General features: G+C 47.5%; 1 protein-coding gene, 1 long non-coding RNA gene and 2 other non-coding genes across 4 annotated transcripts; 2 read left to right on the forward strand and 2 right to left on the reverse strand.

Annotated features, from left to right (window-relative positions):
- Window positions 1-9,628: 9,628 nt before the first annotated feature.
- On the reverse strand, window positions 9,629-87,135 carry tnpo3 (transportin 3). Its single transcript, XM_038811713.1, has 23 exons — window positions 86,759-87,135; window positions 74,151-74,351; window positions 72,632-72,705; window positions 71,907-72,063; window positions 68,396-68,539; window positions 66,603-66,778; window positions 63,752-63,890; window positions 60,592-60,738; window positions 58,834-58,941; window positions 57,427-57,518; window positions 53,251-53,390; window positions 51,332-51,523; window positions 49,072-49,163; window positions 48,736-48,812; window positions 38,996-39,056; window positions 33,806-33,946; window positions 29,256-29,372; window positions 23,431-23,525; window positions 21,384-21,540; window positions 19,851-20,018; window positions 18,090-18,202; window positions 13,085-13,183; window positions 9,629-9,994 (listed from the first exon to the last, which is right to left on the reverse strand). Exons 1-22 carry the CDS (start codon window positions 86,876-86,878, stop codon window positions 13,123-13,125), a joined length of 2,772 nt encoding a protein of 923 aa, XP_038667641.1. The 5' UTR covers window positions 86,879-87,135; the 3' UTR covers window positions 9,629-9,994; window positions 13,085-13,122.
- Window positions 87,136-112,053: 24,918 nt separating this feature from the next.
- On the forward strand, window positions 112,054-130,031 carry LOC119973692. Its single transcript, XR_005462375.1, has 3 exons — window positions 112,054-112,114; window positions 123,825-124,063; window positions 129,446-130,031. It is a non-coding gene; the product is annotated as an uncharacterized LOC119973692 (long non-coding RNA).
- On the reverse strand, window positions 113,510-113,599 carry trnap-agg. Its single transcript is given in 2 exon segments — window positions 113,510-113,545; window positions 113,564-113,599. It is a non-coding gene; the product is annotated as a tRNA-Pro (tRNA).
- trnap-agg lies at window positions 115,722-115,811 on the forward strand. Its single transcript is given in 2 exon segments — window positions 115,722-115,757; window positions 115,776-115,811. It is a non-coding gene; the product is annotated as a tRNA-Pro (tRNA).
- Window positions 130,032-132,154: the final 2,123 nt, after the last annotated feature.

The following is a 132,154-nucleotide window of genomic DNA, read 5'->3' on the forward strand; positions in this document are numbered from 1 at the left end:
GACACCCCTGTCTTGTCCCCCGGTACAGCTGAAAGTACTCCGACCTCCTCCTATTCCTGGCTACACTCGCCATCGGGGCCTCATAGAGCAACATCACCCAACAGACAAACCCCTCCCCAAACCCCTCTAACACCTCCCACAGATACTCCCACTCAACCCTATCAAAGGCCTTCTCCGTATCTAATGCCGCCACTATCTCCGCCTCCCCTTCCACAGCCGGCATCATAATGACGTTGAGGAGCCTTTGTACGTTTGTATTCAACTGCCTTCCCTTCACAAACCCCGTCTGGTCCTCATGAATGATCCCCGGCACACAATCCTCTATTCTTGTGGCTAGGATCTTTGCCAGCAGCTTAGCGTCTATATTTAGCAGCGAGATCGGCCTATATGACCCACACTGCAAAGGGTCCTTGTCCCGCTTCAGGATCAAGGAAATCGGCGCCCGTGACATAGTTGGGGGCAAAGCCCCCCCCCCCCCACCCCCTCCCCTCCCTTGCCTCGTTAAAGGTCTGGACCAACAGGGGGCCCAACAGGTGTGCTTACCTTTTATAAAATTCCACCGTTAACCCATCCGGCCCCGGCGCCTTCCCCGACTGCATGCTCCCTATCCCTTTAACCACCTCCTCCAGCTCGATCGGCGCCCCCAGTCCCTCCACCTGTCCTTCCTCCACCTTCGGAAATCGCAGCTTGTCCAAGAAGCGCCCCATTCCACCCCCCTCCACCGGGGGTTCAGACCGGTACAGTTCCCCATAGAAGTCCCTGAAGACCCCATTAACATCTACCCCCCTCCGCACCAGCTCTATCTGTCACTCCCCCAATCTCCCTGGCCGTGTCCCGCTTTCGGAGCTGGTGTGCCAGCATCCTGCTCGCCTTCTCCCCCTATTCATACACTGCCCCCTGTGCTTTCCTCCACTGAGCTTCCGCCTTTCTGGTAATCAATAGGTCGAACCTGGCCTGAAAGCTACGCCTCTCCCCCAGCAATCCCTCCTCCGGAGCCTCCGCATATCTCCTATCCACCCTCACCAGCTCCCCTATCAGTCTCTCCCTCTGCTCCACCCTCTCCCTATGGGTTCGGATGGAAATCAACTCCCCTCTTGTCACCGCCTTCAATGCCTCCCAGACCGTCCCCACTCGCACCTCCCTGCTGTCGTTGGCCTCAAGGTACCTCTCAATACACCCCAAACCCTCTCGGCCACCTCCTCATCTGCCAGCAGCCCCACCTCCAAGTGCCAGAGCGGACGTTGGTCCCCTCTCCTCCCCCAGCCCGAGGTCCACCCAGTGCGGGGCATGATCTGAAATGGCAATGGCAAAGTATTCAACATCCTCCACCCTCGAAACCAGCCCCCTGCTCAGAATAAAAAAATCAATCCTCGAATAGGCCTTATGCACGTGGGAGAAAAACGAGTACTCCCTGGCCCTTGGCCTCGCAAACCTCCAGGGATCCTCCACCCCCCCCCCCCCCCCCCCCCCCATAAATCCCCTCAACACCTTAGCCGCCGCCGGCCTCCTACCCGTCCGGGACTTGGATCGATCCAATGGGGGATCCAGCACCGTGTTGAAGTCCCCCCCCCCCATGATCAGGCCCCCCACCTCCAGGTCCGGAATGCGGCCCAACATGCGCCGCATAAACCCCGCATCATCCCAGTTTGGGGCGTAAACATTCACCAGGACCACCCGCTCCCCCTGCAGCTTACCACTCACCATCACATACCTCCCGCCACTGACAGCCACCACATTTTACGTCACCTTCTTCCCCACCTCAAATGTCACCTTCTTCCCCACCAGGATCGCCACCCCCTGACTCTTCTCATCCAGCCCTGAGTGAAATACTTGGCCCACCCATCCCTTCCTCAGCCGAACCTGGTCCGCCTCTTTCAGGTGTGTCTCCTGGAGCATGGCCACACCCGCCTTCAGTCCCTTCAGGTGCGCAAACATCCAGGCCCGTTTGACCGGCCCGTTCAGCCCCCTCACATTCCAGGTTATCAGCCGGATCAGAGGGCTCCCTGCCCCCCTCCCCTGCCGATTAGCCATAACCCGTCCCCTGCCCACCACTGGCCAGCGTCCCCCACTCTGCCAGTTCCCCACGGTGGCAACTCCCCCCCCCCCCCTCCCCAGCACCCCCTGCATCCTCCAGCTCCTTCCTGACCGTTTCAGCAGCAACCTGGTTACCCCCCCCCCCCCCCCAAGGCTAGGACCCCTCCTAGCCGCGCCCCCCCCCTTCGTAGCACTCCCGTGAGCCAGCTAACTTCTGCTGACCCCAGCGACTCCCACCCTACCTCCGACTCCTCCCCACGTGGGACTACCCCTCCTCCTTCGTGCCCATCAGCAGGCCCTCCCCCACCTTGCGCGGGGGAAAAAAAAACCAGCCAGCAACAGCCCGCGCTTCTCAGCCCCGACTCCGCCCCCACCATCTCACAGCGTGGGAAACCTGAGAAAAACCCGCGCTTTCGCCCTGCCCAGCCTCCTCTAGGGCAACTCCCATTGCCAGTCCCCCCAACTAGCTCCCCGCCCTCCCCATTTACCCCCCTGTCCGAACCCATCCACCAGACCCATAAAAAAAAGACATAACGACATCACCCCACCCACCCAAGGCCAACCCACATCTTGCATTAAACAGAGCAAACACAAGTACAGTATCATACAACATCCCCCATCTTAGACCCTCAGTTTGAGTCCAGTTTCTCGGCCTGCACAAAGGCCCACGCCTCCTCCGGGTACTCAAAATAATGGTGCCGGTCCTTGTAGGTGACCCACAGACGCGCCGGCTGCAACATGCCAAACTTCACGTTCCGTCTGTGGAGCACCGCCTTCGTCCGGTTAAACCCGGCCCTCCGCTTCGCCACCTCCACACTCTAGTCCTGGAAGATCCGCACCTCCGTGTTCTCCCACTTGCTGCTCCGCTCCTTCTTGGCCCACCGGTGCACGCACTCACGATGCACGAACCGGTGAAACTGCATCAACACCGCCCATGGCGGCTCATTCTGCTTGGACCTCCTAGCCAGAATTCTGTGGGCCCCCTCCAACTCCAGGGGCCCCTGGAAGGACCGAGCTCCCATCAGCGAGTTCAGCATAACGACCACATAGGCCGCCAGGTCCGACCCCTCCAGCCCCTCCGTGAGGCCCAGGATCCGCAAATTCTTCCGCCTTGACCGGTTGTCCAGCTCCTCGAACCGCTCCTGCCACCTTTTATGGAGCACTTCCGTGCATCTCCACCTTGGCCACGGCCTCATCCTCCCTTTCAGAGGCCTGCTTCTGCAGCTCCCGGATCGCGGCCCCCTGGGCTGTCTGAGTCTCCATCAGCTCTCTGATGGTAGCCTTCAGCAGCTCCACCTTAAGCTCCTGGAAGCAGCGCAGCAGAGTCTCTTGCTGCTCCTGCACCCACTGCCTCCGCCGGCCGCCATTTTGTTTTTCTTCCCCCGCTTTTCCAGGGGTGCTTCCACCGTTTTCTTACCCCACTCCTGGTCCGGACCATAGGACCGTAGGGATCGACTCCATTCCCCTTCCCACGCCAGGATTCGTCGACAAAGTTCCGTTGGGGGCCCTGAAAAGTGCCCCAAAGCCCGTTATTCGCGGGAGCTGCCGAACGTGCAGCTTCGCTCCGCATTGCCACCCCCGGAAGTCGGTGCCACAGTGCTGAGGAACGGGTGCGATCACAGCCCCGGGTCACTGTCCGTGTGGAGTTTGCACATTCTCCCATTGCCTGCGTGGATTTCACCCCCACAAATCAAAGATGTGCAGGTAGGTGGGTTTGCCACGCTAAATTGCCCCTTAATTGGAAAAAAATAATTGGGTATTCTAAATATATATTTTTAAAAAAGCTTTAACAGGTGGGTCGACGGTCCCTGCCTGATCCAGGATTGACTGATGTTATTGAGGATTTTGGGGGTGGATGGATGTCACTGAAGATAATCATCCTGCAGATCCTCAGCCGCACAATCAATACTGTCTAAACTTCATAAAAAATATCTAAGTAGCTGGGGAACAGGGCCTCAATATTGCCTCGGGCAATGAGTTAGTCTTGTATTCACAGCAACAGGCACCTCTTGTATTTCAGGTTTGATCAGTGATTAAAATTAAGTTTTGACAGTGATCTGACAGACAAGGAGTTTGGAATGCGACTGGCAGTCAGCCAATTGTACCCCCTATTTATACACATTAACCTGCAGTGCAATATTATCACAGTACTGTACATAATTACAGTATAGTGCTGTCAGGGAGCTATCCACTTCCCACAAGTTAACATCTCTGAGGAGGAGTTTTTGCAGCTACAGTTTGGGGTTGATCTGTTATTCCTGGTTCCAGTTCCTAGCCTGCCACTGGAAAGATTGTAGCGACAGGGAAAGGTGACAGCAGAGAATATTAGGAGAGGGAGGTTGAGGAAAAGGAACACAAAGCATGAGGCCTAGGTAGTTGAAGGCATGACCTGGAGTATTGTGTACAGTTTTGGTTCCATTATTTGAGGAGGGCTGTAGTTGCATTAGAGGCAGCTCAGAGGTGGTTCACTGGATTCCAGAGATGAGGGGCCTGTCTTATGAAGAGAGATTGAGCACTTTAGGGCTGTACTCTCTCGAGTTTAGAAGAATGAGAGGAGATCTACTTGAGGTATACAAGATGATGCAAGGTATTTACAAAGAAGTAGAGCGGATGCTTCCTCTTGTGGGGCAATCAAGACAAGAGGTCATTGTTTTAGGATAAGTGGTAGCAGATTTATTTCTCTCAAAGGATCATGAATCTGTGGAGTTGAGTAATTTTAAGGAGGTTTTTAATTAGAAATGGGTTGAAGGGTTATGGAGAGGTGGAGTTAAGGCTGAGAGGAGATCAACCATGATCATCATAATAATCTTTTAGTGTCACAAGTAGGCTTACATTAACATTGCAATTAAGTTACTGTGAAAATCCCATGGTCACCACACGCCAGCGCCTGTTTGGGTACACTAAGTGGAGCAGAGGCAAGGGCCTGAATTGCCTACTCCTAGATCCTATGTTCTAATGGGGTACAAATGTACTCATTTTCTTTTACAAAACACATCAAATACAGCAATAGCCAGCTGCCAGTGTAGGCACAAAGACCAATGCTAAATTCAGAGTTTTTTTTAAGCTATCAGAGGTAGACACCTAAAACAGGTGTCAATTGGTGGCCTAATGGCTGTTGAAAGATCTCTAGGAGAAATTTGTTGTTAAACAGAGAATCCTTCAGAAAATCCCAAATGGTATTTGCATCATTGTTCATCATTATAAAAATCAAAATAACTGCAACGCCTTGTATTGGTTTGAAAAGTGATTTAACAGTCCTCCATCTTAAAGAACACAATTCGGTGCAGCCTGGAGAGGTTGCTTTGATTCTGAAAGGATAAAAGGACGAGTCCAGAACGAAGCTCTACGGAAACCAACGTGATCTGATTTGCAGAGAAGATCCCTGCCTGCACTACTTTTTATGTCGGGGTCTGTCTGTATCACAAGATCAAATATGCACTTGCTGTCTTCCCTCAACCTATAGATCAAACCAGGTAGATCCATTAGTCCACCACCACTCCAGTCCTGCAGATTAACACAAGGAAATTGTATTCAACCAGGAAAAGTATTAGTGGAGGCATTACTCAACAGAAGAGTACAGTAGTTCACAGCATTAGACATCAGCCCACTGAGACTATTCTCTATATCTCAATGACTTGGCTTCACTTTATTCAAATACAATTTGGTAGACCTGCCCATGGAGTAAGCCTCCGTTTAAGGGTAATATTTCTGCCCGAGACAGGTGCAGTATTTGATCTCTGCTCCAGGCAGATCCATTGAGTGGAGACAGGAATTCCAGTTTCTGAACAGTGGCGAGCAGGAGACGAGTCTTGCCACTGAACGAGTATGAGTCAGACTAACAACCCATTCCAAGGTGCAGCAGATCTGGCTCCTAGATTCTCCACCTGAAAGTTGTGCATTCAATTTCCACTCCAGAAACCCGAATCTAGGCCAATATGCCCAGTGCAGCAGAGGGAACACTGCATCAAGGGTGATTCCATCTTTTGCATGAGACATTAAATGGGGGGGGGGGGGGGGGGGGGACATCTGTCCTCTCAGGTGGACAAAAAGATTCCATGGTACTCTTCCAAGGGCAGCCTGGGATTTAGCTCCAAGGTCCTGGCCCATATTTATCCATCAACCATGGGAACTTGCTGTGCACAAATTGGTTGTTGCAGTGACTACATTACAAAAAATACCTCATGAGTTGTAAAGTGCATTGAAACATCCTGAGGTTGTCTAAGGAGGCACAGAGAGGCAAGCCTTTCTTTTAAGGACTTTGCTATGGAAGCAACCCAGAGCAAAGGTCTGCCAGGTGGGAAGAAACAGGCTACCTCATATACAGCTAGCCTTGGAAGAGAAGATCACAGCGTGCAAATGTAGCTTCACAGAACAGGTATTAAGCAGATGAATGTTCAGGAAATTAAGCTCATCCTAACACCATAAACTGCATCTACATTAAACAGGGTGTAAATCTGTCTGCACAAGTGACCAGTAAAAATAATATAAACTGAAGCCCTGCCACCTATTCATTTTCTATTACTGCACGTTAACCTTCTCCTTACAGTAATGGATTTCATAATTTTAAACATCTAGTGTGCTCATGAGTCTAGTGGATAGGAAGGTTACAATCCCAGACTTGTGCTGTTAACAATGCAGCAGTGAAGGCAGCACGGGTAGCACTGCTGCCACACGGCACCGAGGTCCCAGGTTCGATCCCGGCTCTGGGTCACTGTCAGTGTGGAGTTTGCACATTCACCCCGTGTTTGCGTGGGTTTCGCCCCCACAACCCAAAGATGTGCAGGCTAGGTGGATTGGTCACACTAAAATTGCAGCTTAATTGGAAAAAATTAATTGGGTACTCTAAATTTGAAAAAAAAAGCAATGCAGAAATGTGAGCTTCTGTGCCAGTCAGATGTACATATGTGGGGGTTGACAGAATCAGACTTGTATGTGATGATCCAGAGGTCAAATAGCCAGCTCCACATACAAAAATCATTGCCCGTGATCACATAGGAAGAATGAACACAGGTTTGAATACAACAGGATTCCAGCTTTTCCAGAACCAAGACCTCAGCAGGAATCTGCAGTGGGAGAGGAGGGAATGGGGGAAAAGAGAAACTCTTTTTAAAAAAAAAAATCAAATGGGTCATTCGCTGTCATTTGGTACATCATCCCGACCCCATCCATTTAGCATTCCAGTGGGACCGTTCCCTCGTGACATCTTGGTTCAATCTTCCATCAACCACTCACCTTCCCTTGCAAGCATGGGTGTTACACCTGTTCTGTGAGCTTCTCCCTTTCCATTGTTCCAGGCCCCAAACACTCCTTCCAGGAAAAACAGCAATTTATTTGTATTTATTTCAATGTAGTATGCTGTATTTGTTGCTTGCAATGGAGTCTCCTCTCCCTTGGTGAGATCAAATGGATTTGGTGATCGCTTTGCTGAACACCTCCATTCAGCCCTCAAGTGTGACCCTGAGTTTCCAGTCGCTTGTCATCTTAATTCTCTTATCCTCGATTCCGACACTGATTCAGCAAAGCTCAAGGAAGAGGATCTCCTTTTTTCAATCCAGCCCATACAACCTTCAAGACGTAACATCCGAGTTCAATAGTTGTAGAGCGCGATCACTGTTCCTGGTTTTTTTCCAGATAGCAAGTGCTGAATGATTCTGCTTTTGTTTATTTATCTCATTACTATCTCCTTTTACTTTGCACCACCTTGTCTTTGTCACTTAGCTCACTATCAGACATTCTGTTCTTTCCACCCCACCTTCCTGCATCTGTACTTGCTTAAATGTTAAAGATGTAACAATCTTTTTCAGTTCAAAGGGTCACGTGTAACATTAACAGCTTCTTTTCACAGATTGCTACCCTGTTCAACCAAGTATTTCCAGCATTTTTTTTTAATACTGAATATTATGTCCCTGCTTATTATTTGCAAAATACCCTTTCTTCCCAATCACAGGCCCCACCACTCTCTTCACTGCATCCCAGATGCCTCTCTACCCATTTTATACGAGACCATGCCCCTACCAGGAATAGGATTCAGATCATCACTAACTTATCATACACATAATCATTATAGCCAGCAGAGTGAAATCTCATCAGCCCGAGCTAGGTTTGAATCTAATTCCCAGGGTGAAATCACAATGATTGACCTACTGCAATAACCAGACAGACCGTCTGAGAAGTCTCCTTTCCCCCCCCCCCCCCCCCCCCAAAAAAAAGTTCAACTTTATGACTTTACTACAAAAAAGTCGAAGATATAATTTATCGCACTCAAATCTGAGTCTCTTTCAGAGTCCTTTCTGTTTAAGAAAAGTCTGAACATTTCTGAAGACCAGTTTATACCGTTGATACAGGAATAAAAATTAAAGCAGGGAAGTGAAATTGCTCAGTCATAAGGAAATGCCCAGTGAATCACAAGTTCCTGATCTGAAGGAAAAAGACTCCCTTCACCAGTTCATGAGCAAGTCTGATGTGTGCATACAGGGCGGTATATGAAGTGCCCTGACAGAGGCTCTCCCCTAGAGCAGTCTATCTTCGATTCTTCCCTCTCCCAAAGGGATTCACAGATTAGGGGAGGACTTCCCAACAGTCCTACGTAACAAAGAAAGGGGAAAGTGGTGCAGCCTTCAATGAACCCTGCAGGTGAGTCAGTGGGCTTAAAAACTAATGGTGCAACACCCAGATCCAGCCGAGAGCTACTAGTTCAGATTGAGAAGCTTCTTAAAGTCTTTAGCAAGAGAGTGAGGGAAGGTGGACTTTGATCCCACCTGGAGCAGTTGAGACAAATACCATAGATGCATGTAAGGGGAAGCCACATGCATACATGGGATAAAAAGGAACGGAGGGATATGCTGATAGGTTAGAGACCCATGCAAAGCCAAAGCACCAGTACAGACTAGTTTGGCTGAATGGCCTATCTGTGCTGATAACTCTATGAAGCTGTTGCTGCCTGAACTTTCACTATAAAAACAGCCACACGCGTTTATTAGTATTCATTTTTTTTTAATTGTTCTCGAAATGGTTACAACACCAGACGGAACAGCACTTGCACACCCTCATCCCCCCCCCCCCCCCCCCCCCCTGCACTACCCTCCCCACCCTCTGCAGGGACTGTCGTTCCCCACCCCCCCCCCCCCCACCCCCCTCCCAGCTCGACAGTGCTGTCCTGGTATGTTTCTGTAAACAGCCACTGTCCACCCACCCCTTCACTCGCTTTTTTTAAATTCTGACCTGTTATTCAGTCGCGGTCGAAATCTTCACAACCAATGGAGGTGACACTCTTCCACCCCCTCCTCACTAAAGGTCGGGCTCAGATCCACAACTCCACGTCCCAGAGATCCATGGCTCCGTTTTAGGAATTCTGGATTTTTTTTGTGTTTTTTTTTTATTAATGCTCTTCCTAATTTTTTTTTTAAGTTGTGACACAGCTGAGGTTACAAAGCTCATTCTGTCCTTTGTCCATTAATCATGAACACTAAATATGATTTTCATTTTAAAAATCATTAAGTCTCTTGTGCTACGCACAATAATCTCCCCTGCCCCATCCTACCCTCCCCCCACCCCAAAAATAAACAAAACAAACTCCTCCCTGAAGGAACTCTGGCTGATTTAAAAGCTGGTTTATTCCAGATCCTCCTTTTACATACAAGCTTGAGGCAACTGAATTTCTGCCACCAGTCATTTTGGCTGCTGTTCTTTCATGCTGTTGATCCCCTGTTGAAGCCATCTTGATGCCGGGAGGGGGACAAAAATCCTGGACCTCCCCCACCCCTTGCATGCCCTGATGCACAATGCCAGGGAAGCGGCACCTATGTGGCGTTATGCAGTAGGGCGTTTGGCACTTATCTCCCAGGCTACAGACCTCTGCTTGTGATTGTTTGTCCCATTTGCTCTCGCTGGGACCCGGCCATGGCATTTTGGGTTTTATTTTGATTTGCATTTCTGGTCTTTTTTTTTGAGACACAGTCCTCTGTGGAAAGAATAAACAACAATTTTAGAAGAGCGTACAAAATAATTTTTTAAAGTTACATTGAATAATACGCTGACTCCGAAAGCAGAGTGTTAGTTTTCACATGTACGCTGTGACACCCTCACCACCACCTCTCTTACCTCCTCCACTGTTGCTAAAATATCAGACTGTTTATCCAACATTAGATGAACAGAAATTTCCTCCAATCAAACACCAAGACTAAAGTCACTGTTCTCAGTCCCGGATTCAAACTCTATCCCCGTAGCTACTGACTCCATCCGTGACCCTGGAAATTGAGGGGCTAAACCAGGCTCGTCAGAATCTTGGTGCCTTATATGACCCCAGGATGAGCTGCTAACCACATACCCACACCATCACTAAGAATGTCACTTCCGCCGCCATAACAATCAGCTGATTTTGTCCCTGCCTCTGCTTATCTGCTGCTGTAACCCTCACTCATGCCTTAGTATCTTTACCCTTAGTATCTTTACCCTCAGCTATTTCCTGACCATCCCCCCACATTCTACACGTAAGTAAACTTGAGATCCTCCAAAGCTCCGTGTCTTAACTCGGGCATTGTCAAACACGGGAGCGCAACCCACGGATGGGTCACGGGCGGGTGTCGGGAGGGTCGCGGAGCAGTCCGTCACGGCGCTCCCGATTGTGCAAATCTGCGCACAACAGCCGCAGCGTTAATAACGCCGGCTGCAAGCGGCCTTCAAAATGGTCGCGATCATGTAAAAAAAACTATGCGCATGCGCGCTGATGATCGGGCACGCATGCGCAGTGCGACCACTTTTTTAAAAAACGGTTGCAGCTTTTTGTTTTGCAAGTTCGGGGGGGTTTTATTCATTTATTTTGTTCATTTTATTTTTATTTACAAGTTCGGGGGGGTTTTATTTGATATAATTTTACAGGGGAAAAAATGCAGAACTTTGGACAGATGGAGACACCGGAAGGCTTCACCTTCATCCAACAGGTTCCATTGGAGGAGCGTGTACGAGGGCCAGAGGGACCCAAAACCATTTCCTCCATTTTTGTCAGCAGCAAACAAGGTTAAGAGAAAGTGGTGGGTCGCGAAGGTCGGCCGGCTGGTAAAAATGGGTCCCCGGAAAAAAAAGTTTGAAAAACACTGTCTTAACTCTCACCAAATCCCATTCACTGATCCACTACACTGACTCTCTGTTAACCAACATTTTGATTTTAAAATTCTCATCCTTTTCAAATCCCTTATCTCTATAACCTCCTCCAGCCCGACGATTCTATGATACCTTTGTTCACCCGAATCCCGAGAATCCCCAATCTTTCCACCATTAGCAGCCATGCTTTCAGCTGCTCTGACTCCAAGCTCTGGAGCTTTCTCCCCGAATCTCTTTCCACTATTAAAATGCACATGAAAACCTACATCTTTGACCACCTGCCCTATTATGGCTTAGTGCCAAACTTTGATTTCTAATGCTCCTTTTGAACCACCGGAGGACAACAATTTTATGATGTTAAAGGCATGATGTAAAAACAAGTTGTTGCTGTATTTGCAAAGCTCTGCAGGGAAAGAGACATGTTTTAACACAAGAATATGGAGGAAAAGGAATCGGAAGATACCACACATAGGGAGAAAGCAGAGGATAACTAGTGGGATGAGGTGGGGATGGAAAGGCTGTGGAAAATGAAGGAGAGGGGGAGGGAAGGCTGGCAGGAGCGGGAGTTTGGGAGAGGAGGGAGGGTAAAGCTCAGCTGGTGAGGGAGAAGAGATTACCAATGGTGAGGTAGGTTTCAGCTGGCAAAATGTTGAAACATTTCTTCCAAAGAGAAGTCACGGGTAAGCCAGTGAATGAACATTCTGAAAGGTGGCGGTGACAAGGGAGGATTCACTGGTGGGAGCACAGGAAGATGCGTGATATAAAACACCACTGTGCACAGTTAGGATGACTCCGAGAGAAATGGGAAAACTGGTGCTGCTTTCAGGTTAGAACAGACCAGGTGAGAGCTTTAGTCAGTTGCTTACTCAGCAATACTCGATGTTTAAACTACAAGTAAAATTCTGACACTGAATTCCTCTCTCTGCGAGCAAGCAGCTGGGGAGAAAGTCTCTAGACCACTATTGAAGGTCGTGTCACGAAGAGAAGATGCCTCAGAGTAAAAAGGCTCTGAAATTGCCCCGATGGTTCAATGAGAGACGTGCAGTCTCTGCTGAGTTGTCAGATCTTCGGGTAGGATGTTAACTGGAATATGTGTCTCGGTGGTGGAGAACTCTGAAGAGGAACATCTGCTAGTACTGTCAGGTGACAATTCAGTGAATCCCTATTGGAAACTGCATGTGAGTGAGGACACAGCCCGCACTTTCTCCAGAAAGGGAGAGAGAGAAAAGTCAAGAGCGTGGGAAACCGAAAGAGACAGACTACTTCAAATGTATTCTTCAATTAGTGTGAGGTGGCCAGCACAGATGGAGGCATGCAGTCTGTAAACCTAACACACCCAGTTGATCTCTTTTTTTAAAAAATTCTTCTATTGGATATGGCTATCGCTGGTATGGCCAGCATTTGTTGTCCATGAATACTTTTGAACTGGGTGGCTTGCTGGGCCACATTGGAGGACAATTGTAGAGTCATATCTCGGCCAGAAGAGGCAAGGATGGTATATCTCCTTCACTAAAGGGCATGAGTGAATCAGATGGGTTTCACAGTAATTGATGGTTACCATGGTCCCCATTACTGAGACTAGCTTTCAGTTCCTGATTTATTTTAATAATTAGTTGAATTTAAATTCCACCAGCTGCTGTGATGGTATATGAACCAGCTTCCTCAGAGCGTTAACCTAGGCTCTGGATTACTAGTCCAGTGACATTACCACCATGCCACTGTCTCCCACCTTGGAAGGATTTTAAGGACCTCATTGCATCTCCTTACATTGCAATCTGCAAGATTAACTGATATTGAGTTTATTTCTGTGGCGGAGTGGGTAGAGGAGGGTCACATAAAAAAATAAGAACTGAAACAAGAAAAAAAGGTCCAATGGTTCCTCACATAAGAGGCATTGGTCTAAATGGCTGACATCTACAGCTGCATTTACGGATACAAGGACAGCTCTTACCTGGGAGACTGATGCAAGTCATGGATTTGTGAACACAGCTATCGGAAGAGGCGCGTGAAGTCTCTTAAAGCCCAGCAAACTTTCTTACATTCATCAGAACTGCAACAGGTAAAGGAGGTGCATTTAAACCAACAGAGCTCGGAGTTAAAATAACATTGAGCACTAGGTTAAATTAGCATTGAGCACTGGTCTGTATAAATTACAAGTACAGAATTGCAAGTTAAATTTACAGAGCTCGGAGTTAAACTGACATGGAGAAATGGGCTACGTTAACACTAATCTACATTAAAAACCAGCATACAGCCCAGTGTTAAATTACCAGAGCCCTAGGTTAAAACAATGCTCTTATCTGGGCTCACACAATTCATCAGGGACAAGAGGGGGAAAAAACACCAAAAAACATTAACTTTACAAACAGGCAAAGGATGTTTCAAAGATGACAATGCTCCGATCTAAAGAACGGCCAATAGAATAAAGGCCAGTGTCAGGTGAATTGAATATTCTGAATTCTCCCTCTGCGTACCTGAACCGGCGCCGGAATATGGCGACTAGAGGCTTTTCACAGTAACTTCATTGTAGTGTTAATGTAAGCCTACTTGTGACAATAATAAAGATTATTAAAGGAACCACGACTGATGACAGTCTTTTCGGTAAATGGGTCTCAGTGGTACTGAGGCAAACTCATCCCTGCACAGTTGGGATCAATTTCTCCTTTCAGGTAAATCTCCTGCTCAAGGAAATAGCTGCATTTATTTATCGACGTAGAAAATAATCAAAATGGACAAACTTGTTCTTTTTGATGCTTTTGACTTCTGATTCCAATTTATTTTTCTCCTTTCTCACACTTCTAAATCTTGCCTGGGGTTCAGTTCTTTTAGTATCATCTTGTGGTTACTCTCCAAGTGTGAGGGACAGCAAACTGATGGGAGCTGAACTCCACATTAGCTACACACATATGCACTTTCCAGCAGGGAGAGGGGTAACTGGATAGCAATCAGGAACTCTGGCTGATGTGGTTTCTTAACTCACAGACAGAGATAGAGACCAGTGGCTGCACTACTGTGCCTGGTCAGACTGACGTTAGCAAATACACAGTCTCAGAATCAAAACCTTTGAACTCCCTGGTCTGTGGCAGTTCAAAGAACTGGGGCTGGCATGGCCTCCCAGCTGGCCATTTAGATAAGTCTTTGTACAGTTTATTAAAAAGGACAATCTGATTGCAAAACCCACTCTACTGAAAAGTAAATCTCAAAGTACATAAAAAAGAAATAAAAGCTTTTTTGGTAAGAGAGCCTGCTGTAAAAAAAAAGGTGGTGTCTTGTTCTGTTTAATTTGGCAAGTGCATGAAGATCACATAGAAGTCGTGTTTCAACCAATTCAATCACGAATTTACATGAATAAAGCTAAAGTCAAAACCCAGAGAATTATTGTTCACTAAAAACTCTTGCTGATTGTCAAACTAGAAACATAGGTGTAAGCTAAAATTGGTAAAGCTATGATTCACATTTAATGTCTAAAATTATCACACTGCCATGTTTCTGAGTGAGCCTATATTGGGGCTGTCGTGCATCACAAGTTTAATTGCCCCTTTGTTGAGTAAATATGGTCAATCACACCTGGAAAAACTGGAGCAAGGGGGCTAAAAAATAATATCAAACAGGGTCCCCTTTCCCATTCCTTGGCCAGCTCAAATGATGACAGAACCCAGCTTGGGTGCAATGCCAAATTCAAAAATCAGACCGTACAGAAGCACAAACAATCGCTGACTCATCTACCCCAGTCAGTTTGTTTAAACTATTAGCAACAATAAAATTTCAACCTTTCAAAACAACTTTCTTTTGTTTAGAGTTGAACAATGTGGAAAGCAGTTTCAGAGCAGAGGGCTCAGGAGGCACGGGTTGCAATTAACAATCATTCCTGACTCGGATGTGTGCGAGTGCACAAACTAGTTGAGGCCATAATGTATGATTCGAGTCAGAACTTGCCAGGTGCCAGCATCATGTACTATGGGGAGACTTAGTGATTGGCTTCCACTCCAAACAATCAGAACTTGCACAGGTCTGAGCATGTCGCTGAGAGTTAATTCATTGAAAGTTTTCCTCCCCTGTAACTGATATCTCTGTGGAAATGGGTTAGAATCATAGAAAATAAGAGCTAGAATTTCCCCCACTACTGACATCAGGCTGATAGGTCTATTATTCCCTGTTTTGTCTCTACCTCCTTTTTTAAAAATAGTGGGGTTACCCTCCAATCTGTAGGAACAGTTCCAGAGTCAAGAGAATTTTGGAAGATGACCACCAATGCATCCACTATTTCAAGGGCCACTTCCTTAAGTACTCTGGGATGTGAATTATCAGGTCTTGGGGAATGTAATCGACCTTCAATCCCATCAATTTCCCCAATACCATTTGTCAACTAATAGTTATCTCCTTCAGTTCCTCCCTCTCTCTAAACCCCGTGTTCGCCAACATTTCTGCTGTGTTATCTGTGCCCTCCTTTTGTGAAGACAGAAGCAAAGTATGTTTTCAGCCATTTCTTTGCTCCTCATTATAAATTCCCTTCTTTCTGACTGTTGGGAACCTATGTTTGACTTCACCAATCGTTTTCTCTTCACATAGCAACAAAAATGTTTAGAGTCAGTTTTTATGTTCCCTGCAAACTTATTCTTGTACTCCATTTCCCCCCCCATCTTAATCAATCCCTTGGACGTCCTTTGCTGAATTCTAAACTGCTCCCAATCCTAAGGTCTGCTGTTTTTCTTGGCCAGTTTGTATGCTTCTTTCTTGGATCTAATACTATCAATAATTTACCTTGTAAGCCACAGTTTGGCCAACTTTCCAGTTTTATTTTTGTGCCAGACAAGAATAAACAATTGTTGCAGTTCACCCATGCACGCCTTGAATGTTTGCCATTGTCTGCCCACTGTCATCCCTTTAAGCAATGTTTCCCAATCCATCACAGCAATCTCACGCATCAGATCAACAAAGTTTTCTTTATTTAGAATCTGGACCCTCGTCTCAGAATCAACGAAGCCATGCTCCATCTTTATAAAAAATTCTATCATATTAAGTTCGCTCATCCGTAAGGGGTCTCACATAGCTAGATTACCAATGATTCCTTTCTCATTACACAATACCCAGTCTAGAATGGCCAGTTCTCTAGTTGGTTCCTCAATTTTTGGTCCAGAAACCAATCCTCTATACACCTCAGGAATATCTCCCCTACGGTATTGTGACCAATATGATTTTCCCAATCTATGTGCAGATTAAAATCACACACTGATGTCCCTTTGTCACGTGTTTTTAATTTTCTGTTTAATGCCATTTCGAACATCACCACTAGTTTGGGAGTCGATATACAACCCCCACCAACATTTTTTGCCCTTGGTGTTTCTCAACTCTACCCATACAGATTCCACATTGTCGGAGCCAATATCCTTCCTCACTATAGCATTAATTTTCTCTTTAGCGCCATCTCCTTTTCTTTTTTGACTCCTTCCAAAATTCTGAACATCCCTCAAAGTTTAACTCCCATCCCTGGTCACCCTGCAGCCGTGTCTCTGTAATCCCGACTATATCATACCCGTTTGCATCTATTTGTATAATTAATTCATTCACTTTATTGCGAATGCTCTGCCCATTAAGACACAAAGCCCGAAGGCTTGACTTTCCAATATTATTTGTCCCGTTCTCACATATGGGTGGCACGTAGCATAGTGGTTAGCACTGTTGTTTCACAGCGCCAGAGTCCCAGGTTCTATTCCCTGCTTGGGTCGCTGTCTGTACGGAGTCTGCACGTTTTCCCCGTATGTGCGTGGGTTTCCTCCGGGTGCTCCGGTTTCCTCCCACGTGTTCCGAAAGACGTGCTGTTAGGTGAATTGGACATTCTGAATTCTCCCTAAGTGTACTCTAACCGGTGCCGTAATCTGGCAACTGGGGGATTTTCATAGTAACTTCATTGCAGTGTTACGTAAGCCTACTTGTGACACTAATAAATATTATTATTGTTAATTCTGGCCCTTGATTTCTCTGCCTATCACTTTTCATATTCCCCTTTCCATCTTTTGATTTTGTCCTCGATTCGCCCTCCTCGGATTTGTTGCATATGTTCCCATCCCTCTGCCATTTTAGTTTAAACCCTCCCCAATCACTCCAGGAAATGCTTCCCCTAGGAAATCAGTCAGAGTCCTGTCCAGATATAATCGTCCGGTTTGTACTGGTCTCACCTCCCCCGTTCGCAATGCATCATGAATCTGAAACCCTCCCTCTCACACCATCTCTTCAGTAACGTATTCATCCGATATACCCTACTATTTCTACTCTGACTAGTATGTGGCACTGGTAGTAATCCTGAAATCACTATCTTTGAGGTCCTCATTTCTCAAATCTCTTCCGAACTCAAATATTTTGCTTTGAAGACCTCATCCCTTTTATTTTTAACCTATGTCGTTTGTACTGATGGGCACTGACCACTGGCTGTTCACCCTTCCCCTTTAGAATGTCCTGCAACCACTCCGAGGCACTCTTGACCCTTGCACCAGGGAGACAACATAAAATCCTGGAAACTCATTTTCAGCCACAGAAACGCCTATCCATTTCCCATACGCCATTCCCCTCAACAGTATCCACAGCGGTATATCAGTTTTGAAGGGGAATGGCCACAGGAGATTCCTGCACTGCCAGCCTAGCTCTCGTGTTCTGCCTTGTGGTCACCCATTCCCTTCCTGCCTGTGGAATCAGAGCCTGCTGTGTGACCACCTCTCTATATGTGCTATCCACGATACTCTCTATCTCGCAAATGCTTCAGTGTCCCCAGCCGCCGCTCCAGCTCCTAAATCCAGGCTTCCAGAAGCTGCAGCTGTAGAGAGTTCCTGCATACATGATGGTCGTGGTCTGCCTTACATTGGTAGGAAAGTTCGAGGACAGCGTTGTGCAATTGGTGAGCTGCAAAACTTGTGACCCATTAGGAATGGCTGGCTTTGCGAGCCCACAGCAGCTGTTCTCACCTGGTGACTTGCTTGTGAAAATCAGTCAGCTGCTTGTGTGTTACTGTGATAGCACCCCCTGCTGCCTCTTTAGGTAATGACTTGAGTGAAGCTTCCAACCATCGGCAAAATGTCTAAAGGAGACAAGAGCAAAGAAACAGCCAAAGATTTATAGAAAGCGCAAAAAGTATTAGTGTTCAGGGTGAGTTGGGAAAACATAGTTTAAATTCCAGGCAGATGCTACTTCTTGATTTTGTTACACTTGGATGAATATCAGATTCATAAAACAGACAGGCAGCACCTCACTGAATTGTACTTGTATATACAAGAGAAAGGGGAAATGTCGAGAGATTGTTGGCACACGCGAGCATTCTCACATACACTGCACTTACTTTCAGATACAATCATACATTAACACATATACTTCCTCTCAGAGAAGAGGAGGAGTGTATTTTAACTAAGGAATCTGAATAACTTGCAAAAGAGCCCAGCACCAGCAATACGCCTGCATTCCTGATTCAAGAGTTTGTGAAACTGGGTAATACACTGGCAAGGAAGGCTGAACATTGTGTTATTGTGCAACACCGGACTGAAGTTAAATTAAAAATCCTAAGGCCGTACAAAATTGAAAATTTTACACTCTAGGTTATTTGGTTCTTTGAAATAAACATGAAATTCTCGCGTTGCTGCACCACGTTTTGCAGGTGAGAACAACACTGCTGTGAGTGTAATTACTGCAGAGCTGTTCTATCAATGCATCATTGGAAATCTGCAACACCCTGCTGAGCCAGTTGTCAGTTTGTGAGTGCTTAGTGTTTCTTGTTTAGAGCCTGACTGGCCTTTCAAACCTGGAACCGCCCAGATGTACAGGTTTAACTGGAGTGGATGAACTGCCCGACGGGGACAAGGCAACTGTGCAAAACTGCCCAGTGCAACAATAACTTGGTGTTTGTAAAAAGACTAGGGAAGCTGGGAAGTCTCCCTAAAGGAAACGGCCACAAGGTGATTTAAAGATATGTTCCAAATCATAAAGGATATTTAAAAAGTTTTTAGAGTACCCAATTATATTGTTTTCCAAATTAAGGGGCAATTTAGTGTGGCCAATCCACCTAACCTGCACATCTTTGGGTTGTGGGGGTGAAACCCACACAGACACAGGGAGAATGTGCAAACTCCACACGGACAGTGACCCAGGACCGGGATCGAACCCGGGTCCTCAGTGCCATCGGCAGCAGTGTTAACCACTGCACCACCTTGTCATAAAGAATTTTGATAGATCGGGTGAAACTGTTTCTATTGGCAGGGCAGTAATCAGAGGACACAGATTTAAGGTCATCATTAAAAGAATCAGGATGCGTGGGGGAGGAAGAGATGGCAACAATGGGAAGAATTATTTTAATGTAGTGAATTGCTATGAAGTGGAATGCATTGTCTGAACGGGCATGGAAGCAGTTTCAATAATTTCTTTCAAAAGGGATTTGCATTCAAACTCAAAAACGAAAGATTTACACAGGATTAAGGGAAAGAGCAAGCGAGAGAGGCTAAATGGATAGATCTTTTAAAAACCCGCATGGGCACACAGGGCTGAATGGCTTCCTTTCATGTTATATGGTTCCAAGACTGCAGAATCTTAATCAGAGGTCACAGGAAGGTTGGTGAGTAAAAGTGAAAATGTCACACCATGGGAATAGGGGCACCTTTTCCTCACACACCTCACCCTTTCCTACAATGATTAACAAGATAAAGCCTCCAGCTGTTGGTTAGATACAACTGTGATCTTACCGCTCTGTCGACCTGCATGATTTCCCATATAACCTCTGCTAGATCCGGCAAGGTATAAGGTGGAAGGCAGAAGCACACAGCCTGGAGCAGTTGGTTGACCAGTTGCTGACCGTGTTGGGTCATCACCTGCTTGATCAGTTCTTTCCGAATTTCAAAGTCATCCTCATGCTGTGGAAACAAGATCGAATTATTACTACTACTTTGGTTTCAGTCACTATGCTGTGATTGGCAAGTCTGGGGAACTTTTTTTAAATTGAGAAACCTATTCACAGCCCCCGATTCTGGGTTAAAGAACAGCAAGGCCAGAGAGAAGGAGAGGCAAGTCAGGAATCAATTCTGAGGTCGACACCAAGCTTGAGTTTTGAAAGCCTGTAGACCAAACTCTGGTTTTATAGGACTTTAGACTGTGACAAGGTTGTGATTTAAGAGTGTAGAGATTCCCACGGTTAACAGCAGGCCAGAGACAAGAGGTCCCATAGTCTTGGGGAAGAATGAGCTTGAGTATGGAACAGGCCAATGATCCTTATTTTGAAAGCTTAGTAATGTGATAGTACACCATACGTGATTGTTAGGATGTGCATTCATATACCTCCATTAAATGGGCAAACAGGAAATCTGCATATACGGTAACGGTTTCATAGAATTTACAGTGCAAAAGGAGGCCATTCAGCCCATCGATTCTGCACCGGCTCTTGGAAACAGCACCCCACTTAAATCCACGCCTTCACCCTATCCCCATAACCCCAGCTAACCTTTATGGACACTAAGAGCAGTTTATCATGGCCAATCCACCTAACCTGCACATCTTTGGACTGTGGGAGGAAATCAGAGGAAACCCACGCAGACACGGGGAGAACGTGCAGACTCCGCACAGAGTGACCCAAGCCGGGAATCGAACCTGGGACCCTGGAGCTAGGAAGCAACTGTGCCAACCACTGTGCTACCGTGTTGCCCACATCATCATCTATACAACACGTCGTCACATCTAGCATATATTTTACAGATTGTCCTCAAACAAGAATTAGGTTGAAGTATAAACACAAGCTGGACTGTAATGAGACAAAATTATTTAAAAGGAAAGTTATTTACTACAATCCAAAGCATTATGGATCCATCACATTACGTTTGATGGAGAAAGCAAGGCTTTTCTTGGCAGAGCAGAAATGTGTGCAGCAGACACAAACGAGCAGTCATTTTTCACAAGATCTCACTATGAAACGACCATTGGATGTGATGGCCAAGGGATGAATGTTGGCCAGGACACCAGAATGATTCTCTCATACATGTTCAAATAATGCTGTGGGATCACATTCATCCAAACAAATAGACACAGAGCTGTGATCATGTGTCCCAGACAGTGCAGCGGTCATTCTCTGCCACAACCCAGATTGCATATTGAAACCTTGGGAGTGGAGCTTGAACCTGCAATCTTCCAAGTCTGGGGTGAGAGAGCACTGACACTCGACAGCCTTTATCAAGTTAAAGACATTGTGCTCTTTGTGAACTCTGGGCTCAGTCATGGAGCAAACTTACGTCTTTGGCAACCCCTGTGTGGATAAGATCCCTCAAGAACTTCATAATGCTGCAGTTGGCATCCCGGTGGTCAAGGATGACAGCTGCAATGGCACAGTTCAGGATGTGAACGATGATCTGACTCTGCAGCAGTGTGGTTGGACTTCGCTGAATAAATCTGTGCAGGGAAAAGAACAGGAATTCAATAAATACTGAAGGTGCAAAAAAATCTGAACAAGTGGTATTGAGAAATTATGATGACCAGGAAGGATTGAATATGTTGGGCCTTAAAAAGGCCTTTGAGGAAATCTATTGAGGTCATAAAGATAAATGGCTTGACAGATGTGATACAGTAAATATTTTTCCACTTGTGGGACAGACCAAAACCAGAGGACATATAATTTAAGATGGTCACTAAGAAGTTCAATAAAGAATACAGAAAACATTTATTTACTCAGACTGTGGCTAGAATGTGGAACTTGCAACGCATGAAGTAGTTTTAACAAATAGCGTGGATGCATTTAACAGGAAGCTAAACATAGGAAAGAGAAAAATAGAACGATATGCTGATAGTGTTCAAATGTCCACAGAAAAATAGCTGTCATTGCTCAAAAACAAAACATTTTATTCCTGTGCAGCATCTCCCAAGGGAGAGTTTTACAAAATATCTCTAAGTTCTATAGATAATGGAATGAAACTCCACAATATCAACCTGCACATATGCCTCCATTATTCAAGTCTGCAACCAAGCATTCAAAAGATTAAATTTCCACAGTTTCAGCAGAACAGGAACCAAGTCAGTACGTAATAATCCTTCTAATCTTCAAAAGAAAGAGCTGGATAAATATCTGGTTAGGAATGGATTGCTGGAGTTCATTGACACATCAAGCTCTGCAACGTGGCAAAATTGCCAGAAGGGAGGGGGGTTGTGTGTGATTTTTTTTTTGGAAACGCAGCTAATTGTTGTGATTTTGCATGCATTGCCTGAAAGAGTGATGGAAGCATTTTCAAGATTACCTTTAAAAAGGGAATTGGATATACTTAAAATGGGATCATTTGCAGGGCTAAGGGGGAAAAAGCAGGGGAGCGAGTTAAATTGGATAGCTCTTTCAAGGGCATGATGGATTAGATGGCCGCTTCTTGTGTTGTAAGATTCTCCAAGAGGCACAGAGAAGTGATGGCAGACAGCAAGCCCCACTATCACTGTGTGCTAGCATTCACAATGCCTGGGTAAATCTGAGTTCCAGTTTATCAATGAAGTAGAGGGATGCAGAGGAAATTGAAGCCTCCCTCACCCGATTCCTAAATTAGTTTAGGTTTCAGTTTGGTTCAAGCAACAGGGAACACTGGCTTGATGTTGCGGCAGATGAGAGTGACTTTGCCACACAGGATATGAAGGGCTCAGTGGCTGATCTGGAAGCCCCCATTACAGGTTCAGCAATCTTGCCTCACCTAGGATGGAGGCCTGGTCAGCACCAAGTTGGTTGATTGCTACTGCAGGAGCAGTACATGTTCTTCACAAAAAAGGGTTTTTGGCCAGGATGGGGAGTATAAAATGACCAGTGGTGTCAATCCATAATCAATCTCACTGCGCTGTTTACAGGGGCTGGGGGTGAGGGGGAGCAGTGGCACATGGTGCAGAGTGAGAACTGGAACCAGTGGAGATTCCAACAAAACCATTGGAGTCAACTCCGCACAGTTCAGGAATCAAACCAGAACGTGCCTCTGTGCACAAGACTCAGTTCCAGAAAACAGTGCATTTAACACAAGAGGTTAGACTAAATGAACTCAATGCAGAAAATGCTGGAAAAGCTCAGCAGGTCTGGCAGCATCTGTGAAGCGAGAACCAGTGTTAACATTTCAAGTCCTTGTGACTCTGAAGAGCAGGGAAGATTAAATGCCTTGTTCGGGCAAATAACCTGACAACAAACACCTTCCTAAAGAAAAAGTGTCAAGAGTGTATAGGCCAATACAAGATGTGCAAATGTACCAAAAGGACAACTGTTCCAAGTAAACACCATCGCAACCCCTCCAGACAGGAGAATATTGCACACAGTTCTCAATGTACCTGGTTGCTAGGCGGAAAAGATCATCCACTGTGTCTGGGTGATCTCGAAGGCCGTTTGGTTGTTCGAGCAGCTGAAATGTTGGCATACACAATGCCTGTAACAACAAAAAAAAGTCAAGAGTTAAAGGCACACATCTGCTGGCCAAATGGAGAAAGATGGCCACCATTGTCACCTAGCAGGGAAGGATGGTTCAGCCTGGCTGCCTTATCCTGCATCTAGCTCAGGGAGATAAATTCAAATGTAGGTGTCCTGACACTGTGTGGGGTGGGGTGCTCATCAGGTTGTCAGTCAGAGGATAAATATGGCAACTTGTCTGAATGCAGCACAGTCAATCATTCATTCAGTCACGCTGAATTTCACTATTTGAAGGGTTAAAGCTCACAATACAGAGTATCACTGAGGTTGTAGAGAAGAGGGAGTGGCTCAATAAGGTGATGCTGCGTGTGGTTTTAAAAGGTTGCAGAAGGTTTCGGAGAGCGTGTTGAGGAGTTCCACAATTCTGTGGTCCTAGGTCCAAGCAGGAGACCGTGTTGTGAGCCTCAATTCTCTGGATCTCACTTCCCATTTTCAGAAACTTCAATACCTACAAATGTGGCTGAGCCCGGGTTCATCTTTCACTGCTTCCCTCGAGACATTTCACTCTAAAAGACAACTTACAAATTCAAGGTGTCATAATTTAGTAAAACATCCCAGAGTGCTTCACTGAAACGTTATCAAACACAAATCAACATGGACTTCCGGTGGCGGCCATGGAGTAAGCGGTCGCACATTTGGTGGCTACTCTGGAGCTGGATTTTTTCAGTCTTTCCCACCCAAAGGGTGCAGTATTTGAGGGAAAAAGGTACAGAGTGCCCGAGGAAGGTAATACATCTCTGGTGTGGCTGGTGCATGGATCAGCGGACAAGGAGCGCCACGAGAAAGAAAGAGCAGTTGGAGCAGGAGAGTTTGTGGTGTGCCACAGGTAAAGATGGCAGAGGGCAAGGGGGACTCCTGCCTGTCCAGTGGTCGACGGAGCAGCTAGCAGTAGAGGAAAGAGGCCTGGAAGACATGGCCACGGTGATAGAGCTGTTGAGAACTGGGATTGAGAGAGTCGAGCAGAGGCTGGAGTCCCAGGGTCGGGCGATTCAGAAAGTGGAGGCAGTGGTGGGGGAGCAGGAAGAGCAGGTGGCCTCGTTGACGGCGGAATTGGAAGTGATGTGGAAAAGCCAGAAGAGGCTGAGGGGGAAGGTGGAAGACCTGCAGAATCGCTCCAAGAAGCAAAACATGAGGATTGTTGGGATGCCTGAAGGCATTTGATGGTGCAGAGTTCGCTGGGTACGTGGGGGTATGCTGGAGAGGTTGATGAGGGAGGCACCTCCAATCGACCTCTCGAGGTGAACCGCGTTTGCAAGGGGCTGAGGAGGAGGCCACAGATGGGGGAGCCACCAAGGGCGATGGTGGTGAGGCTGCATCGCTTTTTGGATAAGGAAAAGATCCTACAATGGGCGAGGCAGACCAATAAGTGTACCTGGGAAGGAAGTGAGCTGCGGGTCTACCAAGACTTGGGTGCGGTGTTGGCAAAGAGGAGGACCATGCTCATCTGGATAAAGGCTGTCCCTCTTTGAGAAGTGGGCGAAGTTTGGAGTTCTGTACCCGGCCCGCCTGTGGGTGACATCCCAGAATCAGGAGCTCTATTTCGACAAGCCAGAGGAGGCGATGGACTTTGAGGGACAATGGACCGGAGGACTGTGAGCTTTGTAAAATGCATGGGGGTGGCGGGGGAGCAGTGATGGTGAGTGTTCCTTTTGTTACTCTTGGTGTGTTGACGGTTGGGATGATCGGGGGGGGATGGGAACTGGAGGGAAGCGAAGTTGGAGGCCTTGGGCAGGGGCCACCATGCTAGCTGGGCGGGCAGGTTAACGGGAGTGAAGTGGGAGGTTGCTTGGAGGAAGGTGTGTGGAGGGGGGGTTTGTTTGAGGGTGGGGGTCAAGTGTGGGGGGGGGGGATTGCTGACAAGGGTGTGGTTGGTGTGGCACAGTTCGGAAGTGATGGAGGGGGGGGTTGACGTCTGAGGGCAGGCCGAGAGGTGTGCGTGACATGGGCTGGCTCAAAAAGGGGTATGGCTGATTAGCAGGGGAAGGGGAGCCCCCCGACCAGGCTGGTCACATGGATCATGAGGGGGTTGAATGGGCCAATCAAAAGGTCACGTGTATTGACGCATTTGAGGAATCTGAAGGCGGACGGGCCATTTTTGCAGGAGTCACACCTGAAGTTGAGTGTCGGGGAATATTCTGGACCTGGACTTACATCGGTTGATTATTTTGTGTGTGTGTGTGTGTGTGTGTGTGTGTGTGTGTGTGTGTGTGTGGGGGGGGGGTGATTTCAATATGGTCATAGATCCAAGTTTGGACCGGTCGAGTCTCAAGTCGTCAAATGTGTCAACAATAGAGAGTTGAGGGGGTTCATGGGGGAGGGGCGGGGGAACCAGGAGGTTTGGAAGGCCGAGGACAAAGGAGTTTTCATACTTCTCCCGTGTGCACTGGGCGTATTCCCAGATTGACTTTTTTGTGAGGGACAAGGTGCTGCCGGCTGGGGTGGCCGACTCGGAGTATTCGGTGACTGTGGTTTCAGACAATGCACCGCATTGGGTGGATTTGCAGGTGCTTCAGGGGGAGGCACAACGGCCGCAGTGGAGGCTGGACAGGGGGTAGCTGGCGGATGAGGGTGTGTGTGAGCGGGTGCAGACTGCCATTCAGGGCTATGTGGAGGTGAGCAATACGGGGGAGGTCACACCCGCCACGTTGTGGGAGGCACTCAAGGTTGTAGTAAGAGGGGAGTTTATTTCGATTCGGGTGCACAGGGAGAAGGCAGGACAAGAGGAGGGGTCAAGGATGGTGAATGGGATTTTGAAGGTGGACAGGATGTATTCGGAGGCGCCAGAGGCAGGATTGTTAAAGGAGAGGCAGAGGCTCCAAATGGCTAGTCTCTACAGGGTAAGCGGAGGGCCAGAGGGGCAGTGTACGAGTACGTGGAAAAGATTCAAGATGGTAGAAACAGAAATAGCGGTAGACCATTCAAGTCCCATGTGCCTGTCCACGATTAAATCTGATTAGCTCTCATCTATACCCCAATGCAAGCAGGGAAGGTCCCGGGGTCAGACAGGTTCCCGGTAGTTTTATAAAACGTTTAGGGAGGACCTGCGACCACTGCTGGTGAGGGCGTATAATGAAACGAGGGAGAGGGAGAACTTCCCCGACATTGTCACAGGCTTCCACTCACTGATTCTAAAGAAGGATAATGACCCGGAGCAGTGTGGGTCGTACCATCCAATATTGTTATTGAACATAGAATCAAGTTATTGGTGAAGGTGCTTGCATCACAGATTGAGGACTGTGTGTAGGGGTGATAGACGAGGATCAGACAGGGTTTGTGAAGGGGAGGCAGTTGTCGGCAAATGTGCAGAGGCTACTCAACGTAATTTTGATGCCTTTGGAGGGACAGGGGGTAGAGGTAGTGGTGGCACTGGATGTGGAGAAGGCTTTTGATCGGGTGGAGTGGGCGTGTTTACTGGAGATGCTGGGTCGGTTCGGGTTCACGCAGGGATTTGTGGATTGGGTCCGGCTGTTACACAAGGCGCCGGTGGTGAGTGTGTGGATGGACCGAGTGAGTCTAGGGTACTTTGGGTTACACCGTGGGACGAGGCAGAGATGCCCACTCTCCCTGTTGCTTTTTGCCTCAACAATAGAGCCATTGGCAATGTCGCTTAGGGCGTCGAGGGATTGAGCAAGGGGACACAGAGCATAGGGTCTCGCTATATGCAGACGACCTGTTATTATACATCCCGGACCCTGTGGGCAGCATTGGGGGTATTATAGAGATTTGGGGGGGAAATGTGGCCTGTGTTCGGGATATAAATTGAACATGGGAAAGAGCGCGGGGTTCCCGATTAATGCCAGAGGGCAAGAAAGAAGACTATGGGAGTTGTCGTTAGGGTGTTGGGGACGAGCTTCAGGTGTGTGGGTATCCAGGTGGCAAGGAGCTGAGCCCAGCTGCATAAACGGAACTTAGTTCGATTGGTGGAGCAGATGAAGATGGCTTGCCGCTGTCTCTGGCTGGGCGGGTGCAGACAGTGAAAATGACGGTGCTGCCTAGGTTTCTGTTCGTGTTTCAGAACCTCCCAATCTTTGTCCCCAAGTCGTTGTTTATGGAAGTCAACAGGCTGATCTCCCGGTTTGTGGGTGGGGAAGGCCCCACGAATATTGCAATGGTGTGTAAGTGGGCGGTGGAGGAGGGGTCGTGTAGGGGAAAGAGCTCGAAGGCTTTGCTGTTGGCGCCTTTACCGTTCTCGCCGGCCAGGTACTCTGTGTGCCCAGTGGTGATGTCAGCCCCAAGGGTGTGGAGGCAATGGAGGCAGCATTTGGGGCTGGAGGGTGCCTTGTATGTGTACCGATCTGCGATAACCATAGGTAACCATAGCGGGGCTGGAAGCGAGGTTTAGGGGTGGCGTTAGGTGGGGATTGAGCCTTTTGGAGACTTGTTTATAGGAAGAAAATTTGGGGAGCTGGAAGACTTGGAGGAAGTGTATGAATTGCGCAGGGGGAATGACATTAGGTACCTGCAGGCTCGGGACGGGATCTCGTGAGGAGACGGGTGCAATCCTTTCCTGGGCTTCTGTCCCTGGGGTTGCAGGCCAAGTTGCTGTCGAAAAATGAAATAGGGGAGGGGAAGGTCGGATATCTAGAAGGAATTGATGGAGTGTGAGGGAGCCCTGGTGGGGGATGCCAAGCGTAAATGGGAGGAGGAGGTGGGGGCGGGATGTGGGCGGCGACCTTGTGGCGGGTGAATGCGTCTTTGTTGTGTGCGAGGCTAAGCCTGATCCAGGTTAAGGTGGTGCATAGGGCTCATAGGATGGCGGCAAGGATGAGTAGGTTCTTTGCGGGAGTAGAGGATAGGTGTGGGTGGTGGTTTTGGGGCGGGGGGGGGGGGGGGGGGGGGGGGGGGGTGAATGAATCACGTCCACATGTTCTGGGCGTGTCCAAGATGGGTGGGTCCAAGTCCAGAGATTTTGGGGGGGGGAGAAGGGGGACATCTTGGTCTCTCTGATAGCTCGGAGACAGATTTTGCTCTTATGGCGGGACTTAGAGCTGCCAAAAGCGGGAGCGTGGGTGAGTGACCTGGTAGAATTCCTGAGGCTGGATAACGTCAAATTCGTTTTGCGGGGGTCAGTAGAGGGGTTCACCTGATGGAAACCGTTCATCGATTTCCTGAAAGAGGGTTGAGGGGTCAGCAATTGGAGGGGTGGGGGTGTAAAATGGGGAAGGCGAGATGTGGCAGGGTGTTGGTCTCAGTGGGGGCAGGAGGATTGCGGTTGTTCATTGAGTTGATGTGTTGTTCTTCTGATATTTTCTTTTAATACATGAAAATGCCTTGAATAAAATATTAAAAAAACACAAATTAACACAGTCATTTAGCCAGATATTAGGAATGGTGATCGAGTGCTCAGTCAAAGAGCTACATTCTAAGGAGTGGTTTAAAGGAGTTAGGTTGAGAGGTGGAGACGTTTGGGGGCAAGGAGTAATTCCAGAGTTTAGGACCGAGACAGCTGAAGGCACAACTGCCAATGGTGGAAAGAAAGAAATGAGGAATTCCTGAGATGTACGGTTAACTGCACAGTTTTCTCATTAAATCACCATCACTCCTGTATCACGCATCCCTTTCAGGGAAGGACCACAGTGTCCCAAACCTCCTGTCTGAACCAGCAATCGAAAGGACTCTGCCCCCTCCAAAGCCAATTCCTTCAGCACAGAGTGGAGCTTCTTTGTGGCACTGGGCTGCTATATCCTACCTGCACCATGTCCAGGAGCCCCTGCCGGCATCCTTCTTCCATGCCATACTCGTCAACCAGGATACTGCCGAGGTAGAGGAAGCAAGAATGTGGGTGCACTCGATACACGTTCACCATCTAGACGGGGAGGAGAAACAATTGAATAAGGGATAACAACAAACATTGCACCCCCACACTAGTCGTACAAAGCCCCAAGTAAAGAACTTCCCACTTTAGTCAGAGTACCGGACCAGGCAGCCAAGCTTCACTTCGATTTCCCACTCAGATTTTTGATGATGGTGTTTGCATTTAAAGCAAAAAACAGATGTCACACAAATAATCAGCATGTAGAATTTTAAAATCACTCTGAAAAGCACCAAACCACCCACAACTACAACTTCCTGTCATGACAGTGCCCATTAGAGGTAGGAACCACTTGCCTCTTTTCTATTTTTCAAAGTTTTCATTTCATTATTCTTTAAGAGAATCATGTGGCTGATCCAATTCCAAAGGCTGAGATTGAGAAGGGAAGAGAGAAGAAACTTGGGCTCTTCAGGTTTGAAAGATGGCAGCTGAGAACCGGCATTATACGGATTTATAGAATTAGAAGCAAAGTCAGAAACTATGGGGCCAAAGTTAAACTTGGGTATCTTCAGAACTGATGTCAGGACATTCTTCACACAAACACTGATGAAGCCAACGTGCAGCCATTAGGATAAGAGAATGGAAGCAAAAGTTCTGCAATGATAGTACTTTGGTTATGGTAGTACACAGGGGCCGAGGATAATAATCCAGAGAATGCAGATTTAAAGTTAATGTGGCAGCTTGAGAATTTGGATTCAGTTTTATGGGAGGAGATAACAAGAAGCAAATAACAGGAAGAATATCAGATTGTAGTCAAACTCCCAACTGGTTCAGCAATGTCCTTCAGGGTTGGAAACTAGCCATCCATACCCAGTCTGAATTAAATGCGACATCAGTCCCATGCCAATGTGATTGGCCCTTAATTGCCCTCTGAAGTGGCTCAGCACGACGCTCAATTCAGAGCAATTGGGGATATTGACCTTACCTGCACTGCCCACATCCCGAGGATTAATTTGTACAAGTGAAGAAACAGATTTTAGCAATGGTGATGATGGCGGGAGGTGGCACCGGCCGTGGGAGAAGTCTAGGTGTAGGATTGTTTCCAGGTGAATGACTGACCACATTCTGCATGAACCACCTCATTTGCAATTGTCCTGTGAGTGCGTGAACAGTACCCGATACAACATAGAGGGAGCTTTGTGGCTCCTGTCTCACAGAGTCAGCTTAGCTGGATGACTGTGTGGGTTTAGTAAGATACAATATCTATCGCTCACTTCCAGTTTAACCGCAGTTGGATCAGGAATACTTAGGGCCATGGCAAATGATTTCCAAATTATTAATTATCTTGAAATACGGTTCTCGATGCTGGCAAATACACCAATTTAGCACACAACACAATCCCCAAATCATCCCAGCTCATCTATTTGATAGTACCAGCTTGGGGGGGGGGGGGGGGGGGGGGTGTAGAAAGAGGAGAGAGTGCACAGTGCACCAGCAGCTGCTTCTGGCACGCCACCTGGAGATGGGCACCTGGATGGGCATCACCTGCATGCACGCATGTAGCTGGACTGGAGCTAACCTGGTGTCGCATAGCCCTACAGCTAAAGATGCCTATTGCCCATTTTTGGACCATGCATGTCCATGCACAGCAGTAAATGGGACAAAGGCAGCTGAAAGAGCATCTGCGAATGATGTCCTGTGCCAAGATGGAGCTAGACTCCCCGACATGCTCTCTGATGATGACAAAAGTTTGTATGACAGCCAGGTATAATGCTGTCCCACCCCCTGCCAGAGGCAACCAACACTACAGGAAATGCTCAACCCAACCTGATCATGTAAATGAACTAGCAGCACCAAATTTGCATGCAAGTCACGATTTGGGGTCCCCACCCCACTATGCCAAAAAAGCAAAAAACAAAGGAAAGCAATTTTTAGCCCTGTGTACTTTGGATCAATGCTTTAACTATAGGTCAGGCTCCTAATCAATATTCCATCTAAGGGGCTGTTTAGCTCACAGGGCTAAATCGCTGGCTTTGAAAGCAGACCAAGGCAAGCCAGCAGCACGGTTCAATTCCCATAACAGCCTCCCCGAACAGGCGGCGGAATGTGGCGACTAGGGGCTTTTCACAGTAACTTCATTTGAAGTTACTCGTGACAATAAGCGATTTTCATTTTCATTTCATTATTCTTTGCTATGTTTGGTCTCATTAGGATTGCGACTAGCTGAGTCTGAGCAATCTTAAAGGGAATGCTTGACGTAACATTCCCCCATCACTGTGTTTTACAATTACGTTGTGCCAACATGGCTGCACTGTTCCAACTGCATTTGGTGCATACACCACAGGCAGCTACTGGCACTAATCAGACAGTGCAAGAGCATGAAGCACTGCACAATGGCCTAATCCGGTGGTTTAAACATTGCATGCCAATTCACCAGACATAAACCTAGCAGCAGGAGTGGCATACATTGCACAATATTACCCTCTAGTGGTGGGCATAAAATATGGCAACGGCATCACATCCATACTCTTAATCTTTCAGGGCATCATTGAATTGGTGTGGGTTTATTTATTGGCGAACCATGGAATCACACTGAAGGAAACCACCATTGGTGGGTCACGGCAGTATGCTAGGGGGGACACCCCAGTACATTAGATGCTATCAAATTCTGTCAATTTGATGCACATGAACCGTACAGGAAACCTAGTGTCCATGGGTCCATACTCTATCTTCAGGCATACTGGTGAAAGCAATAAGTTGTTGAAGCGGACAGTTAACTGCAATGGGATTCCTCCCATTTCAGGAATAATCCCCACTTGTGACAAAAGACCCAAGAAGAATTAACGGGGACAAGACTACACCATTACTTTGAAGCAGCTAATGGCGTAACCACATCCTCCAAGAAAGCAGTGTTGTATTTTATATTTTCCCCGCGTCTTGACTATGATAGAGAAATATAAACATGATTCATTAGGTGAGCAAAACTGAACTTTATTTCCGAATTAGAACTGACTGCTAGCAGTAAATGGCTGAGACTTGAATTCGGAAGGCAGTCAATTACAAACTGCTGAGTCCGTCCCAAGTCTGCGATATTACAGGAAAAGAAGGCGATTCTTATAATTATAGGATCAAGATAACATGAATACAACTTGGTCAGGAATTTGATCGAAAGTAAAACATAAGTAATAATCGTTACAATGGCGTCACCTTGCTGACCTTTAGGGGACTTGAGTTTCATATCATTATCTTGTCTTTGTTTTAAGAAAGGGAAGAATTTGTTTAGGAACAGGAAGAAATAGTTGTTCAGCTTGTTATGTATTAAGACTGCTTCTAGTTTCAAGCCTTATCTAGACTCTCAGAGTCACCCAGTTCTCAGGACATGCTGTCTCTGTGTATTCTGTGCCTTAGGTTATATGAAATCAGTTTAAATTCACTTGTACCAAGAAAACTTGACTACTTTTCCCATCATGCCATTGTTTGCTTCACACAATACCACAGCAGAAGACAGCTGTTGTTCAACACAATGACACTGAATGAGTTGCAATTTGCTGGGTGGAGGAGGGAATTACAGGCACGATGCCTTCACACAGGAAAGAAATAAATGGAACTGAGGTACCTAACTCAAACCCAAGAGGTGACATTTCATACAATACACTTCCCCCAATCCTGGCATTGCAACATGATTCGAATGGATCAGAATGACATGATTCATTGCTGCCGTTGTCAGTGACACATATCCTAGGAATCTGCAAAGAACTCTTTTTAAGACGTCTTTACCGACCCTCTCTCTGTATAAGAATTTTGAAGGCTCAAGTCTTACTCTAGTACTTGAACAAATAATCAAGATCAACACAGGATTGAAGAAGGGCTGAGCAACAGCCCAGCCTCAACCAGGAGGGGTGCAGGTTTGCAACAATTCTCTACAAGACACTAACCGCCCCGCCCACCTCACCACCACCCCAACCCTCCAATTCCAGCCACGTCATTGTAAATGTTGAATTGGAGGGGAAGAGAAGTGAGTCATACTATTGCCTGTTTGAGTGCAAATGCTGGGGGGCTGGGCCAATATTCACAAATGCAAGTCACCTCTTAACCCTCAGATGACAAGCAGAGGAGAAAATATAGGAAAGAGACTTCAATCTCAGTTGAAGAGATTAATAACAACCTACTGTATTAGAGGGAACCCTGATATTCCATGAACAGATATTACGATGCGAGAATTTTTAAGCACTGGGAAAAGCATTAGAAAAGCAAGTCCATCCATTCCTTTCAATGAACAACCCAACCTCCCCATTATATCCCTCACTTTGTTCTCACTCCAGAAAAACATCTAATTGTCACCCCCTATACTGCTCATTCAAAAGGTTCTCCCATGCAGCTTGTTTCAATGGTCCATTACTCTGCTAATAAATTTGATCATGAGTAAGTCTACCTTTAAAATTCCTCCCCCACCTCTACCAGTTGGCAGGATCCATAAACCAACCTACCTGGGTGACCAGGGGCTGAAGCAATGCAGCTGACCCTTTCCCCACACAACGGACAGCAAAACGCAAACACCGACAGCAGCGCTCCACAATCCGATTGTCTGCTTGATGTTTGTTCAAGGTTTCAGATAAGACAGGCCAGATCTAAAGAAACAGGGATGGGAGTGGGGAAAGAAACTGCAGTTAGAGAATAAACAAAGTGAGAAATAAGGAATTTGCATTTACAAAATGCCTCCGGACATCCCACAGTGCTTTGCAGCTTTTGGAGTACATTTTCCTTTGAGTGTGTTCACTGCTGTAATGTTGGAAAGGCAGCAGCCATTTGTGCACAGTAAGCTCCCACAAACTGTAATGTGAGACTAATCAGACAACTCTTATTGCTTTAGTGATGTTGATTGAGGGATAACAATTGGCCCAAGACAACAATGGTGACTCCCCTGCACATCTTCAAAATAATAGGATCTTTGGCATCCACCCGAGTTGGCCAGAGGGGGCTTTGTCTGAGCATCATCCGAAAGACTGGGACCACTGACTCCTCAGTATTGTGCTGGAGTGTTAGCCTTGATGTTTATGCTCATGTCTCTGGACTGGGACTTGAGTCCACAACTAAGTGCTAACAACTGAACTACAAGAATGTGGAACTGCACTGCAGGCTAACTAACACCAGGGGCCCCTAGTCCAAAACACTCCCCCTTTGATATCATGCTCACTAACTATTCTGCTCTTCTATAAGTTTATTTGTAGAGTACAATTTTCAATTCTGAAAGCAGCAAGCACATTTTCCATTTTACCCTCTATTTTCCCTTAATAGAATTGAAGCATGACAAACCAACTTCTTGTCGGGGAATTGCATGCTCTAAGAGAGGGGATGTTTGTGCTGAGTAACAGAATACTTTTCATTTTGGATACACAGTGTCATGGGTCAAACACTGCCAAGCTTGATACAGAAATAAATACAAAATTATTTCTGCTCGGCTTCATCTCATTCTCAAAGCTGGAAGGTTGCACATTATTGCTGAATTAGAGGCACTGCACTGCTGTGTCCACTAAGAACTGGATTTAGATTATTCATCACTCATGGGACCCTTAAATCTGTAGCCTAATAATTATGCTGCAAGAGTAGCAAACCATGGCGGCACGGTGGTGCAGTGGTTAGCGCTGCTGCCTCCACGGCGCCGAGTCCCAGGTTCGATCCCAGCCCTGGGTCACTGTCCGTGTGGGGTTTGCGCATTCTCCCCGTGTCTGCGTGGGTCCCACCCCCACAACCTAAAAGATGTGTAGAGTAGGTGGATCGGCCACACTAAATTACCCCTTAATTGGAAAAAATAACACCCTCCCCCCGACTGTGGTGGCGCTGGACTCAGTCCGCAGCTGCCACGCGAGGTCCCCGAACGGTGTGAGCACACATGAACGACGCCGTCGGATATCCGGCCCATCGGGGGCAGAGCATCGGGAGAGGTCCTCAGGTGACGTCCTGAGGCCGTCTATACGCCATGTGGCGTTCGCCCAGAGTACGCCGTTTTTGAGGGGGCGGAGCATCGCAAACATGGCACCGCCCCCGGTTCCGGCATAAATGGGGAGTCTCCGGCCAAAGGCCGAATGCAATTTCGCCATCAGCGATCCCCGCCCCATGAGTCCGGATCCCACCATGGCACGCTGTTAAGCTGAATTCAATAATCTAGTAGTTTGCGAAGAAAAGAGTAATGGATATGGTGAGAAGGTGGGGTTGGAGAAAACAGCGATGGTGGGTAGGCAAGGCCTATATATAAGGTGAGACGGTGGGGCTAGATTTAGTCAAATGAAAGGTTGGGGTTGATGGGCCTGATAATCAGAAAAATGATCACAAAAGCCGCAGGATTGTTGTAAAAATAAAACTGGATCATTAGAGAAGTGACTCTTTCACAATTATCCAGTTTGATCGTCTCACAACTCACGTGCCATAGTACGTAGCACTCTGAATATCCTCTGAAGTGTAAATAAGGGAACTAGGGATGAACAATAATCCATATTCCGAGAAGAAATAAAATACAATGAACGCAGACATCATCATCTCACCAAGTCTGAACTGGATCGAAGCCAGGATCCAGAAAGTAACTGGCACCTCCTCCCTACTGCTGATGGTTAGTGCCTCTGCATGGCACCCTCGTATATACTGGAAACTCAGAACAGACTGGGGGGAGCACGTGAATGGATAAATATAGAGTGAAGGGAAAGATCCTAAACATTAACCCACATCCCAATGCTCTGTGGAAATGTGTTCTAGTGTTTCAGCAATGTTGGAAAACTGCCACACAATCTGTGCATTCTTCCAAAAAGACAAACAGGGCCCTCCCTGACAGCTCAGCGGCTTTATTCAACAGTAAGTCGAGCCATTCAGTCAGGAAGGCGCCTGGTCATGTCGAGTTAGCTAATCTCCATTTTGATGCATAACATTCACATGTATAATATATGGTCTTGGGCGGGTCACAGTGGCACAGTGGCGAGCACTGTTGCCTCAGGGCCAGGTTCAATTTCTGCCTTGGGTCACTGTCTGTGCGGAGTCTGCACATTCTCCCAGTGTCTCCGTGGGTTTCCACCGGGTGCTCCGGTTTCTCCCCCCCAGTCCAAAGATGTGCAGGTTAGGTGGGATGACAGGAACAGGGTGGGGGTGCGGGCAAAGGACAGGGTGCCTATTGAGAGGGTCAGTGCAGACTCGATGGGCCTAATAACCTCCTTTTGTACTCTAGGGATTCTATGGAACCTGTGTAAAAAGTGTGGGAAAATCTGGCTCTTGCCCCAAACTAACATTCTGTTTCTAGACTAGTACATAAGTAATGGGCGCCTTGCCATCAGCTAGAGCTAACCTTTTGAAAAAGAGGGTGAGTGAATGTGGTAACTCAGCTCTCTCCTAATTCTTCTGTCTTTTGTGCTAGGATGGGTTAGTGAAAATCTGGGACAATATCCCCCAAAAGACTGCTAAAGAGTGGGGGACAATTGAAAATGCCAAAATGGTGGTTTTGTTGGACTATGGTATTAAGGGTTTTAAGGAACAAGGCAGGAAGAATGAGCTGAGATAGAGATCGTGCACGATGTAATTCAATAGAGGAACAGGTTCCATGGGCTGAATCAGACGCACAAAATTCTTTGCACAGGAACAAAGAATGGTAGAACCCAGAGGTCTTTCTAGTGGGCTACTCAAGAGTACTGTCAGGAGATGGTGCCTGAGCAAATCAAGGCTTGCAGAGCATTTGTCTGCTTTATTTACACACACATTCCAGCTTGTGGTAGAAACAAAAGGCAGAAACAACCTTAAGCTTAATAAGCCACCTTATCAGTGAATGTATCTGGGCAGCACGGTGCAGTGGTTAGCACTGCTCCCTCACGGCACCGAGGACCCTGGTTCAATCCCAGCCCCGGTCACTGTCCATGTGGAGTTTGCACATTATCCCGGTGTCTGCGTGTCTCTCACCCCCACAACCCAAAAAGGATGTGCGGGGTAGGTGGTTTGGCCAAGCTAAATTAGAAAAGGAAATTGGGTACTCTAAATTTATATATAAAAAAAGAGAATGCATCTAAGATCACTTCACACAATTAATTATTTTAATATGATTTACATTAAGCCAATCTATGCAACTGACAAAGTGCAACAATACGAGTGATCAGATAATCTAATGTTTGGAGGCGTTAATGATGGTTGGCCAGGACAGACAATCCCTCTATTATTTAAATAATATAATTGGATCTTTGACGTGTCTCTGAACCAACTAACAAGTAGGCAACGGTCTTTGTTCAACATCTCATCGATGCGCAACACCTTCAGCAATGCAGCACTCCTCCAGTACCATCCTGCACTGTTAGCCTAGATACCTACTCAAGTCCTAAAGTGGGCCTTTAACCTGTAACAATGTGACTTAACTAAGCCTAGCTGTCGAACAGCATTAGGACTGTGCAATGTAAGCATGTATCAGTCACATGTTACTGATCTGAAACATATGGGGAGGAGCTCAATTGAAAATGAAAGAAGTGTATCTCTGGCTCACCCCTCCACAGGGTGCAAATGGGAGAGAAAGGAGAACAGCTCAGACTTCATGAACCAAGTCTGGACTCATCTATTTAAAGACAGGAGCCAGTGATACTATGAAGGTCAGTGTCGACAAGAAGGGAAAGGATAGCAAGGCCATTTTTTAAAAAAAATTCTCTGGATAAGAGTACCATTGGTTTGGCTGATACTAACTGGCCATCTACAGCTCCACTCGAAATGGTGAGGGCGGGCTTTCTATTTAAACCACTGCAGTTCGATTGGCAAAGGTGTTTGCACAGTGCTATTAGATAGGGAGCTCTGGGATTTCAAACCAGAGACAATGAAGGAGCAGCCAATATACATTCAGGTCGGGATGATGAATGACTTGGAGGTGATGGTTTTTCAATCCTGCTGCTGCTCCTGTCTTTTTAGGTGGAAGAGATTGCTTGTTTGGGAGATGCTGCCTGAGAAGCCTTGGCGAGTTGATGAAGTGCATCATGCAGAAAGTACACATGCAGTCTGCGGCCACAGTGTGCCAGTGGTGGGGAGAGTGGATGTTTAAATTCCAAAGCCCATCACCCTTCACTCTATGCTGTTACTCCATTTATTTCTAGGACCAGAGTTGCAGGCCACTAGGCTCCATTAAACCAGGATTCAATAAAGGGATGGACTGAGAAAGGCAAAATACAGTAATGGATATGTCCAACCACAGACCCCACATCTTACAAAGGAGCCAATTCCAAGATGGGGTTGGGTTGGAGGTGAAGGACAAGTGGTTAGAATGTAGGAAGTCAGGGTGGCACGGTGGTGCAGTGGTTAGCACTGCTGCCTCATGGCACCGAGGACCCGGGTTTAATCCCGGTCCCAATCCCGGTACCCTGTCCGTGTGGAGTTTGCATATTCTCCCCCTGTCTGTGTGGAGTTTGCATATTCTCCCCCTGTCTGTGTGGAGTTTGCATATCCTCCCCATGTCTGTGTGGAGTTTGCATATTCTCCCCCTGTCTGTGTGGAGTTTGCATATCGTCCCCCTGTCTGTGTGGGTCTCATCCCCAGAACCCAAAGATGTGCAGAGTAAGTGGATAATTGGAAACAAAAGAATGCAGCAAGTCAGGCAACCCAAAAGCAGATCCCACATCCACAACAAACTCATCCATCAGTAGCACGGACTGCGCCATTCTGACACATGCACTTACTTCATGTATCACCTTCTGACATGGATGCGTCTGCCCATTTTCGACAATAGGATTTGTGTGTCTGAAACATGACAAGTTAAATCATTAATAACATATCTGAAATTCTATATAATGCTAAATAAAGGACAGAAAAGAAAAGACTGTCATCGTTGCAGAGGAGAAATTAATAAAAGTATTCATACAAAATATAAATTAGGAGTAGGCTACTCGACCCTTCAAGCCTATAGCTAATCGAATTTTAACTTCAACTCTATATTCCTGACTAACCCCGATAACCTTTCACCCACTTGCTTATCCAGAATCTACCTCTGGCTTAAAAATGTACAAAGGCTCTACTTCGACTGCCTTTTGAGGAATAAAGTTCCAAAGGCTCACAACCCTCTGAGAGATGGTAATGATAACATGGAGGCAGAATCATCAAGCTCCCCCATGTGAATGTCAGGTCAGTTGGGCATTCAGAATTCTGCCTCAGTGAGCACGTACATTGTTCAGGACAATTGGTCACCTCTCTCCTTCCTAAAGCCCACCTTTAACCCTTTGAGCATTTTGTCATCTGTCCTCGTATCTCCTTAGGAAGTTGAGAGCAAGATTTTTATCTGAATTGATCTTATGAAAGTCTTGAGGCAAATGTTGCGATCCAAGCCAATGATATTATGGGGCAGTCAGGTCCCAGAACGGAACCCCACTTCGATAGATCCCAACTTTTATATTTTGTTTAGAGACGTGAATCAACAGTCACAGGACTGCCAATTAACTTTTAACAAAATAATAAAACCTTTAATAAAATAAAAAGATCAACTACAGCACACTACTCCGTCACCTTGACTACACCTTTACAGATATCTACAGATTTATAATGATAATACAAGTTACAAAATCTTAATATTCTAATGTTCGCAGTAAGTACAGAGTTGACTGAGAGAGAGAGAGAGAGAGAGAGAGAGAGAGAGAGAGAGAGAGAGAGAGAGAGAGAGAGAGAGAGAGAGAGAGAGAGAGAGAGAGAGAGCTAGGAGAGAGAGAGATTGAGAGAGACAGAGAGAGATTGAGAGCGAGGGAGAGAACGAAAAAGTGAGAGAGAGACAGAGAGGCTTGACCAAGGTCTTTGACCCCCTTTGGGGGGGGGGGTTTGTTGGTGACGCTCATGAAGATGTGGGGAGCAGACCCATGGAGGTTCTTGAATCTGGGGGGCAGAGTATATTCTTATTTCTCCCTGGTAAATAATGTACACTCATGGATCGATTTTTAAAATTATGGGTAGGTCTTTGCTGGCGGGGGTAAGGAAGGCAGACTATTCGGTGATCGTCATCTCTGACCATGCCCCGCACCTGGTATATGTTGTCTTGGAGAGGGGGATGGCGCGGTGGCCGGCGTGGAGTTTGGATGTGGGGTTGCTAGCGGACTTGGAGTCCTGCGTGAAGATGGCGCAGGTGATTTACAAACATGTGGGGTTGAATAAAAATGGAGAGGTTTTGACATTGGTGTTAAGGGAGGCTTTGAAAACGGTGCTGATGGGTGAAATAATCTCCCATAAGGTGCAGGTTGACAAGGAGGCAAGGGAGGAGAGCCACGGCTAATAAATTAAATTCTGGACGTTGATGGCAAGTACTCGGCAGATCCCACCCCATAGCATTTGGCCAGCAGGAAGGAAGTGGAGATGCAATTTGATCTGTTGTCTACAGATGGGAGCGGTGTGCCAGTTGAGGCAGGTAAAAGTAGCAATGTAGGAGTATGGTGAGAAGGCCAGTCACTTATTGGCTGGCCAGCTTAGGCAGACGTTAACCTCCCAGGAGATTGTGCAGGTAAGGTTAAGGGGGAGTTGTTGGGTTACGAGTATAGGATGGATACGTGAGTTTGAGTAGGGTGATCATTGCTCGGCACAACATCGAGGGCCGAAGGGCCTGTTCTGTGCTGTACTGTTCTATGTTCTATGATCTGTTTGAACTGGCTAGATTAGATGGAAGGTTCTGGAGTTGGGAGGAAAAGGGGGTGGTAGGATGAGGGATTTGTTTCTGGAAAGGCGATTCGCGAATTTGGAGGAGTTGACGGAGAAGTTTGGGATCCCACAGTCAGAAACTTTCAATTAGATGCGGGATTTTGCACGGCAGGTCTTTCCGACGTTTCTCGCGATGCTGCCCTCCTCGCTGTTAGAGGGAATGCAGTCAGTGGTGGATATGGAGGGGGGAGTTACCTTGGGGATCAATGGGAGGGTTTTGGAGGAGGATATGGTATCGCTGGAGGGGGTTAAGGCCAAGTGTGAGTAGGAGTTGGGAATGGCACTGGAGGAGGGGATGTGGTGTGAAGTGCTGCAGGGTACCACCTGTGTTCAAGACTCGGGTTAATACAAATAAAGGTGGTGCATAGGGCACATCTAACAAGGTCGAGGGTGAGACGGCTGTCTGCAGGAGTGAGCGGTTTGGGAGGGGCCTGGCCAATCATGTTCATATGTTTTGGTCTTGCCCGTAGTTGGAGTTGGGGAGGTTTGGGGCTCTTCCTTCAGCACCATGTCGGCAATCTTGCAAATGGATTTGGAACCTAATCCCCTAGGGGCCATATTTGGGGGTGGGACCTGCCGGACCGACAGATGGGGGCAGGAGGGGATGTTTTAGTCTTCGTCCGCTGATTGCTCACAGGTGGGTTATTTCGGGTAGAGGTCCGCTGCGCCGCCCTGTGCCTTAGTGTGGCTGGGGGACTTAATTATACCTTGAGAAAGTTAAGTTCACCTTGAGAGGCGCGATCAAGGGGTTTTACAAAAGATGGCGCACGTTCATTCTGCAATTTAAAGAGTTGGTCACTGTCAGCTGCTAGTGAGGGGAGGGACGGGGAGTGTGGCTGGGGGAAGGGGTATGTAGGGCAGTTTTTTCTTTGTACTATTTCTGGTGGGGGGGGGGGTTTGGTTAGTTTTTCTATGCATAAAATGTTTAAAACGTAATTTAAAAATTATTTTAATAAAGTGATGTAGGCTTGTATAATTCCATAGCATGGTACAGGTTAATCCAGTGTTCAGTTCCAGACTTAGCACAGCAAGTTAAAGAGTCAATCGCTGTGTAGATCCATAGTTTGTCCAGCAGAATGAAGTTAATCGCTGAAGTGCCCCATCTGACAATTTGTACAGCAAAGTGAGGGTTAAGTCACTGAGCTGTTCCATTGTTCACACAGCAGAGCGAGTGTTTATCGCTGTTGTTTGTACAGCAGGCTGTGGGTTAATCACTGTTTGCAGTTCCTGTTTTGTAAGGCAGTAAATTTATGGCAAGGTGCCCGAGAATGTGCTAGCTGCGGGAACAAGGTTAGGAGATGGTTTTCATTACATTGCTCCCATGATAGATCAGCTGTTTCAAAATGTGAGCAACTGAGTCATAGAGACCAAAAAGATCCCAGATTTAATTACCACAGTGCCCAGTTAGCTGATCTCAACTGGGTTACAGCAATAAACCACAATATTCCTGCTCGCTGCTGGGAACTGTGGGTGTGAAAGTATGTGCGCGTTTAGCTGCAAATAAGGAATTGGTTGCGATACTTCTGCAGTTGAATATAACTACATAATGATAATCTTTATTATTGCCACAAGTAGGCTTACATTAACACTGCAATGAAGTTACTGTGAAAAGCCCCTAGTCCCCACATTCCAGCACCTGTTCGGGTACACAGAGGGAGAATTCAGAATGTCCAAATTACCTAACAACACGTCTTTCGTGACTTGTAGGAGGAAACCGGAGCGGCCGGAGGAAACCCACGCAGACAAGGCGAGAACATGCAGACTCCGCACAGACAATGACCCAAGCCAGGAATCGAACCTGGGTCACTGGCGCTGTAAGCAACAGTACTAACCACTGTGCTACCCATCGGCTACATACAGGAGAAATTCAGGCGCCAGATCGATCAGCATCAATGGAACTGTAGCCTTGCAAGAGTCAATAACATCAGCAGGAAGGAAAGACAATCCGAGGGCAAGAAAACAAATAACATCCTGGTACTGATAAGACCATTGGTCTGACTTTAATAGAGGATTGCGGGGGCACTGAATACAGAGAATGTAGAACTGCATGGTTGTAGGGGACTGCGCAAGAGGGAACCTCAATGCAGCTTGCAGGGCAGGGATGTGGATTCAGTTTCAGGGGCAGAGATCTCTACATCAGACTTGCTGCCCTGGGGAGAGGAGGTGGTTAGAGCCAGGGCAGAGGTCACAAATCGGAGTGCCAGTCCCTGGCCACCTGTGGGCAGCCTGACTGTGTACTGCCACAATGCAGGAGACCTGTTGGTATGCGGAACGCAAAGCGAGACCGAAGAAAACAGTTCTTAAAGATATGGACGGCGTAAAGGTACGAGTTCCAAGCAGCCAAACCGGATTTATAAATGGTTATTGTGGAAAGACTCAGAACAAGAAGGCAACGCCAGAGAAATGGATAATGACAGCCGGCAACATGAGAGCCGCACACACCTATCTCTCACCAACTGCCCCAAGCAGAAGTCTTGGAATGGGTTACCAAGGACAATGATGTGATCTTAGTAGAGCCACGTGGCTGGACTAGTAATCCAGAGGCCCAGGTTGATGCTCTGGAGCACTCATATAAATCAGATATTGCAGCTGGTCTAATTTAAATTCAATTAATAAATCTGAAACATAAAGTTAGTGTCAGGAATGATGAGCATGGGCAGCATGGAAACGGATGGAGAGGGAGTCCTGTGGGAATACAAGCCTGGGGGCCCTGGTAACGGCGCCGTGGCCGCTCCCTCCCACGAGGTATACCACGAGTCCGGTGGTGGCGGCTACCCTCAAGATTTGGGGGCAGTGGAGGCGACATAGGGGAGAAGTGGGGGGCTCGATGGAGGCTCCGTTAAGGGGGAACCATAGGTTCGTCCCGGGGAACATGGATGGGGGATTTCGGGGATGGTATAGAGCGGGCATTAGACAGCTGAGGGACCTGTTTATCGACGGAAGGTTTGCGAGCCTGGGGGAGTTGGAGGAGAAATTTGGGCTCCCGCCGGGAAACATGTTTAGATATCTGCAGGTAAAGGCATTTGCTAGACGGCAGGTGGAGGGATTCCCCGCGCTCCCCGCGAGGGGGGTGAGTGACAGGGTGCTCTCGGGGGTCTGGGAGGGGAAGATATCCGATATCTACAAGCTTATGCAGGAGGTGGAAGAGGCGTCAGTAGAGGAGCTGAAAACGAAGTGGGAGGGGGAACTGGGGGAACAGATCAAAGACGGGACATGGGCTGATGCCCTGGAGAGGGTAAATTCTTCCTCCTCGTGTGCGCGGCTTAGCCTCATCCAATTCAAGGTGCTGCATAGGGCCCACATGACTGGGACGAGGATGAGTAGGTTCTTTGGGGGTGAAGATAGGTGTGTCAGGTGCTCGGGGAGTCCAGCGAACCATGCCCATATGTTCTGGGCATGCCCGGCATTGGAGGAGTTCTGGAAGGGGGTGGCGAGGACGGTGTCAAGGGTGGTGGGATCCAGGGTCAAGCCAGGATGGGGACTCGCGATCTTTGGGGTTGGGGTAGAGCCGGGAGTGCAGGAGGCGAAAGAGGCCGGTGTGCTGGCCTTTGCGTCCCTAGTAGCCCGGCGAAGGATTTTGCTACAGTGGAAGGACGCGAGGCCCCCAAGCGTGGAGACCTGGATCAATGATCCAGGTCATTGAGAAGGTTAAATTCGCCCTGAGAGGATCGGTGCAAGGGTTCTTTAAACGGTGGCAACCTTTCCTCGACTTTTTGGCTCAACGATAGGGTACTGGGACAGTAGCAGCAGCAACCGGGGCGGGGGGGGGGGGGGGGGCATTGATTATGTTTGCTTATTTTATTTAAATTTGATTTATTTAATTTTAATTTATGGTTAAGTTCTCTTGGTGAGTGAGTGGGGGGGGGGGGGGGGGGGAGAGTGTGATACATTTGATGTTACGGTATGGGGGGGATTGTGGGTGTTATGGGGCTGTTAGTTGCATATTACTGCCTGTTGCTATACTTGTTGTTATATTTTTATATTTTCTGTAAAAAATTCCAATAAAAATTATTTTTTTTAAAAAAGGAATGATGAGCATGAAAATCATAATTGATTTTTGTAAAAACCTATCTGATTCATTAATGCCATTTAGGAAAGGAAATTTCCCATCCATACCTGGACTGGCCTGCATGTTACTCAACTCACAGAATCCAGTTGTCTCTTAACGGCCCTCTGAAATGGCCAACAAAGTCACTCAGTTCAAGGGCAATTAGAGAAGGTCAATAAATGCTGCCCTTGCCAGCAACACCCATAGTCCATGAAAGAGTTAAGAAAAAATCGAACCTAATGTTCGTTGTGCAAAGTATTGATACCATGCCGAATTAAGTATACAAGGAAACAAAAATGCAGATTTTGCTCTTGTAAACGTGAGTTGTATCTGGAGTGGGGATTTTCAACTGTTTAATAGAGGTATAAAGGCCCTGGTGGGTACAGGTCTATCACTAGTGGTGGATGAAATCACAGATGGTAGATTAAGCACATTCCACAACACTAAAACGTACTGGCCTCAAATGCGGTATTTTAATCTGGTTCCTACAGCTTTTTGGTGCCAATGCATCAAACCAGATCCAATATCTTGCATTTTAGAAGTTTAATGTGACCATGGTTATAATTTTTTAAAATATTTTTTATTCTCCTTTTTCACATTTTCTCCCAAATTTACACCATGGTTATAATAACAAGAGTTTTCTCTCGGCAATTCCAGTTGTACAGGGGAACAAGGCCTGCTATCTCCGCTCCTGTTCGCATTGGCAATCCAGCCGCTGGCTATTACCCTTAAAACAATGGATTCATGGACAGGCATTCACAGGCATTCAAAGAGGAGCAAGAGGACAGAGTCTAGCTCTATGAGGATAACCTGTTCTTCTACGTGTCGAACCCCATAGCCAGCATGGGCAAGATAACTGGACTCATTCGGGTGTTCAACATCTTCTCAGGTTATAAAGGCAACCTGGGAAAGAGCAAAATCTTCCCGGTAAGTCCCTAAGAGCTGGAGGAACCACCGTTTAAAGTGCCCCAAACCACATTCAGGTACCTTGGGATCTAAGTGGCCCACACCAGGAATAAGCTCCACAAACGGAAACTCTCCAGCCTAACAGCAGAGGCAGCACATGGGAGGCCTGACCGTACTGAATCTCATATTTTACCACAGGGCAGCAAACGCAGAGAGGATATAGGGGTGGCTAAGGAAACTGGAGGTGGACTGAGTCCGAATGCACCCCCCCTCCACACACACACGCTACAAGAGCCCAGTGGCAGAAGGACATGGAACCAGTTCAGGCACCACTGCGAACAGGGAGACATGTGCAACAACCACAGGCTCACATCGATGAGGATAGACATCATGTTTGGGACGTGGAAGGAGGAAAGAGGGACACTGACGGTAGAGGACATGGACAAGGGTGGCACAGTGGTTAGTACTGTTGCTTCACTGCGCCATGAACCCGGGTTCAATTCCCGGCTTGGGTCACTGTCTATGCGGAGTCTGCATGTTCTCCCCGTGTCTGTGTGAGTTTCCTCCGGGTGCTCCAGTTTCCTCTCACAAAGTCCCAAAAGACGTGCTTGTTAGGTGAATTGAACATTCTGAATTCTCCCAGTGTACCCGAACAGGCGCCGAAATGTGGCGACTAGGGGATTTTCACAGTAACTTCATTGCAGTGTTAATGTAAGCCTATGTCTGACACTAATAAAGATTATTATGATTATGACTGGAGACCCTGTGGGGAACTCTCAGAGAGGCTCCAACTCCCAAAAGGGAACAAGCTTAGGTACCTGCAGCTATGTTCTCCGTACAGAGACAAAAATGTTCCACCAGAGACCAGGACACACATTTCTGGACACAATGGTAAGGCTGGACTGGCTAGGGGTCGACAGGTGGCAACATCGACAGACAACTTATGTAAAAGGTCATCACCCCACTGGACGGGACCAGATGGAAATGCGGGGAGGAAATGGGCATGGAGATAGGGGGAGGACCTTGGATCGAGGCAGTGCATAGGATCAACTCCATCTCCTCCTACGCCGGGCTAAGCCAGGTGCAAGTACAGAGTGCACTTCACCAAGGTACACATGAGCAGATACTTCCCAGAGGGGGAGGATAAGTGGGAACAGTGTCAAAGGGGCCCAGCAGCCCCCCCCCCACCAGCAAAATGAAGATGATCGGCAAGCGAAGGGAAGGATCCCAGCAATATATGTAAACATGTGGGCAAAGTTGCATTCAATTCTTGCCACTAAGCGGTAGGAGTTCCAGTAAGAGCCCTTCAAGATACGGAATAAACACGATTGTAAATAATGTTAAATAGTACTGAGACCTCAATCACGGACATGGTGACAGCGTGGGGTTCATGTGAACTCATTTTTATTGTGTTATTATTACCGGTGTTCTGGTTTTAGTTTTTGTCTGCAAAGCTCGGTCTGCTCTTGTATTAAAGTCAACTGTCAATAAAAATATTTTTTAGAGATAAAGTATGAGTTCAGGGGCTCTGCAGAGGGGTTTGAGAAAAGGTTGTTCGATGTTTGTGACTGCGCTTGAGGAGCTGTTCGTCGCGGGGGGAAAAAGGGGAAAAAATCTGGACAGACTGTTCAGTCGATTGGTATGTTTCCCGGAGTGTTTATTTGCTGTAACTTGTTTTAACACATGTTTGTAATAAAATACATTTTTTTTAAATATATATATTTTTAGAACAATGATTGCAAGTGGATAACCCATCTGGGCCTCCTCTTGAGGTCTGCAGCATCACAGAATTCAGTTTTCAGCCAACTTGATTCACTCCATATGATATCAAGAAGTGGTTGAGCACACAATGCAGGAGAGCCAATGGGCCCCAACAACATCCTCCCTGTAGTGCTCAAGAGTTGTGCTCCAAAACCAGCCACACCAGTAGCCCACCTGTTTCAAAACAGCAGACCACTGGCAACTACCTGACAATGTGAAAAATTGTTCAAGTAAATCCTGTCCATAAAAAGCAAGACAAATACAACCCTTGACTTCAATGTGGCAGAGTGTGGCACCGTGGAGTCCTCATAAAAGCGAAACCAATGGGAAGTGGGGGGGGGAACCTCTCCACTGGGCAGCACGGTAGCACAGTGGTTAGCTCTGTAGCTTCATAGTGCCAGGGTCCCAGGATCGATTCCCTGTTTGGGTCACTGTCTGTGCGGAGTCTGCACGTTCACCCCGGGTCTCCGTGGGTTTCCTCCCACAAGTCCGGAAAGAAGTGTTGTTAGGTAAATTGGACATTCTGAATTCTCCCTGTGTACCCGCACAGGGGCTGAAATGTGGCTTTTCACAGTAACTTCATTTCAGTGTTAATGTATGCCTACTTGTGACAATAAAGATTATTCTAAAATCAAAACAGCCCTTACCTTTCCCTGCTGAAGGTCAAAGAAATTCTTCTCTCGTCTCTCCACATAACTGAAGACCCCAATCTCTAGTACCATTGTAATAAATTTCCTCTGCGCCCTCCCCAAAGCCTTAACATAATTCCTAAAATGAGGTGGCCAGAACTGGATACAATTCTGGATATTCCAGCTGAGGTCTAGCCAGTGATTTACAATGATTTATCATAACTTACTAGATTTTGTAGTATTTTCTGCTTCAGATTACCAGCATTTTCTTTTAACTCTGTTGCAACAGTTGTATCAACGACAGGCCCTATACAAACTCTGGTATCCCAACAGTACAACAGGAATTTTAGCTGCCCCGTTCCAATAGCGCAATAAAGATACTTTTGCGAGAACACCACCATACCTAAAAATAACAGCCAGCCGATCCAGCCATATGGTGGGGTCTGTAGCGAGGCCATTAGCAGGCTCTTGTGCCAGGAGCTGGAAGTAAAAGAAATCATGCTTACACCCTGATGAACTGGGGCTTGAACAGGGTGGTGACACTAGGGAGGGGAAGTGAGAATACTTTGTTTCAAAAGAGACGGTTATGTAACATGGAAAACCCACCAAAAATTGGGTTGGGAAGATTCTTGACATTAGCAGAGGAGGAGCAGAGTTCAGTGTCACAAGTTTGAACTGCACTCAGGGGTACTGTATTAATCCACTGACTATTGCCCATTTTCTGACTGTACGCTCTTACCTTTTTCAGTGCCATGACTTGTACAGCACACAGCTCACTGAGGCATTGGGTAATCTTCTCCAAAGGGAGTCGGCAAAGAACAAGTGCCGTGCCTATCACAAAAAAAGAAAATTGATACAATAAAAGCATACGATCAATGTAATCCACCTTCCACCCAGAGATTGCCAGTTCCAAACCAGATTTTGGGTCGCTGAAATACACTAAGTAAATTATATATGCAGGTGGTACAAAAACAGAGTTGGCAATTTTCACCTAACTTGTTTTGGAGAGGCAGGTTCAGTTCAAGGGTCATATTGATGCTTTAGCTTAATATTACCCCAAGTATTCTTTTTTTTAAATGGCACAAATAGGGATCACCTGCCCCCTCCCAAAAAAAAATCACATTCCTCAGTGGACTGATCTGAACCCGACCTTGCAGTGTTCTGGGCGAAACCCTCAAACTCTGATCACTCTGGAAATTGGACTTATGGTTTCAATTATTGCATCGTGAGTGAGTGAATAAAGTCTCTCCTCATCTCTCAGGCCCTACATATTTTGATTTGGACTGATGCACACAAGTACTTGGAGGCAGAGTTAGCTCAAAGCTGCCCAAATGTAATGTAGGAAATGCAACAGTTAATAGGAGCACAGTAAGCTTTCACAAACAGCAATACAATAATGACCAAATAATCCCTTGGTTATGTTGGTTTACACATAAATATTGACCAGGACACCAGAGGTATTTCCTCTGTTTTTTTTTTTAAATATGGAATATTTTATGAGCACCCCATAGGGCAGAAGAGACCCTCAGTTTAACAAGTCACCCGAAAGAGAGCAGCTTCTGAGAACAACGCACTCCCACAGCATCGCACTGGGAGTATCAGCCTCGGGTATAAGCTCAGGTACCATACTGATCTTCACCTCTTCTTAGACACAGGTGAATGTGCTAGCCACTGAGCCAGATCTATATACATGTGTTGTTAATTCAGTTCAAATATAAAGATAACATCAAACGTAAGTGCAAACACAGTGCTCAAAGGCACCACCTGAACATCAACAATCTTGTCACGAAGCTTATTTCACTTATTCTTACCAAATATCCTCATTCCTAGAAGACTCTTTACCAATGAGCCTGGAAGTACAAAATCTGTAAATTGTGCTGCGCGATATCTTCCGAGTAAAAGAACTAAAATTTCACACATTCACCATCGCAATTCATCAAAATTCTAATTACAAGACTGCTTTCAAAATAATCTTTCCAGTGATGAGCTGACCATAATTAGTTGATAATTCATACACTTTTTGTGATGGAAGGTTACTCTTCTCTAAGTGATCAATCTGAAATGTTACGGGTAACACACAATCCTCTTAAGGCACGGTGGCTAACATTGCTGCCTCACAGCTCCAGGGTCCCAGGTTCAATTCCGGCTTTGTTGACTGTCTGTGTGGAGTTTGCACTTTCTCCCCATGTCTGCGTGGGTTTCTTCCAGGTGCTCCGGTTTCCTCCCACAGTCCAAAGATGTGGTTAGGTAGATTGGCCACGCTAAATTGCCCCTTCGTGTCCAAAAGGTTAGATCGGGTTACCGGGATAGGGTGGAGGTGTGGGCTTGGGTAGGGTGCTCTTTCAAAGAGCTGGTGCAGACTCGATGGGCTGAATGGCCTCCTTCTGCACTGTAAATGCTATGATTTACAGTGCAGGAGGCCATTTGGCCCATCAAGTCTGCACCGGCTCTTGGAAAGAGCATCCTACTTAAGCCCACACCTCCACCCTATCCCCATAACCCAGTAACCCCACCCAACACTTAGGGCAATTTTGGACACTAAGGGCAATTTAGCATGGCCAATCCACCTAACCTGCACATCTTGGACTGTGGGAGGAAACCGGAGTACCCGTAGGAAACCCACGCACACACGGGGAGAACGTGCAGACTCCGCACAGACAGTGGCACAAGCCGGGAATCGAACCTGGGACACTGGAGCTGTGAAGCAATTGTGCTAAGCACTATGCTACCGTGCTGCCCGGTATGGAAATGTTATGATTATGCTCTAATTCCACACCCATCCACTAAATCCACCACTCAAACTTACTCACTTCATTGGGAAACTTTCTCGACTCCTCTAAAGAACCAATGCAATGAGAAAGAGAAGGAAACAGTGAATTGGCCAGGTATGAACATTATGGTGTAAATTGTTTTTGGACAGGATATAAACACAACTAGTACAACAGCCATTATCCAGCCCAACCCTTAGTGTATATGATACAGATTATGATTCTGAATACCTTTCAGAAGACCGATGGCAGCTTCATGCGAGAGGCTGAAGGTATCAAGAGAACGAACAATTTCCAGGAGGCCCTCAAAGTGCTGAGTCATGTGATCGCGACAGGAGGAGCAGATGTTTTGAATGGCTTTGGCTGACGCTGATGCGAGTGTTTTCTCGCGCAGTCCCTTCATTAAATAATTTAACACTGGATCTTGTTGTGGACAGGAAGGAAGAAAGCAAAACACAAGATTATTTTGGGGGGCATTTATTTGTTTATTATAGATAGAATTTGACTGTAGAAACAGACCATTTGGTCCAACTAGTCCATGCTGGCATTTAGGATACACACCAGCCGCCTCCCATCTTACTTTATCTAACCATAGAAACATATCCTTTTCTTCTTTTCTCTCTCATGGACTTAGCTAGATGCTACTTCTAAACATCTGTGCCATTTGTCTCAACTATACCACATGGCACAAGTTCAACATTTTCTGATAAAGTAGGTTCTGCTAATTCCCTATTGAAATTATTAATACCTATCTTACATTTGTGGCCCTTAGTTTTGGACTCCTCTACAGTGGAACATCTTCTCGGCATCTACCAATTTAACACCTTCATAATCTCAAAAGACCCTTAGGAAATCATCCCCTCAGCATTCTCTCTACTAAAAATCTTTTTTTGAAAGATTTAACGGACAGGAAAATTAGCTGAAAATGCTCCCTGATGTCTCCCAAGTCCCCTGCACTGGCCAAGTCCACGTTTCAAGTCCTCCAACTTTGCTGAACTCTCTGATCTCAGATAGACGAATGGTTTGAGTTCCACCATTGGCAGGTGGATCAGTAACCGTGGGCCATAGATTTAAGGTAACTGACTCATGAGTGAAGAGGGAGATGAGAATTTTTTTTTTTTTGAACTGCTGCAAGTTATAATGATCTGGAATGTACTGCCTGAAAGGTTGGTGAAGGTCGATTCATTGGTAACTTTCATAAGAAAATTGAATACATACTTGGAAAGGAGAAATCTGCAGGGCTGTGGGGAAAGAGCAGGTGTTAGTGGGATTATATGGAAAACTCTTTCCAAGAATTGGCATAGCCATAAGAGGCAGAATGGATTTCTGCTGTGCTCCATCTTTCTGTGCTCTGTGACTCAGAGTTATGGTGGAGAAATAATCAACCACGGGTTAAACTTCAACATCAAATTTTGATTGAAAAAACTCCAGGTTTAAGAATAATGCTATCTGACTGTTTATTCACAATATAGTCACCGAAACCAAGAACTACTACAAATTACATAGCATGTTATCAATTAGAACTCAAAGTACTTCACATAATCATTGACTTTCTGGAGTGCAGTCAAAGGAGGTAAACCACTATACGCTAGTAACATCCTACAAAGAGCTGACAGATGGGACTGCGGGATTACCTGCATTGACAGCATAGAAACCAGTGTTTATGGTCCACACAAGCCTCTTCCCATCCCATTTAATTAAATCCTAACAACATGCACATTGATTCCTTTCTCCACCACCTACATACCAACCAGTTATGAAAATGAAATGAAATGAAAATCGCTTATTGTCACAAGTAGGCTTCAAATGAAGTTACTCTGAAAAGCCCCTAGTCGCCACATTCCAGCGCCTGTTCAGGGAGGCTGGTACGGGAATTGAACCGTGCTGCTGGCCTGCCTTGGTCTGATTTTAAAACCAGCTATTTAGCCCTGTGCTAAACCAGCCTCTAACTTGTTTCTTAACTTGTTTCAAGGCTAGTGCTGGATGAAGGGACACAAGGGTAACTCACTGCTCTTCACTAGCACCTTCTAAACCCCCAGGCATAGAGAAAATAAAGTCACAGAACATACAATGACAAAGACACAGACACAAAGAGAACATAAAAGTGAAACTTTACCATCACAGTTGCTGTACACAATGATATTACACACCTAAGAATCTGGGATTTCTATCCACGACCTCATTCAGTTCTCCGACCAGTTCAATGCTAGTGAATCGGACTGCCATGTGCACAGTGTCTGGAAGCTGAACTACAGCCTCAAGCACTTCAGCCAAGGTAGGGTTATTGTCGCTAAAACATAAACAAAAAAGCACAGAATGAATTGTGTTAGCAAACGGGTTTTGTTTTCCTACATTTAATCTTTTGCAATGGTTATACAGTATTCTTCTGGTAAAGCACCTCATTGTGTCTCAAAAACTACAAAGGCCATTAGGTACATTGAATTTACTTTCAAATGCAATAACTGTTAGATTTGGAGCTGCAGAAAACATTATGGAGACAGCGAAATCCCCCAAACAGCAACCGGATAAATGATCGGGTAATATGTTTTTGGTAAGTCATAGTTGAGAAAGGACATCGGGAGAACTATCAGCTATTCTTTAATAGTATTGTTATGAGTGTAGGAATTTCAGATATATTGTTTATATGTATTTGGTGCATAGAACATGGAACAGTACAGCACAGTCCAGGCCCTTCAGCCCACGACGTTGTGTCGATCATTTATCCTAATCTAAGGTCAACCTAACCTACACCCCTTCAATTTACTGCTGTCCATGTGCCTGTCCAAGAGTCGCTGAAATGTCCCTAATGAGTCTGAATCCACCACCTCTGCTGGCAGTGCATTCCTGGCAAATCTCCTCTGTACCCTCTCCAAAGCATCCACATCCTTCCTATAATGAAGTGACCAGAACCGGACAATATTCCAAGTGTGGCCTAACCAGGGTTATATAAAGCTGCAGCAAAACCTCGCGACTCTCAAACTCAATACCCCCTGTTAATGAAAGCCAACACACCATACGCCTTCTTAGCTACCCTATCAACCTGGGTGGCAACTTTGAGGGATCCATGTACGTGGACCCCAAGATCCCTATGTTCCCCCACACTTCCAAGAATCCTGCCTTTAACCCTGTATTCAGCATTCAAATTCGACCTTCCAAAATTAATCACTTCACATTTATCTAGATTGAACTCCATCTGCCACCTCTCAGCCCAGCTCTGCTTCCTGTCAATGTGCTGTTGTAACCTGCAACAACCCTCAACACTATCTACAACACCACCACCCTTTGTGTCCTCGGCAAACTTACTAACCCACCCTTCCTTTATGGGCTTTAGAGTGGTTTCACAGGTCGGCGCAACATCGAGGGCCGAAGGGCCTGTACTGCGCTGTAATGTTCTATGTTCCACTTCCTCATCCAAGTCATCAAGTCATTTATAAAAACCACAAAGAGCAGAGATCCCAGAACAGATCCTTCCTTGCGGGACACCACTGGTCACAGGCGGAATACTTTCCATCCATTACCACACGCATTCAGCCAATTCTGTATCCAGACAGCCAAATTTCCCTGTATCCCATGCCCCCAAACTTTCTGAATGAGCCTACCATGGGGAACCTTATCAAATGCCTTCCTGAAATCCATATACACTACATCCACTGCCCGACCTTCATCAATTTGTCTCGTCACATCCTCAAAGAATTCAATGAGGCTTGTGAGGCATGACCTGCCCCTCACAAAGCCATGCTGACTATCTTTAATCAAACTATGTTTTTCTAAATAAGCGTTAAAAACCTGGGTTAGTTTGTGTATGACTGCTGCAGTCATGTTCTTAAAATTCCTGATTTGCAAGACAGCTCGGCTTTTTGGGAGCCAGAGGTGTGTTTAAAGCATCGTAAATGTTAGGGCTAATGGATTTTTGTTTATATTAGGAGGTTCCCTGCGGGGTAATTAGTTCGAGACATTGTGTTCAGTTTAGCAAGACAATATAGGTAATGGAAGGAGCCAGGAGTTGAAGCAGTCAGGTGGCAGATTTTAGTTTGTGACTGGAAAGCAAGCTGAGAAGTTTCTGAAGATATAATATAATCTTTACTAGTGTCACAAGTAGGCTTACATTAACACTGCAATGAAGTGAAAATCTCCGAGTCGCCACACTATGGCGCCTGTTCGGGTACACGGAGGGGGATTTCAGAATGTCCAATTTACCTAACAAGCACGTCTTTCGGGACTTGTGGGTGGAAACCGGAGCACCCAGGGGAAACCCACGCAGACACAGGGAGGATGTGCAGACTCTGCACAGACAGTGACTGAAGCCAGGAATCGAGCCCGGGTCCTTGGCGTGTGAAGCAACCATGCTAACCACTGTGCTACTGTGCCGCTAAATTACAGCCGGAGATGCTGCATTGGCCTGACAGGGCTCAGGTCTAGCATTTAAACAGTCTCAAAATATATCTGGGTAGAGCAAGTATTCCCGAGTGCTAACTGCATTTACAAATCGATTGGGACCGGAGATAATTTTGTTGTCTGGGCGAAAATAAAGATAGCAGTTAAGGGCTATTGTGTCACTGTACAGAGTAGAATTGTTTAAGGGGTAATTGTGAGCTATTTTCTCATGGGCTGGCTTAGCACAGTGGGCTAAACAGCTGGCTTGTAATGCAGAACAAGACCAGCAGCACGGGTTCAATCCCCGTACCGGCCTCCCCAAACAGCCGCTGGAATGTGGCGACTGGGGGCTTTTCACAATAATTTCATTGAAGTCTACTTGTGACAATAAGTGATTATTATCTAATTATGTGATGTGAAGATATTTTAATACTGTGTTAGTAATAAAATTTGTTTTAATATACCATATTCCTATTTTACATGAAAGCACCCCTGGAGTGAGGTAGTCTTTCCTCATAGTCTTACAAAATTAAAATATTGGGGTTTCTGTCCAGTATCTTAGCCACTGCTGGGGTGCGGTCCAGGATCATTATAGTATGATTAGATTTTTAATGCCCACATGAACAGACAGGTGAGGCACAGATCATGTGTGTAACACAGCGTCTTTAGAGTATACCCTGTGACAAAGTATCATACACTGATAAGTGATGTGTCAAGAGTGGATTGTGCGCTCATGTTGAAGTGGGGCATGAATCTAGAAGGATAAGAGCAGGGGATGCATGAGAACACCATCATCTGCACGTTCCCCTCCAAATCTCACACCATCCTGCTTGCAACTATATCACTGTTCATTCACTGTCACTGGATCAAAATCCTGGAACACCCATCCAAAGAGCACCGTGAGTGTATCTACACCACATGGACTGCAGTGTTTCCAGAAGGTGGCTCACCACCAGTTCTTAAGAGCATTACTTTCTAGTAATGCCCACATCCCATGCAAGAATTGTTCAAAAAACTACCACCTTTGATTTCAAAGAGCGAGAGAAAGAAATACCAACTGAGCCGAAAAGGATTATTGGAAAATATCTTATATTTCTTAGGCTTTCTTAAAAACTAAAATCTCAGAGTTCCAAGGCCCACAATTTCTCATCAGCCCGATTGAAGCACTTGAGCTGCCTGTTCCCAGAAACTACAAGGAAATCCATACAGCCGGCAGAACCTGGTATTGAAGGGATGTATAGCTCCACAGCTGCCAATTTAAAGAGTACCTCCTGCCTCCCACCCAAAAACATAACCACAAGGCTTAACTAGATGCAAGCCTATCTTCAACTAATGCTCACACACAGTCACAATCCAGCCAGGAATCACAAGACAATGATCAGAATATGATCTCGGCTTCTTTTAAAAAAAAATAACATTGCAATCTTATCCCTAGAAAACAGGTATACTTTTAACAAAAGGCATTTTGTTTCTTGCCTTCCCCTTCCCTTTGTTTAGGGAAAACGGACCTTCCATTTAGTTAGACTGATAAAGTCTAAAAGATTTTGAAGGGACTTGAAGCTGATTTAAGCACGTCACTCACTGTGTTAGAGTTTAAATCCCAGGAGACCCAAGGTAAAATTAACTTGAAATAAGAAAGGCAAATCATTTCCACCCAAATATTCACAAAGATATGGAATAAATCAAAAGGGGAAGACTGGAGAATAAATAGTGAAAGATTACTTCCAATGGGGCATCAAAAATGTAAAGAAGGGAGACAAAGAGTTAATGGAACGTGTTACAAGTGCTTTGAAGTATTGTCAATTGCATTTAATGGGGAAATTGAGTAATAAAAAGATTTTAAACGGTATGAGGAAAGAAAACAGCTCAGTTCAATGGGGAGCAATACGATGCTCTAAAAGCACTTTTTCTGCAATGACATTTCCAGAATTCTATAATTTTATTTTACTTACGGATCCACGCTTTTTGCTATGGAAGCCATGATGAACAGGACAGCTTCAGTGATCTCCCAGGAAGGCCCACTGTCTTTCAGTGTGGAATAAAGCTGAGAAGATGAACAAGACAATACAACTTCATTAAATAGAAACGTACACAAAAATGCTTTTAGGAACAGCAGGTCGTTAAACCCCTTGAGCCTGTACCACCATTCAACTGAAACTTTACATTAACTAATTATTTTGTGACTTAGAAAAAAAAAATTAAACGAATCAAGGGCATTTTGCCCGCAATGTATTCTTCACGGTGCATATATGCTCTATCCTATCATAGAAGCTAGTCACCCATTTAGTCACTTTCAACATGCAAATCTAACCCTAGAACCCTCCAAGCCTTCTACATTGTTCCAATTCTGGCCTTCTGACATCCTCAATTTCCTTTACCCCACTACTGACAGCCAAGCTTTCCTTTGTCTCAGCTCCAGAACCCTCTCCCTAAATCTCTCTTGTTTGGTTTCTGTGGCCATTAGCACCTGGTTTCCCTGGGTTTCTGTGGCTATGACTTATCTTTCATTCTCACTCCACAGTATAAATATTTCCCACTTTCTCTGTCTGTTAGCTTTGACAAAGAGTCATCGGACTCGAAACGTTAGCTCTTTTCTCTCCCTACAGACGCTGCCAGACTTGCTGAGATTTTCCAGCATTTTCTCTTTCATTTCAGATTCCAGCATCCGCAGTAATTGGCTTTTATCCATTTATCTACTTAATCCTCCTCCATTGTCCAAGCACATGCTACCTTATCGTGGACTCTATTCACCCAAAGTTTTTATACAATATATCCAAACTCCCTCTCAACACACGTGGGCCTTGAAATGACAGTGTATAGATTCTCTAGTCCCTTGTAGTGAAGGAAGCATTACACTATTATAAATGGGTCAATATCTGCAAAAATAGCAAGTAAAAAAAGTTGCATCAAGGTGTTCAAATATTAAGGTTTATGCTGTGTCATTTCGAGGATTTAATCCCTTAAGGGAGAATTTTTTAGTTTTTATTTTCTCTTTTAAATGTTCTGACTCCTGGCAATTTAGTTCCTTTCTCCAGTGCATCACCACTGCATCTTTCAGGTGAGAGCCAGACCACATGTTCAGAGAGAGAAAAATCTGTTAGGGTTTCTCTACTTATTGTTATCCAGGGACATCTACCAGGACAAATCCAGACATCTGGCAAAGACAGATTCAGCCACAATGGTCCCCGCAGCCAAATAGCTGTACCATCATGATCTAGATTGACAGATGAAGGGGATCAATCGATGAACCTTGCCCTAGCACAAATCAGTACCTTCAGAAGTCAAATCTTATGTGCACACATAATATTCCTGTTAAATTATGATTCATGTTCAGATTCTTTCTGAACCTAGTGTGTCACCTGTGTGAAACATTCCATTGAACCAACCAGGAAGATCACATCCTTCACAAGATCAGACACTCTCATCCGGAACTCCCCAAAGTCATCAGAGTCTTCTGGAATTCCATCCTGCAGATAGAAAGGTTACCACAAGGTGTTAAAACAATCAACGTGCCGATGAGGTAGATGCAAACAAACTAATTAACTTGGACAATGGCCACAGGACTAGACGACACAGGCACAAAATTCATACGGTTTCACTAGGGCGAAAGATAGAAGAATTCTCACTTCACTCTTGTAGGTTAATGAATGAGTGGAATAAACGGCAAGAGGGGGAATTCAGGATCGAGTGCCACCTTAAAAAAGTTGAACCAATATCTTCTGAGAAGGGGAACTAAGGAAGTGAAAGATATTGACAGCACTGCATAAATGTTTTTCATACAACCTTATTCCATAGATTATATATAATGGACTACACCCACCCATTTAATCTCCTCCCATACCCAAAAAGACTCTACCCAGCTATTTAACCTCCTTATATAGTCATGTACAAGTTACCCTATCATGGACTCAATCCCACCTGTTTAATCTCCTGCCATCATCCATGTACACTCTTATGTACATTGTACTACCGGGCAACACGGTAGCACAGTATTTAGCACAGTTGCTTCACAGCTCTAGGGTCCCAGGTTCGATTCCTGGCTTGGGTCACTGTCTGTGCGGAGTCTGCACATTCTCCCCGTGTCTGCATGGGTTTCCTCCGGGTGCTCCGGTTTCCTCCCACAGTCCAAAGATGTGCAGATTAGGTGGATTGGCCATGATATATTGCCCTTGGTGTCGAAAGAAAAAAGCTTAGCTGGGGTTACTGGGGTAGGGTGCGCTTTCCAAGAGCCGGTGCAGACTCGATGGGCCGAATGGCCTCCTTCTGCACTGTAAATTCTATGAATTATCCTATAGTGGACTCTATCCATTTTATCTTCTGAAATTCTATATAATTACTTTTACACCTAAAAAGTAATGAGGGAAAAAAAAATCAAGATTTATCCATCCTAAATTTTAAACGTTTAGACCAACCTGCTGCCCCTTCAGGTTTCCTCACTTGCAGCTGCACAAAAACCACAGAGCCATGTGAAATATTTAGTTGGCTTTTATTGGGAGCAGAAGTAACCAGCTGGTGAGATTGGCACCCCTCTCATTGGCTGTTAATCCAATAGTGCCCAGCCAAAGAGATTGCTACTCATTGTTTCACGGCGTGGGTCAGGATATTCTCCCCAGTGTGCCCATGCTATTTTAAATACTGCATAATTAGATCCTGAGTCACAAAGGCAAAGTGGCTTTGGACTTAGATCCATCAACACTGCTGAGTCAGTAGGGGTGTGATAATTGGCATGAACATTATGGGAAGGGGTGAAAATAAAAACATCACTGTCATACCAGTGATCTTCTGTTAGAAATGGAGAAATGCAGATGTTGGGTGAGCACAAGATCAAGCTGAGCTTGGCTGCTATTTTGAATTGGCTGCAAGTGAACAGCACCTCCCGAAACACTCACTATTTAGGCTCAGAGATAAGGTAACCAATTTGGGACGGACTCGAAGAGATGGGCACAACCACTGACTCATTTAATCAGTTTCTTTGATGCCGGAAATATTCCATGTCTCAAAATTATACTGACGACACCATGGCAATCCATTCCTACTGGTTATAAACACACATCACACCATACTCCCTCACCTAGGTTCCGTCAATATCCTAATGCATGAATTCCTGAAAATCTTACGTGATCTGGTTCTAACTGGCAATGCCGGGCCAGGGCATGAAGCAGCCGCTGAATGTATGGGCGAAAGACAGCATGACGGGTCGGGTCATTAACTTTGTAGAGGTGCTCTCCCAATCTGTACCAGAAGTTAAAGCTGATCTCCGCTACCTGGATAAACAGAAATAATTTATAAACCAGAAAAAGAGACAGTGACCGCTTAAATATAATTTACAGTTTCTCTAAAAACACATTTTAGACAATACAGAAAAACTAGTGAATAAGCTGCAGACATTACTTAAGAGAACTTCATTCCTCCTGAACACAAGGATGTCCTCAATTTATCCTTTCAAAGTGCTCCTAACCACTACCAGCTGAGAGTTTTGTAACCAACTGTGCTACTGCTCTTGGATTTCAGGACAATCTAAGCCTAGCATTCAGAGCTGTATTGAGTGAGTGCCTTATTGTTGGAAGTGTCATCTTTCAGAAAAACCTTGGTGGTTGCAAGGTGGCACAGTGGTTAGCACTGCTGCCTCGCAGTGCCAGGGACCAGGTTCAATTCAGGCCTGGGTAACTATGGAGTTTGAACGTTCTTCCAGCGTCTGAGAGACTTTCCTCCGATGCTCCGGTTTCCTCCCTCAGTCCAAAAATGTGCAGGTTAGGTGGGGTTACAGGAATGGAGAGGGGTTGTGGGCCGAGATAGGGTACGCTTTCAGGGGGTGCGGACTCAATGGGCCGAATGGCTTCCTTCTGATTCTATGATCCATTGAAATAATTCAACAAAAGAAATTAAGTTTTTCCTGAGCATATTAGCTAACAATCCGACCTGAACTACAATCAGGTTCTCTGATCAAGGCTCAAATGCTGTTTGCGGGATTGTACAGGTCTCATAATGGTGCTGTTACTGACATAATAGTGACTGCACTACAAAGAAGTACTTCATTGGCTCCAAAGTACTTTGGGAAGCTGCTTTATTAATACAACTTCTTTCTTTCAATACACTGTTGCACAGTTCAAACTTTTCTCTCCCGTTACAACTCAACTTTAGTAGATCATGTTAAAGTTGTAATTGTGCTGCAATAGAATACAGGCTTTAAGTTGTTAATTAAGCACAGCTGTCCCCAACTGGGGGAGGATTAGGGAATCATTGCAGGAATATATAAACCAGTTCTTGATGGGAGAGTCTGTGACTTCACTTTGTTGTCTTGGATACAAACCTGTTTACGGTACAGCCTAGCTTTAGATTCATTCTTCCTCAACATACAATTATTGGAATTAATAAAACACAATCTGTTCAGCCCGAGATTCAGCTGCTCTTGCACTGTAACCACAGGTATTCCCCAAGGATTTAACATTAGTTCCATCCCATTTCTCATCTCTGCTGCCCCTTGCCAAATCACCCAAAAGTACAGCATCGGTTTTCACACGTCGGTTGACAACACCCAGCTCTACCGCACCACCACCTCTCACAACTTCTCCATTATCTCTACATTATCAGACAGCTTGTCTGACACGCAGCCCTGCAGGCATTTCCTCCAATTAAATATTGACAAGACTGAAGCCATCATTTTCTTCCCCCATTACAATCAGAGTTTCCAACCCAGCGGTTCCATTGCTGACCCTTAAACTCTCTGAGGCTGAACCTGACTGCAACCTTGGGTGTCACAGTTGACCCCAAAATGAGCTTCAGACCACATATCGCACTAAGACCATTGTGACATTACCCGACTCTACCCAGCCTCAGCTAATCTGGTGGCTAAATTATCAACTGTGTCATTATTGGGCAGCACGGTGGTGCAGTGGTTAGCACAGCTTGCCTTGCGCCGCCGACGTCCCGGGTTCGGTCCTGGCTCTGGGTCACGTTCCGTTTGGAGTTTGCACAATTTCCCTGTGTTTGCGTGGGTTTCGCCCCCACAGCCCAAAGATGTGCAGGTTAGGTGGATTGGCCACGCTAAAATTGCCCCTTAATTGGAAAAAAGGAATTGGGTACTCTAAATTATTTTTTTTTCTAAACTGTCTTCAACTGAGGGCAGAAAACCCTTCCTCCCATCAAGTCCCATTCACCCATCACCCCTGCGCTCATTGACCTATGCGGGCTCCCGGTGACGAAAGTCCCTCAGATTTAAAATACCCATCCTTGTTTTCAAATTTGTCCGCGACATCGTGACTCCCATGGTCTCATCACTCCTCATCTCTGTATTCTCCTCAAATTCTGATTCTTGATCCAGATTTTCATCATGCCTTCCGTGCAAACATCCTAAACTGTGGAGATTCCTCCCCAAAACCTTATACCACCCTAGCTCTCTTCCCTCATTTGCGGCACTTCTTAAAAGCTACCTCTGAGCAAGCTTTTGGTTATCCACTCTGATATTTCCTTATGTGGCTCAATGTCAAACTGCATCCCTGTGAAATGCTCCAGGGCATTAAGTAATTTTAAAGGCACTATATAAATACAAGGTGTCGCAGTTGTTGAATCCCCGAGAACATCTGTTTTTGTGCTGATTCTTCCTGTCCTGCCAACATCACACAGATTAGCTGGTTATTTATCTCATTCCTGGTTGTGGGATCTTGCTATGTGCAAATTGGCTGCCAATTTTCCTACATTACAACAGTGACCACACTTCAAAAGTACTTCACTGGCTGCAAAGCACTCCAGGCTATCCTGTGGTTATGAAAGGCACAATACAAGTACATGTATGATTGTTGGTAAGTACACACCTAAAACACACACAGAAAAGTTGTCCTTCAAAATATGGGTCAAATTTCCATGGTTCAGTGTCTAATTGCACTCCAGTATGTGGGACTCGATCACAAAATCAGTCCGTGATCGGTAGCAATTTAACGGAACTCAACTAGGACAATGAGGAGTGCACAACATTTCACTGCCGAGGATAGATTACTAAAGTTCAGTAGATTCGCCCACCCAGTGATTCCCTGCTGGGGGCTGCCCATCAGAGAAGACTGCATAGGACGTAATTAAATTTGAAAGCTCCGACACTGCCTTGCTCAACCACACTCCTTGGCTGGGGCACTGCAGGGCAATGGAAAGGGCCAAGGAAATGTGCCCATCACAGGCCCTTGCCTTCAGAAGAGAGAGAAAGTGCAATGCGACCTGTCAAATCTGAAGCAGTAAAATTATTGTCAGGATCTGCCCACCACACTGTGACCAGGACTCTCTCCCTACCTCATATTGTGCATGCCCTGCACAAATCAGTAATAGTTCCAGTGTCCGGAGGTCTCCAATTCCCTGCCCAGGGGTCTGTACGATTGTCTCCAGAAACGTCTCACACAACTCAGTAAAAATACGACAATAATTCAGCACCCTGTGCAGAGAAAGAATAACAAAGAGATCAGAATGGGACGCAGAGTAAAATCTGGTCCTTTCAGTTTCCTTTTTAAAAAATGAATCCATGAGGCAATTAGAATTGGAAAGAGAGAAGTACAAGTGGGAAGCCTTATAGTTTAGGAAGCAATGTGACATATTCAGCACTCTAATGCTCTATTAATTAGCAACGTTATGAAACATAAGCTTCGTCCCAAGTGAGGTGATGTCAATACCAGAGCAGCTGGACGAATACACTTTTTTACTGCGTACTGTCCAGGGCAATAAGAATCAAGTTCCCTAACTCCACCAATCTCCACTCCACCCCCCCCCCCCCCCCCCCCCCCCCCACCACCACCAAAACAGCTTCCCGCAACTCCATCAATCTAGATTTAGAACAGTACAGCACAGAACTGGGCCTTCGGCCCTCGATGTTGTGCCGAGCAATGATCACCCTACTCAAACTCACATATCCACCCTATACCCGTAACCCAACAACTCCCCCTTAACCTTACTTTCTAGGACACTACGGGCAATTTAGCATGGCCAATCCACCTAACCCGCACATCTTTGGACTGTGGGAGGAAACCGGAGCACCCGGAGGAAACCCACGCACACACGGGGAGGACGTGCAGACTCCGCACAGACAGTGACCCAGCCGGGAATCGAACCTGGGACCCTGGAGCTGTGAAGCATTGATGCTAACCACTATGCTACCGTGCTGCCCATCTCTCCCGCACCATCTCTCCCTGCCCCATCCCCTCTGCCCACTCTGCCGATCCTGCCCCACCCCCATCCACTCAACCGATCCGGCCCCATCCGCTCTGCCCACCCCCACCGATCCTGCCCCAACCCCACCCACTCCACCGGTCCTGCCCCACCCCCACCCACTCCACCGATCCTGCCCCAACCCCACCCACTCCACCGATCCTGCCCCACCCCCTCTGCCCACTCCACAACCCAGCCCCATTCCCCCGCCCACTCCACAACCCAGCCCCATCCCCCGCTCATTCCACAACCCAGCCCCATCTCCCGCTCACTCACCAATTCTGCCACCCCCCCCCCACTCCACCGATCCTGCCCCCCCCCCCCCACTCCACCGATCCAGCCCCACCCCCACTCCACAGATCCTGCCCCCCGCACACCAAAGAGAGATGGTAAGGGCATGTCCAGGATAGACAGCACGTGAAGGAACGGTGCACCAAAGGGAGTGAAGCTTGCGGGCGGGGGGGAAGAGAGGAGTAACAGCTGCCATTGAAAGATCATGCAGTGAAGGGAGGGACGAGAGAGAGAGAGAGAGAGAGAGAGAGAGAGAGAGAGAGAGAGAGAGAGAGAGAGAGAGAGAGAGAGAGAGAGAGAGAGAGAAGAGAGGATGAAAGGGAGCGAGAGCTCATGCATAAAACAGAGTGCAGCAGTGTGTGCGTGTGTCAAGCACATAATCCCAAATAGCCAATATCAAGTGTGTGCATGTTATAGAAATAAGGAACACAGAGTGTTTATGTGGGTAATCACAGCGTGCAAGGGGTTGTAAGAGATCAGTCAAATGTCTTCACATTACCTGAGACAAGGAATATTGGCCCTACGGCCACCTTTTTACACCACAACTTTTGGGATAACCTCTCCAAGTCTCACACCATCCCCATGTGGACACACATTCCCATTCCATTGTCATCAGGTCAAAATCCTGGAGCTCCCTACCCAACAGCAGCACCATGAGAGGACTTTCACCACGCAGGCTGCAGCAGTTCAGTAAAAAAGCCCACTACCACCTTCTCAAGAGCAACTAGGGATAGGAAATAACTGCCACCCTTGAAAGCAAAGCAAAATCGCATCTCAAGAACATTTTTCAAAAATGGAGCAGACTGAGCAACGATGGAGCCAAAATTCAAACCCCATTTGGCTCAGCAGAATGTTTGCAATCGACCTGCACAACCAGTTTCAGATTTAGTCCTTTCAAATCGGTCTGCCCTTCTTCAGTTTCCCGTTCTGATAAAGGATCATCTGAAATGTAAAACTGCCTTTTCGCTTTAAGCTGAAGTAACAGCTCTGTATGTTCAGCCTCCGCGATTGTTATTTCAATGTTAAAACATTCAGATTGTGTCCCCTTTCATTCTAGAGTCTAATTTAACCCCCTACGTGTCTTTTGCTGAATGTACTTTGCTAAATATGCTATGTTTGTGAAAAATGGGCACTGGTGGTGCTGTGGACTGGTTCAGAGGACAGGCAATTGTGGAGTTCCATTGTATTGATAATAGCATCTGCTACTGTCAATTCCACTTCATGCCCAATACCACATTCAGCAATTTATTTCACAATTTCTCCCCCACTCTAATACATTCCACCTTGCCCACCAGTCTCAAGTCTTACATTCCAGATCATACCCATCATGGTATCAGATCGAACTGGGGGAGGCGGCAATGCTTTGTCTTTTCTGTCAGTGACAGCTGAATTGCAGCACAATAGGGACTATCCCCTCCAGAGATGAGCTTCAGGCTCCAAAGACCCAGGTAACACGGCTTCTAGAAGTCACGACAGCCTCCAGAGTACAAATACATGAAAATAAATGTTAGTTTGCTTTTACTTGCCACTATGGCCACAACAAATCCACTCCAATTTGCATCAGCACCATCCAATGTCGGAGGAATGAGGGAAGCTATGTCGCCAGTCACGTTTCAACAAAGCCGTACAATGATTAAATTTACTAGATCCTTACTTGTCAAGGTCCTCACGTGCCACAGCCATGTGATATGCAGATTCTAGAGTTAGCACACCCTGGAATAGGTGCAGAGCTAGAGGTAGGGTTGTCTCTACATTCTCAATGGCATATAGCGCTGAACAGATACAGTCAGACGCAGCCTCATGTAGGTTTGTCGAGGTATCATCACGTTGCTGAAATAAAAGACACTTCATCAGCATTCCTGAGTTAGCATAGGAGAAACCAGCCAGGGATTCCACTCCTGTACAAAAAACAGTGGTCCTCCCTCAATATCAGCGCTAGGCACTGACATGTGTTACTGAGCTTAAGTACATCACTTGCACTAATATTCATAATTTCAGCCAGCAGTAGAGGAATGAGAGAGAACAGAGTAATAAAATGTCAAAGCGGACCTAGAAGATCATAAGGAGGCATCAGAGACATTTTATTTTTAAGCACAGGCACCAGAGACCCCAGAATAAGGGGACCTTCTGACAACCAGAAAAAAAATCATGAGCAAACATTTGACACAGGATCTTTATTAGGTTAGGGCAGCACGGTAGCACAAGTGGATAGCACTGTGGCTTCACAGCGCCTGGGTCCCAGGTTCGATTCCCTGTTGGGTCATTGCCTGTGCGGAGTCTGCACGTTCTCCCTGTGTCTGCGTGGGTTTCCTCCGGGTGCTCCGGTTTCCTCCCACAGTCCAAAGACGTGCAGGTTAGGTGGATTGGCCATGCTAAAATTGCCTTTAGTGTCCAAATAGGTTAGGTGGGGTTATTGAATTACGGGGATAGGGTGCAAGTGAGAGCTTAAGTGGGTCGGTGCAGACTCGATGGGCTGAATGGCCTCCTTCTGCACCATATTTTCTATGTTTATGGTTCCACAGCTACGGAGTGCATTCCTGTAATATGCCTGCAATCAGTCATCATGAAGAAGTCTGAACAGTTAAATGCCAGTGGACTGTTTGACTGTTGAGCCAGGTCGTATCTTCAGTTAATGTCTAGAAATGAAAAATGAAAATCGCTTATTGTCACGAGTAGGCTTCAATGAAGGGGAGGCTGGTACGGGATTTGAACCGTGCTGCTGGCCTGCCTGGGTCTGCTTTAAAAGCCAGCGATTTGGCTCAGTGTGCTAAACCAGACCCATAAACCAGACCCTCCATTTCCCAGCCGAAGCCCCTGAGCCATCAGGGACCCTCTGCTAATCAAGGAAACATTTTAAAAAGTGCTCAAACTCAGATTGGCTGGGGCGGCACGGTGGTGCAGTGGTAAGCACTGCTGCCTCACGACGCGCTGAGGACCCGGATTCAATCCCGCCCTGGGTCACTGTCTGTGTGGAGTTTTCACATTCTCCCCGTATTTGTGCAGGTCTCACCCTCAAAACCCAAAGATGTGCAGGCTAGGTGGATTGGCCACGCTAAATTGTCCCACAATTGAAAAAAAAAGAACTGGGTAATCTAAATTTATTTTTAAAAACTCTGATTGGCTAATTGGCCATTAAAGCTGGGTTTTTGTAAACAACATCCTACATATTAGAATGCTCCGTTTCACATCTTCACAAAGTGTTTCTCAGTGAATTTTGTTAGCTGCGTCACTGCAAACCTAATGTCTTCTTGAGCAATTACTGCCTGTTCAAGTCTAATTATTAAACACTTATACATGTGAAATCATTCTTGTTCATTATATCGCTTGCGATAATCGTCATTATCAAACAATGGAAATTGGATTTCAGTTCAATGCACACATTCTTCAGACTTCCTCTACTTCAGTGAACCGTGCCGAATACTAGACAGCTATTCCCAAAACACTCACCAAAACCTGAAAAATTATTAGTAGCAGCCGGTTATTTGCCATGAAGTTGCTGTCCAACACACCCAGGTTAAACCAGCTCCCCAAGCACCGGAACACCTTGATTAGAGTCTTCTCCTCGTTGCCGCTATGTTCTGTACAGGCTGTCTGGGGAAAAAGAGATGACTATTATGGATTTTCTTTACGTAGCAACAGATTTTCCTCTTTGGTTAAAGATTTGGATGTCTGCAGGAGTTACAGCTTCACAAGTGTTGACATCGTTCTGGTATCTCAACATGACAATTCCTCACACTGGCAGTGGGTCAACCTGTTCTCACATGTATACACTGAATAAAGTACAGGATCAAGATTGCACTGAATGTACAGTACGATGGTTTATCAACAGATAAAGCTGTTCAGATAAAACAGATCAACATTAGAAACCAGTCATTCGGCCCAACCAGTCCATGACAGCATTTAGACAACAATCATAGAACATACAGTGGAGGAGGCCATTCGACCCATCGAGTCTGCACCGACCCACTTAAATCCTCACTTCCACCGTATCCCCGTAACCCAATAACCCCTAACCTTTTTGGACACTATTCCTCTTCTTTTTCCTCTTATCATTCCTCTTATTTTTTTAATATTTGATCTTGGGATGTGGGTGTTGCTGGTTGGGCCAGCATTTATTTACTGCCCATCCCAGAGGACAATTACTGTGGATCTGGAGACACATGTAAGCCAGACAAGGTAAGGTGACAGATTGCCTTTCTTTTTTTTTAAATTTAGAATATCCAATTCATTTTTTCCAATTAAGGGGCAATTTAACGTGGCCAATCCACCTAGCCTGCACATCTTTGGGTTGTGGGGGTGAAACCCACGCAGACACGGGGAGAATGTGCAAACTCCTCACAGACAGTGACCCAGGGCCGGGATTCGAACCCGGGTCCTCAGCGCCGTAGGCAGCAATGCTAACCACTGTGCCACCGTGCCGCCCCAGATTGCCTTTCTTAAAGGACATTAGCAAACCAGATGGGTTTTTAAGACAATCAACAATGGTCATCTTTAGATTGTTATTGAATTCAAATTTCACATTTGTGATTCGACCCTTGGTCCCCAGAACATTACCCTGGGTCTCTGGATTACTAGTCCAGTGACAATACCACTACACCACTGTCTCCTCTCTTCCTCATCAAATTATCAGTGGAACCCACAATTCTCTTCTCCCTAATACTTATCTAGCTTCCCCTTTAATGCATCTGCAGGCAGGAGATTTGAGGAAAACCTTTTTCAGCCAGAGGGTGCTGGGAATCTGGAACTCATTGCCCAAAAGGGTGGTAGACACAGGAATCCTCACAACATTTTAAAAGCACTTAGATGAGCACTTAAACACCACAAACACAAGGCTACGGACCAAGTCCTAGAAAATGGGATTAGAACCCGTAGTGCAATAAGGAGAGGTGTGAACACAAGAAAGGGAAATAAAGAGATATGGAAGAATTAACAATGAGGACATTTGAACAGCTATTTTTAAAACAGATCGTGTTTGGAGGTGAAGTATTTGTGCAAGGGCAGGAGAACTTGTTATTATAGCAATAGTAGGGAGCTCTTCATTCATGAACCCTCCCCACATCATTGTAAAGAGGGCTCAACTGGGGGGAGCATGGTGGCGCAGAGGGTAGCACTGCTGCCTCATGGCACCGAGGTCCCAGGTTCGATTCCGGCTCTGGGTCACTGTCCGTGTGGAGTTTGCACATTCTCGTGCTTGCGTGGGTTTCGCTCCCACAACCCAAAGACGTTAAATTGCCCCTAAATTGGAAAAAATAATTGTGTACTCTAAACTTATATTTTTTTTAAAAGGACTCAACCGTCACCTGAAATGCTACCTATCTTCTGACACTATTTTTTGGACCTGGCTTAGTTTAACAGGCAAATGAACAAAACGCAAACATATTCAAATTCAGTCACACATACATAATCAAGATTAACTGCAATAACCTGGAGGCCCTGAGAGCACAGACCAAAATTACTCTCCATAACATAAATGTCTCCACAAGCAACACTCCTATCCTGCTCATCGGGGATTAGTTTGCGGACTGAATTATGAGTAAAGATTGTGGAGATCAGAGTTCTTTACCCTTGGGCAGCATGTGGCACAGTGGTTAGCACTGGGACTGCGGCGCTGAGGACCGAGGTTCGAAGCCCGGCCCTGGGTCACTGTCTGTGTGGATTTTGCACATTCTCCCCATGTCTGCGTGGGTTTCACCCCCACAACCCAAAGATGTGGTTAGGTGAATTGCCCATGCTAAATTGCCCCTTAATTGGAGAAGAAAAAAATAATTGGGTCCTCTAAATTTATAAAATAAAAAAAAAGAGTTCTATACCCTTGAGAAGAGGTGACAAAGATGGCCCGTGATAATAGATAGAGATATAGAATCCTTACAATGCAGAAGGAGGGCATTCAACCCCTCAAGTCTGCACCAGCCGTTGGTAAGAGCACCCTGATAAGCCCACGCCGCCACCCTATTCCAGTAACCCTGCCTCGCCTTTTTGGACATCAAGGGGGCAATTTAACATGGCCAATGCACCTAACCTGCACATCTTTCGAGTTTGGGAGGAAGCCAGAGCACCCGGAGGAAACCCATGCAGACATGGAGAGAAAGTGCAAACTCCACTCAGACAGTGACCCAGCTGGAATTGAACCCGAAACCCTGGAGCTGTGCGACAGCAGCGCTAACCACTGAGCCGCCCCAATAATGATGCACATTATTGAGCACATCCAAAACTCTGCTGCTTGTATCCCAACTTGCATTAAGTCTGCTCACCTACCACACTTACTTTGGCCCTGGCCCAGCAACCTGGTTAAAAGGCCTTGCTCTCTCCTGATGTAACAGTAACTACTTAAAGTAAATCAATGCCTGTGAAGACTCTTTGGGGCATCCTGAGGAAATGAGAGGCACTATACAAATATAGCTTCAATCTTAAATATAAAATTGCATGAAATGAGAAGCCTTTGTATTTGATTCTCACCTAGGTTGGAAGAACGAATGCAGAGGTTAATTGTTGACAAATCAGCCAGCGCAAAGCAATTAGACAAGAAGCAACTTACATGACTCTTCCTTTACCTGGCACGCTGAGTCACACAGATGAGAAAGTCCCCAGGTTTCAAGTTAGCTGATCTTAGCCATAGCGCCAGCTAAGATGGTATAACTGACCTCACTGCCTAGGGCAAAGAAAGTGGAAAAATTGGGCAAGGTTCCCTTTCCTGATCTCTACCCCATCACTCCAGCTGGAGTTATACATGGAGATTGGGCGAGGACAAAATAAGATTTGATTCTGATTTTCCTTTGCATCCCTCCTGTCCCCCAACACCCCATTCCCTCTCTCACAATACTCAAATAGACTACTGATGCTAACTGCCTCAGCTTTAAATGACAAGAGTAGAGGAGGGAGGTATGGGCAGAAAAGGAAAATGAAGATGTACTCCCTCTGACCATTCTGCTCCCTCCAGGTATTAACATTATATACATACCAGCAGTGATACCACTGTGCTTGAAGAGTATGCCAGGTCCTCGATTATTTCAGTGCGGCGATTGGCTCCAATTCGAAGGGAGCGACTATGAACCTCTTCTGGGAGCACAGTCAGGATTTCCAACAGGAAGGGAAGGGATGATGGGTCATGGCTATACCTGAAATATAAAGCATGATGGGTAATTGGCATACTGGAGATTCAACGTACACAGAGGCAGACAATTTACTAACGCGTGGGCAACCACACAGCACAATCGGTCCCCAAAAAAGATACTAACATTCAACTTCTTTGCCCCATATGAAATTGCAGACCTAAATATAACCATTTAAAAGTAAATTTCACCAGCATCGTTAGTGTAAAGCAAATTGTCAGGTAGATCTCTGACAGAAGTACATACTTCATGTAGTACATGCTTCATGAACTTAAAATCACACTGTGTCACTTTGGGCTAGGAAATTAATTTGGCAGGACCATGGCATAGGAGTGCCTTCGTTCACCTTATAGTGTTGGAAGGCCTTGACATACATGCAGTTCTTGAAAAAAATAACACCTGCAGGATGCAGGAAGATTGCTGCACCTTTCCAGTGAAATTATATGTGGATGGGGGAAGGAACTGTAGGCGACAGAATTGAACTGGCAGTGACTATCTTTGGAATAACTAGTACCGAGGAAAGAAGCAGCTCCTCTGTTTTTTTATTAACATGCCTGAACCCATAGACACCTACTTTTCAGTTAGCATTTGCACACATCCTTTCCATGAGGCCATCTGCAATGCAAGATCCGCAATCGCCAGCGCCAGCTGAGGAGGAGGGAGAAAGAAATTGTTTCAAAAACTGCAACTCGACATAAAAGCTCATCAGTTCTGTAATTCTGCAGCTGAGAAGTGCTGAGGTATTGGGAAAGTTTGAACCATCTTCACTCGTCACTGCTCTTGCCCTCAAACAGATTCGGATCTGCAGTTCATCACATGAGAAATCCCCAATCTCACCACAGAGGCCAGGCCCAGAATGGCGGTGAACCGTTGAGGGGACAATTCAGCATGTTTCTCCATGTGATAAGAGACTTGCTGTTTACTCGTCAGGGGTAACATTTCTTTTCTGTTGAAACCAAGCGTTCTGGATAATTTAGTAGGGTGAGCCAGTTTGTGCTGAAGGAAATTGGGGTGGAGTTGGAGTACCTTATTGAAACTGGGATGGATGAATTTCTCAGTATTTTCCTTTTGTGTTCAAGTTACAATGGAACTCTATGTAACTCTTGTGCCTTTTGTGTAATCTGTTCTTGCGATGCGTCTCTGCAATCTACATCATCTTAAATCTAGCTCTTTAATCAGTTTAGGAGCATCTTAATGCAACTGTGCTTTGAGACCCCGGTTCCATTCGGGACTGTTTAATGTCTCTAACAAAGCCAATCAAGTCATGATATCCAGCACAAACAAATTGCCCTTCAACCCATGATTATGAAAATAGACACACCTCCTTTTGATTGTAGGTTTATTCAGAGAATGCAGTATAACTGATCTCAGCCACCTACCTACCAACGTTCCAGTGGCCCAGCAGTTCCTTTTCTGAAATTGATTCTCTGCAGCATCAGTCCGGGCCTCTGGATTATTAGTGCAGCAACATTATCACTACACTACCATCCACTGCTAAGCCTACTGCACCTGCTATTGCCAGACAGTCATCCATCCAAGTACTAACCAGGACTGAGTCTGTTTAGCTTCAGAGATCAGATTAAATCAAGCGTTTTCAGACTAGTCTGGCCGTTAACAGTCAGAGGAGTGTGAAAATTCAATCCAGAAGAACACTACTCCTGTGTCGCCAAGTTTTGAACCCAGGCCCTCCCCAACCAGAGGACAGTATGCTGCTGAGTGAGCTACCTCATGTTCCTAATCTGAAAATCAAAGCTGTTATGAAAAATCTGTGAGCCTGATATGATTTGAACATGCAACCCTTCTGATTGGGAGTTAAATACACTTCCATTGTGCCACGAGCGTTTTTTTATATGTGCACAAGATATTTAATCATTCAACACACTTAACCTGATTATCCTGAACGTGAAGAATACAATTCACATAACATTAACATGACCCATGTTCTGACAGGATAAACGGAGAGTGCACAAGGGAAACTTTATCTGAAGGCCATGAGGTCAATTTAGTATCTCATGCATGAAAACTTAGGAGTTAACTACATCATAGAAGTCAGGGAGACAAGTTTGTCTACCCTTGCTTCGTCAACAACTCACCTGTGTAACAATCACAGGAGACACATCCTTCAAGTTTTGAATGTGGGTGAGCAGTGAGTCTCGCAGAGATGAATGTGTTTCAGGTGGAAGTTCATTAAATGATGTCTGAATCTTCATCTTCATTGTCTGTGCTGCAAAGTAGCAGAGCTCCATCTCTTGTTGCAACTGCAGCAGCTGATCCGCAATCTCCCAGGCATACATCTGAAGGGAGATGAACGGGAAGAGAGTGAAGAGACAGAGAGAGAAAGGGTGGGGGGGGGGGGGAAGAGGAGAGAAGAGAGAAAGCGTGAGAGGGAGAGAAAAAAATAAAGAATAGAAGGAGAGAGAAAAATTGGGGGAAAAGATGGAAAGTGAGAGAAAGAGTGAGAGGAGCGAGGGAGATGGATAGAGGCACAAAAGAGAATGGGAAAGAGAAAAAGAGAGAAAGTAATAAGATTTCAATGGAGTCATGTTGTACAAGCCTTGAAAGGTTCATGATTCAGTTAGGCTGCCCCCCCCCCCCTCCCAAAAAATCTCTTTACACTACAGTTTGAAGGTTTATCCCAACTGCAAAGGACAAAATATTTACAATAAAATAAACTGGGCTATCTTTGCAGCTCTATTTTCACAGGAAGGAATTTAAGGCAAATATGTGTACCTAACATGATCTGAAGCACGATTGTACTGGTTTATAGCAACAATAGCCAAACATGCAACACATATCCTACTGGATGCAACAGTATTTCCCAAACTCAAGAGACTTAAGCCCAGAATCCAGGTTAATATTCCTGACAGATTGTTGCGCTTGCGAATGAGACATTAATGAGAAGTGGGTGTACTTTGAAGAGGAGCAGGGACGTTTGCCCAGTGCCCATGGTCAATATGTAACTATTATAACCCCAATGGAGGGCCAGGGATCAGGACCATACAGTTTCTCATGACCTCCCTGGAATATGAACATTCCCTTCAAGGGGGTGGGGCTTCCCCTTAACAGGTAGAGCCCTAGCTCGTATAAAAACCCTAACCTGGGTGCAGATCGGGGAAGGAGACCCTTAGGGGAGTGGTGGAGTATTTGTATTGCAAAAACCTTAGTCATTGTGCTTACTGGTGATGAGGATTCAGTGGAGCTGATTGGGGGCAATATGTAGAATGCATGATATATTATTTTCGAACTAATGCAATTACCGGCGATGGGAGACAAACTGTGGTATGCTAACAGCTTGCGAGGGGCCTACCTGTAGTGTGATAAAGAGCCTGACCCACCTGGACCCCCTCCCCACCAAAGATACCCAGTCGTCCGCCGCCCTGGTGGGAAACATTTCAACACTACACCACCGCTCATCGTTTCCGGTTCCAGTTCCACACATCTCCTCAGGCTGAGGCAGAGTCGGTGACTGACTTCCTGGCCCACCTCTGAAAATTGGCTGAGACTTGCAAATTCAAAGCAACATTAAGTGAGACACTCCTGGGCCGCTTAGGAGTGTGGACTCCGCGTTGCTGCCACACAAGGGAAATTACTAGCTGAGGCCCACCTGGAACTGCAGCGCACGGTGGAAATAGCCATTCCAGAGAAAGTGCCAAACAATGGGTCCAGGGACTCCAGGCGATGGCGCTGCTCAGCCTGTGATGCCAAAGCGAGCATCAATCACACTCGGCTCGACCGGAGGTAGCCTGCCCCGGCAGGGGACACCTACCGAACGAACACGGGCCGCCATAAGGGAGGCTGAAAAAGAAGCCGGACCTTCTCCCCCGACCATGAGGAACAGGAATACAACAACCGACCAGCGGGGGCTGCAACAGACCGCAAAGATCTGGGGAACAGGAAGCCCACATGTATCTACCCACCCGCTGACCGTGCCACATGTGACATGGTTTACTACATGGGAGACGCGAGAGTACATACCAGCAGTTACACTGCATGGCTGCACCATGAGTGGTGCCCATCCAGATCTCTCTGCAAATTATTGAACAGCCAATGTGCATGGAGAGCAACACTGGGGCATCAGTGTCTGTAGACAGTTGCCATACATTAGACAGCACCCGGTCTAGCCTTCAATCGCTGACCCCATTGGACGACGCAGGGCTGGCTACCTGTACGTGGTAACCGCTGGCAATAGCGGGCACATCGACTGCTCCGGTCAAGTATGGTCAACAATCTGCAAATATGGGCGGCATGGTTGCACAGTGGTTAACACTGTTGCTTCACAGCGCCACGGTCCCGGGTTCGATTCCCGACTTGAGACACTGTGCGGAGTCTGCACTTTCTCCCCGTGTCTGCGTGGCTTTCCTCCGGTTTCCTCCCACTAGTCCTGAAAGACGTACTTGTTAGGTGAATTGAACATTCTGAATTCTACCTGAACAGGCGCTGGAGTGTGGCGACTCAGGGACTTTCACAGTACCTTCATTGCAGTGTTAATGTAAACCTACTTGTGACACTAATAAAGATCATAATTATTAAAATCTTACCAATGGTGGTCCATGGGAGCAGTCCGAGCTTGCTGGAGGGTGACTGGTTACACCACCTGGTTAGATTGGCAGCGTATCTGCCACATGCACCCACATGGCCCTGAAGGGGTTCTGACAAGATTTCTGTTGGTATTCCAGGATGGCTTAGGCACCATAAAAGAGGCTGTGACCTGAATAAGCGTGGAGCCGATTTATAAGCTGCGCTACTTCCACGCCTGACCTGTTCCACACACCTTACAAATCAAGGTAGATGCTGAATTGGACAGGATGGAGAATTCATACGCCCGATGCAGTTCACAGACTAGGCAGCGCTGGTCATCCCAGTTATGAAGCCGGACGGTGCGCATGGCGGCGGTCCACTGTGTCTCTCGACTGGACCATTACCCGGTCCCCAGGATCGATAATATTTATGTGAAGCTCAGCGGAGGTCACATGTTTACGAAACTTGACATGAGTTATGCTGATCTCCACTTGGTCTGCCCACCTCCCAACAGTCTAGACGCTTCGTAACAGTAAACTCACACAGGGGGCTATATGAATACATCTGCCTGCCCTTTGGGACTTTCTCCGCGAGCACAATATTCCAGTGCATAATGGATAATAGCCTGCAAGGCCGACCTCACCTGGCGGTCTATCTGGACAACGTCACGATCATGGGCTCGTCCAACCAGTAGCACCTGCAAAGCCTGGCCGAGGTGCCAGCCTCCCCGAACAGGCGCCGGACTGTGGCGACTAGGGGCTTTTCACATTAACTTCATTTGAAGCCTACTTGTGACAATAAGCGATTTTCATTTTCATTTCAGTTACTGAGGCATTTTGAGGAAGTCAGCATCCGTCTCTGGCAGGAGAAATGGCGCCTTCAATGCCGAAGTAACATACCTCGGCTACCACATACACTATGGGTTAGACCCCCAGGGGTTGCATCTAGTGGAAGAAAAAGTACAGGCAGTTCGGCAGGCTCCCGTACCAGGTGGCCCAACAGAACTCCAATCGTTCCTGAGCCTTGTAAATTATGACAAGTTCCTCCCAAACCTGGCCACCACCGTAGCCCCACCTCCACCATCTGTTAAAGAAGGGGCAATACTGAAAGTGGGCCCAAGAACGGCAGGTGACTTTTGCCAAGGTAAAATAACAGCTCTGCTCATCAAGACTGGTAACCCACTTCGACCAATCACGACGACGCCTGTTGACCTGCGAAACTTCTCCATACGTCATCACAGCCATACTGTCCCACACCATGGAAAAGGGATCGGAGCGTCCCATCGCCTTCGCCTCATGAACATTGGTCGACGCAGAGAAGCAATATGCGCAGATCGAGAAGGAGGTTATGTGCATGGAACACATGTGCCGTCGTGTTTACAGTCAATAATTTCATCAGTATGTCTACGGGCATCACTTCACCATTCTCATGGACCACAAGCCCCTCCTCGGGCTCTTCAAGGAGGATCAAGCGATTTTCTCCCCCATTGCTTCAGCCTGCATCCAGCGATGGGTATTGCTGCTCCGGGGCCAAGATTTCCCACGGCGACACATTGAGCCATCTTCCCCTGCTGATCAGGCCTCCGAAACCAGCGGCGGCCGGTAAGGTCATTGCTGCCCTCCATTTTATGGACTCGTTACCAGTCACGGTGTCCCGCATCCACGGGTGGACACTAGACTGACTCTCAGCTAATCCGCATCCGCCACATGGTGCAGTATGTGGCTCAGCACTAGGCTTTATTGCAGGACCTGAAGGCTTACCCCACAAAGATGCAGGAGCCAAGCATAGAACACAGCGGCTCGTTCGGGGGACCCGCGTGGGGTCCCCGAACGTGGTCTACTCCTAATGGGGCAGCACGGTAACAGTGGTTAACACTGTTGCTTCACAGGCAGCACGGTGGCATAGTGGTTAGCATTGCTGCCTCACGGCGCCAAGGTCCCAGGTTCAATCGCGGCTCTGGGTCACTGTCTGTGTGGAGTTTGCATATTATCCCCATGTTTCCATGGATTTCGCCCCCACAACCCAAAGATGTGCACGGTAGGTGGATTGGACACGCTAAATAGCTCCTTAATTGGGGAAAAAAATGAATTGGGTAGTCTAAATTTATTTATTTCACCCCCCCATAAAAAACTAAGTAGCACCACAAGAGGACACTAGGCTAATGAGGCCAGAACAGTTTATGTTGAATAGATTTCAGGTAGCCGAGTGATTACTGTGCTGGACAAACAACCAAGTAATCAGGAGTCCAAAACCCATAGTGGACAGTTATTAAATTGAATTTAATAAATCTGGAAAATGACTTCTGCTCACTGACCTGATTTTTGTCCCATATCATGTGGCTGACTCTTAATGAGTTACTCAGTGAATGTTTACCACTTTGTGAGCATCTTTCATATCATTAAAATAAATATTTTCAAATCCTGATATGTGCAGGGATGGAACAGGAAAGGGATTGCTATAAAATCAAATACTGAAATTATATATTTTTTACTTGTCTCTCTGTAAAACATCTTAGGACCTTTTTTATACTGAATGTTTAAAACCTGCAGAAAAGATCGGCATTCCAATTTCCATCGAAGTGCACGTTTAGCCTCCTAATGCACAAGGATGAGCCGGGTACAGTTCAAGGTCGCACACAGGGTACATATGACGCAGGCAAGAATGAGTGGGTTCTTTAAGAGGGTGGCAGACGAATCTGAGGAATGTGAGCTGGGGCCAGCGAATCACACACATATGTTCTGAGGCTTCGCAAAGTTTGAGAGATTCTGGGTGGGGATGTTTGCGGCACTAGCAAGGATAATGGGGGAGGAGGTTGAGCCAAACCCTTTGGTGGTGATATTTGGGGTATCGGAGAAGCCTGGGCTGATGGAGGGAAGGTAGGCCGATGTTGTGGCCTTCGCCTCTCTGATTGCCCGGCAACTCATTTTATTGGAGTGGCGGTCAGCAATGCCACCTGGGGCAGTGGCCTGGCTGTGTGATTTATCTGACTTTTTTCAGCTGGAAAAGATTAAATACGAGTTACGGTGTTCAACGGAGGATTTTGAGGCAAGGTGGGGGATGTTCGTGACCATATTGGCGGAGATGTTCGTCGCAGGGGGCTGAAGGGGGGGGGGGGGGGGGGGTGCGAAAATAGGGAAATATTTGTACAATTGTGTTGGGAGGTGGGTTTCCTGAACTGTTTATGTGCTGTAACTTTTCATATACATTTGGAATAAAATATATATTTTTTTTAAAGTGCACTGGCAGAACTGAATGAGAGGACTGCAAATTCCCTCCTCAATACTCTTCAATGCCTCACTGGAATCAGGAAGTAACCACATGGATTGGAATATTTAAAATGGACTCAGCAGAATTGTACGAGCGATTGATCAAATTAGAGACCAGAACTCAATTGTTGGGTAAGGAATCAGCTTTAAGATCAGGTTCTGGTTAGAGAGCGTCAGCACAGAACAATGTTTTCTCCAGCCCAGAATATCATTGCATTTTTGGGACTATGAACCTCCCTGTTTTGGCAACAGAGTACAATAGGCTCGAGAAATTTTATTAAAGGAAACAACAGACAAAATCAAGCTGGAAGAAAATGAATTAAAATTACTTAGCTCAGCATACTTCGTGATTTCTAATATCAAAAGCCTTCCTTCCTTTTAGGTTCAGCTGCATTACTCAATAATTAATTTTCAAAAAATGGCATTATTTCAACAGTTCAGAAATTGACAATGCAATTCTTCTTCCAAAAGTGGATGCAATCTGTTGGGCCACACAGTGCTCGCCACAAACAAGTCAAACAGGTTCTCATACTCTAAAGGTGGAAAAGGAAATCAGCGATTACAGCACTGAACTACGCAATTAGGCCACCATAACTGTGCCAACTTCCTATAAGGGCAATCCTCTAGTCAGTGTTTTTCAAACTTTTTATCCAGGGACCCATTTTTACCAACTGTCCGACTTTCACGACCCACAGCGGCCGACACATGCGACCTACTATTTTTGCTTACCTTTAATGCGCAGGTGAGCCTGTTTGGTCCTCACAATCTCACTTGCTTTGTCATTCAATGCTACATTTCTGTATGGTTGTTCGCCAGAGGTCCTAGAACTCACACCGGTACTGCTTTGTCCTGCCACGGACTCTCCTACGAAGCTTGCTCCATCAGATTCAGTTGTGAGATCCTGGCCTGTGTGTGTTTCTGGCCCATCTTCCTTAGTTCAAAAAGATCCATCTTCAGTTCTTCAGAGTTCTGTTACTTGCTGCAGCCACAAAATGAGGAATCTCTCCTCAGTAATTTCGCGCCCAGAACACATGACGTCAGTGTACCTGGCGGGTGACCTGCTCTCTAGTCTTCAGATTAATCAATTTTTGTTTTAAAAGTCTACTCCTGAAACAGAGTGTTGACATACTGAGGAGGCGATCTGCTCGCTGGGCTCCAGGCCTGTGCACAGCTACATCCGGCTGAGGGGGCACGCATGTGCGTGACAGCCGGCATTCTGAAAGCAGGTCACGCCCGGCATTTTTAAAAGCAGGTCGCAGCTGTTGGGTACTTTTTCGGGAACGCCGCGACCGATCGCTCTGCGACCCTCTCAACACTCACCGAGACTCATCCACAGGTCGCAACCCTGAGTTTGAAAATGATTGCTCTGGTGCCACTCCCCTGCCTTTTCTCTACATTCCTGTGAACCTTTCCTCTTCAGATAATGATCCAGTTCTCTTTTGAAAGCCACAATTGGGCGGTACTGTGGCACAGTGTTTAGTAATGCTGTTTGACAACTCCAGGGTCCCAGGTTCAATTCCAGTCTCGGGTGACTTTCTGTGTGGAGTTTGCACTTTCGCCCCATGTCTGTGTGGATTTCTTCCGGGTGCTCCGGTTTTCTCCCACAGTCCAAAGATATGCAGGTTAGATGGATTGGCATGCTAAAATTGCCCCTTAGTATCTATAATAAAAAGGTTAAGTAGGGTTACTGGATTACGGGTTTAGGATGGGGCCTGTGTCTAGATTGGGTGCTCTTTCAGAGGGTTGATGCAGACTCGATGGGCCGAATGGGATTTTATGATTCTATGAATCTGCCTCCAGCATACACACTAGACAGTGCATTCCAAACCCTAACCATTTGCTAGGTAAAAATGCTTTTCCTCATGTTGGTTGTATCAATTGTAGCAACGCAGGAAACGCACAGCATACAGAGCCAACAAATGATGAGTTTTCACAGAAGCCATTAAAGTTAAAATAAAACTATAGGCCCCCCCATCCTACTGTCCCAAAGTTGCATTGCAAAATGGGCAGAGTGACATGAATGAGTCATTGAAGTGCCTTTTTCCTTCACTATGCTGTCACCAACGTAAAATTCTATGAAGATCTCACTAGCAGCGACTTTGCCTCAATGAGGTACAGGGCCAGATGGACTCTCCAGCCAAGGCAAGAAAATAAAGGTAAGAGGGAATGTGAAAATGGAAATAGTCACATAATTTTAAAAATGTTTTTATTACTGTCACAAGTAGGTTTACATTAACACTGCAATGAAGTTACTGTGAAAATCCCCTAGTCGCCACATTCCAGCGCCTGTTTGGGTACACAGAGAGAGAATTCAGAATGTCCAAATTACCTAACAGCACATCTTTCGGGATTTGTGGGAGGAAACCGGAACATCGGAGGAAACCCACAAAGACATGGGGAGAATGTGCAGACTCTGCACAGACAGTGACCCAAGCGGGGTATCGAACCTGGGACCCTGGATCTGTGAAGCAACAGTGCTAACCACTGTCACATATAGTGACAACATTCATTTAATATACAATGCTGTTTATTTTGATGCTGTCTCCGGTTAATTTCAATTTTCAGACAAACTGAAACACTGCTGGTTTAGCACACTGGGCTAAATAGCTGGATTTAAAAGCAGACCAAGGCAGGCCAGCAGCACGGTTCAATTCCCGTACCAGCCTCCCCGAATAGGCGCCGGAATGTGGTGACTAGGGGCTTTTCACAGTAACTTCATTGAAGCCTACTTGTGACAATAAGTGATTTTCATTTCATTTTTCACACTGCTCAATCCAAGGCCTCGGATACAATATGATTCATTGCTTTATTTACTTCAAACAGTAAAACACATTTTCTGTTCCAGACTGTCATCAGTCTTTGGAACCTTTGGATATGCACAATACAAGTGACAGTAATGGCAAGGATCAATCCTCCCCCAGGGAGGCCCACTCTGGATCTTTCAATAACTCTGGGAGGGACTTACAACTCCCTCAGTTGCCTGCTCAAATCTTTCAATTTCACCAACCATTACTTGTTCAGAACCTTTCAATTCCACATCATCACATCCACACGTGCCCGCCACTCACCACTCACGCCCCTTCCTCCAAAAGGCTGACCCCTCTATTCTCACCTCTTCACCGCCACCCGGGCTCCTACCTCCACTACCACTCCCCCAAAGGCCCAACCCATCCATCCTCACCACACATCTCCCATACCCCCCCCATATCCTCCCCACCGCCCATTCCCACCCATACCCTCGCCACTGCACCACACCTCTCCCCACTGTATCAACCCTCCCCACCCCACATTCCCAAACCCAACACCCCTCCCCTGATCTCCTTCACCCCGCCCCACACCACCCACCCCTCACCTCAAACACTCAACACCCATCCCCAAACACCCCAGCAAACTACCTAACCTTCCCGAACACCCCCATTCCACCGCCCAACCCCCAGTCGCCTTGCCTCATCCCTCCCCAAAACAAACGCCACTCCCACTCAAAACGCCTCTCCAAAACAAATAGCCCTCCTCAAAATCAACAACCCCCCAAAACCACTCCCCCTCAAACCAACACCCCCTACCCAAAACTGCTCTCCCTCAAATCAACACCCCGACACAAAACAGCTCCTCAAACCAACACCCCCACCCAGAACCCCTCCCCCTCAAAGCACCCCAACTCAAAACCCCTCCCCCAAACCAACACCCACCCAAAACCCCTTCCCCCAAACTAACACCCCCCCACCCAAACCAACATTACCCAACCAAACCCCTCCTCCAAACCAACAACCCCCACCCAAAACCCCTTCCCCCAAAACAACACCCCCCACCCAAACCGCTCCCCCAAACCAACACACCCCACCCAAACCCCTCCCCCCAAAACAACACCCCCCCCACCCAAACCGCTCCCCCAAACCAACACCCCCCACCCAAACCGCTCCTCCAAACCAACACCCCCCACCCAAACCGCTCCTCCAAACCAACACCCCCCACCCAAACCGCTCCTCCAAACCAACACCCCCCACCCAAACCGCTCCTCCAAACCAACACCCCCCACCCAAACCGCTCCTCCAAACCAACAACCCCCACCCAAACCGCTCCTCCAAACCAACATCCCCCACCCAAACCGCTCCTCCAAACCAACACCCCCCCCACCCAAACCAACACCCCCCCACCCAAACCCCTCCTCCAAACCAACACCCCCACACAAAACCCCTCCTCCAAACCAACACCCCCCACCCAAACCACCCTCCCAAACCAACATCCCCCACCCAAACCCCTCCCCCCCAAACAACAACACCACCCAAATCCTTCCTCCAAGCCAACACCCCCCATCCAAACCAACACCCCCCCCCACCCAAAACCCCTCCCCCACAAAACCAACACCCTCCACCCAAAACCCTCCCCCCAACCCAAAACCCCTCCCCCACCCAACCACCAAACCCCTCCCCCACCCTACCACCAAACCCCTCCCCCAAACCAACACCCTCCCCCCAAACCCCTCCCAAAACCTCTCCCCAAATCACGAACCCCCCACCTAAAACCCCTCCCCCTCAAACCAACACCCTCCCACCCAACATTCCCCCAAACGCAATATCCCCTCACCCAAAACCCTTCCCCACCAAATATAAAAAATGGGAGGTCATTCGGCCCTTCGCGCTTCCTCCACCATTCATTACAATCATGGCTGATCGTTAAGTTTAATACCTAATCCCACCTTCCCACCATATCCCTTGATCCATTTAGCCCCAAGAGCTATATTTCTTTCTGGAAATTACACGTTTTCTGCGGAAGCAACACAGTCAAAACGCAAAAGACACTCAAAAAAAACCACACAAACATGATACACCCAAAATACACGGAAACAAGACACACCCACCTAAAAAAATCAACACCCCCATCCAACACCTCTCCCACCAAACCAATACCCCACCCAAAACCCCTTCCACCAACCAACACGCCGCTCTAAACCCCTCCCACCAAAACCAACACCCACCCAAAACCCCTCCCCAGAACCAACACCTCCCCACCAAAAATCTACCCCCCCCCCCACCAACACCCTTCCCATTCAAAACCAACACCCACCGCACCCAAAACCCCCCTCCTCAACCCCCCATATCCCCCAACCACCCACAACCCTCACCCCCAAACCCCATCCCACACACCACCGACCCAAACCTCTCCCTCACTTCTCCCACCCAAACAGGGCAATCCCCAGCCAACAAAACATTATCCGTCCAATTGGAGATTAAAGATGGACAACAATTTTGGCTTGGACATATATCACCATTTTTTCATCGCTGCTACGTTAAAATCCTGGGAAATTTTAGAGGTAGCATCACTGGTGCAACAGTTGTCGTAGTTCAAGGACAAGGCAACCAACACCTCATACTCAAAGACAACAATTGTGGCCTTGTCAGCATTGCCCACATCCCAAAAACAAATGAAAAGACTTGGACCTAATGTTTCAACACATATTAAACTCTAGTGGCATTACAAGTATCTGAGGCTATCACCAGTTAGATCAGAAATAACAAATTGTCGCCAAATTATAACAGCTTAAATCAATAATTGTTGAATTCTACTAGTTTAAATTAATATTTTTTGAAAGAGATGCAGTCATTAATCCTCCATTCTTGTCCTCAATATTTCATTTGAAGATCTGAAACAAGCAATAAAATTATTAAAATTGGGAGCCAGTTTAACACTGGGGTCATCTTAAACAGCATTTTTCTTTAGTTTGGAAATGCTGCAGACTTTGGAAATGCTGCAGACTTTGGAAATGTCACACATCAGTGAAGATTATCAAGTTGGAAATTACTTTTATTACAGTAGATCTTAATGACGTTGATAAAGATTCCAAACTGCTTTCTTTGCCGTTGGCTAAATCATTGGATTCCAGTACAGTATAACATTTTAAATATAAAATTATTTATAGCACATATTGACGGCATGGGTCACAGTAGTTAGCACTGCTGTGTCACAGGGCCAGAGACCCAGGTTCAATTCCGACCTCAGGTAATTATGTGGCGTTTCCTCTGGTTTCTTCCCACAATCCAAAAATGGGCAGGTTAGGTGGATTAGCCATGCTAAAATGCACCTGGTGGGGTTACGGGGATAGGGTGGGGGATTGGGCCTTGGTAGTGTGCTCTTCCAGAGGTTCAGCGCAGACTTGATGGGCCTAATGTCCTCCTTCTGCACTGTAGGTATTCCTATGATCTGATCTAACCTGGAACTCCCTGAAATTTTGAATTGTTTTTCTCTACCCTTTATTTTATCAGAACGATTTAGACGTTTTTCACTTGATTTAAACCTTCCAGTTACATACTAAATTTAAAATGATTAAAGTGGAAGCCATTGGACGTGAAATTTCTTTTAGAACTGTTCTCTCTACTGGCGTTGTAAATAAAACGTTTACGAGTTAATTTTAACTTCGTAACAAGTTTACATTTATCCCAAAATGTAAAATTAGTTATCCCAAAGTGGAGCAGAATAATTATGATTATTATTTTTAAACTGATTCCCTCTCCTCACCTCCAACATTAGGAGCTGATTTTCACTCGGTGACAAGTTTAGATGAATATGAAGGGTGGAGTTGTTGGGATTGGGGCAGAGCTGAGTGGATCCACGATCCGCACCCCTCTCCCCACAGCTCAGCTTCACTGGGCCACAAGTTTCCCGGTTTGGATTAACTGGGCCCCAAGTTTCCCGGTTTGGATTAACTGGGCCCCGTTTTGATCCCAAATCCTTGACGTTCAAGTCGAGTTGTTTTGGATTTAATGGACTTTCGCGGCTCGCACATCCCCGCCGCGGTGATCCTTTCCTCCTCCTGCTGCCCGGCCCCTTCTCCCGGCCGGTGCGGGAGGAGCCCCGCAGGCCCCTGGTCGAAGCCCGGGGCTCGAGTACCCACTCCCTCCCCCGGCCCTCCTTCCCCTTACCGATTTTTGGAACTCGCCCAGCCAGACGGAAGCGCGCTCCTTGCCGGCCGGGTCCGGGTCGTGGTAAAGCGCCTTGACGGCCTGGTAGACGACGGTGAGCGAGGGCCTGTCCCCGGCCATGGCGCCTGCGGCTCCGGGCACGGAATGGGCAGGGCGGTGGCACTGGAAGCCGCTCGGTCCACCGGCGGGCCCAACCCCGTTCGCCCGGCGATTGGGAATTAAAATCCCGGTTATTTTTTTTTCTCCTTCCTTCCTTCCCCCGCCCCCCCCAGAGTTTTCAAATTTCTTCACAGCCTCTCGCGGCCGCCATTGAGCCCGCACCGGAACTGAGCTTCACACGACAAGAGCTCCGACTGGAACACGCACCTCTCACTCTGGGGTTCCGCACAGGCAGGAAGCAACACAGCTCCAGGCAGACACACCTTACACACTTGGCCTCCTCTCTCTCTCTCTCTTCCCCAATTCACTGAGGTAATGATGTCTTCAGTAACCCAAACACCTAGACACATTGGAACATGTTACTCGTTTACTTAGGAAGAAAAATAAAACGTGATTCCCCCTATGGTTGAATAGCCTGCTCATCCATGAACAAACAGCCACTTTCAGATAGTCGACTGACGCCAACGCCTGTGATACTATAATGGGGGGGGGGGGGGGGGGGGGGGGAATGAACCTTGACCAGAAAGGCTTGCATTAATTTCCCAATTTAATAATAATCTTTATTAGTGTCCCAAGTAGGCTTACATTAACACTGCAAAGAAGTTACTGTGAAAATGCCCTTGTCATCACATTTCAGCGCCTGTTCGAGGACACGGAGGAGGAATTCAGAATGTCCAATTCACCTAACAGCACGTCTTTCGGGACTTGTGGGAGGAAACCGGAGCACCCGGAGGAAACTCACGCAGACACGGGGAGAACGTGCAGACTCCACACACACAGTGACCCGAGGAGGGGGGAGCATAACCTTAAAATTAGGGCTAGGCCGTTGAAGGATGATGCCAGGAAATACTTTTACACATAACAGTCATGGAAATCTAATAGATTCTTGTTGGGTTGAGGATATTAAGGTTAGCAAACCAAGGCAGAAAGGTGGAGTTACAATGCTGTTCAGCCATGATCAAATTAAATTGTGGAATTAGCTTGAGGGGCTGATTTGCCTTTTCCTGTTCCCATGTGTCTTGTCACATCCATCAGGGTTTCAAATATACAATCAAGGGCACCAACTGTATTATCAGCAATTGAGTGCCAACTTAGTTCAGTTAATAACACATTCACCTTGATTTAGAAGGTTGTGAATTCAAGGTCCACTTCAGTAAATAACCTAGATTGACACAACAGTGTGCCTGTGTCCCCAATTACATCACAAATGAAGATATGAGATTGTGGCACAATCAAATACAAATGACAAAAGTGAGATAGGGGACAGTTTGGGAGTGGCATTATGAAAACCAAGGGGGCTGGAATACATCAGGGAGGAAGTGATTAATCTGTTGTGCAGAACCTTTGGCCAACTCCAAATGGAGCACTGTGTTTAGTTTTGACCACCAAACCCCAGGAATGATATAAGGTTCTTGAGAGGGTATAATGCAGATTCACCAGAACGATCTGGAGACGAGCAGCACCCTCGCCCTTGTGTGAGAAAATTGGCGGTTCATGTTCCATTCCAAAAATCTGAGCACAAAGATTTTAGGCTGGCAACCATATGTTGAGGGAGTGCTGCCGTCTTTTGGATTAAACCAAGAACCTCTCTGCTTTCTCAGGCAGTCACAAAAGGATCCCATGGCACTATTTCAAAGAAGGGGAGGAGCCTTATCCCCATTGTCCTGGTCAATATAATCAGCATCACTAAAATAATACCTGGTCATTATCCTATTGCAGTAGTGAGATCTTGTTGCACTCAAGTTTGTTGCTATGTTTCTTATATCACAACAGTGATTACAGTTTTAAAATAATTAATTGGCTGTAAAATACTTTGGCATTGGGGTAGCATGGTAGCACAGTGGTTAGCACTGTGCTGCATAGCTCCAGGGTCCCAGGTTCGATTCCCAGTTTGGGTCACTGTCTGTGCGGAGTCTGCACGTTCTCCCGACGTTTACATGAGTTTCCTCCGGGTATTCCGGTTTCCTCCCACAGTCCAAAGATGTGCAGGTTAGGTGGATTGGCCATGATAAACTGCCCTTAGTGTCCAAAAGGTTCGGTTGGGTTACGGGGATAGGATGGAGGTGTGGTCTTAAGTAGGATGCTCTTTCCAAGGGCCAGTGCAGACTTGATGGGCCGAATGGCCTCCTTCTGCACTGTAAATTCTATGATTCTATCTCCCGAGGTGGTAAAAGACACTATATAAATGCAGGTCTTTCTAAAGAATTAAACTAAGAAAAAAAACTGTCTCAATTTAGCTTGTATTCCCTCAAGTTTAGAAGGTTGAAAGGTTGAAGTCTTTATACTGATTATGGGATTCGATAGGGTAGATGGAGAGGAACCATTCCCCCTGATGGAGAAATCCTGAGCCAGCGAGGTTGGAATTAAAGCTCGGCCATTTAGGAGTGAAGTCAGGAAGCAATTATTCATAAAATAGATAGTAGAGATCTGGAATTCTCTCCCCGCAAAAGTCTCTGAATGCCGAGTGAAGTAGAATTTTTGAGACTATGATTGCTAGTTCTTGTTTGGTACATTGAAATGCATTGAATACAAGATAGAAATTGGCCATTCAATCCATGTCAAAATTTCTGCTCCACTTTAGGGGAGGTAGTGGTATTGTCACTAGATGAATAATCTAGATACCCAGGGTAATGCTCTGCGGATATGGGTTCGAATCCCACAAGGGTAGATGGTGGAATTTGAATTCAATACAAATCTGGCATTAAAAGTCTAGCGATGGCCTTGAAACCATTATCGATTGTTGTAAAAACCCATCCGGTTCACTGATGTCCTTCAGGGAAAGAAATCTGCCATCCTTACCTGGTCAGGCCTACATGTGACTCCAGACCCACAGCAATGTGGTTGACTTTTAAATGCCCCCTCAGGGATGGGCAATAAATGGTGGCCCAGCCAGTGACGCCCACATCCCACGAATAAAAATAATGTCAGCCCTCTTCATTTAACTCTATCACCATACCTTGCTATTCCTTTCTCTCTCATGTTTATCTAGCTTCTCCTTAAATGCATCAATGCTATTTGCCTCTACTGACTGAGTAAAGAAATTTCTCCTAAATAACTCAGTGGATTCATTAGTGATTCTCTTATATTTATGATCTTTAATCCTGGACTCCCACTGTTTCTCTAGATCAACAGATTCTCTACTATAGAGAGAGGGGGTACGGAAAGTGTCCAACATCGCCATAGTTTGCTGACAGTTGTGCCGTTGGCTGGGAGCTACTGTCAGGGCTGGGGAAGTAGGGGGGTCGGGCAGACGGGCACGGAACATCATTGCCGCAGCCGGCAAGGTGTTGACTGCCCACTCCAAATGGGCCGTATGGGTGTTCCCCCCCAGGCTACCTTCCCGAGGTGCCCTCTGGCCTCAGCCGACCCATCAACGGGATGGGCACGCACCAGCGCAACCAGTGCCATCGCGTTGGTTGGGATGAGTGTGTGTGGAGAGCGCAGTGTTTGCCTCCTGAGTGTCAATCCCAAACCCGGCGCGTTCGGCATCATTTCTCAGTGGAATCGATTGTGTTCCGCTAGCCCCTTAACAGTTGCTGAATCAGGCCAGGTTGCTATAGTAAAACTCCATTAATCCTGCCCTGGCGTCAACACTTAGTCTCAGGAATGGAGAATTCTGCCCTTGGTGTTTTAAATGGAGTTCTTGTCCTCCATACTGAGCAGCCAGACCCTGACAGAGCGGCTTTAGAAAAATGGAACATTCAGGCCGGGACTTCTGATTTTTTGAAGCTGGTCTGCCAGGTCAACTTCACTTATTGCCGTGCTGCTGCTGGGGAGTCTGGGTGGGGGGGGGGGGGGGGGGGGGGGGGGTGGGGGGGGGGGGGATCGTTGGGGTTTGGTGGAGAGTTTGAGGTGGTTGGAGGGTGTTGGGGGAGGACTGTTCAGGGGAAGGGGGTGGGGGTGATGGGGAGGTTCGAGGGGAGGGTCGAGAAGGGGTTTGGGGAGGGGGAGGTTGTAGGAGGGAGGGGTGATAAAGAGGTAGGTGGCACTGATATTTTTCACTTAAAAAGCATTGCTTTACTGACTTTTGGGGACTCAAATGATTAATAAGATAGGAAACCAATGTGCAGTAGATTTAGAAATGGCATGGCCAACATACTTGCTCAGAATTCTGGCACCTCTGGATTTGGCACTACACCCAGATGATAACTATCACAGATTGTTGTAAACGCCCATCTGGTTCATTAATGTCTCACCGGGAAGGAAATCTGCCATCCTTACCTGGTCTGGCCTATGTGTGACTCCAGACCCACAGCAATGTGGTTGACTCTTAACTGCCCGCTGAAATGGCTGAGCAGCTCACTTCAAGGGCAACTAGGGATGGTCAACAAATGCTGGCAATAGAACATAGAACATAGAACATTACAGCGCAGTACAGGCCCTTCGGCCCACGATGTTGCACCGTCCTGTGAAACCCTTCTAAAGTCCCTCTACACTATTCCCTTATCGTCCATATGCCTATCCAATGACCATTTGAATGCGTTTAGTGTTGGCGAGTCCACTACTGTTGCAGGCAGGGCATTCCACGCCCTTACTACTCTCTGAGTAAAGAACCTACCTCTGACATCTGTCCTATATCTATCTCCCCTCAATTTAAAGCTATGTCCCCTTGTGCTGGACATCACCATCCGAGGAAAAAGGCTCTCGATGTCCAACCTATCTAATCCTCTTATCATATTGTATGCCTCAATTAAGTCCCCTCTTAACCTTCTTCTCTCTAACGAAAACAGCCTCAAGTCCTTCAGCCTTTCCTCATATGATCTTCCCTCCATACCAGGCAACATTCTTGTAAATCTCCTCTGTACCCTTTCCAATGCTTCCACATCCTTCCTATAATGTGGCGACCAGAACTGCACACAATACTCCAAATGCGGCCACACCAGAGTTTTGTACAACTGCAACATGACCTCATGGCTCCGAAACTCAATTCCTCTACCAATAAAAGCTAACACACCGTACGCCTTCTTAACAACCCTCTCAACCTGGGTGGCAACTTTCAGGGATCTATGGACATGGACACCGAGATCTCTCTGCTCGTCCACACTACCAAGAATCTTACCATTAGCCCAGTACTCTGCCTTCCTGTTATTCCTTCCAAAATGAATCACCTCACACTTTTCTGCATTAAACTCCATTTGCCACCTGTCAGCCCAGCTCTGCAGCTTATCTAGGCAATGATGCTGACATTCTATGAAAGGATAAAAGAGCAGGACTACAATTGTGTTCTTCGATACAAATTCAACATAGTTTCCCTGGTTTTCAATTCTATCCCTCCAGAAATGAATCCCGGTTATTGATTTTTATTCACGGCCTTGTTAACATGCGTCACTACCTTTACTGAGTTGTGAATGACTAGGCCGAGGTCCCTTAATTGCTCCTCGACCCCTTTTAGGGTCTTATTATCTAAGAGGTCTGTGGCCTACCAAAGTTCATCACCATTATCTGTACTGAAAATCATTTGCCCACTCTTCAAGTTTATTGGTGTCTTGTATTTTGTCACATTCATTTTACATTAATGACGCCTGCCCAATATTATGCCATCTGCAAATTTTGAAGTTATGCTTCCAATTCCTGAGTTCAAATCGTTGATGTAAATTGTGAACAATAGGGGTTCCAGCACCAATCCCAGTGGAAGACGCTCCCGATCTTTTGTCAGTCTTTAACCCCTACTTTTCTTTCCTGTGTTTTGTACCCAGCTTGCTATCCATTCTGTTACTTGTCCCCTGACTCCACATGATCTGATCTGAGTCATGAGTCTAGTATGTGGTACATTACCTTTTGAAAATCCAAATATTTTACATCTATTACATTACCCTTGTCTAGTCTTCCTGCTATTTCATTTAAAAAGCCTAATAAGTGTGGGTCAGGCACAACCTTGTACTTTGGAATCTGTGCCAACTTTTTATATGTCTGCTTCTCGGCCTTTTGGCTAAGTTGAGCGGGGGATCAGGTGAAAGGCCTGGATCGCCAGTGTCGCCTGGGAGGAAGTGGCACCAGCCGTCAGCCCGGGGAGCATGAATGACGTGTGTGGCTCACGATGCCCTTTCTGTGTCCCCCCCCAGGGGAGGCTGACTCACAACAGATGGGAGGGGGCCCAGATAGGGGGTGGGGTGGGTGCCAGACATTGAGGCCCCTCTGAGGAACGGGCCCTGGAGGTTGTAGGAGTGGCCGAGGACAGATCGGTCACCGATGGATGACCCTTCTCTCCCACTGACCACATGACCATTATGCTGCAGGACCTCCATCCGACGATGCCGGCCCATCTGGGGTGGTCCCCCGCCCCTGCCTCCCATGAGAACACCTCGGAGGGGAGGTCCGAGGAGACCGCCGTATTCGCCACACAGTTATTATCCCCACCCCGCACCGGCACAGAGACACACACACCTTGGTGGGCACCAGAAGTAGACAGGCTTCCGGGGAACATTCTGGTGAGCTCCATACAGACGCTGAAGCACATCAGGTGGAGGCAGGAATGTCCAGGCAGGGGCAGCAGGCGGAGGTCTGCTGGATCCCAGGGCCCAGCAGGGTCCCTGTCAGCTGCTGAATCTCTGAGCCAGGTTTACCCCGGAGCTGATGCAGTCAATAGGGTGCAGCTGTGATATTCAGAGGGGGATGTTAGCGACACTCCAGCAGGTCCATAGGCAATTGGAGGTGTCCCAGAGGCTACAGGCAGAGGAGAGGGTGCCGGCAATGCGTGACACCGAGGCCAACACTGCTAGGGTAGCGATCACAGTGGAGAACCTGGTGCATGGCACCGGCAGCAAGAGTGGAGGTGTCCAAGGTGTGGCTCAGTCAGTGATGGACATGGTTGAGGGCCTCGGTAGCATGTCCCATTCACTGGGCAACTTGTCCTGGTCACAGATGGACCTTTCCGGCGCCCACCAGAGTTCGTCCCAGTCACTGGGGAGCATCTCCGAGGGTATCGACACCATGGTGCAGGCATTGGAGAGCTGCTCTTGCTGACAGAGCCAGATGACACAGGGACAGCCCAGGCTCAGTCCAGCTACCCCTTCATCACAAGTTCACCCCCAGGGCCCGAACGACACCGACTGGGAAGAGAGGGTGCCAAACCGGTGTCACCCTACAGAGTGGCGATGGCGGCCACAAATTAGGGGCAGCAACCCCCCCTTGAGCACAGGGGCAGTAACTCCAGTGCCCCTGTGCTCATTTCCTGAGAGCAAAGGTGGCTACTCACCACCTCGGATCCCTGCAGCAGCCATTCCACCTTTAAAAAGATGTACTAATAGACAGCACGGTGACGCAATGGTTAGCACTGCTGCCTCACGGCGCCGAGGTCCCAGGTTTGATCCCGGCTCTGGGTCATTGTCAGTGTGGAGTTTGCACATTTCTCCCGTGTTTGCATGGGTTTCGCCCCCAGAACCCAAAGATGTGCAGGGTAGATGGATTGGCCACGCTAAATTGCCCCTTAATTGGATAAAATGAATTGGGTACTCTAGAATTATTATTTTTTAAACGTACTAATCGGCGCCCGTGTGACCACTTACTGGGGAGGTGGTTAAATCACGGAAGGCCGTTAGATAGGGGGTTGTTCCCATTCATTGTCTGGAGATTGGCTTTAAATGGTGATTGTTGGTTTCTCACCACGCCACGGCGGGGCCCTGATTTTACCGATGGCACCGCCGCGGTTCCCGATTTTGGCCTCTCCCGTGATCTAATGGCCACGTCACGCTCTCGCTCAAGCGCAATGTGGCCATTAAATTGTAACCATTGTCTCAGCTTTAAAACAATGCATCTTCTCAAACTATGGGCATGAAACAACCAAATCATTTCAAAATGTCATTTTGGGCGGGTCTGTCAGGGTGTTTCACGTCGGCCTCATTGGCGAGATCCTGGCCTGTGTTCACCTGCACTTCGTCCCAGAAATGAGCCCCCACATGAATCGCGCCATGCCTGGCTTGTTCTCCATCAAAATCGCCCGATCCGCACCTCAGCTGCTCACTTACCACTCACTCCCAGTCAAGAAACGAGGATGGAAGTGCAGAGACCTGCTCCTTGTTTTGGAGATGCCCACCAGGCCAGGTTTCTTGATGTGTCAACGAGAGGTGGGACACTCTGTTCCCTGACGGGGTCGGGGAATCAGCAGCAGGGTCAGCAATGCCCCCTGGGAGGCGCTGTCAGTGTGGACAGCATGACCAGGAGGACCGGCGTCCAGTGTCGGAGAAGGCGAACGACCTCCATCGAGCTGCAAGGTTAAGTTGCCACCTCTCTCCTGGCATCAGTCCCGCCTGCCACCCCTCAATTTCCCAAACCCCTGCCCTCCTCAATCCACTGGCTGACACCTCACATTCTCCCAACACCTGACCTTCATATTTGTTCTGCAGAACCCCCTGGCACCCATCAGTGCAACACCATCATGTCGAGGCACGATGCCCACACATGCCACCTGCCATAGAGCCCCCCCCCCCCCCCAATCCATCAAGCGTGTGGCCCTTTCTTTCTCCCCACAGGAAAAGACAACCGATAATAACAGGGAAAGGCCGAAGAGGGGGACGGGATGCCAGAGGTCCGAGTCCTCACCCACTATGAGGAATGGGTCTTGGAGATTGTCGGGATGGCCGAGGAGGGAGCAGTGACCAATAGCAAGGTCAGCCTGAACCAGGGAGGTGAGTATCCACTGTCCCTTCATGCAGATAACCTGTCTCAAGTGAGTTGTTGATGTCCTACACAATTATCCTTCCCTCCCACTGGCCACATAGCCATTCTCTTGCAGGATCACCATCTGATGGGGCCGGGCCATCCGGAGACATACATCCCCCTTCCCCCAACCACCCAAGTGAACACCTCGGAGGAGAGCTCCATGGAGAACATCGATGATGCGTCACAGCTATCACCTGCACCATCCACCAGCGGACACACACCTCAGTGAGCGACATTAGTATTAGTGGACGTATCAGCGAGAGGCAGCACGGTTTTGTGAAAGGGAGGTCGTGTCTCACTAACTTGATTGCGTTTTTCAAGGAAGTGACAAAGATGATTGATGAAGGTAGGGCAGAGGATGTTGTCTGCATGGACTTCAGTAAGGCCTTTGAAGGTCCCTCCTGGCAGACTGGTACAAAAGGTGAAGTCACACAGGATCAGAAGTGAGCTGGCAAGACAGAACTGGCTTGGCCATAGAAGTCAGAGGGTAGCAGTGGAAGGGTGTTTTTCTGAATGGAAGGTTGTGACTAGTGGTATTCCACAGGGATCAGTGCTGGGACCTTTGCAGTTTGTCGTATTTTTTAATGATTTGGAGGAAAGTGTGACCCGTCTGATTAGTAAGTTTGTGCATGACACAAAGGTTGGTGGAATTGCGGATAGCGATAAGGACTGTCAGAGGATACAGCAGGATGTAGATCGGTTAGAGACCTGGGGGGAGAGATGGCAGATAGAGTTTAATCCGGACAAATGTAAGGTAATTCATTTTGGAAGGTTTAATACAGGTGGGAAATCTACAGTAAATGGCAGAACTCTTAAGAGTATTGACAGGCAGAGGGATCTGGGTGTACAGGTCCACAGGTCACTGAAAGCAGGTGGAGAAGGTAGTCAAGAAGGCATCTGGCATGCTTGCCTTCAGGCAGGGCATTGAGTATAAAAATTGGCAAGTCATGCTGCAGCTGTATAGAACCTTAGTTAGGCCACACTTGGAATATAGGCCGGGATTCTCCCTTCTGGTGATTGTCCCGACGCCGGCGGGAAACTAGCGCCAACCACTCCGGCGCCAACAGCCCCTGAAAGTGCGGAATTCTCCGTATTTTTGGGGGCTAGATGGATGGGGGAGGGCTCCAGCCGGCGCCAAAGGGAGGGTACGAGTTCGCGCATGTGCCGAAGGGCCGGCCCCAATCGTGGGCCAGGCCACCGTGTGCCCCCCCCCCCCCCCCCCCCCCCCCCCCCAGGGTTGGATCCCCGCACCCCCCTGAGGACCGCCCACACATACTCACCTGTCAGGTCTCGCCGGTGCGTGAATTGAGTGATTTACGCTGGCGGGACTGGCCAAAAATGGATGGCCGCTCGACCCATTGGGGCCCAGATAATCGCCCGGGGAGGGGGGGCGGTGGGGGTCGGAGAATCCCACCCATAGTGTTCAATTCTGGCCCCAATGCTACTTGAAGGATGTGCAGGCTTTGGAGAGGGTACAGAAGAGGTTTATCAGGATGTTGGCAGGTATGAAGGGCATTAACTATGAGGAGTGGTTGGAGAAACCCGGTTCGTTCTCACTGGAATGATGGGAGGTTGAGGGGCGACCTGATAGAAGTCTTCACAATTGTGAGGGGCATGAACTGAGTGGATAGTCAGAAGCTTTTTCCCAGGTGGAAGAGTCAGTTACTTGGAGACATCGGTTTGAGGTGGGAGGGGCAAAATTCAGAGGAGATATGCAAGGGACGTTTTTTATACAGAGGGTAATGAATGCCTGGAACTGGTTGCTGGAGGAGGGGTGCAAGCAGGATTGATAGTGACGTTTAAGCGGCGTCTTGACAAACACATGAATAGCATGGGAATAGAGGGACATGGGCCCAGAAGTGTAAAAGGTTTTAGGTTAGACTGGCAGCAGTCGGCGCTGGCTTGGAGGGCTGAAGGGGCTGTTCCTGTGCTGTACTTTTCTTTGTTCTTTGTTCTTTGTTTGCTCTTATTAGTGGACAGATTTCTGGGGCACAATCTGGTGAGCACCACACAGCACCTCCGCGTCAGGTGGAGGCAGGAACATCCAAGAGAGACGTCAGTCGGATGTCTGCCGGATCCCAGGGTTCAGCTGAGTCCCAGCCAGATGCCGAGCCATAGAATTAGAATTCCTACAGGGCAGAAGGAGGCCATTTGGCCCAAAGAATCTGTACCGACCCTCTGAAAGAGGACCCCACCGAACCCGCACATCTTTGGATTGTAGGAGGAAACGGAGTATCCAGACAGGGAGAAAGTGGAAACTCCACAGACAGTCACCCAAAGTTGCAATTGAACCCGGGTCCCTGCTAACCCACCGTGCCACCACCAAGCCTCTGAGCTGGTGCAGATGATAGGACACAGCAGTGACATTCCGGAGGGGATATCAGTGACATTCCAGTGACTGCAAGGCCAATTGGAGAATCCCAAAGCCTTCAGCTGCAGGAGATGGTTCAGAAATGCATGGCACCCAGGCCAAGTCTGCTAGGGTGGTGACCGCAGTGGAAAACCTGGAGCACAATGTCTGCGCCTTGAGAAGTGATGTCCAAGGTGATACACCATCAATTACACAAAGATGAGAGTTGGATGCAATCGAGCTTTATTACACTAAGATGTGTGGCCTCCTACAGCAGCTGGTGAAATGGCTGCTGTACTGGGAGCACACATATTTATACTCTGCCTACTGGGCGGAGCCAGCAGGCAGGGAACTACCCCCATACATGCCGTACAGGGCGTTACCATAAAGCACCTACATCGACATCCTCTCTATATAATATATACATCAGTGGTGACTACCACATTCACCCCCTGTTACAATTGAGTCCGGCGGGGGTAGTGGAGAACTATATACAGAAAGATGTGTAGATTGGCCACTCTAAATTGCCCCTTAATTGGAAAAAATAATTGGGTACTCTAAAATTTAAAAAAAAACATTACAAATTCAGGCGGTCCGGAGCCTTGATCTGTCGTTGAGAGCGCCGCAGTGCTGGTGGCGACTCCGCCGTCGGTTTGGTCTTCGGTGACTCCGGAAGCGTGTCGAAATCTCCGGGTGGGAGCAAGGGGAGGACGGATTGTCCTGGAGCAGGAGCTGCGGTTGGATGCGCCGGGGGAGGGGAGGGTGGCGCCGGGTCGGAGGGAGGGGGGGGGGGGTGTGTGAGACGTTCATGGGGGGTTTCATTAGTCGCGGTGCACAGGAGCGACCAAATGGAGTGGAGTGCGTCGGGGAGGACCTCCTGCCAGCGGGAGGCCGGGAGATTTCTGGACTGTAGGGCCAGCTGTACAGCCCTCCAGACCGTCCCGTTCTCCCTCTCTACCTGCCCGTTTCCCCTGGGGTTGTAGCTGGTCGTCCTGCTCGAGGCGATACCCTTGTTGAGCAGGAACTGACACAGCTCATCGCTCATGAATGAGGATCCCCTGTCCCAGAGCGAAGATGGTGTTGAGGGCTTTGATGGTGTCGACCACACTGATAAAAGTACGTGTTGCGGTCAGTGGAGGGGAGGGGCCCTTTGAAGTCCACGCTGAGGCGTTCAAAGGGGCGGGAGACCTTCACCAAGCGCGCACGGTCTGGCCGGTAGAAGTGCGGTTTACACTCCACGCAGACCTGGCAGTCTCTGGTCATAGCCCTGACTTCCTCGATGGAGTAGGGCAGGTTGAGGAAATGGTAAAAACGGATGACTCCTGGGTGACAGAGGTTGTCGTGCGGGGTGCGGAGTCGGTCCACTTGTGCGCTGGCACATGTACCTCGGGATAGGGCATTAGGGGGGTCGTTGAGCTTACCGGGGTGATACAAAATATTGTAGTTGTAGGTGGAGAGCTCGATCCTATCGTTTTTGAGGTTGCCCCGCTGTGTATTATTGAACACGAAGGCAACCGACCGTTGGTCAGTGAGGAGAGTGAATCTCCTGCCGGCCAGGTAATGCCTCCAATGCCGCACAGCTTCAACGATGGCTTGGGCCTCTTTTTCGACGGAGGAGTGCCGAATGTAGGAGGCATGGAGGGTGCAGGAAAAGAATGCTACGGGCCTGCCTGCCTGGTTGAGGGTGGCGGCCAGAGCGACGTTTGATGAATCGCTGTCAACTTGGAATGGTAACATCTCGTCGACTGCGTGCATCGCGGCCTTGGCGATGTCGGCCTTGATACGGTTGAAGGCCTGGTGAGCTTCGGCTGTCAGGGGAAAAACAGTGGATTGAATGAGTGGGCGTGCCTTGTCCGCGTAGTTTGTCCCACTGGGCTTAATAAGAAAAGAACCCCAGGCATCGTTTGAGGGCCTTGGAGCAGTGGGGAAGGGGGAGTTCCATGAGGGGGCGCATGCAGTCGGGATCAGGCCCCAGAACTCCGTTCTGGACCACATAGCCGAGAATGGCTAAGAGGTTCGTGCTGAACATGCACTTCTCCTTGTTGTCGGTTAGGTTGAGGAGAGTGGCGGTGTGGAGAAATTTGGCAAGGTTGGCGTCATGGTCCTGCAGATCGTGGCCAGGTACGGGTAAGTGGCCCGCAGTCCGTACCGGTCAACCATTCGGTCCATCTCCCGTTGGAAGACCGAGACCCCGTTGGTGATGCCAAAGGGAACCCTAAGAAAGTGGCAAAGGTGCCCATCTGCCTTGTAGGCAGTGTATGGGTGGTCCGCCTTGCGGATGGGGAACTGGTGGTAGGCAGATTTCAGGTCCACAGTTGGGAAGACCCGGTACTGTGCAATCTGATTGACCACATCAGATATGCGTGGGAAAGGGTACGCTTCGAGCTGCGTGTACTATCCTGTGTTTCTCCCCAGTTTTCACAACTACCACTTGGGATCGCCAGGGGCTGTTGCTGGCCTCGATGATGCCTTCCCGGAGCAGTTGCTGGACTTCGGACCTGATGAAGGTCCTGTACTGGGCGCTGTACCATCTGCTCCTGGTGGTGACGGGTTTGCAATCCGGGGTTAGGTTTGAAAATAGGGAAGGTGGATCAACCTTAAGGGTCGCGAGGCCGCACACAGTAAGGGGTGGTAGGGGCCCGCCAAATTTCAGTGTTAGGCTCTGGAGGTTGCATTGGAAGTCCAGGCCGAGTAGCAGGGCAGCGCAGAGGTTGGGAAGGAAGTGGAGGTGGAAGCCGCTGAACTCCACGCCTTGGACAGTGAGAGTGGCGATGCAATACCCTCGGTACGCCACGGAGTGGGACCCAGAGGCCAGGGAGATTCTTTGGTTAGCGGGGTGTACCGCGAGGGAGCAGTGCCTTGGCGTATCGGGGTGAATGAAGCTCTCGGTGCTCCCGGAGTCCAGCAGGCAGGAGATCTCGTGCCCATCAAACTTCACTTTGGTTGAAGCAATTGCAAGGTTGTGTGGACGAGACTGGTCAATCATGACGAAGGCGAGACATGGCTGGTCATCGGCGGTCGCTGGCGACATGCGGCCGGGTGAGGTGCCCGGGGGGCATGGGTCCTGGGTCGGGTAAGATGGCAGCGGCCACTGGCCGCACGTGTCGTGGGGAAAACAAGATGGCGGCGGCCGTTGGTCCGGGGGGGACAAGATGGCGGCGCCCACGGGCCGCACGGGTTGCGAGTCGAGCAAGATGGTGGCGCCCACAGGCTGCACGTGGTCCGAGGAGGGGAAGATGGCGGCGCCCACAGGCCGCACGTGGTCCGAGGAGGGGAAGATGGCGGCGCCCACATGCCGCACGTGGTCCGAGGAGGGGAAGATAGTGGCGCCCACTGGCCGCACGTGGAAGGTGCCAGAACAATAGCGGCGACTGAGCAGACCTGGCACACCACAGCAAAGTGTCCCTTCTTGCCACAGGCCTTGCTCCGGGCTGGGCAGCGCTGTTGGGGGTGTTTGGACTGCCGACAGAAGTAACATTTGGGTCCCCCGGGGTTGGTTGGCTGCCGCGCGGCACAGGCATTGGCTGAGGGCAGTCGCTGATGGGGTCCACGATGGGGCAGCCGTCTGCGGAGTCCATGATGCACAGGGGGAGGTGGGCCGCGCGGTCGGGAGCGTAGGCCTGGATGTTGCGTGAAGCGACCGTAAGTGAGTGCGCTAACTTTTTGGTTTCCGCGAGGTCGAGCGTGGCCCCTTCTAAGAGGTGCTGGCGGATGAAATCGGACCCTATGCCCGTAACAAATACGTCTCTCATAAGCAGATTGGAGTGTTCCGTGGCTGAAACGGCCTGACAGTCACAGTCTCTAACTAGGGGAACCAGGGCACGCCAGAAATCTTCCACTGACTCACCAGGAAAGCCCGTGGTGGTTCCCTGTTGCAACCACACTAAGAAACTTATCCGTTAAATCGTGCCCATTCAATACGGAAGTGACATACACCCTGAGCGCAGTCCATCATCTCTTGAGATTGCTATCACATTTTAAATCTTGTCTGGGCACGGCTCACTGAACCTGATTAAAGATTTACATAGAATTAAATAGAGATTTACAGCTACTGGTCTGAGTTGGCATTTGTGCTCCACATGAGCTTCCTCCCACCAACTTCATTTAACCCAGTAACATAACCTTATATACCTTTCTCCACCAAGTGTTTATTTAGCTTCCTCTAAATGCAGCCATGATATTCGCTTCAACTACTCCATGAGGGAACAGGTTTGAGGAGGCCAAGAATTTCACCCCCTCTGATATAAATAAACCGTCTCGAATCAGCCATCAGTCCTCATCGGGGTTATGGCATTGCACGCAAGCTGAAATGGAGTTTCCGTCAAGTTATGGGAGTGGAACGGGAGAGTCCTGATGGCATTCACTCCATAAAATTCAGGCCGTGTCTACAGTACTGCAAACTAGACAGACATTGGGCAGCACGGTAGCATAGTAGTTAGCACAATTGCCTCACAGCTCCAGGGTCCCGGGTTCGATTCCCGGCTTGGGTCACTGTCTGTGCGGAGTCTGCACATCCTCCCCGTGTCTGCGTGGGTTTCCTCCGGGTGCTCTGGTTTCCTCCCACAGTCCAAAGATGTGCAGGTTAGGTGGATTGGCCATGCTAAATTGCCCTTAGTGTCCAAAATTGCCCTTTACTGTTGGGTGGGGTTACTGGGTTGCGGAGATCAGATGGAGGTATGGGCTTGGGTAGGGTGCTCTTGCCAGGAGCCGGTTAAGACTCAATGGGCTGAATGGCCTCCTTCTGCACTGTAAATTCTACGACTCTATGACTATCGGCCTTTTGACAAGTGTAATGCCAAAGAAAATGGAGATCATTGACCTGAGGCATAAACTCTGCTCTCCTCTCTGTAGATCATGCTTGACCTCTGAGTATTTCGAACATTTCTGTTTTAATTTCAGTTTGCCAGCATCAACGGTATTTTGCTTCTGTATCAGGGTGGAGGAAGCAGTTTCCTCCAGTACTGACAGGTGGCGCTATATCCATTCTATACAGCGACGCGATGAAATGTCCTTAGTCAGGTGCAGCCCTTGGAATATTGCACTGAGCACACTGAGCCAAGGGCTGCATGTCTTGTGAGGGGAGCAAGATGGCGGCGCCCACAAGCCGCACGAGGTCTGAGACAAGGAAAATGGCGGTGCCCGCAGGTTGCACATGGGGGGTGCCGGGGCAATAGCGGCGACTGAGCAAGCCTGGCACACAGCAGCAAAATGTCCTTTCTTACCGCAGGCCTTGCAGAGTGCGCTTTGTGCCGGGCAGCTTTGTCGGGGGTGTTTCGATTCTCCGCAGAAGTAGCACTTGGGTCCCCCGGGGTTGTTTGGCTGCCGCACGGTGCAGGCCTGGGTGTGGCTGCGGGAGGTCGCTGGTGGGGTGCACGGTGGGGTGTTCGCTGACGGGGTCCACGATGCCCAGGAGGGGTGGGCCGTGCGGTCGGGGGTGTACGCTTTTACATTGCGGGAGGCGACTGTCAGTGAGATTGCGAGTTTCTTGGTCGCCACAAGGTCGAGGGTAGCCCCTTCTAAGAGTCGCTGGTGGATGTAGGCCGACCCTATGCCTGTAACGAACGCATCTGCACGTCCTCCCCCTGTGTGCGTGGGTTTCCTCCGGGTGCTCCGGTTTCCTCCCACAGTCCAAAGATGTGCGGGTTAGGTGGATTGGCCATGCTAAATTGCCCGTAGTGTCCTAATAAAAAAGTAGGGTTAAGGGGGGGTTGTTGGGTTACGGGTATAGGGTGGATACGTGGGTTTGAGTAGGGTGATCATGGCTCGGCACAACATTGAGGGCCGAAGGGCCTGTTCTGTGCTGTACTGTTCTATGTTCTATGTTCTATCTCTAAGTAGCAGGTCAGAATGTTCAGCGGCCGAAACGGCCTGGCAATTGCAGTCCCTCGCCAGGGCGTGCAGGGCACGCCAGAAATCTTCCACAGACTCACCGGGGAGTTGGTGCCACGTGGAGTGGAGGTGCCTGGCGTAGCTTTTGTTGGTCTGCTGAGTGAAGTTCTCCTTCAGTAGCGCCATGGCCTCAGCGTAGGTTGGCGCGTCCCGGATGAGGGGAAAGATGTCTGAGCTCAGCCGCGTGTAAAGGATCTGGAGCTTCTGTGCCTCTGTGGGCGGTTCAGTCGCAGATCTGATGTATGCCTCGAAGCAAGCTAGCCAATGGGCGAAGGCCGACTAGGCGTTGTCTGCTTGAGGGTGCAGCTGCAGGCGATCAGGCTTGATGTGGGGATCCATCGTTTTAAAATCTCCGCGTAATAAATTGATGCACTATCAATTACGACGAGACGAGAGTAGAGTGTAATCGAGGCTTTATTAAGCAGAGATGTGTAGCCTCCCGCAGCTGCTGCCAAAATGGCTGCAGCTCGGTGAGCCCACACATTTATACTCCGCCTACTGGGCGGAGCCAGCAGGCAGGGATCTACCCCCGTACCTGTAGTACAGGGGCCTTACCGTAATACCCTCGTATGCAGTACAGTAGTCCCCCGTTATACCGCGGGTGTTCGGGTCCAAGACAGCCACCCGCGTTGTATCCGAGCCGCGGATATCCAAGATGGCGGATATCCAAATGAATGAACGAGAGGAAACATCGCTGACTGTGCTGAACATTGCTGAATGGAAGGGCGTTTTAAATAAAAAACATCAAAGTTCGTTCAAGTCTTAAATCAAGTTTTAAATTTATTAAAATATATACAATAATATATACATACAATAATATACTTAAAATTGTACTTACAAGCATATTTTAAAAAATCATTTAAAAAAGTCTGTGAGTTTCTTCTGGCACATCCCCTTCCTCATCTTGACTTGTGCTTGCCTCTGGAGGTTCTTCAGGTGTAGGATGTATATGGGGTCGAAGTCCTGTTGCTCTGTGTATGCTATGAGCCACTTCAGGTGCGTGATGGCATCCGAGTGGCTCTTTGCCACTGTGGGCTGGGGTTCTTCTTCTTCTTCTGCCTCCTCTTGGGTGACCTGGTCGATGATCTCCTCCTCTGTGAATGTTTCTGCGGGTGCCATGTCGTCCTCTGCTGCTGACCACCTGTCCACCCAATCCTGGAGTGTTAGGTTCTCATCCAGGTGGTCCTCTAGCCTCTCCTCAGCTGCCCTGGTCTCTGCTTCAGTAAAGCCTACAAAGTCCTCTTCATCCGGGTAATGTTGGGGTCGTGGGAGTGCTGCTCCTAGGGCCTTGTTCCAGCAGTTGGCGATGGTCTTCTCCGTCACAGCACCCCAGGCCTTCCCTGCCAGATAACAGGCATCCTTGATGGTGATGGCTTTCAGGTAATCTGGGACAGTGAGAGGAGAGTCTATCATTTCCAGGATCAGTTCCTTTTTGTACACAGACTTGAAGGTCTGCATGATGCCAGCATCACATGGCTGGATCTTGCTGGTGGTGTTCTTTGGGAGATAGAGCACTTGGATCTGCCCATCCCTGGTCTTGAGAACATCTCCCTGAGGGTGGGCTGAGCAGTTGTCCAATAGGAGTGTGGCCTTCTGCGGTAAGTTGCGGGCACTAAGGTGGTCCCTGACACTGGGTACGAAGAACTTGAAGAACCACTCCTCAAATAAGGAAGCTGTCATCCAGGCTTTGCCAGAGTTCCGGTAGGTAATGGGTAGGTTCTCCATGTTGATGTGGTGAAAGCATCTAGGAGACTTGAATTTGCCCACAATCAATGGCTTCAGCTTGTGTGTTCCCGTGGCATTGCTGGCAAACAGGATGGTGAGCCTGTTCTTGGCTTGTTTGTACCCCAGAGTCTTGTGGGCATCATCTTTGACAGCTAGGGTCTTGTCAGGCAGCATCTTCCAGTAGAGCCCTGACTCATCTGCATTATAGAGTTGCTCTGGGGTCAGCTCCTCTTGCACCATGTAGTTCTTGAGGATGTCGGGAAAGGCTGCTGCTGCTCCTGAGTCGGCGGATCTCTGTTCACCACTGATGGTGACTGCACCTATCCCATGTCTTTTCTGGAACCGATGGAGCCAAACCTTGCTGGCTACGAAATTGCTGTCCTCTGGGTGGAGCTGGTGATGGAACTTCTCAGCCTGAGTCCTGATGATAGGTCCAGATAGGGGGGTGCCACCAGACTGTTCCTGGACAAACCAGGTGAACACAGCCTTCTCCAAGTTAATGTCACTAGCGTTCCTTGCCTTTTTCCTGGTAAGCCCTTCACTCTGAGAAACTGTCCGAACATATGTTCTTAAATTGGGCTCATCTTTCACCCACCCACGGAGGGTTGACTCTGGTACACCAGTCTCTCTGGATAATTTTGCCTTCGTTTCCCCGTTTCGAAGCCGGTCTATCAAATGTATCTTTTGCTTTACTGTGTAAGACTTGCGCTTAAACATTTTGAACGACAGTAACTGAACTTGAAGATACCTGCACTGGAAAAGGTATCCCTTTTATGGCTGGGTAATCAGGCTAATCGGTCGCGGCTACTCATCGCGGCTAATCGTTCTACAGTAATCATCGCGGGTAATCATCGCTGCTAATCGGTCTAATCATCGCGGGTAATCATCACGGCTAATCGTTCTAATCATCGCAGCTAATCATCGCTGCTAATCGGTCTAATCATCGCGGCTAATCGTTCTAATCATCGCAGCTAATCATCGCGGCTAATCGTTCTAATCATCGCGGGTAATCATCGCGGCTAATCGTTCTAATCATCGCGGCTAATCGGTCCAATCATCGCAGCTAATCATCGCGGCTAATCGGTCCAATCATCGCAGCTAATCATCGCGGCTAATCGGTCTAATCATCGCGGCTAATCGTCGCAGCTAATCATCGCGGCTAAAAAAGGTGCTGTTTCAAAAAGAGTTTAAAATGAGTCAAGTAAGTTGGGGTCCATAAGCCCCCCCGCCGTATATCGCGAACCGCGGTATTGCGGAGCGCGGTATAACGGGGGACTACTGTATACACAATACAACAGTGGTGACTAGCACACGTCTATTTTCGGCAGGATAAATTTGTGGTTCCTACAGTTGAGGGCCGCCACAGACATGTCACCCAGTTTGAAGTGGTTCCAGGCCCGTAATGTGGCTCCTCGAGTGCTTGGCTGGGGGAATGGGAGTGAGACGGTGGCCAGCGCCCGGAGGAACATCCCAGTACAAGTAGCATCCTCCATCCGCACCCAGACTACCTTCGGCTCTCTCAACCACACCCTTTGTTGTTGCTGCCCAGTGATATACTAGGAGTTTCACAGAGTCAAGCCCCCAATATGTCGTCCTCTTTGTCGGACGGTTTTCCGTATCCTGGGGTTCTTTCCCGCCCAGATGAAGGCCATGATCAGTTTATCCACCCTGGTGAAGAAGGATTTCGGGATGAAAATTGGGAGTGATCTGAATAGGAAGAGGAACCGAAGCAGCACGTTCGTTTTTACCATCTGCACTCCTCCCGCTAGGGAGAATGGGAGCGAGTCCCATCTCTGTAGGACCACCTCCTCCAACAGGCTGGACAGGTTCCATTTATGGAGCCACATCCAGTCGTGAGCTAACTGGATCCCCTTCATTTGGGCCGGTTTGTACAGCAGCCACCTCAGCTCTGCTCCTCCTTGGGGGGTTCATCGGGAAGATCTTGCTCTTGCTTAAGTTTAGTTTGTAACACAAGAAGGCTCCAAACTCCCTCCTGCCCGTTCTGACTAGGTGGTTTGACACGTAGAAAGCAGGTCATCTGTACAGAGTGAAACTCTGTGCTCCCTGCCCCCTCTCTGGATGACTGACTACCCCTTGGCTGATCGAAGAGTGATGGTCAGTGGCTCAATTACCAGTGTGACCAACAACGGGGACAGCGGGCATCCCTGCCTTGTGCCTCTGTTCAGCCAAAAATATTCAGAGCTGGTGGTGTTTGTCCGCACGCTCGCCATGGGAACGCTGTACAATAGTTTCACCCACAAGGTGAACACTGGCCCAAACCATTCATGCACCCCCACAAGGTACCTCCATTCTACTCGATTGAAGGCTTTCTCAGCATCCAGGGAGACGATAACGTCTGGTGTCCCTTCCTGGGTGGGGTCATAACCACATTGAGCAGGCGTCTGATGTTCGCCGTTAGCTGTCTGCCCTTCTCTAACCCGGTCTGGTCTTCAGTAATCAATTATGGCAAGCGTCTCTCCAGTCGCCTCCCCAGACCTTTCGCCAGGAATTTGACATCTGTGTTCAGGGATGGGTTATGCTCTAGGCGTGGCATAAGCGGCTTCCTTGTGGTGCACTTGACAAAGCAAGGTTCAGAGGTGGAGATAACTTCAACACGTTTATTAAACTATTTACACTTGTCCTACTCGGGTTCGCCACCACTGTTAATCCTTCTATAGCTACTCAGACTGACGAACCAGTCTGCTACAATCCACGTGGTGGGAGTGATATTGAACCAACCCTGTGTCTCTACTCACTGACTGTCTCCACTGGAAAGAGGAAGATCATGTGCATTCTGCGTGCCAATTGGTCATTCAGTGTGTCAGTCAGTGTCTGTCTGTGCACCATCATATACTTGTGTGTATATTATGACAGATGTGACCCACACTCTGTTGTATCTTTTGTCTTTTTTGGGGATCAGTAAGATCGAGGCCTGTGCCAACATGGGCGGCAGGACCCTCTGTAGCCACCTGAGATGGCCACTAACGAACACAAAATGGAAGACTGCAAAGAGTGCAGGGAAAACGGACATGTTAAAGAGCAAACAGCTTGCAGAGCAATTATATATTGGGACAACTGCAGAAACCGGTTTCTGACGGCTGCAGAGACCAGGCAGCGCTGTGAATGAGAAGCCGTTAGCATACTAATGAGGTGATACCGGGCAAGTCCCAGATACAATGGACACAAATTAAGTATCAATCGATACATTCAATAGGAGACCAGACCCAGTGGCGCCAGAGAAGCCCAGGACAATAAGTCCTAAGAACCGCCCCAGCAACCAAGGAACGGCCCTATGATTGGGGGGTTCAAAACATATCGATTGGGAAGAGGCCCAATCGATCCCCAGCAGGTAAGGGAGTCCGCCCAAAGGGGCGCGGACCCCCTGGGACCTATAAAAGAAAGGTCCCACACATGGTTCAGTCTCCTGTCTCCGGCCTCCGGCTCCAGCCTCCGGCCCCAGCCTCCAGACCCCTGTCTTCTACATCAGCCGTTGAGCAGCAGCCACCGAAACGTAAGTGCCTAAACAACGACCGCTACCTGAAACCGGCATTACTGACACCCTTGCCAACTGATAGCGATTCGAAGCCTGCAGACCAGAACAGAACAAAGGCCTTGTTCCCTGACCTCGCAGTTCCTTCTTAGCTAAGTATTAGTTGTTTAGTGGTAGAAGTAAGTTTAATCTTTAGCGTGTGCATGAGTGTTATTATAATTGTGTTATAATAAACTCTAATTGTTTTGGACTTACTAATTGGTGTACAGCTTTATTGCTTTGAACTTGACCTTGAAACCTGTAGCGGTGTCTTTACGGCACCTGGCGACTCCAGAGCTTAGAACATGAAACAGAGCCAAGTGAGTGTTAAGCACACTCACCCAGAACGACGAACACCTCCTCGACAGCGAGTCATTGACCATCTCCAGCAGGTGCGGGACCAATGCTGCTGGGAACGTCCACCGGGAACCCATCCCACCCCTGTGATTTCCCTGACTGCATGAAATGAAGGCATTCCATGATCTCTTCCAGTCGTATCGGTGCTTCCAGTTCCTGTCTCCTGTCCTCCCCCACGATTGGTATGTTCAGTCCATCGAGCAAAAGTCGGAAAGTTAGGCTGAACCTTTTTAAAGCATCATTTAGGCGACAACTACAGTATTGGATCCAGTTCTAGTCACTGTATTTTAAGAAGATCCTTGAGAGGGTGCAGTGGAGATTTACCAGAATGTTTCCAGGAAAGGGTGATTTTAGTTACAAAGTTAGGTTGGAGAATCTGGAGATGTTCTCATTGGAGCAAGGGAGATTGAGGGGAGATTTGATAGAGATGTACAAGATTATGACAGGTTTAGAGAATGTAGGCAAAGAAAACATCTTCACCCAAAGGGTTGTGAATCTATGGAATTCCTTGCCCAGTGAAGCAGTTGAGGCTCCTTCATTAAATGTTTTCAAGATAAAGATGGATAGTTTTTTGAAGAATAAAGGAATAAAGGGTTATGGTGTTTGGGCGGGAAAGTGGAGCTGAGTCCATAAAAGATCAGCCATCATTGAATGGCGGAGCAGGCTCGAGGGGCTGAGTGGATTGCTCCACAGACAGCTATCATGGACTCAATGGGCCATGTGGGCCTCTTTCTGTGCCGTTATGACTTTATAAGCTGAATTTTAAGGTGGGGGGCAGGATCCCCGCCCGCCGCTTGGAGAGCTCACCGCTCAGTTATTTAACAGCCGTCAGGCCATCAATCTACTGGAAGCTGGCCTTCTTCACCCACCAGGGGCGAAGTCCCACCTTCAAAGCTGTTGGTCAATCAAAAGGACAGCAGCTCTGTTGTCTCAGCAACTTTGGACCATTAATCCATTAGTTATCACCTAGTGGACTAGGTATGACGTCAGCCTGCTGTGCCACAGGTAAACTCCCAGTGGCAGCAGGAAGAGGAAGTGTGACCATTAATCGGCCACTTCATCGTCTCAATCAGCATGGTCCAAAGGAGGGCAATTCACCACCCTGGTAAAAGTGCAGCCGGGACGGACGGGTCAGTAGGCACTGGGCACAGGGCCCTGTGATGGCCGCCAAATTGATAGCCCCACAACTCCTCCTGCCATCCTACCCTTGGGGGGGAGGGTTGCTGTAAAATTCCAGCTTATGACTCTATGACTCAAACAGAGATGGCGGAGTCACTGGACCTATATTTTGCCTCTGTCTTCACAGGAGAGGAGAATAAACATTTTCCAAAAACTGGAGTTAATGCAGAGGAACATGGTGCAATAACCATCACTAGGGAGACGGTATTGAATAAACTAATGGGATTAAAGGCAGATAAATCTCCCGGACCTGATGGCAATTAACAAGATTTCGGCCATGGTTTCATTGACTGGCAGAAGAGACTCGAGGGGCTGAATGATCCCCTCCTGTTGCTATGTTAATTAGTTCCTGCATTTCCTCATAAAGATAATCTTTATTTGTGTCACAAGTAAGCAGTGGTGTGGTGGTTTTGTCGCTGGACTAGTAATCCAAGCTCTGGGACCTTGGGTTTGAATCCTGCCTGGGCAGATGGAGAAATTTGAATTCAATAAGTCTAATGATGACCATGAAACCATTGTCCTAAAAACCCATCTGGTTCACTAATGTCCCCTCGGGAAGGAAATCTGTCGTCCTTACCTGGTCTGGCCTACATGCGACTCCAGATCCACAGGTTGACTCTTAAATGCTGGCCCAGCCCAGCGATGCCCACATCCCTTGAACGAATAATGGCAAAACAAAAACACTGCAATGCAGAATCCCCTCGTTGCCACACATGTTCAGGTACACTAAGGAAGAATTCAGAATGTCCAATTCACCTTTTAGGATTTTGTGGGAGGGGAAACCCACACAGGCACAGGGAGAACATGCAGGCTCGGCACAGACAGTGACTCAAGCTGGGAATCGAACCTGGGTCCCTGGTGCTGTGAAGTAACAGTGCTAGCCACTGTGCTACAGTGCCACCTACTCTTCCTTAGAATTGCTGGTTTCTTGCACTATGGGTTTTGATCATTAAATTCAAGAACAGGCAGATCTGTTGCAATTGTGTTACTGGGCTGACTTCAAACTCTGCCAAAATCCAGGATTTCCACATGAACACCGAGAGTGAGACTGGAATAAATGCAGCCGCTTTCACATTGTTGTACTATTGCAAAGATCCCAAACCACCTGTCCTTGCAATATGTGGTAGCGGCATTAAGTATTTGATTATAATGGATGCAGGAAGATCCCGTGATGTTACAATGAGTAAATTCACCATATTGTATATTGAATCATATGGGCCCTGAGAGACCAGCTTGCTGAGGTAGTTGATCTCAACTGGCACAGTTATTCGGGTCAATGCAATGCCAGTTCCCCTGAGTTTGAAGCAAGCATAGGCAGCCAGAGCACACTCTTGCGTGCACTCTTGGATTTAACAGATTATACGCGTGCACATCAGGAATAGAAAGCCTAATGAGAGGAGAAGGGGATTAAGGCACTAAAAGATCTGTTTCTTAGGGGTCGGTTTGCAGGTTTGGAGGAGCTGGAAGCGAAGTATGGGCTGGAGCAGGGGGAAATGTTTAATACATACAGGTTCGAGATTTTGCCACAAAGGAGATACAGAGCTTCCCGGTGGAGCCGGCCTCCACATTGCTGGAGGAGGTGCTGATGACAGGGGGACTGGAGAAGGGGGGTAGTGTCAGAGGTTGAAGGAGCTATTTTGGAAGAAGTGAAGGCACCACTGGAAGGGATCAAAGCAAAGTGGGAGGAAGAGTTGGGAGAGAGTATGGAGGAGGGGTTCTGGTGTGAGGTGCTCCGGAGAGTGAATGCCTTCACCTTGTGCGCGAGGTTGGGGCTGATACAGTTGAAGGTGGTATGCAGAGCACACCTCACGAGGGCGAGGATGAGCCGATTCTTTGAAGGAGTAGAAGATGTGTGTGAGCGTTGCGCGGGGGGGGGGGGGGGGGGGGCTGATCACGTTCATATGTTTCGGTCCAAAGCTAGAGGATTACTGGAAGGAGGTTTTTAGAGTAATTTCCAAGGTGGTGCACGTGAAACTGGACCCGGGTCCCCGGGAGGCCATATTCGGGGTGTCGGACCAGCCAGGGTTGGAAACGGGGGCAGAGGCAGATATTGTAGCCTTCGCCTCATTGATCGCCCGAAGGCGGATCCTGTTGGGATGGAGAGCAGCCTCTCCACCATGTGCCCTGGCGTGGCGGGGGGACCTGTTGGAATTCTTGACCCTTGAGAAGGTTAAGTTTGAACTGAGGGGAAGGATGGAGGGGTTCTACAATTCATGGGCATTATTCATTATGCACTTTCAAGAACTGGATAACATCGAACATTAGTTGGGGCGGGTGGGTGGGAGGGTTGGGGGGAGGGGGGCTGTGTGTGTTAATGGCGTCTATGGGTGATCCCTGATTCCTTTTTGTCATTTGTTTGTGTGAACATGCAGGCTGATGTTTGGGGTTTGGTGGGAGGGTGGGATCATTGTTATTGATATGGGGATTGACATATTTGTTACTGATTATTGTTTATTGTCGGTGGGTGTAAATTTGGGAGAAAATGTGAAAAAGGAGAAAAAAAATATTTTTAAAAAAGGAATACAAAGCCTGTATTCCTTATCTGTGATGCCTTCCAAGGTTGAATAGGCTGCTCCATGTCACTGCACACAAGAACGGTCATTTGGCGAAGTTCTCACAGTGGTCATAAACTTGCACAGCAGGACTCCAGAAAGGACTGGGAGGAAAGAGGGAAAGATTGTGGGGGTGTGATTGAAGAAAACCTCCAATTGCTGTGTGCATGGAAATCATATGGGCAAGGTAGGCTTTCTGTAACCTAAGATCCTGAGGGAACAAAAGTTGGTTGAAATGTATTTGAGAGGGCTGCAGGGATGAGAGTCGAATTATCCAGGAAATTATCTTTGTAAAATAAAATGATAACAGTGAGATTCCTGGTTTATATTGCATCCAGAGAAAGAGAAAAACAGGGCTCGTCCGGGATTTGAACCCGGGACCTCTCGCAATTTCAATGTTGATAGTTCCCTAAGCGAGAATCATGCCCCTAGACCAACGAGCCCTTCTCCAGATGTTTTGCTTCCTGCACTCTCTAAGAACAGCCACATCGCTATGATTTCCATACACAGCAATTGGAGGGGGGGAATGCTCATGTTACAGAAACAGAGCCTCCGCCTAGAGGCAGCACAGAGAGTCTGCGACCATAGTCTCCTCATTAAGAACGACTCAGTCACATCATTCCCATCCTACCATTCAGACAAAATGACACTCACTGATTGTTCAAACACCTGACGTGGCGATGCCGGCGTTGGACTGGGGTGGGCACAGTAAGAAGTCTCACAACACCAGGTTAAAGTCCAACAGGTTTATTTGGAATCACTAGCTTTCGGAGCGCAGCTCCTTCCTCAGGTGAGTCACTATGCTCCGGGGCAGCACGGTAGCATGGTGGTTAGCATCAATGCTTCGCAGCTCTAGGGTCCCAGGTTCGATTCCCGGCTGGGTCACTGTCTCTGTGGAGTCTGCACGTCCTCCCACTGTCTGCGTGGGTTTTCTCCGGGTGCTCCGGTTTCCTCCCACAGTCCAAAGATGTGCGGGTTAGGTGGATTGGCCATGCTAAATTGCCCGTAGTGTCCTAAAAAGTAAGGTTAAGGGGGAGTTGTTGGGTTATGAGTATAGGATGGATACGTGAGTTTGAGTAGGGTGATCATTGCTCGGCACAACATCGAGGGCCGAAGGGCCTGTTCTGTGCTGTACTGTTCTAAATTCTAAACCTGGTGTTGTGAGACTTCTTACTGTTCAAACACAATACAAGATAGCTGTCTATCTATGTGTATTTATACAGTACAGATTCCTATTAACAGATTTGATAATAAACTTCACAGTTGGCAAAGTGCGATAAATTGCATTTTAACCAGCAAAGAAAATAAAGCACTTTTTCAAACCACTGGACATCCCAATTATTTAGCCAATGAAATATTCATGGAACACAGCCTGTTTTGCAGGAAACAGTCCACTTACAGACTCCACAGTTCCACAAACAACAATTGGCATTAATGAGCACCTGCAGGTACCATGCCCGAAGCTGGCATTGGCAACCATAGATTTTAATTGGATTGGTCCATGATTATCGTTACCTTTTATAATATGTCTGACCAGGAAACTCTCACCACCCAATTATAAGCATTCATAGGCTGATAATCAACCTTTTAAAAAAAAATATAGAGTACCCAATTCATTTTTTCCAATTAAGGGGCAATTTAGCGTGGCCAATCCACCTACCTTGCACATCTTTGGGTTGTGGGGGCGAAGTCCACACAAACACAGGGAGAATGTGCAAACTCCACACAGAGAGTGACCCAGAATCAAACCTAGGACCTCAGCGCCGTGAGGCCACAGTGCTAACCACTACGCCACCGTGCCACCCTGATAGTCAACCTGTTTGACCACTTTACAAACACATCTCCTGTGGTCATCCACTCCTGAATTGGGGCTTGAACCTCGAGTCTTTGGCCCCGAGGTAGGAACACCGCCACTAAGCCTCAACATCTCCTACAGGCAAGGGCCAGCTAATCAGTTTTAGGTGTTATTTGAGGTAAAGGGTGATCTGGGCACAGGGTGGGAACTCTACTGCTCTTCTTCAACTAACAGCAAGGGATTTTATACAGATGCCCCTTCCAAAAGGCAGCACCACCAACAGTGCTAACCTCAATTGCATGAGTAAAATCCTGGAGCAGATCTTGAATCCATAACTTTCTGACTCATGAGCTCTATTGGAGGCCCCCGAAGTATACAGACCAGCTGTTTGAGGGCACTGCACCAAAGCCTTACCCTATTCTCACCTCATCCAGCAGGGGTAGCAAAGCAATGATCAGAAGCTGGAACCTTGGCTGATGCTCCTTGCTTGTTTCGCACATATATACAGAGGCTAATTTCATTACCCTAAATACCAGCTGGTTCAGATCAGACAACTCAGTGCAGATTAATGTTTGTACATTCCTGGTCTGCATGTTTCCGTTAGATATTACCCAGCTGACAAGGAACATGTGTGTGTGTGTTGCATTACTGTTGGATGTCTGTGTAATCTGATCCATCCTCGATACAGCTCCTATATACAGCCTGAAGTAGCAGGGACGTGGCAGTTCTGAGAGAGACAAGTTAAAAATCTTCGATTGCAGCTAGAGGAGGGCTCGTTGGTCTAGGGGCATGATTCTCGCTTAGGGGAGTTCATCACTCTAAGCTGCGAGAGGTCCCGGGTTCAAATCCCGGACGAGCCCTACTTTTGACAGAAAGAAATAATCAGCATTTTTCTATAATTTCTTATTGATCCTTAATTTCTTAGAGGCTTGTAAATTATTCTGTTTAGAGGTCAGAGCAATAGCTTTAACCCATTTGTTAGTTTCCTGCTTCATCTCCTGCACCTTCTGACCCTTGCTAGGGTATGTGTTCACCCTACAAAACCTTGCCCATGTGGCCAGTCTTCATGAGTGAGCTGTGATATTGAACGTCAGCCAGTTATTCAGCTGTAGATAGCATCACAAACTAAGTTTGATTGTGGGTTCAAGTCCCACCCCAGTGACCCAAGCGCACAGTTTTAAAAAAGTATTCCAATTAAGGAGCAAGTTAGCATTTCGTCTGGCGACAACCCACTTTAGGTATTTGGGGGTGCAGGTGGCGCGGGATTGGAGTGGGCTCCAAGGTATAATTTTACTAGTTTGGTGGGGAGGGTGAAGGCCGATTTGGCATGGTGGGATAATCTCCCTCTTTCGTTGGTGGGTAGGGTGCAGGCAGTTAAAATGAATGTGTTACCGCGGTTTCTGTTCCTATTTCAGTACCTGCTGGTCTTTATACCAAAATCTTTTTTCAAGGGGCGGCACATGGCACAGTGGTTGGCATTGCTGCCTACGGCACTGAGGACCCGGGTTCAAATCCTGGCCCTGGGTCACTATCCGTGTGGAGTTTGCACATTCTCCTCGTGTTTACGTGGGTTTCACCCCCACAACCCAAAGATGTGCAGGTTAGGTGGATTGGCCACAGGCAGCACGGTAGCATAGTGGTTAGCACAATTGCTTCACAGCTCCAGGATCCCAGGTTTGATTCCAGGCTTGGGTCACTGTCTGTGCGGAGTCTGCACGTTCTCCCTGTGTCAGCGTGGGTTTCCTCCGGGTGCTCCGGTTTCCTCCCACAGTCCAAAGATGTGCAGGTTAGGTGCATTGGCCATGCTAAATTGCCCCTAGTGTCCAAAATTGCCCTTAGTGTTGGGTGGGGTTACTGGGTTATGGGGATAGGGTGGAGGCGTGGTGTTGGGTAGGGTGCTCTTTCCAAGGGCAGGTGCAGACTTGATGGGCTGAATGGCCTCCTTCTGCACTGTAAATTCTATGAACATTGCCCCTTAATTGGAAAAAAATAATTGGGTACTCTAAATGTATTTTTAAAATAAAATCTTTCTTCAAGGAGGCGGACAAATTGGTCACCATGCATATTTTTTTGGGTGGGGCAGTGCCCAGGGTTGGGAGGGTGGTCTTGCAGAGAGATTGGTGGGGGGGGGGGGGGGGGGGGGGGGGAGAGGGGGGTGAGGGGCTAGGCCTCCCAAATTTACTGAGCGGCAAATGCTGAGCAGGCACGGGGGTGAGTTAAGGTGGGGGTTTCCCGATGAGTTAAAATGGAGGGGGTCTGGAGGCAGTTTAGACAGCACTTTAAGCTGGGGGCCGGGTCAGGGGAGATGCTGATTAGGGGGAATCATGGGTTTGAGCCGGGGTGGATGGATGAAAAGTTTTGGTGATGGGACAAAAAGGGGTTTAAGGAAATGAAGGATCCGTTTCTTGGGGGCGATTTGCGAGGCTGGAGGAGCTGAGAAAGAAATAGGGTTGGCGCAAGGGGAAGGGTTTAGCTACCTGCAGGTTCAAGATTTTTCAAGGAAGGTTTCCCCGACCTTCCCAATAATGCCGGCCTTCTTGCTGTTGGAGGTGGTGCTGTCGGCAGGGGGCATGGAGAAGGGGGTAGTATTGGCGATTTATGGGAGGATCCTGGAGGAGAATAAGGGGGTCCATAGAGAGGGTTAAGGTGAAATGGGAGGAAGAGATGGGGCGGGGGGGGGGGGGGGGGGGGGCGATAGAAGAGTGGGACTGGTGTGAGGTGCTGCAAAGGGTGAACACCTCAACCTCGTGCCCGAGGCTGGGGCTGATACAGTTGAAGGTCGTGTACAGGGCACACCTCACAAAATGAAAGATGTGCCAGCTGTTCGAGGGGGCGGAGGATGTCTATGAGCGATGTGGGAGGGTCCCCGCAAACCATGTTCATGTGTTTTGGTCCTGCCCGAAGCTGGAAAAGTATTGGCGGGAGGTATTTAGCACAATCCCAGGGCTGTTGCATATGAATGTAGACCCGGTCACCAAGAAGCCATTTTCGGGGTGTTGGAGCTGCCCGAGTTGCAGGCAGGTGCGGGGCAGACGTTTTAACCTTCACCTCGTTGATCGCTCGTAGGCGGGTCTTGCTGATGTGGAGCGCGACTCGGCAAAGTGTGGAGGGTGGGGGGGGGTGGGCCTGCTGGAGTTTCTGACTCTGGAAAAGGTGAGGTTTGAGCTGAGGGGGGGGGGGGGGGCGAAGGAGGGGTTCTACAATTTTGGGGTTTGTTTATCATATATTTTGGAGAGTTGGTTGCCAGTGAATGCTGAGGGCGGGGGAGGGACTTGTGTTTGTTTTTTGTTTTGACACATGAGTATGTTTTTAGGTTTTATATTGTTGGGGTTGTTTTATCATAGAATTTACAGTGCAGAAAGAGGCCATTCGGCCCATCGAGTCTGCACCGGCTCTTGGAAAGAGCACCCTACCCAAGGTCAACACCTCCACCTTATCCCCATAACCCAGTAACCCCACCCAACACTAGGGGCAATTTTGGACACTAAGGGCAATTTATCATGGCCAATCCACCTAACCTGCACATCTTTGGACTGTGGGAGGAAACCGGAGCACCCGGAGGAAAGCCACGCACACACGGGGAGGATGTGCAGACTCCACACAGATAGTGACCCAAGCCGGAATCGAACCTCGGACCCTGGAGCTGTGAAGCAATTGTGCTATCCACAAGGCTACCGTGCTGCCTTTGTTATTGTTTTCTTTCTTTGTGTGGTGAGAATGATGAAAATACGGTGAATAAAAATATTTTTTTAAAGGGGGCAATTTGGCATGGAGAATCCACCTAGCCTGTACATCTTTGGATTGTGAGAGTGAGACCCACACAGGCACGGGGAGAATGTGCAAACTCCACACAGACGGCGACCCGGGGCCAGCATCGAACCCGGGTCCTCGGTGCCACGAGCAAGCAGTGCTAATCACTACCCCACCATGCCACCCCCAAGCCCACAGTTTGACCTGACATTCTCAGTGCAGGACTGAAGGAGTGCTGCACTGTCAGAAGTGCCATCTCTCAAATGAGACATTGAGATGGTTGTAACAGATCTCATGGCACAACTTGTAGCAAAGCAGGGGAGTTCTCTCTGGTGCCTTGGACCATTAAAAAAAAATTTCAATTTTAAAGTAGCCAATTCTTTATTTTGGCAATTAAGGGGCAATTTAGTGTGGCCAATCCACCTACCCTACACATCTTTGGGTTGTGAGGTTGAGACCCACGCAGGCCATGGACTATATTTATCCTCATTCCAGAACCACTGGTACAATAACCTGGTCAGTTGCCCCTTGCTGTTTTGTTACAAATTCGGGCCTCACGGTAGCATGGTGGTTAGCATCAATGCTTCACAGCTCCAGGGTCCCAGGTTCGATTCCCGGCTGGGTCACTGTCTGTGTGGAGTCTGCACGTCCTCCCCGTGTGTGCGTGGGGTTCCTCCGGGTGCTCCGGTTTCCTCCCACAGTCCAAAGATGTGCAGGTTAGGTGGATTGGCCATGATAAATTGCCCTTAGTGTCCAAAATTGCCCCTAGTGTTGGGTGGGGTTACTGGGTTATGGGGATAAGGTGGAGGTGTTGACCTTGGGTAGGGTGCTCTTTCCAAGAGCCGGTGCAGACTCGATGGGCCGAATGGCCTCTTTCTGCACTGTAAATTCTATGATAAAACAACCCCAACAATATAAAACCTAAAAACATACTCATGTGTCAAAACAAAAAACAAACACAAGTCCCTCCCCCGCCCTCAGCATTCACTGGCAACCAACTCTCCAAAATATATGATAAACAAACCCCAAAATTGTAGAACCCCTCCTTCGCCCCCCCCCCCCCCCCTCAGCTCAAACCTCACCTTTTCCAGAGTCAGAAACTCCAGCAGGCCCACCCCCCCCACCCTCCACACTTTGCCGAGTCGCGCTCCACATCAGCAAGACCCGCCTACGAGCGATCAACGAGGTGAAGGTTAAAACGTCTGCCCCGCACCTGCCTGCAACTCGGGCAGCTCCAACACCCCGAAAATGGCTTCTTGGTGACCGGGTCTACATTCATATGCAACAGCCCTGGGATTGTGCTAAATACCTCCCGCCAATACTTTTCCAGCTTCGGGCAGGACCAAAACACATGAACATGGTTTGCGGTAGCATGGTGGTTAGCATCAATGCTTCACAGCTCCAGGGTCCCAGGTTCGATTCCCGGCTGGGTCACTGTCTGTGTGGAGTCTGCACGTCCTCCCCGTGTGTGCGTGGGGTTCCTCCGGGTGCTCCGGTTTCCTCCCACAGTCCAAAGATGTGCAAGTTAGGTGGATTGGCCATGCTAAATTGCCCGTAGTGTAAGGTTAATGGGGGGATTGTTGGGTTACGGGTATACGGGTTACGTGGGTTTAAGTAGGGTGATCATTGCTCGGCACAACATCGAGGGCCTGTTCTGTTCTATGTTCTAAGTAGAAGAGTCAATACTAACTTTCAAAAGGGAATTGGATAAATACTTAAAAAGGAAACATTTGCTAGGCAATCTGGAAATGCAGGGGAGAAGGATGGGCTGAATGGTCTCCCTTCTATGCTGCATTGTATGTATATTTTTATTTTTAAAAATTCATTTACGGGATGAGAGCGTCACTGGTTAGGCCAGCATTTATTGCCCATCCCTAGTTGCCCTTCAGGGGGTGGTGGTGAGTTGCCTTCTTGAACTGCTGCAGTTATTAAGGTGCAGGTACACCCACTGTGCTGTTAGGGAGGGAGTTCCAGGATGTTGCCCGAGCGACAGTGAAGGAATGGCGATATATTTCCAAGTCAGGGTGTTGAATGACTTGGAGGGGAACCTCCAGGTGGTGGGGTTCCCAGGTATCTGCTGTTCTTGTCCTTCTAGATGGCAGTGGTTGTGCGTTTGGAAGGTGTTGTCTAAGGAACCTTGGTGAGTTACTGCAGTGCATCTTGTAAATGGTACACATGGCTGCCGCACTTTGTCGATGGTGGAGGGTTTGAATATTTGTGGAGGGGGGAGCAATCAAGCGGGCTGCTTTGTCCTGGATGGTGTCGAACCTCTTGAGTGTTGTTGGAGCTGCACTGATCCAGGCAAGTGGAGAGTATTCCATTACACTCCTGACTTGTGCCTTGTACATGGTGGATGGGTTTTGGGGTTAGGAGGTGAGTTGCTCGCTGTAGGATTCCTAGCCTTTGACCTGCCCTGGCAGCCACAGTATTAATATGGCACGTCCAGTTCAGTTTCTGATCAATGGTAGCCCCCAGGGTGTTGATTGTGGGGGATTCAGTGATGGTAATACCATTAAATGTCAAGGGGCAGTGGTTAGATCCTTTCTTGTAGGAGATGGTCATTGCCTGGAACTTGCGTAGCGCAAATTTGACTATGATTCTGACATGGAACTCTCAGGTCTAAAGTTCAGTATTCGATTATCAGAAATCAACCAGCAGTAGCTCAGTTGATACCACTGGTCTTGCTGAATCACAAGGGAGGTTTAAGCCCCACTCCAGGGTTTGAACACAAAACAATCAAGGCTGACACTCCAGGGGAATGCTGCATTCTTGGAGGTGCTGTATTGTAGATGAGATATCAAACTGAGGCCTCATTTGTAGTTTGGTGGATATAGAAGAGAGAAGCAGACCACTATCCCTGGTGTCCTGGCCAATATTTATATTTCAATTCACATCACAAAAACAGATTATCTAGTCATTGCTGTTTGGGAAGTTTGCTGTGCACAAAATTGCCCGCTGTGTTACCGACATTACAACAGTGGTGACACTTCAAAAGTACTTGATTGGATACAAGGTGCTGTGAGGTGTCTGCTGGTCTTGAGAAGTGCTATGTAAATATTGTCATGTGAGTGTCCCTTTAAGAAAGGTTTCATCTCTTATCATGTGACTTGTAGCACATTGGGCTGTGGCTGTGAGGTCAGAGGGGCTTTCAGTTTCAGTTTGACTGCTTTGGATCCAGAAGGAGAAAGAAGTGTTTTGCCTGTTTCTCTCTGTTTTCATTTTAAAAAGCAGTTCCAGTAAAAAGTGAAGTGTTGGCTAGTGTAGACTTGAGAGATGAACAGACACTTCAAACACTGATGAAAGTTCAACTCAATTTTATTGACTAACTTCTAACTAACTAACTAACACACAATGACTGTGGGTCTAAATGATGCTAACTTAAACTAGAGACCTAAGCCTTGTCCGAACCAGTTGATTCTCTCAGCACGTGGTGTGATTCTGTGCTGGGCTGGATGAGTTCTTGTTACACTGAGAGGCAGCACCCAGAATGAGCGGGAACCATGGTGCCCTCTGCCTTTATAGTGTGTGTATTCTAACTGGTGATTGGCTGCGGTGTTTGTACATGTTGATTGGTCCCTGTGTGTGTCCATCAGTGTGTGTCTGCACCATGATATACTGGTGTATATTATGACAAAAAGCACATTGGTTGTGGCTAACTGCCTTGGTAACTTTAAAGATACAGTTGTTTTCCGGAAAGAGTTTGAATCTGCTGGTTGGAACTAGATCCGAATCTCAGGGACAAGATTAGTCCCATTCAAGTGAGAATACAGTGTGCTGGGCCACGGCATTGAAAAGGGGCTTTGGTTTAATTGGATTGTTTTATTGAATTGGAACAGCTAAGGGGGAATTCATTAAGTGTTATGTACATAGATTACTATAGCTGTGTGGTATCTTTATGTTTGTAATTGATAAAAATTCTTGCTGTGTTTATACAGATATATGTGTTGACTACATTCTTAGAATAAACCTTGTTTTAATTAAAGTGTCTCGGAAGTCTGGTGAATCACACCTCCAGTGAAGGCTTTTGTGTTCATCCAAGCCAAATTCAACATAAAGGTTGTAGGTCAGGTGAACTTCATAATACACTTTGAAGTTTGAAGCCCTAGTCCATAGCAAAATGAACATCGAACTTAGGTGTGGGCCATTCATCACGATCATGGCTGATTTGGTTGTAGTCTCAACTCCACTTTGTCATCTGCCCCCCATATCCCTTGGCTCCCTCACCTATCAAAAATCTGTCTCCCTCTGCCTTGAGTAAATGTAATGATCCAGCCGCCACTGCTTTCTGGGCAAGGAAATTCCACAGACTAATGACCCTCGGATAGAAAATAATTCTCCTCCTCCCCATCTTCAATGGTAGACCTCTTGGGCGGGATTCTCCGACCCCCCACTGGGCCGGAGAATTGGCGGGGGCCGGCGTCAATCCCGCCCCCGCCGTGTACCGAATTCTCCGCCACCAGAGATTCGGCGAGGGCGGGAATCGCTCCGCGCCGGTCGGCGGCCCCCCCCCCCCGGCGATTCTCCGGCCCGCGATGGGCCGAAGTCCCGCCGCTGTCAAGCCTCTCCCGCCGGCGTGGATCAAACCACTAACCTTACCGGCGGGAGCAGGCGGCGGGAGCGGGCTCCGGGGTCCTGGGGGGGGCGCGGGGTGATCTGGCTCTGGGAGGAGCACCCACGGTGGCCTGGCCCGCGATCAGGGCCCACCGATCGGCGGGCGGGCCTGTGCCGTGGTGGCACTCTTTTCCTTCCGCCTTCGCCATGGTCTTCACCATGGCGGAGGTGGAAGTGACCCACTCCCCTGCGCATGCGCGAGGATGACGTCAGCAGCCGCTGACGCTCTGGCGCATGCGCGGATTTACGCCGGCCGGCGAAGTCCCTTTGGCCCTGACTGGCATGGTGCCAAAGGCCATCCATGCCAGCCGGCGGAGCACCAACCACTCCGGTGCAGGCCTAGACCCTCAAGGTGAGGGCTTGGCCCCTAAAGGGCGCCCCGACGCCGGAATGGTTCACGCCACTCCATCACGCCGGGACCCCCCACCCCGCCGAGTAGCAGAGAATCCTGGCACTGATCCTTAAACTGTAAATGCAAGTCTTTATTTTTTAACTCTTTACTTTGCTTTCAGATGCTGACATTATCGGTGTAAATTTCCAACCTTTTCCATTTCCATTCTCCCCACAAGAACTTCATTTCGAAGCCCAGTCACTTCAGCTATTGGGCTTTCTCCAGGATATGTTTTACTTACATTGAATGCAAAAGGTGATCTCCATAAGCCGCCAGTGTTTCTGTGAACTGATATTTGACTTGGTGTCGAAAGTTTCTAAGATGTCTGTGGTGAACACTCAATCTTCGCAATATTGGAAGGTACGGCAAAAATAATGCCAGTTGCCACTGTTTATTCCTGATCTCCCTGACTGAAGGAAAACGTCACCCACTGGAATATTACTTCAGACTAAGATGATTAAAATCTACTTATTAAGACATGAGAGTAAACAAGATCAGAATTTATACCAGCATTTCTTTTTTAAATTTAGAGTACCCAATTCACTTTTTCCAATTAAGGGGCAATTTAGCGTGGCCAATCCACCTACCCTGCATATCTTTGGGTTGTGGGGGTGAGACTCACGCAGACACGGAGAGAATGTGCAAACTCCACACGGACAGCGACCCAGAGCCAGGATCGAACCTGGGACCTCGGCGCCATGAGGCTGCTGTGCTAACCACTGCGCCACCGTGCTGCCCTATACCAGCATTTGTGATATATTATATACATTATTTTACTTTACCATAAACCATCTGCTCCAAAACAATAAAGCTTCAAAATCTTAGTTCCCTCAACCATAACATTTTTTTACATGGCATTCATCCTTTTAGGAGTTTCCTATTGATCCTAGTGTCACAACACCCTGGGCTAGTGCACGGTCAATTCTAGCCCCACTTGACCCAGAGTCGCAACACAAGTGAAAGTAGATTTTATTTAAAATATTCAAGGTCCTTGGTTGAGCCCAATAAACTACAGTTACCAGGTTAGTAACTTTAAAACATAAGTTACTGTCTATTATGCACATTATTATAATTACACGGACAGAAAATTGTAACCGATTATCTACTTCACCTTTCCCAACCTACCTCCTTCCTAACCCGCCCCACTCTCTCCACACACACACACACACATAGACACACACACACACACACACATAGAAAAACACACACACACACACACATACACACACACACACATAGACACACACACACACACACACACATAGACACACACACACACATAGACAAACACACACACACACACATACACACACATAGACACACACACACGTAGACACACACACACATAGACACACACACACACGTAAACACACACACACATAAACACACACACACACACACACATAGACACATACACACACATAGATACACACACATAGACACACACACACACAGACAAACAACACTGAGGGGAAAGGGGGTGGAAAGGGAAAAAAATAATAAAATAAAAGGATAGGGATCTTTGATGCACTGGGATGACTTCCAGTTAATGTCTTTCTGAAGTTCAGGTTTTCGTTTTGGTACTTCTTCCTTCTAGGCTTGAGATGGTTTTCTTTGGCAAGGTTGTCTACTTTCGCTGTGCACTCAGTATCATTTCAGATTTGCAGCAAAGGATGTGGCAGGCACTCACTGCTTTCAGAACAATTTCAGCAAGCAAGAGAGAGGGGGCGGAGAGAGAGAGGGTGTGTGTGTTCCTTTCACTTCCAAGTCCTAAACACTTCTGATAAGTTCTCTGATAAAACATCACACAAGAACCAATCATTAACCATTGTCAGGGCGAACACTGTCCCTGGCCAACCCACCAGTTGTCAGTTAACCAATTGAACCGAGTCCCTCCAAAGCTGGTTCCTCAGATCCACTTGGTGCCAAAGGATCTGGCTTCGAAAGGCAGCACGGTGGCACAGTGGTTAGCATTGCTGCCTACGGCGCTGAGGATCCGGGTTCGAATCCCAACCCTGGGTCACTGTCCGTGTGGAGTTTGCACATTCTCCCCGTGTCTGCATGGGTCTCACCCCCACAACCCAAAGATGTGTTGGTGAGGTGGATTGACCACGCTAAATTGCCCCTTAATTGGAAAAATGAATTGGGTAATCTAAATTTATAAAATAAAAAAAGATCTGGCTTCTATCTTCCAAAAACAAAACCTGGGAACACAGTGTCCTGGCAAGCAGGCTGTTTAAATGGAGGCTTCTGCTTAAAGGCACATTCTGATTATGGATTCACGGACCAAAATAATAAATTAAAAGAAATGGGAACAATGGAAATATGCAGGAAGGGCTCCTACACTGACATTGGAATTGTGGAATAGTAAGTGAGTAATTATGAAGGATAGAGGCTGCCAGTCCACATTATATGCTTGTCTTCCTATTAATGTGCAAGTTAATACAACACATATTTTGAAAAGTGCCTTCACTATCAAAGAGACAGACAAAACAAAAGTTTAAAAGCGATTTGTCACCGTCCAGCTGGGATACCCCCAACATTGTTAAAGATATGGGTGATAAGGGATGACAGGCCCTGCGTCTTTATTCAACCCCTCTCTACTCAAACAAGGTTCCCTTTCCCATGGATAATAATAATAATCACTTATTGTCACAAGTAGGCTTCAAACTTGTCCAGACCCATAGTTATGTTTTGAAAGCAACCAATTTAACCAGACATTCTTGCTTTAAATGTATTCAGTATATTAACTACTTATGTAAGCCTACTTGTGACAATAAAAAGATTAAAAGGTAAGGAGAAATAGTGAAACATCTGCATCTACATTCACAGACTAGGTGTAAGAATTGAGTCCAATAGGGCAGCACGGTGGCGCAGTGGGTTAGCCCTGTTGCCTCACGGCGCTGAGGTCCCAGGTTCGATCCCGGCTCTGGGTCACTGTCTGTGTGGAATTTGCACATTCCCCGTGTTTGCGTGGGTTTCACCCCCACAACCCAAAGATGTGCAGGGTAGGTATATTGGCCACACTAAAGTGGCCCTTAATTGGAAAAAAATTAATTGGATACACTAAATTAAAAAAAAGAATTGAGTCCAATAGTGGGTAAATATAAATAAAATGTTAGACACAACAGTCCTAGTATTGCGAGGAGTAGATAACACATTGCAACCAATGCAGGTTGATTCCTGTAATAGTGCAAGGTATCACTGAGGAGTCTTATATAACAAAGAGATTTATTGGAAACGACAATATACAGGCTGTGATGAATGTAGGAATTTCAGATATATTGCATTATAAGCGTTTGGTTAAATAACGGTTAAAGGCCTGGGTTAGAGTGTGTTTGACTGCTGAAGTCGTGTTTTAAAAGAATCTTGGGTTGACTGACAACAAAGCTTTTACGAGCCAATTAACCACCATAAAAAGTTTGGGCTAATGTAATTTGTTTTTTATTATGGGGATTCCCTGGGATGTTGATTAATTTAGTAAGATGATGTCATTGCTGGGTGGAGCTAAGGCATCAGGCTTTTTGAGAAAGCATTTTCAGTTCCGTTCTGTTCTGGGTGACTTTGTGCACAGGTCAGGTTTTGCTCTCTGTAGTTCAGTTCTGAGTTGAATGAAGCTGTGAGCACAAAGAAGACAGTTAGCCTCTCACTGCAGATTGTTAAAAGAGGTTAACAGTATTTAAAGCAGCGCAGACTTGTCTGAGGACAAGGTGGAGCTGGAATAATCCAAATGAAACGGCTTTTGAAGACATACAGCCAGAAGTTCTGACAGGAGTTACCTTTTTTCTGTAAAGCAGTGTCAAGAGGTTTATGTCTCAATGAATAATTCTGTAAAGCAAGTATTCCTCTGTGCCATTGGTATTTAAGATGGATTGAGAGTGGCTATGTTTTTTCCTTGTTGTTTAAGTGGGAATAAAGATAGTAATTAAGGGGATGGAGTAGTATTGTTTAAGGGGTAATTGTGAGCTACTTTCTTGTCTGATGTTAAAGATTTTAACACTGTGTTAGTAATAAAGTTTGTTTTAATATACCATATCCCTATTTCTTTGTGCAATCACTCCTGGTGAAGTATCCTTTCCTCATATTCTTACAAAATTAAAATAAAAAAGGGCAGCATGGTGGCACAGTGGTTAGCACTGCAGTCTCATGGCGCCACAATCCCAGGTTCGATCCAGGCTCTGAGTTACTGTCTGTGTGGAGTTTGCACATTCTCCCCGTGTTTGCGTGGGTTTTGCCCCCACAACACAACACAACACAGATGTGCAGGTTAGGTGGATTGGACACGCTAAATTGACCCTTAATTGGAAATATTGAATTGGGTACTCTAAATTAAAAAGAAATTAAAATAAAATATTTGGGTTTTTGTCCAGTATCCTAGCCACTGTTGGTGTTTGGTCTGGGATCGTAATAAGACACAGAGGTATATCATAGGTCTTTACTCGTTGACACCCGGGTCCACATTGCCCAAGCCGCTGCTCTGAGGGTCCCGCGTTTTTTCCCCATTGCTTGGGGTTCGTGTGCTCCCACATGCTAGGCACTGAACAGGTCATATGCCTGCAAATGGTTGCCCCTTAAGCGGCCACGCAACCACAATTCCAATAGTTGATTCATCAGTTCAGGTACTCTGTAGTTCGGTGGAGAGACCTGGGTTATTTTTCCCGCTGCGATCCTTCAGCTGGTTGATCGACTTTCACAGCCAGCGAGTGAGTTTTAAATGTTTCTGCAAAAGCTGGCTATTTTGCAGGGCCCCTACCTTGGTTACTGTATTATCTTGTGTGGCAAACCTCCAGCTGCTTTTCTCACAGCACACACAGACCGACAGACACTGGGCAGCTCTCTCGGTTAGCATCTAATCCCGTCTTTTGTGCATTCAAACACGGGCCCATTTGTTGGTCTAGGCAATTATACCCAGGGTCATTGGATGAGATCGCATATTATGCTCCTTTGTCTTTGCCAGAGATGGTAATCAGTCTTTGGATTCTTTAGGAATTACCTTGTCTGGAACTAGAGCACGGTAGCATTGTGGATAGCACAATTGCTTCACAGCTCCAGGGTCCCAAGTTCGATTTCGACTTGGGTCACTGTCTGTGTGGAGTCTGCACATCCTCCCCGTGCGTGCGTGGGTTTCCTCTGGGTACTCCGGTTTCCTCCCACAGTCCAAAGATGTGCAGGTTGGGTGGATTGGCCATGATAAACTGCCCTTAGTGTCCAAAATTCTATGATTAACCTAGGACAAAAGTTCGGCACAACATCGTGGGCCGAAGGGCCTGTTCTGTGCTGTATTTCTCTATATATAGAGGGAGGGGTTCCATTATTATTTAGAGAAAGACCCTACAGCCATTCCTGTTAGTGGCTTATGGTACATTTTCGGGGTTTGTGCCCTTTTTGAAAATAACAACTCGGGTCTTTACAAAGTCCAATATCTCCTTGTTCAATTCCAAGGTTTTTTTTCCCCCATCTTCTTAACACTCATCCAAAAGACAGTGTATCCAACAGTGCAGCATTCCCTCAGTATTAAACTGCGATGTCAGTCCAGATTGGGTGCGCTTGTCTCTTGAATGGGGGCTGAAACCCGAGAGGTGGGATTACTACCAACTGAGCCATATACAACACTGGTAACATAATGAGAAGTGAGGCATCAACACATAGTTGCAGAAGATATTTTAAAGTTGTACAAACATTAGGTTGTTTGCATTATTTCCCAGACAGTTAATACATTTAAGTGTTTCTTGTGTATTACAGGACAGCATCAGAGTGGCAAGAGAAACTTCAGAAATATCACTCGCCCAATGCTCAAAGCCTGGAACTATACTGTGACACACCGTGTCAAGGGAGCTTTGTGTTTAACCTGTGCTGTACCTGCCCTGGATTTGTTAGATGGTGAATGTCAGGGAGCTTTCCACCATATTTAGCCCATGCTGCACCTGTCCTGGGAGCATTTGACGGGCAATGTAAAGAGAGCTTTACTTTGTACCTAAGTTATGCTGTGCCCTTCCTGGGAGAGTTTGGTGGTAACTGTGCAGAAACTAAATTTATTGTGAACAGAATGTGAAAGCAGTTAATCAGGGAGGTGCCTTCCCTTTTCTCAGCAGTTTAAGCTGCAATGTGATGGATAGACAGCACTTTGGGATGTTCCAGGGGATGTGATAAAGTGTTATAGAAATGCAAGGTTAAGGTCTCACAAGCAAGGACCTCCCCTTATTACATCCCTGAGGTGATGGTTGCTGCCAGTAGGTGTCTGAGTAACCCGAGCCTCTCTCACTGTGTCCAGACTGAGGGTGCAGAGACGTGGCAGTTTACAGAGACAGAGAGAGGTTAAACATCTGGCAGAATATGCTTATTGGTTTAGCAGCAAGAGTCTTGTTTAGGAATTTTGTAAGTTTTAAACATGAGATTATGGACGAATCCTTAAAAAGGCGTTTTTTTAACTTTATTTCACTGAAAGGTGTTTTTTTAAAATTACGTTTTCTGTTTGGAGAGGAAGATCTAATTCTCACATTTCACCTGAAGACAGTTGAAGATAAGAAAAATCTTTAACCCTCCAAGTCATAAGTCCGCAGAGGATAAAACCTACAGAAAGCTACAGGTACACAAGGAAATGATCAGACAAGAGTAATTCTCTAAACTTCAGTTCATCCAATACGCACGCTGAATTTATAACAATTTCCATTTAACTATTACTCCATCCTCGCTTATCTACATCCACTCCAGTGGCAGCACGATAACACAGTGGTTAGCACTGCTGCCTCGTGGCGCCGAGGTCCCAGGTTCGATCCCGACCCTGGATAATTGTCTGTGGGGAATTTGCACATTTTCCCCATGTCTGCGTGGGTTTTGCCCCCACAACCCAAAGATGTGCAGGGTAGGTGGATTAGCCCACGCTAAACTTCCCCTTAATTGGAAAAAATGAATCGGGTTCTCTAAATTACTTTTAAAAAAAGATCTACATCCACTCCTGGTTCAGCAATAAACTTTAAAAAGTCTCATCCTCATTTACATTCACAGTCACTGCAGGGACAGTATTCACAGTCGCCGCAGGGACAGTATTCACAGTTCCTGCAGGGACAGCATTCACAGTCGCCGCAGGGACAGTATTCACAGTCGCCGCAGGGACAGTATTCACAGTCGCCGCAGGGACAGTATTCACAATCGCTGCAGGGACAGTATTCACAGTCGCCGCAGGGACAGTATTCACAGTCGCTGCAGGGACAGTATTCAGTCGCTGCAGGGACAGTATTCACAGTCACTGCAGGGACAGTATTCACAGTCGCCGCAGGGACAGTATTCACAGTCGCCGCAGGGACAGTATTCACAGTCGTCGCAGGGACAGCATTCACAGTCGCCGCAGGGACAGCATTCACAGTCGCCGCAGGGACAGTATTCACAGTCGCCGCAGGGACAGCATTCACAGTCGCTGCAGGGACAGTATTCACAGTTCCTGCAGGGGCAGTATTCACAGTCGCCGCAGGGACAGCATTCACAGTCTCTGCAGGGACAGTATTCACAGTCGCCGCAGGGACAGTATTCACAGTCGCTGCAGGGACAGCATTCACAGTCGCCGCAGGGACAGTATTCACAGTCGTCGCAGGGACAGCATTCACAGTCTCTGCAGGGACAGTATTCACAGTCGCCGCAGGGACAGTATTCACAGTCGCCGCAGGGACAGCATTCACAGTCGCCGCAGGGACAGTATTCACAGTCGCCGCAGGGACAGCATTCACAGTCGCCGCAGGGACAGTATTCACAGTCGCTGCAGGGACAGTATTCACAGTCGCTGCAGGGACAGTATTCACAGTCGCCGCAGGGACAGCATTCACAGTCGCCGCAGGGACAGTATTCACAGTCGCCGCAGGGACAGTATTCACAGTCGCTGCAGGGACAGTATTCACAGTCGCCGCAGGGACAGTATTCACAGTCGCCGCAGGGACAGTATTCACAGTCGCCGCAGGGACAGTATTCACAGTCGCCGCAGGGACAGTATTCACAGTCGCCGCAGGGACAGTATTCACAGTCGCCGCAGGGACAGTATTCACAGTCGCCGCAGGGACAGCATTCACAGTCGCTGCAGGGACAGTATTCACAGTCGCCGCAGGGACAGTATTCACAGTCACTGCAGGGACAGCATTCACAGTCGCCGCAGGGACAGTATTCACAGTCACTGCAGGGACAGTATTCACAGTCGCTGCAGGGACAGTATTCACAGTCGCTGCAGGGACAGTATTCACAGTCGCTGCAGGGACAGTATTCACAGTCACATACTTAGTGCTGATACAACCAATGTTACGGAGAAATCAAAAATAAGTTTTTGGAGCACCCTATGGTGTCTCTCAGTACGTTGCAAAGTGCTTCCTGTCTGAGGGATTATTTCTAAAGTGAAACTACAGTTGTCATCTCGATAAACAGGACACTGCCTGTTCACGAAATGACTAACTAGTATTTGTTCTTTTTGAT

Source organism: Scyliorhinus canicula, chromosome 11 (genome assembly GCF_902713615.1).
Source record: "Scyliorhinus canicula chromosome 11, sScyCan1.1, whole genome shotgun sequence".
Lineage (NCBI taxonomy): Eukaryota > Metazoa > Chordata > Chondrichthyes > Carcharhiniformes > Scyliorhinidae > Scyliorhinus > Scyliorhinus canicula.

Excerpts from the sequence above, each read along its gene's own strand:
- tnpo3 (XM_038811713.1), bottom strand. The coding sequence starts at position 86,878 with ATGGCCGGGGACAGGCCCTCGCTCACCGTCGTCTACCAGGCCGTCAAG. Across the intron at positions 63,891-66,602 it reads GCACGTGAGGACCTTGACAA|GGTGCTGAATTATTGTCGTA; the intron begins GTAAGGATCTAG and ends TTCTCTGCACAG. Across the intron at positions 39,057-48,735 it reads CGGCTGGCTGTTATTTTTAG|ACACACAAATCCTATTGTCG; the intron begins GTATGGTGGTGT and ends GTCATGTTTCAG.